The 144,179-nt window shown below is 35.5% G+C and overlaps 4 protein-coding genes and 1 non-coding gene across 6 annotated transcripts; 2 read left to right on the plus strand and 3 right to left on the minus strand.

The window, feature by feature from the left end:
* Positions 1 to 5,612: 5,612 nt before the first annotated feature.
* LOC132546874 (protocadherin Fat 4-like) lies at positions 5,613 to 27,967 on the minus strand. The gene is made up of 18 exons (XM_060210601.1): positions 27,910 to 27,967; positions 22,213 to 22,290; positions 21,090 to 21,254; positions 19,363 to 19,435; positions 17,508 to 17,674; positions 16,604 to 16,768; positions 15,771 to 15,889; positions 14,957 to 15,125; positions 13,558 to 13,719; positions 13,075 to 13,218; positions 12,001 to 12,123; positions 11,228 to 11,416; positions 10,722 to 10,918; positions 9,832 to 10,189; positions 7,213 to 7,371; positions 6,523 to 6,757; positions 6,094 to 6,137; positions 5,613 to 5,689 (listed from the first exon to the last, which is right to left on the minus strand). Exons 1-18 carry the CDS (start codon positions 27,965 to 27,967, stop codon positions 5,613 to 5,615), a joined length of 2,682 nt encoding a protein of 893 aa, XP_060066584.1.
* A 21,543-nt stretch (positions 27,968 to 49,510) lies between these two features.
* Positions 49,511 to 79,971, plus strand: LOC132546871 (uncharacterized protein C8orf34 homolog). Of its 2 annotated transcripts, none has more exons than XM_060210597.1 (19): positions 49,511 to 49,575; positions 50,647 to 50,742; positions 51,612 to 51,657; positions 53,029 to 53,097; positions 53,681 to 53,773; positions 60,549 to 60,721; positions 61,331 to 61,470; positions 62,750 to 62,895; positions 67,537 to 67,604; positions 68,498 to 68,544; positions 70,303 to 70,343; positions 72,357 to 72,419; positions 72,808 to 72,887; positions 74,491 to 74,524; positions 74,791 to 74,863; positions 75,305 to 75,410; positions 76,350 to 76,461; positions 78,268 to 78,300; positions 79,316 to 79,971. In XM_060210597.1, exons 1-19 carry the CDS (start codon positions 49,513 to 49,515, stop codon positions 79,321 to 79,323), a joined length of 1,491 nt encoding a protein of 496 aa, XP_060066580.1. In that variant the 5' UTR covers positions 49,511 to 49,512; the 3' UTR covers positions 79,324 to 79,971. The 2 variants fall into 2 exon arrangements, with proteins under 2 accessions (XP_060066580.1, XP_060066581.1); XM_060210598.1 differs by having other exon boundaries at positions 60,549 to 60,715.
* Positions 79,972 to 83,704: 3,733 nt separating this feature from the next.
* LOC132546875 (uncharacterized) lies at positions 83,705 to 85,051 on the minus strand. The gene has a single exon (XM_060210602.1). The coding sequence runs from the start codon at positions 85,049 to 85,051 to the stop codon at positions 83,705 to 83,707; it is 1,347 nt and encodes a 448-aa protein (XP_060066585.1).
* Positions 85,052 to 89,587: 4,536 nt separating this feature from the next.
* On the minus strand, positions 89,588 to 89,659 carry Trnaw-cca (transfer RNA tryptophan (anticodon CCA)). The gene has a single exon. It is a non-coding gene; the product is annotated as a tRNA-Trp (tRNA).
* Positions 89,660 to 95,962: 6,303 nt separating this feature from the next.
* On the plus strand, positions 95,963 to 98,546 carry LOC132546877 (mucin-2-like). Its single transcript, XM_060210603.1, has 2 exons — positions 95,963 to 96,153; positions 97,337 to 98,546. Exons 1-2 carry the CDS (start codon positions 95,963 to 95,965, stop codon positions 98,544 to 98,546), a joined length of 1,401 nt encoding a protein of 466 aa, XP_060066586.1.
* The last annotated feature ends 45,633 nt before the right edge of the window (positions 98,547 to 144,179 follow it).

The raw sequence follows: 144,179 nt of genomic DNA on the forward strand, positions 1-144,179 counted from the left end.
GATTTTTATTTGTTATTTAAAAATAATGTTAACAACGCATATTTATTTATCTATTGATGCTGTGATAAACGCAAAATGTAAATATTCTTCCAAATATGGAATTGTAATATAATTGTCCGATACAGAAGAGGAGATACAAAATTACTAAAACTAAAACGAATTTATATTATTATGCTTACATATACATAGGTTATAAAGTACACTTTTGATTAGCATATTGCTAAAACATGCAATGATATAAATTTAATTAATAATGTGACATGTTGACTCTAAGTCAGTTTTCGTGTCTACAGAGCTGGGGTCTGTAGTAGCCTAGCACACGTTTGCACAAGGATTTGTCATAGCCAGAAATTACGTACACTTGGCAGCCATGCTTTTTCTTTCCAAATTGGTTAAAACCAACAACAATATGTTGCTATGTTGTTCAGAAAGGCCAGACATTTTGCACACATGATCAGATCATTTCAATATATATATGCAAATTAATATTTATTATCATTTCTAAATGAATTTCAATTGATTTATGAATTTCATAGCTAATTAATTTGGTAATCAAGTCAAACAGTCGTCATATATTTCATAGGTATGTTGAAATATTCAGTTGGGAAATTCTAGATTATCAATTAACAAAATCCTGTATTTATATACAATCAAGGCAATCCCCGACGTATCCTTGAGATAGAGGAACAATGTAACAATAGAAACAGCCTATTAGTTGTGTATTTGTCTTTGTTTTCCTTCTTTCTATAGCGGTATCCATAGTAGCAGTGATTGGTTCGGCAATCATTCTATAAAAGGCACATATATAAGTTGCATTCTTCATACAAATTTAGAATCAGATACAGCAGAGTAAAAATTACAGCATACAGCTCTTTTGTCCTTCTTATTTCAGATACTCTTGAAGCAACTGAACCGATTAAAATTTTCACCATACCTTTCTTTAGTTAGTGATGCAATGTATATGATGCCATGTCGTCACTATGGAAGCAATGGGAAAGTTTAGCCAATCAGCTCGGGCCGGTCATATTACATGTGTCATAAAACTGATAGAGATTACGTTTGAATGTTTTATATATTTTTGAAATGGTCATTTTACTGGTGATTGTTGCTCAGGAGTACATACAATAAATCATCTACATGTCCTCAAGTATGCAGACGTACATTGTTCAACTTGTTAAATAAATAAAATGATACATTTAATTAAATTCAGGTATGTCACATCAAGTTGTAAACACAACTGTATATTTTTTTTGAAATCAATTAAAGGTGACGTCGGTTAAGAGGCATTGGTTGTGGCTTGGAGCATTTTCGCGTATAATTTAATGCTATTTATGAACATGCTGACGAATATATTATATCAACTACCGTCACGGAGGTCATGAATGTCAGCAAATCATCAGCTGAGACGTTTTGTAGAACGTGACCAACTGTCCATTGCAGATGAGACTTTCTGATGATAAAATCTGCCGATTCTTACATTTATGCCTGTTTATCGTATCAAACTATGAAGTTCATTAGACTGGTATTCGTTGTGATCACACTTACGTACTCTTTGAACAGATAAATCTATAAATCGAAAAAGAGAAAGATAATGACTATTTTATCACACATTTTTCAAGATTATCAATTAAATTATTGTCATTTTGATTTTTCTCAGTCGTCTCCCAGGTTTTAAAATTTAGGCTATTAACAACACTTTTAAGTTTATGTGATAAACTTAATCTTATGGTTGATTTCAAGGATTAATGAGAAATGAGAAACCTCTCACGAAGTACCGTAAAATGAAAAAAGAGCAGACTTATTTACCGCAGTTTTAAGATATTTTCATAATGCATGTTGAAACCTTTCAATCGGGTTTTTCTGTCCTATAGTTGATATCCTACGATATACTACAGCGTTATCAGCGTTACACTTTGGAGTTTCCTCCGTCATCAAAGAAGCTTCAATATTTTTACCCTTAGCATCACTGACGATTCCTAGATGAACGAAATAGCTGTATGATGCAGTTAACAAACAATACTAGTGGACCTCGAGGTTTGTCGTAACCCCAATGCTTGAAGCTGTTCTTAAATTATCTGATGTATGAAAAATGGGAAATTTATCTAATTTAGTGGCTGCTGTCCTTTCCAAACTACATTTTGACTGTTTTTGCAATCACTTTGGATATTTTCCTCAGTCGTCTCCTATGCTTCAAAATTTGGATCCAGAGCATCACTGACGAGCCCTAGGAGGACAAAACAGCCGTATGATGCAGGTTAATTCATCGGGGTTTTTTTTTCTTTGCTGTATCAACTCTAAATTATTAAAAGATGCCATTCACTTAAGTGTCTTTTGCACAATCTAAGAATGCATGCGTAATATTGACAAATGAGCTATATTGCCAAAATGTTTAGTCATGTCAGTGATAACTTACACTTCAAAGACATGCATAATGTTTGCATTGATTTAACAGGATGCTACTCCAGTACACAGCGTGGCACTCACGCTTTTTATTTTCGTTTATACAAACCTATTTCGCACTTTCAATAGTGTTATTATAGAATACAGGGCATTGTCGCCACTTTATTTTATTTATGCCATGTACACATTTGTGTGTCCGCCTTCCAAATATACAAATATACTTATTTACCTTTCTAATATAAATATTATGATAATTGTCTAAATTTGTATAATTCATACGGTTTAGGGCAGATTGTATCTATAATGCTTTGGTAAAAAATGTAGATTAATTCGCTGTTACCCTAAGGTCAGTTTGATCCGAAAATAATATTACAGTATGCAGTAGCATTAGCATTTAGACCTGATGTAGGAATTTGAAACAAAACTTTCTATCTTGTTACAGAAAGCAGACCATGGATATTGAATAGAAAATGCAGTTAGGAATATCATTAAAATATGCATTAATAAATGTATTATTTTATATTTAAAATTATTTTTTATATATCTATTGAATTTAATCGCAAACGAATGAAGATGTGAGCTAATTATTTGATGTATAGAAATCGACGTAGACAATAGTATATATGACCTACCTTACATTACCGTGACTTCTGTAGTGCATTCCCTTGATTCACATCATACGTCGGTGATGTTTCTACTCACACACAACTCCTAACGCCCTGGCCAATACACCAACGGTGATTCACATGTGACACTGATGGTATATTGTATATATAATAGGGACTGCGTCATACTTCGAGATATATACCGTACTGAACCGAAGATGACCGAGTATTTACTATAATTTCACGAAGTCAATTTGCAGCAACAATCACGTTTATGGTATTGTAGTTATATTTGTTTTTATCGATAACTATCATTTTCTGATCTTTAGCTTTTTTGTCACATTAAATTCTTTAATACGATTATCGCAATGTGAAACGAAAATGTATATAATATAAAATCTCTAAATTTTGACCCAAGTCTGCGCAGTTTGTCGTAACTTGCGTTCTACGCTTCAACTTCTTCGAATAGAGATATATGACAATATCGATATTTATTGAATCATTAAGGGCTACTGCGCTTCCCAATATAGAATATGACTTCACTTTTAAAATGGAGGCATTCACCAATCACGATTCATAGAATGACGAAACAGCACTACAATGTATATGTAAATTCTGACCCGTGCCACTACTCGAATGAATTAAGACGTGGCATGCGATACAAATTTAGAAAATACAATGTTGTCCAATATTGCATTAGATTGCATTGTACACTTGTTTCGTCCTTCTAGGACTTTTTTTGATGAATTTACAATTGTTTCGTCCTTCAAGGACTTGTCTTTGATGATATATTGTTGTAACAAACAGCAAATAGTGAATTAAATATACAATTGTTTCGTCCTTGTAGAACTTGTCTTTGATGATAAATTGTTGTAACAAAGGTGGCGACATAAAACGTGTCGACATATTTTAAGGCAGATGGCGAAATGCACACAAGATTAAAAATAAATATTGGATGATTGCACAAAAAAGTCGGGTATTTGTATATGCTGAATTGTGCCCTAGTGTCATAAATTTTGAGTTTCAATTAAGATTCAATCAATTGTTCCATATTATTAGTATAGAATATGTAGGTTCACCGTGACATGCAGGCTCCGTGTAATCTTTCTGTTTTCACATTTAGCCCACGTTTTCGTCGGTTTTTTATTTGAGTTATGATCTGATAATCATTTTAGTGTATTATTTCTGTTTGTGTTGATTGGTCTTTTATAATTCCTTAAGGCATATGTGGTTGTTTCTATGTTTTTAAAGCATTTTAATTATGCGATGATAAAAAATTACCCAGCTAGGTATTGATTTATAATCTTGTACAAAATATAAAGAAGTGAAAAGCACCTTTTGACAATTAACAATTAGACAGAGTAGAGCCAAACCATGAATTAAACTGCATCATACAGCTGTTTTTTCCTTCTAGAACTCGTCAGTGATGCTAAGGACCTAAATGTAAAGGTGACAAAGTGATCGGGAAAATGTCAAAATGAACATGGAGAGGTGCACTACCCTCATAATTCAATAAATTTATGCCAATTCGCTGTTCATTCACTACTTTATTATTTAGTGTTCCGTAGACCGATCCGTATGTCGACCATTGTACCTGTATGCCGATAATACGTAAAGCTTAATGTTATATTAGAATCCAAATTATAAAGTCTTCCGCAGACGTTGTTGAATATTGCTGTATCATCACTTGTCGTTTCAAGTGGTTCATTATCAGTTGTTTCACACCAACAAAGAATATGTCGTTCTTTAATATCAATATATATTCTACACAACAAAGAGATAAAGTTTTTGTTCAGACATATAACAAATATCTGTTCAAATTTATTTCTGCGAAGTAAAGATCAAAACATGAAAACAGGTCACACCCCTTTAAAAAACAACCATTAGGTATTTTTTACTTGTCCATGCCTAATGAACCTGTAGAAACATACAATGTACACCAATTTGAATTTATTAATTACGTGTTTATTAGTTAGAAGTGGTCCATTAACGACTCTGCACTGTTTTACTGATCAGGTCTCAAATATATGCTACCTTTTTAATTCATCATTTTTTCTATCCAAACATGAACTTTAAAGTTGTTCACTTAATAACTGTACTTTACCATATAATTTACACATAAACATAACTAAGCCTCGAACTCGATAAGACAAATTACAAAACGAAATATAATGAGGTATAGATGAAATCATGAAATTAATGTGTAGGGATATATCATGGCATAGATAACAAACAACAACGTGAACAAATAAAGAAGTTGAAAAAAATTGAAATCGGGATTAACTTATTTATCATGTTAAGTCACCATTGTAACTTCCGTCGTCGTTGATGTAATAATTGTGCGAAAATAAGGCTAAATTCTGACAAGGGTGTTAAATGTTTGATTAGCAACGCCCACCTCTCAGGATATAAGGCACATCAGTTATGAGTTATTAAGTTTCCAGTGTCCTTATACGCGATACTTGATCATCAGAAAATCAGTAACCACCAATATTCGTCAAATTCTGATACTGGTGTGGTTCTTGTGTTCGTGCCTGAAGGTTGGCAAATATTTGATCATCAGAATTTTGGAAAGTTTTCCATGTCCATAATACCAGAGGTAAGCCCTTATAGTTTAGTGTTGATATGTGTTGCCATGCTGGGCGAGGCGAACGTCACACCTCCTCTCTCTCTATGTCCAGATGCTGAAACATATATTGTAAACTCAAGACACATTTGATGAGACAGATTGTTAGATATGTTAAAATGAAAATCTTCATAGCGATCTCATGCAGAATTATTCTATTTCTTTGCACGATATTAGGTAAGTGTGAGTAATGGAGGCTTCCAAGACTGAAGTTACCTAAAGAAATTTTACTTCGTTTCGAAAATAACCAGTTCTCTTAAAAGTTTTTTTTTTAGAAATAATAGCATCCAGTCTTATTAATTGGGAAAACTGTGTTTTAATGTTTTCGAGAATACCTTAAAGGGTATAGAGTGGTCTGAATGGTACAAAATGTGCAGATAAGTTTATCTGCACATTATTTACATGTACTATATCTCTTTCGACTGTTACAAGGATAACGCACATGTCGATCTTAATATTTACCTAACTGCTTCCTTTTCGTCTTCCGATGTTTCCTTTTAATGCTTCTGTGAGAAACAAATATGTATTATTATTAATATTTCTCTTCAAATTGAAAACGTCCTTATTTCAAAGTCATCATTGCCTGATAATTTGGTCGTTCTTCGTTTCATATTTGGGAAGTCACAATCTTAAAAGATTCGCATAACACGTCATACAGCTGTGACGTATTGATAAACACATGAAAACTAACGTTTAAGAAGCAATTATTATCTAGAGTTGTCGTCCCGGACAAAAAAAGAGAGTGTAAGGATAGGAACTAAAACTTTTGGTAAAGAACTTAAGTCTCAATAAACTTGTGTTTACAGAGGAATAAAACAACGTAGATAGGTGTTTGGAATTTAAATCTGCCTTGTTAGAATATTATTCGTTTTTCTATATCAAATCGCTTACCTTTTTTTCTTTTCTCGAAACACAGACTTAAAATCTTCACAAGTGAGCTGTCGCAGAAACTCGTGCTTGTAAATCAGGTATCCGAACACGGCAGTCGTAAAGACTGCTGTCAGCCAGAATACGGTAAACCAAACAATATTTGGCGGGTATTCGAAGAATGTTATGTACTGCTCCGTGGTAGTGGTTGTCGGAGCAGTGGTAGTCATGTACACAACGACAACGACATTTGCTGTGTCTTGAAACCAAAGAATATTTGAAAAAAATGCACTTATATCTATACTCAGCATCTGTAATTATGTTCAACGTAACGGGAATTATGATACTTGTATATCAACATCATCCTCACATTTTATTTATTATCTTAGAAATCTAAAACTTTATGTATTTACTGAAGAGACCAATGGAACATTTCAAACAATGGTGATTAAGTCTTTCAAGTTAATAGTGATCCCGAGAACATATACCTGTCATTTTAATCCCTATACACGTGTTTGACTTCTTTTACATTGTTATGTTTGCGGTTATTCATTGTGGAAAACAAACATAATTAATTTTTACTTTCTTTATTAATAAAACTATGAAAATTGATGACTGCAAATAATTGTTTCTTGTGTGTAAGCAGAAGCCCTAATGTCTTTTATAATTAAGTATAATTTAGCGTTAAAAGTTTGTGTTTAATTTGGATATTACCTGTTAGTCCGCCATAGTCCGTCACAGTTGCAGTAAAAGCAAAGTATGTCCCGTCTCCAAAGGACGTAAGGAGTTTGTTGAGGTATACATTACCAGTGCCACTTACTCCAAAGTAGGTATCATTAAGGGATGCTTGGTCAAGTGTGTAGCTGAGCGCTCCTGCAACAGTGATATACACGACGACAACGATGCTACTGATGATGATGATACTGCTGCTGCTACTGATGATGTTACTGATGATAATAATGATACTGCTGCTGCTACTGATGATGATGATGATGATGATGATGATGATGATGATACTGCTGCTGCTACTGATGATGATGATGATGATGATGATGATGATGATGATGACGATGATACTGCTGCTGCTACTGATGATGATGATGATGATGATGATACCGCTGCTGTTACTGATGATAATGATGATGATGATACTGCTGCTGCTACTGCTGCTGCTACTGATGATGATGATCTCAATATAGTATATATATATATATATATATATATACACCTAATATCATAGTAGAGGTTGCATAATTTCAGGCTTGACAAATATAGAAACTTGCATATAGGCTATTCAAATCAATTATTTTGAGTTAAACACATATAAATTGGCGTTACATATGACCTTCGGTGATATCTACCGTGCATTCCATTTTGGATATTTCTCGAACCACATAGAACTTGATTTCAAAGAAAAAAATTTATATTTCTTTGTCTTGTTCGGTCACATTAACGTATGATTGCGTGCCAAATTTTATCATTTATTCTTAATTAATCAGTAATTAACATACAATAACAAGTACATCATTGATTTGCAAATGTACTCTTTGATGGCAATATATCTCGCCGGGTTTCGCCTGGTCTTGATACAAGTTACATAGCTAAGCTCGATTCCCTTTCGTCACCGGATCTAGATTATATATATATACTAAAACGAAAAAGAAACGCCGTGTAACCTAAAAAGATTCTTTTAAATGATATAATTTAATGTTACATTATTTCACTCATTTTTGTATACAATTTCATCTGTTTGGAACCATTTGTTGAAGGTTCTATCGATTATCAATGCTAATTATGCCAAAAATATGCCACTTTAAGCGATGACCCTACTTGTATTGCGCAACACGGCCGGACATTTCAGTATCTTGTGTGTCCTCCATACGCAGTTGTCGCAGCCCTGATTCTTCTATGCATGGAATTCATCAGGGTATTAACCCTTGCAATGGGGATGTTATTCCATTCTTCATGCAAGGCACGTGTGAGCTGGACCAGATTGGACGTCTCCTAACTCTCCTATCCAATTCGTCCCACAAATGCTCAATTGGAGACAAATCTTGACTGAATGCTGGCCAATCGATTGGGATTACGTTATTGTTGGCAATAAATTGCTGACAAACTCTAGCGACATGGGGCCGGGCATTGTCTTGCTGGAATATCAGGTTCCGTGCTTGCACACATGGCACGGCAACTGGGCGAAGGATTTCGTCTCTATACCTTACGCCGGTTAAATTACCGTCAATCACGATCAGGGGTGATTTAAACCCATAGGAGATACCGCCCCAAACACATACTGAACCACCGCCAAACATATCCCGCTCAGCGATGCACGCGTCGGTGTAACGTTCCCCTCGACGTCGATATACACGACGTCGCCCGTCCGAACGGTAGAGAGTGAACCGGGATTCGTCAGTGAAGAATACCCGTCTCCATTGCCTCATAGGAAAATTTCTGGGCGAGTGTGCTTGTAACCAAGCCAATCGGCGTTGGCGACGCGCAGGAGTTAAGGGCAGACCAACATAGGGACGTCGGACTCTTAGGCCATTGACGCATAATCGGTTTCGAACCGTATCAGGATGAATATGGCGGTTATGACTGCCTATAGTGTTATTTGCAGTTTCGGTAGCTGTGAGATGGCGATCACGTAAGCGAGAAAGTCTTATAAACCGATTCTGATGTGGCGTCGTGACGCGCGGACGTCCACTTCGAGGTCGGTCGATGACATTCCCCGTCACTCGCACACGTTGGACAAGACGTTGAATTGTCCGAATATGCACACCAAAATGTGCAGCAACCTGAAGTTGGCCCTGACCCTGCAAAAGCATTCCTATAGCCTGTCCCCGTTGGACTTCCGTCAATCGTGGCATGGATGTAAATTGCTTAATTCGAATCTAACTTTGAAAAATCAATCCGAATACTTGAACAGTATCAAATAGACTGAAAATTTCCATTGGCGAACTCAATGACCTTCCCCTGCACGGGATTCTTGTATTTTAGGACGTGCCTCGCACGGCTAGCGGAGGTCAGGTATTGTGTGATTTTAAACACGTGTCCCTAGTGACCGCGAACAACACATCAACCTGACCGAGTGTCATTATTCTAGGCCAAGCAATAAATCATTTGTAGTATATTTAGTGTACCCGGCGTTTCTTTTTCGTCTCAGTATATATATATATATATTGTTTTTTCCAACCATTACTTAGAATGCCAACACATTATTCGTTGCAAGCTGTGGCAGAAATTAAAAAAAAAAAGATTAACATAAGGACAATGCCAAAATATGAAACTACAAGATAATTTGCTTACCAGTTACAAGGCTATCAGGCTAAATCTTACCAAAGATTCCCAAATCCCCGTCAGTGGCAGCTATGCTCCCAATTGTTTCACCGATAGTTCCGTAAATGGTCGTGTATATAGTGTAGTATGACTGGCCGAAAGCTGGTGAATGGTCGTTGACGTCATTGATCGTAACAATAAGCTGTGCCGTATCAGTCAGTTCGCCATCCGATACTGTGGCGATGCATGTCAAAACTGAAGCTGTACCAGAAATATCAAGGTCATAACTACCACTCAATGTAACCGCACCAGTGCTGGAATCCATAGCTATAGCGGTGCAATCCACAGAGTAGGATTGTGTAGCGCTAGTGTCAGGGTCAGTCACCACAAATCCTGGATTGCCGAAGCTTTCTCCATCCTAAAACACAGAACCACAACGCAAATGTTTGCAAATAATGGAATCGTGGAATCTTGTTATTTTTTCTCGTTTTAGTACGATTAATGTATACACCTGGTTTCATGATCCTCGTTTTAATATGGGCCCCGGACACGAAATCACGGACGGAAAAGAGAAACAGACGGACAAAGCGACGTCTATATGCTATCCCTTCCTAATGAAAATTTTTGGGAAGCAGATCTAAGAATTTCATTGAATAATGTGATTTTGTGATATCTTATAATCTGTTCTCCCAATGCCCTGTTGACTTTATTGATTCCTAGATAGCAAAATTAAGGCCCCTAGCATCATTGTTGAGTAATAGAAATACTTAACAGTTGAGCGACGTAGTTTGTTCCACAATTTCATTTCAAATTCATTCTGAAATGTTGTAGTCACTCGAGCATTTTTGTACAATGATTTTATTTCCGGGAGATGACTTTATTGTTTAGAATTCGGCACGAGATGTTATTTGTAACTATCATATCCACATTTTGAGAATGTTTTTTCTTACGTTTCCCTCGTTTCCGCTGACATAGTACGTCGTGCTCCCGAACACTGGGGGTTCATTTATATTCACCACATTGACAGTGAAAGTTGAGTAAGTGTCTGTCAGTGTATTGTCCGTTACAGTTACATCCACTGTAAAACTTGTGCTGGTCAAGCTCTCGTAATCTACAGTTGTAGAGGACGACGTAGACAGTAATCCACCTGGAAGAAACAAACATGTTTCCGGATTTTGTAGCTTAATGACTGCGAAAAGAAACATTAAAATTGTAAGTCAAAAGAAGAAGAGAATCTAACGGGAATTTACAACGATACACCTATTCAGATGTTCTATCCTTGGACTATAAAAAGTCTGCAAAGCAAAGTTATGTGATAAGCAGAATCTTAGATTCGTTTGCATTTTATGTTGAGATTTCCATCAAATGTATAAGTATTAATGTAGTTCATGGAGAGCTCGGTTCCGATTACCAGCGGAGAATACATCTGCAGTCAACACAGTTTACGGATACTAACTAGATGTATCAAATGAGAAGACGGTTGCACCTTCACCAGCAGGTGTTATTACAGCACTGTAAGTAAGTGTATCAAGGTCTGGATCTGCAGCATTTATCTGATAAACGGAGGCACCTCGTGCACTGTTCTCCATTAACGATAGTGAAAACGTAAGAGGTGTGCTCTGAATGACAGGTGGCGAATTTATACCTGAAAAAATACAATTGATACTTTATCATAACATATCAAAGGAAATAAAGCAACATCAGGTTAAATGTATTGATATGTACATAAGTGATAATGAGAAAAATCAGAAGTTGTATCATTGAGTCCCAAACTTCAATTATCTCTTTAATCTATCTAAACAATAATCAATTTATATTTTTAAATTCACAAAAAATGATAGAATGCCTAGTCTGTAACAGACCGTTATTGGTGATAGTCAACGGCAATTTACAATATTTCTACAAGCAATGTGAAATTTGTAACAAGTATGTATTTTCAAAACATGACATTGATAGTTGAATAGTTTGTTACATTTCTGACGAGAAACATTCCAAATTATATCACACATTCAACAAAGTATAGAATATGTACAACACCTCTTTTAGCATTACCAAGAAATTGCGGTTTAAATATTTTGATTACATTAATAAGTCTATTTTGATGTGAGAATTAATAAGATATCCTTAGAAAAAACATGTTTCGCTTAAGATTTTCAAAAGAACAAGACTTTCAAGTTATATAACGTGTAAGACTAGTAGATAAATAGATATTTGATTAAAACCTCTAACCCGATATCTTGACGGTTAGTGTTCTTGGTCCTACTGTATTTGTGCCGTCGCTTATTGTGACATATAAGTCATATCCAGGAATGGTAAGTGACGTCAAATCAGCGTTTGTCTGGATTTCACCTGCTAAAATAGATAATACAAAATTACATTATCTGTGCATTCATTACATGGAAATAAGAACTGTTAACCATGAGAATGAAAAGGTAAATCTCCTGTTGGCTTTTTGGTTATGCTGGTATATTTTCTGTTTTACATGAGGTAAGCCACTCTATCAAATTCAACAATCTATCGTTTTCAATGTAACAGTTAATCGAAATAAGGTTGCATTCAACTAGTCACACAAAAGGTTCAGCAGTGCAAAACACAACAATTCGTTATCAGAAGTAAGTTGTTCAGACTGAATTTGTGTTTTTTAAATCCGTAATAATAATCACATTGGAAAAGTTTGTAGGTCTCAACGCTTCATCAGGCGTACACTTACATTTTCAAAAATCTTGTATTTCTGTCTATTTGTCATTTTAAAACCATTAAGTTTAGGTATATGTGGGAAAAGATACTAACGTCAAATAGATTGGCAAAAATTCAGCCAAACTCAAAATCGACGAAACGAAGTAGAAACATCAACAGGAGAAATATTTGGCTTGTGACCCGGAGGCTAGACATGTAAATAACTCGGCCATAATGGCAACTACCGGGTATTTGAAGGACTATGCAACTTTATGATATAGTTTAATGCAGTATGTGGTTCTACTGTGTCTAATTCTGAATTTTCATTGATGATATTTTCTTTGGGTGTTTTGTGTATAATAAACGATTAATAATATGGATAAATACTACATGTAACAATATTATATTTATAATGCACTATATATGTTGAGCGGCGTTCATTGGGGCAAAACATCAGCAAGCATGTTAAACTGAACGTTTAATATGGCGTACAATACACAACAACAAAAATAGAGAATCATGAGATTACATAATAGTTATACAGTACAGTTAGAGTCGGATACGGAGAATCCGGATTACGTGATACTAATTACTGCACTAAATACTATATATCAACAATATACGTACCTGCCGTAATTGTAAATGGACATGTTCCTCCAGAAGAACACGTAATGCTGCTAAATGAAATAGCATCCGAAATATCCACGTCAGATGCCGTCACAGTATACACACTGGTACCGCCTAGTGTGCTACTAGGTATCGTTGTTGTTGCTGCCAATATATGTATACCAATGCCCATGATTATATTGATCAAAAAACTAGAACCAACCCTATTCTGTTGAAAAGCAAAATCAACAGTCAACTTTTTAGCGTTATTTTTTTTTTTTTTTTTTGTTATTATAAATGAGGCAGTTGTTAACTACCCGTGCCTCTCAATATCAAGTACATAAAAGTAAAATCATGTCTGAGAATAAGTGCTTTTCTGAAGTCTACTCCTATGTGATTTTGGTTCCCTCAGATTTTATCAATATCGGCCTCATTTGAATATTTTTTTTTTTTTTTTTGTGCATCATTTGTACAATATCGAAAACGTTATTGTATAAAGTTAACCTGGTAGATTGGAGAATGTAGGTGGGGTGTTGGATGTAATATACACGTAGAAGGTCCCGCTATCTGACGATCCATAGGAATCGGTGCAGGTGGTATCAAACTGGTATTTCTTTGTTGTTGTATAGTCAAATCCAGGATTTGAAATGGAGTATATTCCATATGCTTAAATTAGAAATCCACAAAAATTATTTATTCATTTATTTATTTTAACACTCAGAAGATTTCAGTTTCGGAAAGAAATTTCTTAGTAATATTTTGAGAATAATTTGTGAATTGCTTTGAGGTTTCCAAACACATTCGTGTATTAGATCTGAATAATAATTTATCATTATTTATAGTCAAAAATATAAAATGAAAGTTATAGTCGACAAAAATAATTAAGGAGGGAAGTTGTAGAATCCTGGGACTGTAAAATAGGTAGAAACCAAGGTCCTATTGGATACAGAATGTGGTGGCGTGACAGAAAAAATATTTTGAACAATAATTTTGACTTAGAATAATGCAGGTATTGGAACTGGAAGGGATGGCAGGGTACATAAGACCAGGTGTTCTAGAATAGTAAGCGTCTTCTACTTCATCTAGGACACCCGCCATGTAAACCTTGGTCAGACCAAGTAAGTAATGTCACGCTCTCAAAAGAGACTAACGAGCATCGAACACGTCCAGCTTCATGTCGCACATGTCTCAATGAGATCACTATGACGACCATAAAACTTCCCCATAACGTTCCTCAACCCGAAAGCTGTCATTGTTGGTTTCGTGGTATTTGAAGACGTCAGTATTACATATGAAAGTGAAATTAAACGCCAAGTCTGCCAATAGTCTGTCGGATGATCTTACCAAAAACCTCGAAGACATATATATTCTTTTATTTGGACGTGTTTTTTATGAAATACGTTTCGGTATATTTCACAACCACATACTTGTACCGCCGTTCAGCTTTCTTGGCGAAGAAAGAGAATGAAAGGGTTCTTTCTGTTTACAATGGGATTTGTTTGTGTACAGGGCGGAAAATCAAATTGCCTGTCGATCACATAACATGTAACCAGCCAATAAAAAAGGGAAAAAAACATGTATACTTTGTTTTAGTTGAGAACATATTACTTTCTTGGAGATAACCAAGGTCGTCGACGTCGATGAAGCAGAAATGTCTAACATTCCGGAACACTTGGTCTTACTATCCATGCACTATTTCAGGCGTCCCCATTTAAAATTTCCTTTTGTCCTTATTTTCCCCAGTTTTATGGAATTGAGTTTTGATTATGATCAGGTTGTTATATTTTTACCATACAATATTAAACATTCTATGTTATGTGATTGTAGTTTAGACTTATTATTCAATAGTAATGAATGTCAGAGGAAAAATAGCAATATAAAGTATGATTTACTAAACACTTACTTGTTCCAGACACAATAGATATAGTGAATTTAGGGGCAGAAGTTAAGGTACAACTGGCGATGCTATCAGTTGGCGAGACGTCTGATATTGTCAAGCTGTGGAGGAGTGTCACGGCGGTTAAATCCTGACTGACCACGGCATAACTCGGCAAGTTGGTAATGTACAGGGGCTGTCAAAATAATGTAGACATCCAGATATTTTTAAAAAAAATCATATAGATATTCTGTTTGTATAGGCAGAAGATGGGAAACATAATACTTGTAATACTGTGTCGACACATTTGGATTTATATTGGGGAGATCGAAAGACATTTTGGATAATATAAGAGATATAAGGGCAAATATAGGTTAGGTGTGAAATTCTGAACAGTCGCTCAATTTCGCAGGAACTATGTTTTATCATTGTTTTGGTTGCGATCTCGGAAATATGTTTTTGCTCCCAGCTCTAATCATGTTGTTAGGTTCTCAGAACATTTGATATCCTCTGATGCTACCATCGGGATTCTCAATCCTATCGAAATCTGTACAATATCCATACTTGAATTCCCTTAAATATCTTTGTTAATCTTATGGAACTTAATCAATTGCCTGATTTCTGTAATAATCAGTTCTTCAATTTTGGAATTCCCAACTGATATATCCACTGTCGTTTCCCGTTACTTACCGAAACCTCTTATATTCTTCTTAGGAATCCGGAACTAATGTTATCGTTAGTGTTTTAGGATTCCGGAAATTACTTCATTTTGTACTGTTAATGTAAGGGTTCCGGGACTTACCGAATTCTGTACTGTTAATGTAAGGGTTCCGGGACTTACCGAATTCTCCACTGTTATTGTTAGAGTTCCAGTGCTTGTTTTCCCACAAGGATCCTGAACCTGGAACGTCAAAGTGTACGTCCCTGCAGCAATTGTATTAATGAGCGTCGTGACTTCAACTGAAGAGAAAATAAAAAATCCGAGAACCATTGATTGCTTAAGTGTTCAGAACAGACTCCATAAATTTATCGTTTGAATGATATATGTGTGTGCTGCATAAAGACAAAGGGTCTATTCATTACTATTCATGCGCGATGTTTGTTTTTATCCCTAAACTTAACATAAACAAGGTTTAAATACTTTAAGACATGTAAGACATCTAGCTGTAATGTTATACGATAGATATGATTCCTTAAAGTAAATAAAATTATCAATTTAATTATTTTCTCTTGTAACATTTATCTTTTCATGGTGTTCGTCAATGACACCCCCACCCTAGTGTTGCCGGTATAGTACGGCTCCTCATCTAATCTTTTTGATGATGTTATTCACTCTGTTCAGTCATCTACGAGTAAGAATTTTCTCTAATGAAAATCTAAACCAAAGGTGAAGATATATATATATGTACCTGTATCGATGGATTTAAATTGAATTGCTTCAGCAGCCACAAAAGATACAAAAGCAATCCTTGAATATATTTTATACCGAATGCATCTGCACATATCTGAATAGTCCGGACGTATACTACCTTGGTATAAAACCTTTGAAGTTGTCTGTTGTCACAGGTGTCTTTTAAGTTATGATTGTCATGTGAAATGGTTCACAGATTCAGTTCATGCATCCCACAGCATCATACAAAAATTAAAGAAATATATATGAAGGATGTTACATACGTGTATTTGTATCAAAACTAAATTCTGTAGAAGATGACGTCATTGAAGTTGTAATCGTGTCGCCGTCATCATCATATACTGTAAGGGTATATACGAGGAAGCCAGCTGCCGAAATGTCGCTGATCGAGGTCGAGGCTACCAAATTTGTTATTGTAGGGGTAGAGCCTGCCAGAATCAAACGCGAAAAGAGAAAGTTATCTACCTTTTGTAGTTAAGGGGTACAGCTACCAAGAAAGGGAGAATCCATTACAAGAAATTGAATATGAAAACACGTCAAAATCATGAGTAATCAATGAAAGTCTTGTAACTTGAAGATAAGACATCAAAATCAAATAGTACCTCACCTTTATTATATGCTAGTATACTAGTAAAAGCTCATCACGAAAATAAGTCTTATTTTAACGCAAACAAGTCAAATAGAGAGTGAAAAACAAAAAATAATAATCTTTCCATGATTTTTAACTTCAGAAAAAATAATATGTATTGTGCTACTTATCAACTTTGTGTCGCCAACCACCTTTCTTGGAAAAAGTTGCAAAAAACACACACAGGGATTTATTTCAACTCCAAATCAATTTAATTTCATCAAAATAATAATTTTGACATCACTGAATATCAAAAGGCTACTCCTCATTACAGCCTAAATACCAAGACTATCAAAGTGGGAAAAGCAAAGGCAATGGTAAAATTATCGACAGGAAAAGTAGTAAGTTTTGTAGATGAATCCATTTTTATAAATCAAGTGTCAAAAGAAGTGTGAATTTCCGGTCCGTCACGTGTTAGTCGATTATAACTTCCGGTACGGACAAGGAAATTCCGTTCAATCAAGATATACTCTTCTAAGGAGAAACAAAAATCTCTTCTTTCAATACAGAATGTGAAAAACAGGTATTGTAAAATTTACCTGGTTGTAATTTAGCTTGGAATCCGAATCGTTTTCCCGTCTGCAGAGCATCTCCGGACCAGTCGTGCGTGTTTCCCACTGTCAATGCTCCGACCGAAGTAGACGTCCGGTAGTCCGGACCGCCTCCGTTTGATTTATAACTTACTACCGATGCACCAGGAGAATACCTTTTATTAACATTGGTATCAATTCAGTAAACATATTACATAACATTAACAATATTAAATTATTTATATGATCACCGCAAATGGCAATGACAGCGATGAGTTTTAATCATTTTCCTGGGGGTCTTTATGAACCTTTTCTGGTTGTCAGGAAATCAAATGTAATGTATGGTGGGAAAATAAATTTCGATTTCCCACCTAAATTATACATTCAATTGATTCAAACGATCATGTTTAAAAGTCGACATGCTCAACAACAAATTATGTTTGTACATTGTACATGTCATTGGTATCACAGAAATACGTATTCTAAACTGTAATGTAGGAATTTTCTCCGACTAGCGAAACTGTGTCATATTGTTTGAAATATCCGTGCAGTATTAACTCACATGTTAGGGCGTGAAATAATCCCAAAACATCTGTTGGGTCCATGTGTTATATAAAAAGCATCTCGGACTGAAGCGTAAGTTTTCTTACATGATTTTCAACGCTTCCACTTGCCATCCCGGTGCTAACACTTTAGCCACGCCAGGACACGTAAGATGCAGTTCACTTCATCATTTGGCTAATAAATCTAATTCTAAATCTTTATTTCGAAGGTGCAATTCACATTTACCTTTTGTACAATAGAAATGAGTTCGATGCCATAATTAGTGGTTGTGTTTCCTTTAGACAGACTTGCTTCTCATTTAATGATAACGTGACTAAGTTTGTATGAACTAAGAATATACAAATGTATAGGGCAATATCAAACACATTTGCTTGATTTTCTTTTGAAATCAATCAATACGACTACATATTGAATTTTGGGGTTATTGCACCTTCTGGTTTCTGACATTTATTTTTGGTTTTCCACGGTAGCATTTTACGTATAAAAAATTTAGCACCTTGACGTCATTCCCGATTCGAAAAAGGACGAAGCAATTTATTGCGCAATCTCAATCATTATTTTGATCAACTGTATCTTAATTTTAGATTGGTAGTGAAATAAATGAAGTTTTACGGCCGTTATAGTGACGCCATTGAGAAATATTCTATTTATTTGTATGCTATGAAGCTGGACGTATTTAATGCTTGTTAATTTGCCTGTTTGTTCTGTTGTATATATTGTTGTTATCGTTTGAAAACACGCCATTACTTACCTGGATTTATCAAAATTTATATCATGTGTGTCGTCAATAAAGAAGAGGACTTTTATTCTTTCGGAACACCTGGTCTTATTCTCCTTGTACTTTTTCAAGTGTCTTCGTGTAAATCTTTTGTTTATATTTTGCCTTAGTTTTTAATGAATGTGAGTTAAGACTATGAATCCATTTGCATGTTGGTATTTTGTTGTTGTTCCTGACCTATAAATTTTGATAAATGTTTTATTCTCTTTAATGACAAGAATTAAGCTATGGTAAAATCATAAAATTAGGCATGGCTGGAGATTTTCAATCTTGAACAGATTATTCCGCGGAAAATACAAATATCGGACAATCGAAAAGCTAGTATTCCATTGGCATGTCTTCGTTTTTCTAAGCGAAGTCAAGCAGGTAAAAAAGAAAGTAGGACAAATATCAAATCTATAACTGTCCGAAAGTTAGACGGCAACATCACAGCAGAGTTGAGAAACGAATCTCCGTAAAAGGAACGACTATTTAGGTCATGGAAACACGACACCTTTATATTTAATATCTTACTATACATACCAGCCAATAATGTCATTTTCATTAACAGAGATTCGATCTGTCGAGGTAAACGTGGCAGTATTACTACCAGTAGCTGAAATCAAAATGGTATGATTGTAAAGTACAGATTACCTTACCTTTACCATACATTTGTCTGAATTGTTGTTGAAATTGAGCTTATGCTAATGCAATTTCTGATTAATTGAAACAAACCTGATGAAAATTGGATAATTTTTTCATGGAAAGTGGAAATGTTCTTCTGAAAATTTCAACTGACCGCATGAAAAGTGGAACAATGTTGTAAAACATCAAAACTATTTATAGGAAAAGACGAATCAATATGATGAAATGTTTTAACATCCTGGTGGGAACATTGCAATTCTTGTGAAAACGAGGAATCATTCTAGGTTAAATTTTGATGATAACTCGAACCGTTCTTAGGAAAGATGGAATCGTTCACATGAAAGGTAGAGACATTTGTATGACATTGCTATCATTCTTATACAACGTTTAACCTGTGGTAAGTTGACCTATTCCTATAAAAACATTCTATAAAAAGCTGAACCATTCTGATGGAAATTGAACCATTCTGAAGAAAAGTGGGTTCATTTCAGTGAAAAATGTTAATACTGTAACTCATTTTGATGACAAGCAATTCCAGGGGGATCTTGACTCCCATCATTATTTGGTCTTCAATAATTCTTTAAAAGTTGGATTTTGTCCTTTTTTCCTACTGCTTTTCTTTTTAAAATATGAAATTTGAAATCAAATGGCGGAACTAGGGACCACTGGGAAGCTAAATATGAACATTGGAAACAATGTATCCCTTACATTTTGCTCTTTTGGTTAGGCTATAATGAACAGTGCAAAATTGCAATGAAATAGGGAAACAAGAGAGACCTACTTATAAAATTTGATATTTTTCCATTAAGCACTTCTCAAGAAATGAGATAATGAACATTGTTATAGTCCCAACTGGCTGCTTGTTAGCTGTTTTTTTTTTGTTTTTTTTTTTTTTTTGTTTTTTGTTCAATTTCAATATCAAAACAGCTATCGATATAACATATTTAAATACATATTAGATATAGAAAGATCCACTTCTCAAGAAATAGCGACAACAACCTTTCATTGTCAACATTTGAAATGGCCGCCATTTTGATCTTCTGATTAGTCCTAAAATCAGAAGGACACAGTTAATGACCTAGCGGAACGTACATACTGAGAAATAGCCAAGAAATAGCGAAAATAATAATCGTTTTCAGACGTACAACGAATGGCAGCCCAATCAGATGGGGTAGGGCTAAAAGTATAGTCTGTGTTAAGACAAGCAGATCTCTTATTTATCACTGTATACAAATGTATTTGACATTATCCTTTTTTGACTGGCGAGAAGTCTAACCTCGCTATCTCGAAGTCAGCGGAACCGTAAGAAAACTTTAGAGTTATCCCATCATTCTATTTAAATAATATAGAATGTTAAGTATTAAGTTTGGCCTGGACCGAATTATACATGGTGTTAGAGTTATAAAAAGTTCGAGATAACGTAGTTTGACTGTCTTTATGTATTTAAACATGTTCAATAAACTCGATATCAACACGGATAATGCAATAACATTCATATCAACAGCAAATGACCCTGGATGATAAATAGAAAGTTCCCATTGCCATCTGTGCTATTATTTAATCCTTAAGTGGGTTAGTGATTTATTTTGTGTCTGATTTTTTCCCGTAAATGATATAGTACGTACCAGTTGGCGTGTGCTGGTGTTGACCAACTAGCTCATATTCGCCTGCTGTGCCAGTTCCCCTCCAAATTTGAAAATAAACAGTGTTCACACTTTTGGCATAATATAACCATTCATAGACAACTCCGCAAGTACAAGGAACTGTGTCTTCGGTTAGCAGGCTCATGCCTATTAAACAGAAACACATATTTATGATTAGATTTCTTGATTTCTATGGTAACCTATCGATCAATTTAAAACCTGCAAGCACACTAAACGAGTTCATGGATGAGTGAAACCTACGAGTAATGTGAACTTATTCTTGGTACGGTATAACCTAGGATTATTCTAACCGAACTCATGGATAGGTGGAATCTGAGATTCGCTACACGAACTCTTGGACATTAGAATCCTGCGATTACTCTAAACGAACCCTTGAACAGACGGAACCGGTGAGTACTCTAATTTACCCTTTGGACAGAAGAATCCTGCAACCATTCTTAACGAATCCTTCAACAGACGAATCCTGCGACTACTCCAAGCGAACCCTTGAATAGATGAATCTTGTGATTACTCTAAACGAATCCTGGACAGGTGAAACCTGCGACTGCTCGTAGCGAACCCTTGAACAGGTGAAACTTATGAGTGCTCTAAACGAACTCTAGGACAGATGAAATCCACGACAAGTATGTAAGCTTCACTTCATTTGAGTAGTGCCACGGTTGAAAATATACACATGTACTTGATATTTTCCTTAAGTGATCAAGTATATGATAATGAGGAAATTAATTGGATTACGGGGCTGAAGCATCTCCCCATCTACAGCTGGACTATTTTTTCGTTCGCTCTTAAGTCTAGCCTTTATAATCCAGGTCCTTAGCATCACATACAAGTCCTAGAAAGACGAAACGACTGTAGGATGCAGTAAAGTTAATCGTTTGATTTTACTGTATCTAACTCTAAAGTAAAATTTAAATATGCTGTTCAATTGTGTAGCTTTTGTAATATTTTACTTTTTTTTTTTTTTTTTTTTGCAATTGTTACATGTACATTTTTAAATGTTTTTATTATTGAAATTGATAATCTTTCATCGAATTCATTTTCAGAGTACAACCAGTTATATATAGTTGTATATCTATAGACTTACCATTTGTACTAAAGTCTGATGAGCTTCTGGTTTTTGGGGTGTTATCACCAGCATAATCTCCAGCTGCACAATCTGCCCCTGTATATACAAAGTAATATCATTATTTCTCAGTCACCTTACAAAGATTCATGAATAAATACAGCTAAACATACTGGTATATTTGATTTTTTAAAATCCCAATGTTTGGTTAGGGACATAATTTCTTCAAATTCTAAATCGTTTTTTTATATATACAATAAATGAATATTTCATCTATAATATTATCCTGAAATAATCAATAAAAAAAAAGAGTGGTAGAATGAAGAAGGGACAAGAAAAGAAGGTTCTTTTAATATGGTGTTGAAAAGTCTTACGTTTACACGGTCTTCCCAAACAAGTATAATGGTGACTGATAACATTTGGTATGAATTCTCAAATGTGCCCTACATAATATTTGTCAGCACGTGCTAGATTTTACTTGTAGAGTTTAATGAAAAAAAAAACCTTAAAAACGTAAATCATGTCAATAAAATTATAATCCAAACTCAAATTCAATCAGACTTAGACTTAGGGAACAAAGGTTTACAGGGAGACTCCTGCAAAATTACAAGGAGAATAAGACTAGGTGTTCTGGAAGACTAAGCGTCTTCTGCTTCAACGAAGACATCTGTCATTCACATGTAAATCGTTGGCAATCCAAATGACTAATGTTATGTTCTCAAATGTGAACAAGGTACTATCACTATCTCTAGAAGAGTTGCCGTTTCTTACAGTGTAGGGTACTGCCTCTGAGATATATTTGAAAATGATAAAAGTAAAACGGCAAATGTATTCCGCTAACGTTTTCATGGCCTGAAAACGTTAGCGGAATACATTTGTCGTGTTGATTTTATTCTTATCAAATATCTTATCGATACACAAAGCATTTTTAAGTTTCATCTATATATATAATAATAATGATAAATGATAATAAATGTATCGCCTGAGATGGCTGTTAGGCCTGAAAACGTTAGCGGAATACATTTGTCGTGTTGATTTTATTCTTATCAAATATCTTATCGATACACAAAGCATTTTTAAGTTTCATCTATATATATAATAATAATGATAAATGATAATAAATGTATCGCCTGAGATGGCTGTTAGGCCTGAAAACAATAGCGGAATACATTTGTCGTGTTGATTTTATTCTTATCAAATATCTTATCGATACACAAAGCATTTTTAAGTTTCATCTATATATATAATAATAATGATAAATGATAATAAATGTATCGCCTGAGATGGCTGTTAGGCCTGAAAACGTTAGCGGAATACATTTGTCGTGTTGATTTTATTCTTATCAAATATCTTATCGATACACAAAGCATTTTTAAGTTTCATCTATATATATAATAATAATGACAAATGATAATAAATGTATCGCCTGAGATGGCTGTTAGGCCTGAAAACATCAGCGGAATACATTTGTCGTGTTGATTTTATTCCTTTCAAATATATAAATAAATACGTCACTTCCGCAATTTGTTGGCTATAAGAAATTATTTGTCTTTGTACATCGACAAAATATGTGGCAGTTCTGGTGACGTCTAGAATTTATGGAAGTTATGTAAAAAATATTATGTCAGTGTATAGGGTTCATTGAAGTTTTTCAAAACAACTATTTGGATTGTATGGAATTTGCTCTATTGTCCCTATTTGATCCCATCAATGTTTCTTATTGTATTTGTTCAAAATCTGCTCAGTCGTTCATGACAAGTAGCTACTTGTAGGAAAAGCTGAGGGGCAGAGGAAGGAATCGCGGATTAACCACGCACACAGCAGAATGGCATTTGCCAAGCAGGGCTAGATGAGCTAACAATATCTTGAATATAAAAAAAAAGTTTAAACAACTAAATAATAAGATTTACGATAAAAATCAAAGATCTCACGATATCAATTTCAGATTTTACAATAAAACTCATATGTTTTACAATATAAATCTCATGTTTTACAATAAAACTCATATGTTTTACAATATAAATCACATGTTTTACAATTTAATTGTAAATGACAAAATCAAATGGAGGCAGCCATTTTGATTCGCAATTTCAATTCTTGACGAAAGGCCATTGTCCATATCATTGCATCATAATCGACATCTGTATGGCGCAGCCAATCAAAAATTCTTGAGGGTACATAACACAAGTGAAATATATAAACAAAAATATTACAATCCATTGGATAACAAGCCGATTACATGATAACTAAATATATTTCAACGATTACCTGATGCCGGGATCATGCAAAATTAGTTCCACTCAGTAACGAAAAATTAGTTTTAATGATATTTGCGTGGTACTAACGCGATCTCTCATGTGGTTTTATTTATCGTCATGCAGTAGAAATATCACTACAATAAACGGATTTTAAATTACGTACTTATCTTTTCACTTTCCAGTTTTTTACTCCATAAGTTTTTCATTAATCTAAACCTTGGATTCAAGGGCTGACATTGTATTAAAATTTACTGTTTTTGTTAGCATGAACTCAGTGATTCTTTCCGGTTTATAGAAAATATATTTGACATCGGAAATTTAAAATTCGTGGAGTAACATGTCAATGTGGCTCATCTACGTTTAGGTCACAGCTGTATAGAAAATGGACATTGAAACGTTATTTGTTCGGTGTTTCAAGGGTGTGGTTTTTGTGACAACAATTTTAAATAAAATGTTACAATTGACTAGTGCGAGTCAATAGCAGTTTAGTCTTAGTACGTAAACAGCCTGGTAAACTACTGGATAGGATTAATGGTTAACATTAACCAAATTTACATCTCGTGATACGATATAAGGCACTCATTGTCCGAAATCAAAACTGAGCCAGTCTGCCAATTTTCCTACATTTGCTTTTATTAAATTTTTATCTATACACTATAGTTGTATTATTATCATCATTACAAGTTAACCGCTAATAATCATACATATTCGTGTATCTAAAATGCTGCCGTGTCTAAGATTTTTTTTTCTTTAAAGTTTCCTAATATTGGTCAAGAGGTGTGGTGACACGATACAGCGGTGAAATAAAAAAAACAACACTGTGTGCTGGGAAACGATTTTGGTACATTAAATGATTTGGTTTTCAAAAGTGTCATATAAATATTTCAGATTCGAGAAAACAACAAGTAAATAAAAAAGAAACACGAAAGATAGATAAATAAAAAGTGGCCCGGCCGAGTTTCAGCCGAGTTCCTTGTATAAATCTATACAGCTTCAGACCTGTAGATTTATCGACTGTTTGCTCCACAGCACATAAGCAATTAACCTGTAGATAATCGGGTAGTAGCTTGCTTCTAAAGAGAAAAGTAGTTGATAAATTTCTTGAATGGCTTCCGAGTCGTTTCGAAGCTTTGCAATACTCTTTCAAATATAGACATGTTTCAGTGCGTGCTGTAGTGTTTTCAATAAAATGACAGCATTGACGGACCGAGTACATTGGAATTTAATAGCAAATATCTCTGCAAGTAAACCATCATATCTATATATATGTATAGACCCTGAAGGATACGTCATATCTATATATATGTATAGACCCTGAAGGATACGTCATATATATATATATAGACCCTGAAGGATACGTCATATCTATATATATGTATAGACCCTGAAGGATACGTCATATCTATATATATGTATAGACCCTGAAGGATACGTCATATCTATATATATGTATAGACCCTGAAGGATACGTCATATCTATTTGTACGTGTAGACCCTGAAGGATACGTCATATCTATATGTACGTGTAGACCCTGAAGGATACGTCATATCTATATATATGTATAGACCCTGAAGGATACGTCATATCTATATGTACGTGTAGACCCTGAAGGATACGTCATATCTATTTGTACGTGTAGACCCTGAAGGATACGTCATATCTATATATATGTATAGACCCTGAAGGATACATCATATCTATATGTACGTGTAGACCCTGAAGGATACGTCATATCTATATCTATGTATAGACCCTGAAGGATATGTCATATCTATATATATATATATATATATATATGTATAGACCCTGAAGGATACGTCATATCTATATGTACGTGTAGACCCTGAAGGATACGTCATATCTATTTGTACGTGTAGACCCTGAAGGATACGTCATATCTATATATATGTATAGACCCTGAAGGATACATCATATCTATATGTACGTGTAGACCCTGAAGGATACGTCATATCTATATCTATGTATAGACCCTGAAGGATACATAATATCTATATATATGTGTAGACTCTGAAGGATATGTCATATCTATATATATATATATCTATAGACCCTGAAGGATACGTCATATCTATATCTATGTATAGACCCTGAAGGATATGTCATATCTATATATATATATATATATATATATATATATGTATAGACCCTGAAGGATACATCATATCTATATGTACGTGTAGACCCTGAAGGATACGTCATATCTATATCTATGTATAGACCCTGAAGGATACATAATATCTATATATATGTGTAGACTCTGAAGGATATGTCATATCTATATATATATATATGTATAGACCCTGAAGGATACGTCATATCTATATCTATGTATAGACCCTGAAGGATATGTCATATCTATATATATATATATATATATATATGTATAGACCCTGAAGGATACGTCATATCTATATATATGTATAGACCCTGAAGGATATGTCATATCTATATATATATATGTATAGACCCTGAAGGATACGTCATATCTATATGTACGTGTAGACTCTGAAGGATACGCCATATCTATATATATATACGTGTAGACTCTGAAGGATACGTCATATCTATATATATATACGTGTAGACTCTGAAGGATACGTCATATCTATATGTATATATGTGTAGACTCTGAAGGATACGTCATGTAATAGCGATCTTCTAACACAAATTCCAATATATAAAGGACAATAAAACAAATTAATTTCGAACGAAATTGAAAAAATTAGAACATATTCAGTTATTTTTTGATTTTGGAAAAAAAGAGCGAGATCTTTCTACAAAACAGACTGAAAGACAGACATTTTTACCCTGAACATCCATTGAATAAAACGTCTTTTTCACATCATCAAAATAATTGTGAACATATCATATACAAAATGTATAATTTATTTATTTATGTAAGTACAATATAGGTATTCTTGTAAATCCTCTAGTTTTATTGATTTAACAGATTCTTTATTAACATTAATATTCTATTAATAGCATATACACAAACTTATTAGTGATAAGCATTTATTTATAAGTGTACTTAAAATGCAGCTGTGCCTAAGACTTTTTTTCTAAAGTATCCTAATATTGGCCAAGGAGTCACGTGATACTTTATTATATATTATACTACTATTATATACTTTATATATTTTTACAGCATGAAATGTATTTTTCTCCCAATCAGTATCGCACATGATGAATGAAACTACCACAAAAAACTGGCATCTCAGTTCACTTTAAATATAAATATTTCTTCTCACTAATTTTTTTTCTATACACAATACCAATATACATTCTGCATTACTGATTGTTACCATTATTACCAACTAAACAGAAATTGAGGAATGATTTCTACAACTAACACGTTAGACAACCTGTTGTTGATAAACATTTCTTAAAGTAATTTGTAAAATAAATAAAACCCTGCTTAAAAGAAAGAGACTCGCTTACCATTTGCTGGCAGTGGTATCATAATCAGCACGACCTTCAGCAGCAGTGTCAATTCCATCTCGGATGTAAATCCTCTAGCTCGACCATCCAACAGCTACCTTTATGCCAGCTGAAATTTCGTCACCACCACCTGTAAGCAGTCACTTGGTAGTAATTCATGTCCGTGGTTTAAATCGATCGTGCGAAAGTTGAATAGACGCTTTAAGTATAGATCATTCATGCACTAAATATTGGCCGTTGAATGCGAGATATGGGAAACTTTCAATACATGCATTTAAAAACTCCGGAATAAATGTTTATCCACCATCAACTGAGAAAGTACTTGACTGAACTTGAAAGTATACACATATGTGCCGCATCTCCTATAGATACCATACCCCAATTAAACACACCACCCCGTAAACACGTGACCAAATAATTATATAATTCTACCTTTGTATAAGGGAGTAGTCGCTACATTTCGATTTCATCAGATTTCCAAGTCATATAAAGCTGTTAACAGACAGTAGCCATATTTTCTCCAATCTCTCTTTGATCACAATTTGGTGGCGAGCCCTGTCCGAAGAAGTTGGGGTGTTTTGAGCTGAAGTATACATCTACGTCTATACTACTTTATGTAAATCTTTTCATTGTAAGTTGATAAGTACTTTAAATCTTCAACACATTTTTATTTCTTTCTGTAATTCTTTTGTTCGCTTTTGCATTACAGATTTCGGTGTCGCAAACATTAACCGTAATTAATTTAATCTTTATTCTCGAGATTCCAGACATTACAATACAAAAGTTTTCATGGAAGGAGCCTTCCGGTTATATTGGTGTATTTTTATCATTGCGAGACCATAAAACATGATAATTTTGTTTTAATGATATATTTTAGTGTGTTGTCAATATTGATATAACCACGGACTTATATACACATATGTGATATAACCAGCAGGTTAGGTAGCGACCATTTAGCAAGTCTGGGAGGTAGGGACTTCAAGTGATCTTTAAGGAGAAGTAGAATATCATTTATTTCATGAAATAAATACATTTGTGTTAGATGGTTACTTTATATATTCATGTATATATATATATGTATAATTGTCATAATCCTACAGATGTTCTTCACATGATAATGTTATGTAAGTTGGCTCTTGCATGATTTTGTTATTTGGAATAAGATCTTGAACTCTGACCACCTGGTGACCATCTGTTACCCTGTGTAGTTTGTATCTCTTGTTATTTGGATGTTATGTGTGCGCACGTGTTAGCTAAGAGGGCCGTGTAGGGCAGCTCGCTATGCGGTCACGGTTTTAGCTTGACCAGTCAGAGGGGCTGTTCACGTGACCAGCGGCAGTAGCCGTGATGCTAGGCGGTCAGGGCCTGGATTGACCAATCAGCGAGGCGCGCACCTCTTCGTGATTTTGACCGCGCCATATCTTCATCACTCCTCATAATTTTTCTGCTGCTGTGATTACGTGTAATATCTTTCGAAGTCCCACCCATACCACACTCTTACATTTTGTCTTGAGCCAGCTTATATATCCATGTTTTTTTTTTTAATTCAAACTTATGTTTCTATGCCGATAATTTGTACCCCATCTTTTTGAACAAACGCAGAATTATGCTGAAAGACCTTCAATCAATTATAGGTTTACTGAATTTTTTCTGTGTAGTGATTATTCCGGGTAGGGCTTTTCTGAGACGATTAATTAATCTCACATTAGGTGTCACGGAACAACATCACCATATACGTTTAAACACAGAAGCACGTGCGGACATTCAGCCATGGTTATATTTTCTTACGGAACATAACGGTAAATCTTGTTTTCTCTATGACGATTGGGTGTCATCTGAGACAATCAAGCTTTTCTCAGAGGCAGCTGGTGTTCATGGGGGTTGTGCGACAGTTCTTGGACATCTTTGGTTTGTTGGAGAGTGGACAGAGCAATTACAATCATCTCATATCACTTTGAAAGAACTGTTACCTATTGTTATTGCAATGGAAATCTGGGGCTAGAAACTTTCAAACCACAAAATACTTTTCATGTGTGACAATAGTGCCGTTGTTGATATTATTAACAAAACATCCACTAAGGATTCAAGGATTATGAAATTAGTTAGAAGGTTAGTTTTGGCAACTCTTAAATACAACATTTTCTTTAAGGCCAAACATATCCCTGGTTTTACAAATGTTGTTGCTGATAGACTGTCCCGCTTTCCATTTCAGGCGGCTTTTCAGGTAGCTCCATGGCTAAGTCCAAATCCTGTAGAAATACCACCACAACTGATGACGGTGTAGTAAACCAGTTGTTGTCGACATCCTTGGCTCCATCTACAGCTAATTCTTACCGACGGGTTCTTAAAAATTTCATTCATTTCCATAGTATGAAATATCCTGGGAAAACCATATTTCTAACTTCTCAACGGGTATTGTCTGAATATATTGCTCATCTTTTTACACAAAATTTGAGCTTTGCCACAATTTATTCGTATATTTCGGCAATCAGTTTTGTTCACAAACTTGAAGGCATGGCTGACCCCACCTCGTCATTTTTTATCAAAAAATTGTTGAAGGGTGTACATAACACAAAACGGCGGTGTGACTGTAGGTTGCCCATCACTCTTGACATCTTAGAAAAACTTTGTTATGCCACTGACAAAGTGTTTACATCTTTTCGTAAAGCCCTGCTTTGCAGATCAATGTTTCTACAAGCATTTCACGCTTTCCTTCGTATAGGTGAGTTTACTGTCAACCAGAATAACCAACCAGACCAAGTCCTTCAGGTTCATGACATTTCTTTCACAGGTTTCGGACAAACTCAAAGCTTGCAGTCCATGACTGTTAAAATCACAAATTACAAACACAGTGAACTGAGGCCATTTTGTATTGAGATTTCTACCTGTCCTACCCCATTCTTATGCCCAGTGTCAACATTACATTCTTATTTACAACTCTATCAGCATAAAACCGGCCCCCTCTTCCAGTTTTCGGACTCTTTACCGGTATCATACGCATGGTTTTGCCAAATGCTTCAATCGGTTCGCAGTTTCATTCAATTAGACCCCAATCTTTATAAAGGGCATGTTTTCGGATAGGTGCTGCTACATCAGCAGCTGCCAGAGGGGTTCCTGAACATATTATTCAGAAGATGGGCCGTTGGAATTCGGATGCTGTTAAAAACTATGTTCGCATAGGTTTACATTCATAAAAGCCGTCAGTTTTTGCTCTGTCTAACCTCTCCATCAGACAGCATTTATTTTTGTGGGTTGTTATTCCTGGTTATTTGACAGTATTCATGTTTATAATATGTCTTCTTTTTTTTTTTTTTTTTTCTTTCGTTGTTTGGTTCTTTGAGCACTCAACACTGGGGCCAGGATTTGCCTGCCCACTGATTATGACGGCATTATATTTAATGTATGATTTTTGTACATTGAGCCATTTCATAGATTGTGATTAACTGAGTAAGCTTGACATTTACACTATTATGGGGCCAGGATTTCCCTGTCCACTTGCATTTATTGGATACCATATATACATTGGTTTTTATTATATATATATTTTTAACTGATAATAACCATCGATTTCTGTAGTGGGGCCAGAATTTCCCTGTCCATATGATTATTTATGCTATCAGTCTGTTATTTGAAATACACCACTTTGATTGGAGCTGCAGCCTTGTACTTGCCGACAATTATTTCCTGTATGCTGTATTATGGGAAAGGACCTTAAGCCACTATAGTGAGGCCAGGATTTGCCTGCTCGCTGATTATGGTCCCTACCTAATCTTCCGCAAGCATTAGTTTTTGTTTTTCCTTTTGCTCCAGCATTGTTCGGAATGTACACGAATTATGCTTTTTTGTCCTATTCTTTATGTTTTATTCGTTTGTCCAAGATAACATTTTTACGTTCAGACCAACTTGCTTGGTCTTATAACTTTGTTTGAGAATCTCAGGATTTGTCTGCTATTTTTTTATTTGTCATTCAATTTATTTTCATTTCATGTTTTAATCGTGGTTATTTATTGATATATATTCATATTTAACACTGTCTCTAGGCTAAGATAACTACGCCAGTTCAGAGCCTTTGGATGGGGTGATGAGGTGCATTTTTCTACATATCCTGTATCCCTCCATACATATGTATCTGTGCGCCCCTCATCGGTGCCGATAATTTGTACCCCATCTTTTTGTTGTACATATAGACTGAAGTTAATGTCATTCAGATCTATATATTATATAACAACAGTGATTGATATCATGGTTGTATTTGAAATGTTCCTGTCATTTAATAAATGACCATTTGACAACATTTCTTTTCCCTGTTGTTGTTTTTTGTTTATAAGACATGTACAACACATAACAAGCTGCAGTCTCTGAGCTGGGTTACCGTGCTAACACAAATAAAATTTTTATTTCTCTATTATTTGAAATTAATACTTTAGACAATAAAGCCATTTGCAATCTTTTTTCACTATGGATTATGAACAATAGTTAGACAGCATGTGAAACCATTATGAATATCAATAGCTATCTGAAGAATCGTCTTGGTTAATATTTTTTATGTATTGACATTTTGCAACATGAAAAATAAAAAAAAATTAAAAAATAGAAATTTAGAAACTTAATAGATAAAACAATAAGGGTTTTGATATATAGGAGTCTGGTATACGGAGTGTGCAAAATGAAGTTTCAAGAGGTCTTGGACATTTTGGAAAGTTGATCAGCATGAAATAGTGTACAGTTGTAGACAGTTATAGAAACAATTTTTTAAAAGATAGTTTTAACGTCGCATATGTATTAACTAAAAAAATGTTATTTTTGGAAGAAAAATGGCGGAAACCTATAATCAAAATATAACATGAATTGGTGTGAACTTCGAGGTTAAGTTGTAGAATGAATGAGTTGCAAATCACATAAAACACGTGATGGATTATGAGAAGAATGGATTCCCATGATATTTCCAGAAGTTGGACAAGTCCCTCTCTTCTTAACTACTAGCGATTCTTTTCGGTGCACGCCATCTAGCGGTTCAGTGAATTGTATTATTTCATCCGATGAAGTTTAAAAATATCGACGGAATTGAGAAAATTACTCCGAATTTTGTAGTTACAGTTAAAAGGTAATTGCATTTATACTTTGTGAAACATTTATTCTTCATTGTGGTTTTTTTTTACTTGTAAATGTAGGTCAACTGCCACGTTCAATGTCACGTGGTCAATAATTTTGGTACTAGCGGAAAGGTCTTGTCACAAGGAGCCCGAAGTTTTGGGCAAGGTTGAAGTTGACTACAGAAAAACAGACAGCACAAAAATAATATGCCCCCGATCTTCCGATCCGGGTACATAAACAAACACAAAGAAAAAAAATCGTGACCAAGAAGTAAGGATGGGGTTTTTATGTCTCGTAAAGATTGGTGCCGTGTTGAGAATGATTTACGGTAATTTAGTGTAAAATATATTAATGTTTTATTCAGTATAATAAAATATAAAAGGTTTGAATTTTTCGCAATGAATTTGGAAAACTTCCAATGTCCGGAGACCTCAACAGAAACTATTTTGACAACACTTAAGACATTTGATACGAACTCTCCTGGGCTCATTTAGTCTCAATTCCTTCCTCAGGTCGAACAGTACTTTGCAATTTTGACATACATAAGGTTGTGAATATATTCAGGGGATACCTTAGTAATTATTCTTAAAATCTCAGCGATTATGTTCTTCAGTCGCATGACATGTAAACTGTCACCTAACTGTCAATTAACTGAGAGGAGGATGAGTTGATAAAAATCTTAACATGCTTTTTCTTCTATGTTTTCTATTTTCCGGTTACTTTTCATAGGAATAGTAATTGAAATTATAAGCAATAAAAAAGTTAGGAATTACAAGTCGACCTTGTTTGGTTATACAACAATATTGTCGGATTCATTTTTTTTTTCAGATCGTCTTTTAATTTGGGAAAATTCTTTTAAAATGTACATTATTATATTGTTTTTCTTGTTTGGAAGAATCCCCACTCACCACCAGTTGTTCCGAATAACATCAAATGTGAGGGAAGAATGCAAACTGTTCGTGAATATAATATATAGTGATACACCTAATTATTCTTGAACATTTGCAAAATTAGCTTATACCATATATTAATCACTTGTTGTCCAGGATGAAAGCGTGCTGTGAGAGAAAACTGGGTATCCGTGCATAATGGGAAAACCCACGTAATCGGGCAGGTGGCCCCATAACGTTTCACGCTTAGTCCTGGAATCGAACTCCGGTCGCGTCGACGAAAGTATAAGATGCCTTCGAGATTACATCTTGTATCTGATAAATTCTTATATGTTGATATCAGTTGTGCAAATTTTAAAACATTATCATCATACATAAAGATTTCAAAACTTTGAATATAGCAATGAAACTTAAAATATTTAAATCACTCTTGAGATTCGTCGACCTTAGTTATATCCACTGTTAAATGTACTTGAATGGAGACGATCTAATACGAACTGTGAACGTTATAACCAGACAATTGTGTTATTGATATATGATGCATAGTGTATTTAGATATGTAAACAACGGTAAAATAAATAGCCCTACCACAAATGATTATAACCGTTTAAAATCCAGGCCTTTCACTAAAACTAGTGAATGCCAAGATGGAGGTGGCGGAGACTTTGTCCTCGAACTAACTGTAACATATATACCTACAGAAAGGCCCGTAGTTCTTTTCGCTTTCATGAAACAAATGGGGAATCATTACTTTAATTCTACAGGGAGTTTTTAATTTCGACTGTACTTATCGTATTCTATAAAGAACTACACAGTATAATACAACACGAATTTATTCTTCTCTGGTCTAGTTTGTATAATACCGGGGGTCTTTTCATTCTTCATGAATATATATTAATCATCTGAAAACGAAAAGTAGACCTACAGATCTGTCTTTTAAACATATATGTAGATACCCAAGCCCTTTTGTTGTCAATTTCTATCTTTCCAAATTCATGTTAAGCATGCTAGTTGTTTGATATGAACAGAAGACAGTCCTAGAATAGAGAAGTGAGGTCGTCTGATCATAGAGTGCGTCTTTTTTATATGCTCGTCAAAAGAGTTCTATTTTGTCTATAAAAATATCAACAAAACTCCATTCACGGTAATTACGACAGGTGATTCAAATTTTCTGATCTCAATATTACTGTTCGTGTTTAAACATACACGTGTACATGTTAAAATTCTCATAAAGCAATGAGTTCATAATTTTAAAATATTAGTACGGTTTAAAATTACACCAACACATGAACGACGCTTTTCACAACTGTCACTAATACGTGTCGGAGCGAAGTCTTGTTTTCGCTCTCCTTTCAGATAAGGAGCTGTCCTAAGAGGATTTTAAATGAGTTAATGACTTTTTTTCTTAATCTGATATTGAGCATGTTTTAAGACTATAAGAAGATGTGCGTTTGCTAAAAATAAATAATCCTTCATCGCATACACATAAAAGATAATGCACACACTTTGTTACCTAACTTTGTACACGTTATATTTACACACTTTGTTACCTAACTTTGTACACGTTATATTTACACACTTTGTTACCTAACTTTGTACACGTTATATTTACACACTCTTTGTTACCTAACTTTGTACACGTTATATTTACACACACTTTGTTACCTAACTTTGTACACGTTATATTTACACACACTTTGTTACCTAACTTTGTACATGTTATATTTACACACACTTTGTTACCTAACTTTGTACACGTTATATTTACACACTTTGTTACCTAACTTTGTACACGTTATATTTACACACTTTGTTACCTAACTTTGTACACGTTATATTTACACACACTTTGTTACCTAACTTTGTACATGTTATATTTACACACTTTGTTACCTAACTTTGTACACGTTATATTTACACACTTTGTTACCTAACTTTGTACATGTTATATTTACACACTTTGTTACCTAACTTTGTACATGTTATATTTACACACTTTGTTACCTAACTTTGTACACGTTATATTTACACACTTTGTTACCTAACTTTGTACACGTTATATTTACACACACTTTGTTACCTAACTTTGTACATGTTATATTTACACACTTTGTTACCTAACTTTGTACACGTTATATTTACACACTTTGTTACCTAACTTTGTACATGTTATATTTACACACACTTTGTTATCTAACTTTGTACACGTTATATTTACACACACTTTGTTACCTAACTTTGTACATGTTATATTTACACACACTTTGTTACCTAACTGTGTACACGTTATATTTACACACTCTTTGTTACCTAACTTTGTACATGTTATATTTACACACTTTGTTACCTAACTTTGTACATGTTATATTTACACACACTTTGTTACCTAACTGTGTACACGTTATATTTACACACTCTTTGTTACCTAACTTTGTACACGTTATATTTACACACTCTTTGTTACCTAACTTTGTACACGTTATATTTACACACTCTTTGTTACCTAACTTTGTACATGTTATATTTACACACACTTTGTTACCTAACTTTGTACACGTTATATTTACACACTTTGTTACCTAACTTTGTACACGTTATATTTACACACTCTTTGTTACCTAACTTTGTACACGTTATATTTACACACTCTTTGTTACCTAACTTTGTACATGTTATATTTACACACTCTTTGTTACCTAACTTTGTACATGTTATATTTACACACACTTTGTTACCTAACTTTGTACATGTTATATTTACACACACTTTGTTACCTAACTTTGTACACGTTATATTTACACACTTTGTTACCTAACTTTGTACACGTTATATTTACACACTCTTTGTTACCTAACTTTGTACACGTTATATTTACACACTCTTTGTTACCTAACTTTGTACACGTTATATTTACACACTTTCTTACCTAACTTTGTACACGTTATATTTACACACTCTTTGTTACCTAACTTTGTACATGTTATATTTACACACACTTTGTTACCTAACTTTGTACACGTTATATTTACACACTTTGTTACCTAACTTTGTACACGTTATATTTACACACACTTTGTTACCTAACTTTGTACATGTTATATTTACACACACTTTGTTACCTAACTGTGTACACGTTATATTTACACACTCTTTGTTACCTAACTTTGTACATGTTATATTTACACACTTTGTTACCTAACTTTGTACACGTTATATTTACACACACTTTGTTACCTAACTTTGTACATGTTATATTTACACACTTTGTTACCTAACTTTGTACATGTTATATTTACACACACTTTGTTATCTAACTTTGTACACGTTATATTTACACACACTTTGTTATCTAACTTTGTACACGTTATATTTACACACACTTTGTTATCTAACTTTACACGTTATATTTACACACTTTGTTACCTAACTTTGTACATGTTATATTTACACACACTTTGTTATCTAACTTTGTACACGTTATATTTACACACACTTTGTTATCTAACTTTGTACACGTTATATTTACACTCTTTGTTACCTAACTTTGTACATGTTATATTTACACACTCTTTGTTACATAACTTTGTACATGTTATATTTACACACTCTTTGTTACCTAACTTTGTACATGTTATATTTACACACACTTTGTTACCTAACTTTGTACACGTTATATTTACACACACTTTGTTACCTAACTTTGTACACGTTATATTTACACACTCTTTGTTACCTAACTTTGTACACGTTATATTTACACACTCTTTGTTACCTAACTTTGTACACGTTATATTTACACACTCTTTGTTACCTAACTTTGTACATGTTATATTTACACACTCTTTGTTACCTAACTTTGTACATGTTATATTTACACACACTTTGTTACCTAACTTTGTACACGTTATATTTACACACTTTCTTACCTAACTTTGTACACGTTATATTTACACACTCTTTGTTACCTAACTTTGTACACGTTATATTTACACTCTTTGTTACCTAACTTTGTACACGTTATATTTACACACTTTGTTATCTAACTTTGTACACGTTATATTTACACACTTTGTTACCTAACTTTGTACATGTTATATTTACACACACTTTGTTATCTAACTTTGTACACGTTATATTTACACACACTTTGTTACCTAACTTTGTACACGTTATATTTACACACTCTTTGTTACCTAACTTTGTACATGTTATATTTACACACTTTGTTACCTAACTTTGTACACGTTATATTTACACACACTTTGTTATCTAACTTTGTACATGTTATATTTACACACACTTTGTTATCTAACTTTGTACATGTTATATTTACACACGCTTTGTTACCTAACTTTGTACATGTTATTTACACACATTGTTACCTAACTTTGTTTATATTTACACACACTTTGTTACCTAACTTTGTGTTATATTTATACACACTTTGTTACCTAACTTTGTACACGTTATATTTACACACTGTTTGTTACCTAACTTTGTACACGTTATATTTACACACTTTGTTACCTAACTTTGTACACGTTATATTTACACACTCTTTGTTACCTAACTTTGTACATGTTATATTTACACACTCTTTGTTACCTAACTTTGTACACGTTATATTTACACACACTTTGTTACCTAACTTTGTACACGTTATATTTACACACTCTTTGTTACCTAACTTTGTACACGTTATATTTACACACTCTTTGTTACCTAACTTTGTACACGTTATATTTACACACTCTTTGTTACCTAACTTTGTACACGTTATATTTACACACTTTGTTACCTAACTTTGTACATGTTATATTTACACACTCTTTGTTACCTAACTTTGTACACGTTATATTTACACACTCTTTGTTACCTAACTTTGTACACGTTATATTTACATTCTTTGTTACCTAACTTTGTACACATTATATTTACACACTCTTTGTTACCTAACTTTGTACATGTTATATTTACACACTCTTTGTTACCACTTTGTACACGTTATATTTACACACACTTTGTTACCTAACTTTGTACACGTTATATTTACACACTCTTTGTTACCTAACTTTGTACACGTTATATTTACACACTCTTTGTTACCTAACTTTGTACACGTTATATTTACACACTCTTTGTTACCTAACTTTGTACACGTTATATTTACACACTCTTTGTTACCTAACTTTGTACACGTTATATTTACACACTCTTTGTTACCTAACTTTGTCACTTGTTATATTTACATTTACACACACTTTGTTACCTAACTTTGTACACGTTATATTTACACACTCTTTGTTACCTAACTTTGTACACGTTATATTTACACACACACACTTTGTTACCTAACTTTGTACACGTTATATTTACACACTCTTTGTTACCTAACTTTGTACACGTTATATTTACACACTCTTTGTTACCTAACTTTGTACACGTTATATTTACACACTCTTTGTTACCTAACTTTGTACACGTTATATTTACACACACACTCTTTGTTATATTTACACACACTTTGTTACCTAACTTTTGTACACACACTTTGTTATATTTACACGTTATATTTACACACTTTGTTACCTAACTTTGTACATGTTATATTTACACACACTTTGTTACCTAACTTTGTACACACACTTTGTTATATATGTTATATTTACACACACTTTGTTACCTAACTTTGTACACGTTATATTTACACACACTTTGTTACCTAACTTTGTACACGTTATATTTACACACGCTTTGTTACCTAACTTTGTACAGGTTACATTTACACACTCTTTGTTACCTAACTTTTTGTACATGTTATATTTACACACTCTTTGTTACCTAACTTTGTACACGTTATATTTACACACACTTTGTTACCTAACTTTGTACACGTTATATTTACACACACTTTGTTACCTAACTTTGTACACGTTATATTTACACATACCTAACTTTGTACACGTTATATTTACACACACTTTGTTACCTAACTTTGTACACGTTATATTTACACACACTTTGTTACCTAACTTTGTTACCTAACTTTGTACACGTTATATTTACACACACTTTGTTACCTAACTTTGTACACGTTATATTTACACACTTTGTTACCTAACTTTGTACATGTTATATTTACACACACTTTGTTACCTAACTGTGTACACGTTATATTTACACACTCTTTGTTACCTAACTTTGTACATGTTATATTTACACACACTTTGTTATAACTTTGTACACACTTTGTTACCTAACTTTGTACACGTTATATTTACACTGTTTGTTACCTAACTTTGTACACGTTATATTTACACACTCTTTGTTACCTAACTTTGTACACGTTATATTTACACACACTTTGTTATCTAACTTTGTACACGTTATATTTACACACTCTTTGTTACCTAACTTTGTACACGTTATTACACACTCTTTGTTACCTAACTTTGTACACGTTATATTTACACACACTAACTTTGTATACCTTTAACTTTGTACACGTTATATTTACACACACTTTGTTACCTAACTTTGTACACGTTATATTTACACTCTTTGTTACCTAACTTTGTACATGTTATATTTACACACACTTTGTTACCTAACTTTGTACACGTTATATTTACACACTCTTTGTTACCTAACTTTGTACACGTTATATTTACACACTCTTTGTTACCTAACTTTGTACACGTTATATTTACACACTCTTTGTTACCTAACTGTGTACACGTTATATTTACACACTCTTTGTTACCTAACTTTGTACACGTTATATTTACACACACTTTGTTACCTAACTTTGTACACGTTATATTTACACACTTTGTTACCTAACTTTTACACACTCTTTGTTACCTAACTTTGTACACGTTATATTTACACACTCTTTGTTACCTAACTTTGTACAAGTTATATTTACACACTCTTTGTTACCTAACTTTGTACACACTCTTTGTTACCTAACTTTGTACACATTATATTTACACACTCTTTGTTACCTAACTTTGTACATGTTATATTTACACACTCTTTGTTACCTAACTTTGTACACGTTATATTTACACACTTTGTTACCTAACTTTGTACATGTTATATTTACACACACTTTGTTACCTAACTTTGTACATGTTATATTTACACACTCTTTGTTACCTAACTTTGTACACGTTATATTTACACACACTTTGTTACCTAACTTTGTACACGTTATATTTACACACTCTTTGTTACCTAACTTTGTACATGTTACATTTACACACTCTTTGTTACCTAACTTTGTACATGTTATATTTACACACTTTGTTACCTAACTTTGTACATGTTATATTTACACACACTTTGTTACCTAACTGTGTACACGTTATATTTACACACTCTTTGTTACCTAACTTTGTACATGTTATATTTACACACTCTTTGTTACCTAACTTTGTACACGTTATATTTACACACTCTTTGTTACCTAACTTTGTACACGTTATATTTACACTCTTTGTTACCTAACTTTGTACATGTTATATTTACACACTTTGTTACCTAACTTTGTACATGTTATATTTACACACTTTGTTACCTAACTTTGTACATGTTATATTTACACACACTTTGTTACCTAACTGTGTACACGTTATATTTACACACTCTTTGTTACCTAACTTTGTACATGTTATATTTACACACTCTTTGTTACATAACTTTGTACATGTTATATTTACACACTCTTTGTTACATAACTTTGTACACGTTATATTTACACACTTTGTTACCTAACTGTGTACACATTATATTTACACACACTTTGTTATCTAACTGTGTACACGTTATATTTACACACTCTTTGTTACCTAACTTTGTACACGTTATATTTACACACTCTTTGTTACCTAACTTTGTACACGTTATATTTACACACACTTTGTTACCTAACTTTGTACACGTTATATTTACACTCTTTGTTACCTAACTTTGTACACGTTATATTTACACTCTTTGTTACCTAACTTTGTACACGTTATATTTACACACTTTGTTACCTAACTTTGTACACGTTATATTTACACACACTTTGTTACCTAACTTTGTACATGTTATATTTACACACACTTTGTTACCTAACTTTGTACACGTTATATTTACACACTCTTTGTTATCTAACTTTGTACATGTTATATTTACACACTTTGTTACCTAACTTTGTACACGTTATATTTACACACACTTTGTTACCTAACTTTGTACACGTTATATTTACACACTCTTTGTTACCTAACTGTGTACACGTTATATTTACACACTCTTTGTTATCTAACTTTGTACACGTTATATTTACACACTCTTTGTTACCTAACTTTGTACACGTTATATTTACACTCTTTGTTACCTAACTTTGTACACGTTATATTTACACACTCTTTGTTACCTAACTTTGTACATGTTATATTTACACACACTTTGTTACCTAACTTTGTACATGTTATATTTACACACTCTTTGTTACCTAACTGTGTACACGTTATATTTACACTGTTTGTTACCTAACTTTGTACACGTTATATTTACACACTCTTTGTTACCTAACTTTGTACACGTTATATTTACACTGTTTGTTACCTAACTTTGTACACGTTATATTTACACACTCTTTGTTACCTAACTTTGTACACGTTATATTTACACACACTAACTTTTTGTTATATTTACACACTCTTTGTTACCTAACTTTGTACACGTTATATTTACACACACACACACACTTTGTTATATTTACACACTCTTTGTTACCTAACTTTGTACACGTTATATTTACACACTCTTTGTTACCTAACTTTGTACATGTTATATTTACACACACTTTGTTACCTAACTTTGTACACGTTATATTTACACACACTTTGTTACCTAACTTTGTACACGTTATATTTACACACTCTTTGTTACCTAACTTTGTACACGTTATATTTACACACTCTTTGTTACCTAACTTTGTACACGTTATATTTACACACTCTTTACCTTGTTACCTAACTTTGTGTTATACACACTTTGTTATATTTATACACTCTTTGTTACCTAACTTTGTACATGTTATATTTACACACTCTTTGTTACCTAACTTTGTACACGTTATATTTACACACTCTTTGTTACCTAACTTTGTACACGTTATATTTACACACTCTTTGTTACCTAACTTTGTACACGTTATATTTACACACTCTTTGTTACCTAACTTTGTACACGTTATATTTACACACTCTTTGTTACCTAACTTTGTACACGTTATATTTACACACTCTTTGTTACCTAACTTTGTACACGTTATATTTACACACTTTGTTACCTAACTTTGTACATGTTATATTTACACACACTTTGTTACCTAACTTTGTACACGTTATATTTACACACTTTGTTATCTAACTTTGTACACGTTATATTTACACACACTTTGTTATCTAACTTTGTACATGTTATATTTACACACACTTTGTTACCTAACTTTGTACACGTTATATTTACACACTCTTTGTTAACTAACTTTGTACACGTTATATTTACACACTTTGTACATGTTATATTTACACACTTTGTTACCTAACTTTGTACACGTTATATTTACACACTCTTTGTTACCTAACTTTGTACACGTTATATTTACACACACTTTGTTACCTAACTTTGTACACGTTATATTTACACACTCTTTGTTTACTAACTTTGTACACATTATATTTACACACACTTTGTTACCTAACTTTGTACACGTTATATTTACACACTCTTTGTTACCTAACTTTGTACACGTTATATTTACACACTCTTTGTTACCTAACTTTGTACACGTTATATTTACACACACTTTGTTACCTAACTTTGTACACGTTATATTTACACACTCTTTGTTACCTAACTTTGTACACGTTATATTTACACACTCTTTGTTACCTAACTGTGTACACGTTATATTTACACACTTTGTTACCTAACTTTGTACATGTTATATTTACACACACTTTGTACACATTATATTTACACACACTTTGTTATCTAACTTTGTACACGTTATATTTACACACTCTTTGTTACATAACTTTGTACACGTTATATTTACACACTTTGTTACCTAACTTTGTACATGTTATATTTACACACACTTTGTTATCTAACTTTGTACACGTTATATTTACACACACTTTGTTACCTAACTTTGTACACGTTATATTTACACACTCTTTGTTACCTAACTTTGTACATGTTATATTTACACACTCTTTGTTACCTAACTTTGTACACGTTATATTTACACTCTTTGTTACCTAACTTTGTACACGTTATATCTACACACACTTTGTTATCTAACTTTGTACACGTTATATTTACACACTCTTTGTTACCTAACTTTGTACACGTTATATTTACACACACTTTGTTATCTAACTTTGTACACGTTATATTTACACACTCTTTGTTACCTAACTTTGTACACGTTATATTTACACACTCTTTGTTACCTAACTTTGTACACGTTATATTTACACACACTTTGTTACCTAACTTTGTACACGTTATATTTACACACTTTGTTACCTAACTTTGTACACGTTATATTTACACTGTTTGTTACCTAACTTTGTTGTTATATTTACACACACTTTGTTACCTAACTTTGTACACGTTATATTTACACACTGTTATATTTACACACTAACTTTGTTACCTAACTTTGTACACGTTATATTTACACACTCTTTGTTACCTAACTTTGTACACGTTATATTTACACACTCTTTGTTACCTAACTTTGTACACGTTATATTTACACACTCTTTGTTACCTAACTTTGTACACGTTATATTTACACACTCTTTGTTACCTAACTTTGTACACGTTATATTTACACACTGTTTGTTACCTAACTTTGTACACGTTATATTTACACACTCTTTGTTACCTAACTTTGTACACGTTATATATACACACTTTGTTACCTAACGATATATTTACACACTCTTTGTTACCTAACTTTGTACACGTTATATTTACACACTCTTTGTTTACTTACTTTGTACACATTATATTTACACACTCTTTGTTACCTAACTTTGTACATGTTATATTTACACACTCTTTGTTACCTAACTTTGTACACGTTATATTTACACACTCTTTGTTACCTAACTTTGTACACGTTATATTTACACACTCTTTTATATTTACACACACTTTGTTATATTTACACACACTTTGTTACCTACACTTTGTACACTTTGTTATATTTACACACTCTTTGTTACCTAACTTTGTACACGTTATATTTACACTTTGTTACTCTTTGTACACACAGTTTGTTACCTAACTTTGTACACGTTATATTTACACACTCTTTGTTACCTAACTTTGTACACGTTATATTTACACACACTTTGTTATCTAACTTTGTACACGTTATATTTACACACTCTTTGTTACCTAACTTTGTACACGTTATATTTACACTGTTTGTTACCTAACTTTGTACATGTTATATTTGCACACGCTTTGTTACCTAACTTTGTACACGTTATATTTACACACTTTGTTACCTAACTTTGTACATGTTATATTTGCACACACTTTGTTATCTTACTTTGTACACGTTACATTTACACTCTTTGTTTACTAACTTTGTACACATTATATTTACACACTCTTTGTTACCTAACTTTGTACACGTTATATTTACACACTCTTTGTTACCTAACTTTGTACACGTTATATTTACACACTCTTTGTTACCTAACTTTGTACACGTTATATTTACACTCTTTGTTACCTAACTTTGTACATGTTATATTTACACACTCTTTGTTACCTAACTTTGTACACGTTATATTTACACACTCTTTGTTACCTAACTTTGTACACGTTATATTTACACACTTTGTTACCTAACTTTGTACACGTTATATTTACACACTCTTTGTTACCTAACTTTGTACACGTTATATTTACACACTCTTTGTTACCTAACTTTGTACACGTTATATTTACACACTCTTTGTTACCTAACTTTGTACACGTTATATTTACACTGTTTGTTACCTTACTTTGTACACGTTATATTTACACACTCTTTGTTACCTAACTTTGTACACGTTATATTTACACACTCTTTGTTACCTAACTTTGTACACGTCATATTTGTACACGCTTTGTTACCTAACTTTGTACACGTTATATTTACACTGTTTGTTACCTAACTTTGTACACGTTATATTTACACACTTTGTTACCTAACTTTGTACACGTTATATTTACACTGTTTGTTACCTAACTTTGTACATGTTATATTTACACACTTTGTTACCTAACTTTGTACATGTTATATTTACACACACTTTGTTACCTAACTTTGTACATGTTATATTTACACACACTTTGTTACCTAACTTTGTACATGTTATATTTACACACTCTTTGTTACCTAACTGTGTACACGTTATATTTACACACTTTGTTACCTAACTTTGTACATGTTATATTTACACACACTTTGTTATCTAACTTTGTACACGTCATATTTGTACACTTTTTGTATCCTAATTTTATACACATTATACTTACACACTGGGGAGCGCTTGAGAAAGGATCACCATCTCTCACAACTATGACAGACTCTGTTTGTGCCTGATAAAGCTACATGAAAGAAGAAACTACACCGTTGCTTATACTCAATCGGGCCACAGTATTTCTCTGTAAGGTCAACAGCCTGTGCTGAGAAGGCGTCTATTGTTTAAAACTTCCATGGTTAGTGCTTTGTGTTATATTCAACTTAGTTTTTATCCCCCACTTTCACCGAAACGGAGGATATCAATTTTGGTTAGTTCGTCTGTCTGTCACACTTTCGTTTCCGTGTTCTAACTTCCCCAAATATCGCCCAATTTGGGTGAGACTTGGTCAGCAGATGCATCTTTGGGTCTTTAAGGCTGAGTTTGACTATCAGTGTCATCTGTTAATAATTATTCATACTAATGAGGTATCCTATGATTTCATTGGTCGGTTCATTTCCGTGCTCTAACTTCCCTAAATATAATCCGATTTAGATGAAACTTGGTAAGCAGATGCATATTAGGACACATACGACTGCGTTCAGCAATCAACATCATCTGTTAATATCTATGCATACTAATTAGGTATTCTTTCATTTCTTTGGTTGGTCAGTTTTTATGCTCTAACTTTCTTAAATATAATCTGATTTAGATGTAACTTGAAGTCCCACAAATATTATCAGTTTATCATTAAACTATATCATTCTACATAGCAATATGACATGTTTACTGCTAACCTATAAAATATTTACTTACAATATGTTTGGAAAGCGGGGGATATAAATTCCATAAATTTGCTTGTTATTCTACCTAAGTTTACGATAAGGTTAATACATTTTTTCTGTGGTGACCAACTAATAGGCTCGGCTTCTATTAAACTAGTAGAAGGTGAGAGGACAGGTCACATTAATAGCATCAGCGATAGTGGAAGTTCCCTTTAGTCGAGCGGTAGATTGTCCGGCTAGAGACCGAAGGGTCGCTAGTTCGAACACCGCCGGGACAGGGTGTTTTTCATTGCTCCTTCATATAAAACATTTGGTGCCGTTGACTACTTATAAGAGATTGAGAAGCTTCCTTATCCTTCACACCATCATTTATCAACACCATTCATCGTTCATGCATCATCATCGTCATTATCATCATCATCTATCTACATCATTTATCCTTCACACATCACCATTATCCATCAACGCCATTCATCGTTCATACATCATCATCGTCATTTTTATCATCATCATCATCAATCTACATCATTTATCCTTCACACATCATCATCATCATTTGCTTACAGAAGTGTATATATATTAATATATTTATAAAAGCCTCATGCTTGACTTGACTAATTTAGTCAAACAGAGAGACAGAACAAACAGAACAAAGCACCCTTTTAGAAATATTAGAAACAAATAACTACTATGAGAGAGAGAGGGTGGGGGAGATATATATATAATATAATATATATATAATGTGAAGGAGTTATAATAAAGAGAAATTATATGGGGTAGAAATTCTTGTAAAATTGGCCTTATATTTCAAGGCCTGAGGTAAAAAGGGGAAAAAATTCACATAAACAAAACAAACAAACACAAATAAAAAATTACTATAGAACAAATAGTTTTCCCATTTCTTCCATTCATACTCAAATGATTCTTTAGCACTATCTCAGGTACTAATTGCTATATACTTATGAATATTATAATTGTCTTTTATTGTGTTAATTAGAGCATTTATATTCATGGAGTCATGAAAACATCGCATCTTGCTGTTTTATAATGATAAGTATTTCATCATCAATCCTGCTGTTTTTATATTTTGTGTTAGAAATCCAAAAAGATATGATTCTTTATTGAAATTAAAGGGAATAATAAGTGTGTCTAATAAAATTTCAAAACGTTGTAAAAGATTTTGAAACTCTTGGCATTCCCGTAAAATATGAATGATAGTTTCAGTCTCAGAATTACAAAGTATACACAAAGGAGATATAACTAAACGAGTTTTAAGTAGGAAGGAATTTGTAGGTAGAGTATGGTGATTGATTCTATACTGAAACCATTGAAGTTTTGTGTAAGTAGTGATAACAAAGGGGAGTTATAAGGTCAAATGGAATTACTAAGATTAAATGATTTATTCCATTTTTTCTGTCCAGTTGGTGCTATTTTGGTTTTAGAGAGAATGTTTAGAACTTATTGGCTTATTTAAAAATACTTGCACGTTTATCACGTTTATCGGCATAATAAGTTTAATTATTTTTCTTTATTTATTTTTAATAATTTTTCATTAGGAAAACCTGCATTAGGATTTGATTTATTTACAGCAGACAGAGCACTATGATATTTTGGATAATTGGCCTCCATTTGATATGCTTGAGTAAATTCATTGACAGTATAGAATATACCATAATAGTAATCTTTTATCATGTCATTTATAATTATCACTCCTTTTTTCATACCAGTCCTTCATAAAAAAATATTGTACAATATAGGGGGTTTAAAATAAACTTTACTCTAATTTATACTAATTTCATTTTCAGCATGCAAATTCTTACAAGCTTTGAAAACATACACACAGAGCCTTTTTTACATTTACGTTGGCATAACTTTCTTTAAATAATGTTTTCAGATTGTTTGCCACTTGGATGTAATTTGGAAAACTCTTATGATAGTCCATTAAAAACTCAGCCAACCATAAAACGACAAAGCCTTCAACCTGTTGAAGTTGGTCATTATCTGGTAGCAGTAGAAATACTTTATTAAACAGGATCGCGTGGTTTAAAGTATCAAATGTCTTATGTGTATCTATGGTTACTAGATAGATGCATGTGCGTGCGTGTGTGTTCATGTGTGCCTGTGTGTGTATTTTTCATTTGTCATCGCTTCCTAGACTATCAGTGTTACATTAGCACAGTGTAAAAATCTATATGAATCGAACGCACCCTGACCAACTTTCATAGGTGGCGCAATTGTCTTTCCGGCGCGCTGGATTCCAAAACAAATTTCCCATGACTGAGAGTTAAGATCAGAAACATGGGTACTCCACAGAAAATGCAACACTACATGGAGCGACATCGCCTCAGCTCACTTTTTGAGGTTGACTTCATTACATTTACATGTATTTGGTTGTTAACAATGTTGTTTTCAGGTAGAAATAGTCAGATACATGATGTAAACAAGTCAGCATGTTTTGACTTGTTCTCAGCTTCGTCAGTATTCTTAACTCTATGATCAAATTAATTAAACTTGAAATTGATATATTCAATTTGTTAATCTGAAGTTGCAGATAAAAACCAGTTAGAAAAAATGCGTTTTCATAAAGCAACAATGCATTGAGAGTTTAAAAAAATAACCGATTGCGGTATTTACCTGGTCGCAGGTAGAGCAGTATCTAATTTAGCCTGGTTAGGTAGAATTACATCTCCACATCCGGGTAATAGTTCGGCATTTGAGTGACAGTTACTGCTTTTGGGCAATGATTTGATATTCAAATGTGAGACCACCTGAAATAGAAACGCATAAAGTTATTTTTAACATTTGCAACAAAAAGGGCTTTATATTGTTGATATGACTCAGTAACCAATGCAAGGTACTTTTTTAGACAAAAAGCGAGTAATTCAGTTGTATTGCTTTTTGTAAAAATCACAAACTTTATCACCTCCATTGCTTATGGCACGTCTGAAAATAGAACACAGGTAAATTCTACTCCCAACAATATTTGAGGTTTAATACTGTGAGAATCTCTGAAAGTAGTGGTCACAGATTCACCAATACAATCAGGTGTACTAAGACCTATAAATGTACATAAAGCACTAAGGTAAATTCATCCTCAACTATGATATTTGCACTAAATGCTCCCAATAGTTAAACAATCTAGTCAATCAAGAACAAAGTCAGTGATAGTCTTTTAATCTCTTTATTTCACCATATGAATCAGTATCAGGATATAATTCAAATTCCCCTTTTCTTTTTTACTTTACACTTAATATATCTGATTCCTGTGATTTTATTCCAGTTGTCTATATATGCTTAAGCTATACACAGGAATCACATGACTAATGGACTTTTAAGACTTGAAATTTTAAGAATATAATTTTGAATCATTGAAAATTTTGCTAATATGTCATTATAGTAATTGATGTTTTTGTTCGTATTTTTTTTTTTCAGGATTTGATGAATAAAGTTTTACATGACCAGCCAGAAAAGCCTTTGATTTACATGATTAAGGTCTTGTATAAGAAGGCAGGCATGGACATACCTACAGTAAGTTTAATCAAACAGTTTTTATTTCTTTTCAAAGCGATTGCATGAATGATCTTGTTTTATTATTGTGAAATTAAAGGTAATGGTACTACATTTAATAATATGAAGACTTTTTGTTATATAAATGCCATTTATATACATGTATTTCTCAAGTTCAGCAAAATACGCTGTGAATTGATGTTTGCAAAAAGCGTGCTAGACAAAGCTAGAGTGAAAATATTAATTATAGAATATTTATTATTTGCAATTAGCAGTTGAATTTGAAGAATGCATTAAATGCTTCATAAGTTGGAATTTCTTTGTTGCTATGAAAGTTAAGAAATTAACAAAGAGAGTCCTGCAGATCATCATATCTCTGTCTAAATTTTCATCAATTTTTGTTAATTAAACATAAGCTATTTGATGCTATTTTTCCACTATGATTATATACCTGGTATAAATATAACATTCAGAAATTACGATTAGCATATAATCAAACTTACATCAATATTATGTCACTCCAATGCAAAAATCACTGAAACAGTATTACCGCTAAATTATATACAATAACAGTAAAGGTTTGAGTCACAGTCAACAACAGTGTTGAACATGCACAAATAAATTGTGTTTCTCAAAAAACTGATAAATGGACTGGTCTGTGCCGTCATGGTTGTGTCCTTGGGCAGGACAATTTATTTCCAATGCTCTTAACGGCATGCAAATAAGCCTTGGGTATGTTGTTCATTGACCCTCGCTTTTCTTAGGGCAATTAATCCAGTAAACAATTTTACACTATCAAAAAATATTAAAAGATGTATTTTATATCGCAATAGTCATTAACAATAATGTTATGTCATTGAACAAAATACAACAGATATTTTAAATTTCAGGATTTGAAACTGGCAGGTGTAAGGAGAAGCTCACCAGAAAGAATAAGTATGGATGCCAATTAAGGTCTTTTATTCTTTTATCTATATTTAGAAAAAAACCCAGATCAATAGCAGACTTGACAGTTACAGTTTCAATGAAAAATCTACACAAATAGATGCTCTTGAAACTCGTATCTTTGCATGTAATAATTTCTTAGTAAAAAGATAACTAGAATTTTTTTCATTTACATGAAATCTTTAATCCATATACGCTGTAAGTTTTTTCTTTTTAAAGTACAGATTTATGATGTTTTACTGAAAGCTTGATACATAATGCATACCTCAAAGAAGTCATGAAATAAGTTGTTTTCTTTATTGATTTAATCCTGAAAGTACACCTCATATAATTTTTACTGTTATATTTCATTCTTGAATATAGGGATAGATACCAACCCTGGTCTTTAAACTCATTATTTTTAAAGTAATGGATAGAAAATGTTTTACCTATCTTTGGATACATGATGTACGGCAGTGTTAATTTTTGTAAGCCATATTTTGGAACATGTTCTTTAGGTTGGTAATGTCAGTAGAAAAGAAGTTCTTGTAATATGACCAGTAGAAGATTAGAGTGACATTTCGATGACTACATGGTCACCTTCCTCAGACAGATGACCAGTGTGGATCGTATTAGCACTGGCGTATGTATGAGATGGTATAGAATCAACCAACTTTTTTGGCTGCGGCTGATTCCGTACCATCCACACTGGTCATTTGTCTGATAAAGGTGACCTTGAAGTCATCGAAACCTCACAATCTAATCCTTCTACTGGTTGTGTACACTACATACGTCAGTGCTAATACACTCCACACAGGTCATTTGTCTGATAAAGTTGACCTTGAAGTCATCGAAACCTCACACTCTAATCTTCTACTGGTTGTGTACACTACGTACATTAGTGCTAGTATCCTCCACACAGGTCATTTGTCTGATGAAGGTGACTGTAGTCATGGAAACTTCACACTCTTCTTCTAATTGTGTTATAAGAACTTCTATTCTGTTGTAAGCCACATGTTTTCCTCCACAAGTCATAGATTCAGAGTCTTAAATATGTTCAGGCACTGCAAATATGAACTGTTTATACATTACCGGTAAATAGTAGTTGAAAGCTTGTATTTATATATCTACCTTCATGTTGAATTTAATTGCATAATGGAAAATGGAAATTAATCTTTGTTCTGTGATTGGTCTTTTTTTTTTCTTCTGTAACCCCACTCTAGACCAATCATGTTCTTTTTTTTTGCCATGAAAGGTTCTAGGGGTGTAGAGAGGTAAAATGATGGTAACCCTTGGAATGTCAAGAATACATTATATAGAAATGTATATACAGAGTATGCTTTTGAATAAGTATTTAAGTGATCATGTTTTTAATCCTAACAGTGCAACGTAGTAAAAGTCCCGAAATGACGAGGAAAGCAGCAACACAAGCCTGGACTTCCAAATCAGTTGGTAAGTAAAAGGACTTTGTGTGTTTTAAACTAATAACTTTCAGGCTGAGTAGAGCAGACATTATATTGTGCATAATGTTATATTGTTAAGAAACATATAGTAATTGTTTTAAATATTAAAACATAAATCTGTTTGTTGTTATATTACAGTCCAATGAGAAGAACTTTTGAAGATAGAAAGACAGTGAAATTTGTTGTCTTACCTTGAAATACATCATTTAAATTTGTAAAATTTGAAAATATTTTTATGCTCCCAAAAAATTTTGACAGTCCTTCTCTCCATATGTCATTTCATGTCCAGAGCAAAACTTTGCAGAGTTATTGCCCTTTGTTAAAATTTTGTGTCTAGAGCACAACTTTAAATTGTTTGCATTAAACTATGATAATGAACTTGGTAGATACATAGATCATCATAAGATAATCTACATTCATGATCCAGCATCAAAGATAATATATCCACTTAGAGACATAACATCAATGGTACTGAAAGCCAGTTTGGACTGATAAGAAAATACTTGAGTTTGTTAACACATCACTGGTTGGAATTAGTGTCATAATTTGGTTTCTCATCATTTTTATATCAGATGTGTCAAATAGAGGCTATGAGAAACCATGGCAGACTCACAGCAAAAAGCCCAAGGCAAAGGAAGTGGATCATGAGGAACCAACTAAACCTGGTAAGATAAACTGAAGGTTGGAAGAAGTTAAATAAAGGAAGGCTGTGAAGATGATCTTGGGATAAAGCTTGCTTTCATAGATTTTTCATAGAGGTACTACTTGTAGGATATAAAGATATTTTATAGAGGTAAGATATGAGGGACTTTTGGTAATAGAGATGGGATGTGGAGAATCTGATATTGATATAGATATGAAAAAGGGATTTAATTTTGATAAGTTTTTGTGTTATTGTATGAGCTGTAAAAAAATTATGTGACTGAGATGTTCCTTACAGCTGGTAAGCGTGTGTCTAAATATCTGCTGTCGGATTCAAACCTTCGACCGCAATCCACACAAAGCTGCCGCCCCAAGTCTCAAAATCTTCGACCTCCATCTTCAACTCTTCGTCCACAGTCAGCAAACCTTCATCCTCGGTCTTCTTTAAAGTCCCCTTCCTCTCCACATCGTGGTGTGGATTTGTCTCCCTTGGATGATGTATTGTTGGTTACGCCATTAAGTCCAGGTTACATTTTATAATGTCAGCATGGCTATGTTAAGCTTATCTTGGTTGTGGATGGCTTATCTCCCATGTGGTGTCCTTATAGTAGGACCGTTAATCCTTGTAAAGATTGTTATGAACCTGAAGTATCCTACAGAATCACTGCCAGGTGTCACTGTTAGCCTCTGTATATCAGATATATACTCAAGGGATAAAGAAACGCAGGATTACATCATTGTTAAAAAACAATGAAAATCAGTCAAGCAACTCTCTAGCTTACAGAGCATATGGTCCTGTTTCGAATGTTGCATTATTATACTGCATGATGATGTCTTCCGGGGAAAGCATGAAACGGGAAAATCGCATGCACAGTAGTGATATGACATTGAGTTACACTGCACGTCATACCATTAGGTAGTCATCAAAGAATCACACTATTTTCCTATATATTGATTAATTTCTGATAGCATTAACTGATGGCACGATTGACAGAAGTTCAGAGAGGTCAAGCAATTGCAATGATTGTGCAAGGTCAAAAGCAAACATGGGTTGCCATACATTTCTGTGTTCATATTTGCACTATAGAACTTTTTGTTAGACATGTAAGGGAAACTGGTCAGGTTGCAGGTCTGGGCTTCCGCACGTAACTTCACAATGTCACAGTTTTATTCATTTTTGCTGATTTGAGCAATCGGCACCTTACTGCCACTGCATCTGCCCTTCATACCATAGGTACTCATAACAGTCCTATCCATGCAAAAACTACGGGAATGTGTGGCTTTGGTGGCGACACATGCCCCCAGAATATTCCCATTGAGGCTGTGGAGGCAGGTTGTCTTGCCGACAGCTTTGTAGTAGAGACACATATGTTTAGGGATGGATCACTTATGTTGTGGAGAGGGATCTCATATAGAGTTAAATTACCACTGGTTGTGGTAGTGGGTAATTTAACTGTCGCTAGGTATAGTGATGAGATCCCCCGACCCTATGTTGTCCCATTATTGCAGCAAAACAACCTCACATTCCAGCAGGATAATGCTCTGCCCCATGTAACGAGGATATGTCATGACTTTCTCACCATCAACAATATCAACCTACATACAGCCCTGACCTATTCCTTATTGAGCACTTGTGGGACCAGCTGGATAGACGGTTTCAACAACATTAGCCTCCCCTATTACTCTGGCCCGACTGAGAGAAGTCCTCTTGGGAAAATGGGCCAACATCCTAATGAGAATAAACTCACTCATTAACTCCATGCCAAGGAGAATCAGGGCTGTGGAGAGAACGAATGGGGGACATACGCGTTATTGACTAGCCAGCTCCCACAGTCAGTCCATTTCGATTTCAGATTACAGAGGTCTCTTTCAATTCCCTTCAATTACTCCTGAATCACTTACCAGATACAGATCATTGATTTTGCAGTTCGTTCTGTATGGATTAACCTTCATTCTTACTTTAAAATGTTGAACATTATGCTCGACATCTTGCCTAGAATCATCTTCAAAGTGTACTGTGCATTTCTTTATCCCTTGAGTATATATAACTCATACAATATGAAACTTCTTTAATATATATCAAGTACTTCATAACATTGTTGGTGGTATGGATGTATATAACATTATTAGAGTATTACCTGTATAAACTGACCTTAAAGTATTACCTGTATAAACTGACCTTAAAGTATTACCTGTATAAACTGACCTTAAAGTATTACTTGTATAAACTGACCTTAAAGTATTACCTGTATAAACTGACCTTAAAGTATTACCTGTATAAACTGACCTTAAAGTATTACCTGTATAAACTGACCTTAAAGTATTACCTGTATAAACTGACCTAAGAGTTTTACCTGTATAAACTGACCTTAAAGTATTACCTGTATAAACTGACCTTAAAGTATTACCTGTATAAACTGACCTTAAAGTATTACCTGTATAAACTGACCTAAGAGTTTTACCTGTATAAACTCACCTAAGAGTTTTACCTGTATAAACTCACCTTAGAGTTTTACCTGTATAAACTCACCTAAGAGTTTTACCTGTATAAACTCACCTAAGAGTTTTATCTGTATAAACTGACCTTAGAGTTTTACCTGTATAAACTGACCTTTAAGTATTACCTGTATAAACTGACCTTAAAGTATTACCTGTATAAACTCACCTAAGAGTTTTACCTGTATAAACTGACCTTAGAGTTTTACCTGTATAAACTGACCTTAAAGTATTACCTGTATAAGCTGACCTTAAAGTATTACCTGTATAAACTGACCTAAGAGTTTTACCTGTATAAACTGACCTTAGAGTTTTACCTGTATAAACTCACCTAAGAGTTTTACCTGTATAAACTGACCTTAGAGTTTTACCTGTATAAACTGACCTTAAAGTATTACCTGTATAAACTGACCTAAGAGTTTTACCTGTATAAACTGACCTTAGAGTTTTACCTGTATAAACTGACCTTAAAGTATTACCTGTATAAACTGACCTAAAATATTACCTGTATAAGCTGACCGATCACTAATTAACCTGTCTCAACTAAAACTGTACAATCAGCCTGAAACAAGATTTTTCTCTGCTCCACAAACCTACATTATCTGTTAAAAAGCAATAACATCAATGGTTCATCTTTATATTTTCTGTTGTTCATAGTGAACCTGTGTAATCTGGACACCCGTTGAACCGTAACATTAATATAATTCCTGATAAAGTTTCTAATTCATGATTAGTAGACTTACATCGTGTAGAAACTTTATGTGTCTATATAGTTATATTAATTATTTGTCCATTTCTGTAGCTTCCTTTCATACAACAGGGTTTTCCATAAGAGCCGGTTGCTGGCCAATTTGACCGGCTACTTTGATCATTTGGCCACCTACACCAATCCAGTTCCGTAATAATGTTCCGTACACGACTACACGTACATGACAGGCCAGCCTCCTACTTTCACTACACAGCCTACTACTAACAAAATTATGGAAAACCCTGTACAATAAATATTTCAGTTAGGATAACCCTGTTTCTACAACGCCTGCAACTGTTCATTCAGTGGAGCATTTGTTTGCATAACCTTAGGTGAAGACCTGAGATATGTGGTTACCTCCCCTTGTTTGTTTTTCTCTGGAAGCTAAGAAATGAACTGGTGTACGTTTATATGATTGCGTCCTTTAGCATGACTCTTTACCATAATTGCTGAGGGTGGCATGTGACAGGCCTCCTGTATGTTGTTCAGTGAGGTACTCACCACCCACAAAAAAAAAACATTTCAATTCCAAGCAAAAATATCTTGTTCACTCTATGGAGGTTTCACTGCATGTGTATGATCCAGACCTCTGGATTGTAATGGAATGTTTTCTAAATTACTGTAAAAAATATACAATTATTAGATTATAGCTGGTTGAATGCTTATTGTACATATACTTACAGCATGAGGGACTTGATCAATCATACTTACTGATCATTATTAACAGGCTGATGCAGATATTGTGCTTGCAGGATAGGATAAAACAAATTCCCCTGTAAATTTGACATGATAGTGAATATTGGAACAAAATCTACTTTTATTTTTTAATATAAATTGGATGTCAGACAGGACACAGTTACTGATATATGGCAACATAACTATTGTTTAACAATAACCCATGCATAATGATACACCCACCCACATTTTTTGCTTTTCATAGTTTTGAAAAGATCAAAAATGTTAAGTGTAGCCCTAAAATTATTCTAGATTTGCATTAAGGTGATACAAAACCCTACCTTTAAAGCTTTTACCGTGAAAAGACCTTATCTACATAATATGAAATATTGTTATTCAAGTCTGTCTTGCCCTGTCTCGAATCAAAGTTATCATATAAGCAATGCTTTTTAAAAAAGTTGACTTGCAGTTAGGGAATACAGAAGTATCAACATAAAACTTAATAGGTAGATAGATTTCACCAAGGAGAAGAGCAGTGCACCAAAACTATCATTCTTTTTGCATATTTTGGGAGTTATTGCCAGCTGTTATTTCTCATACTTAAATTTAGTCTGGAGCATTACACTAAAGTTATTAGAGGTATCAACATGAAACTTCATAAATAGTTTAAATTTCAACATGGAGAAGTGCAATGCACAAGAACCTTCATTCCCATTTACATAAGTAAGGAGTTATTGCCCTTGTTTATTTTTCATACTTAAATTTAGTCTGGGGCATTACACTACACCTATAAAAGATATCAACACAAAACTTTCTATGTAGATAGAGTTTAACAAGGAGAAGTGCAATGCACAAGAACCTTCATTCTTATATGCATAATTAAGTAGTTATTGCCCTTGGTTATTTTTCATTCTTAGATTTAGTCTGGGGCATTACACAAAGCATATAAGAGATATCAACACGAAACGTCCTATGTAGGTAGATCTCAGCGAGGAGGGCATGTACAAGAATCTTAAAACTCTCTTACTGCCCTTTGTTATTTTTCATACTTAAATTTTGTTCCATTTGGGGAGCATAACCCGTCTCTGATGGCCATTGTTTAAAGTATGGCAATATTCAACTGATTAAATCTGATTTTGTAAAAGTCAGCTACATTGTATATACATGACAGCATGTCTACATCCTGGGCATACTTAAAAAGAATGCCATGTGACTTTGTTGTCAAAATCATGGACACTCTTCATACTTAAAAAGAATGCCATGTGACTTTGTTGTCAACATCCTGGGCACTCCATACTTAAAAAGAATGACATATGACTTTGTTGTCAACATCCTGGGCACTCCATACTTGATAAGAATGTTATATGACTTTGTTGTCAACATCCTGGGCACTCCATGCTTAATAAGAGTGACATGACTTTGTTGTCAACATCTTCAACACTCTCAATACTTAAAAAGAACGACATATGACTTTGTTGTCAACATGCTGGGCACTCCATACTTAATAAGAATGACATATGACTTTGTTGTCAACATCCTGGGCACTCCATACTTGATAAGAATGTCATATGACTTTGTTGTCAACATCCTGGGCACTCCATGCTTAATAAGAGTGACATGACTTTGTTGTCAACATCTTCAACACTCTCAATACTTAAAAAGAACGACATATGACTTTGTTGTCAACATCCTGGGCACTCCATACTTAATAAGAATGACATATGACTTTGTTGTCAACATCCTGGGCACTCCATACTTGATAAGAATGTCATATGACTTTGTTGTCAACATCCTTGGCACTCCATGCTTAATAAGAGTGACATGACTTTGTTGTCAACATCTTCAACACTCTCAATACTTAAACAGAACAACATATGACTTTGTTGTCAACATCCTGGGCACTCCATACTTAATAAGAATGACATATGACTTTGTTGTCAACATCCTGGGCACTCCATACTTAAAAAGAATGCCATATGACTTTTTTGTCAACATCTTTGACACTCCATGCTTGATAAGAGTGACATGACTTTGTTGTCAACATCCTGGGCACTCCATGCTTGATAAGAATGTCATATGACTTTGTTGTCAACATCCTCGGCACTCCATACTTAATAAGAATGACATCACTGTATCGTCAACATCCTGGGCACTCCATACTTAATAAGAATGACATATGACTTTGTTGTCAACATCCTGGGCACTCCATACTTAAAAAGAATGCCATATGACTTTTTTGTCAACATCTTTGACACTCCATGCTTGATAAGAGTGACATGACTTTGTTGTCAACATCCTGGGCACTCCATGCTTGATAAGAATGTCATATGACTTTGTTGTCAACATCCTGGGCACGCCATACTTAAAAAGAACGACATATGACTTTGTTGTCAACATCCTGGGCACTCCATGCTTAATAAGAATGACATCACTGTATCGTCAACATCCTGGGCACTCTCCATATCCAGGGCATTCTCCATAATGAATAGAATGTGATTTGACTTTGATACAAAGTGAAAGTCCACACTCACAGCATGTCCATATTGATGCTTGTCAAGTGCTTGTCATATATTATTGAATTTATCAAATGAATTAATTTTAACAAAGAGACTAAATATATTTCCTGAAATCTGTTTTTTAAATTGACTAATCTTCTTTTATTATAAAGTTATGTTGGAATTAATATACATTAAGAGGTAGGCGTCAACACCATTCATCTTTTTTATTCCCATCCTCTTTATTTATACAAATATAAAATTAAAACATTCCTTGGAATTGGACAAGAATTAAATATATGCATGTACTACTTATCTTCAATCAAGGACATATGAAATGTGTCGGTGACATTTTAAAAGAAATGTTTACTTATCTATTGCCAGGAAGAAAACAAAAACCACCAGGTTGGAATGCTGATAATAAAGTTGGATTTTCTTCATTTGATGAAATGTTTGAAGATACACCAGGGAAGTCTGGTAGTTCTAAACAGAAGAAGAAGACTGATCCATTCGCAGGCGATATCGGGAAGGCTTGGGCTTCAACAGGACTGGTTTGTGTATTTATCCTAAACGATGTAGACCTTTGTCTTTAGGTTATGGGTCTTTTATTCACTAGTGTATTTTTTGAGAGAAAAAATTGATATATGTGATGTGTGGCCATTTGTTGATTTGTCAAGTGTCTGGTGTTCCATTTTATACAAGAACTGATGCAGACACTCCAATAAATATTATTGAAAGGAATGTAGAATAAACAGGAAGCATTTTAGATGATGTCACCTACATAAACAGTAGATAGAGCCTGATAGATATCAAAATGACAATGACAACAGAGAGGAATAAAATTACCCTGAAGGTCACTATAATTTCAACAAAAGGTGTCTTCGTTCTTTGTGCTGTAAAACATAATTATGCACTGTTACTACTACAATAGTATGTATTCTTAAAATTTCAGTGTTCTTATATTTCATGGATATATCAGCCAAAATTATAAAATTACCATGAAATTTTTATGATGATTAATCATTCTTGTTTGTTGGGATTGTGTGAGGGATTAGACTGTTTGAGGAAACTGCAGTACCTAGGGAAAAGCCATATGATTGGGCAGAAGAAAAGCAACTGTGTTAATACAGCGTTGTCTATATGTTATAATAACTTTTCTTCTGTAGGATGACGATAATGTACAATATCAATCCAACAAGTATAAAGGGCCAAGGACAAACAGGAAAGATGACGATGACCCACTAGCTGGGGAAATCATGAATGAAAAAAAGCAAAATATCACTGAAGAAACAGTGAAAATTGCCAAGTATGTATGATGTGCTTTAATGGGATGTATGTATTAAGTATAAGGTTATTTCAATATCAGATAGAAACAGGGACGAGGGGGGCCATAGACTCTCACACATTTATGACCAAGCGTGGCTGAATCAACTACAATGCATTGTTACCATCTGGTGTACTCTTTTTCTATAATCTGTTTACCATCTTGTCTCACTATTTTCTGTCATAGTATACACAGGCTAGTACAGATGAAATAGATAGTTGATTCCGTAACATCTCACAAACTCCATGTATCAGTGCTCACACACTTCACACTGGTCATTTGTCTTAAGAAGTCTGCAGTGTTGTCATTGAAATCTCGCACTGAAATCTATTGGTTGTGTTACAAAAAACTTCATTACCAACCTTAAGAAAATGTTGTGAAGGAAATATAAATTTTTGTTTGGCACAAATTTTGTGTTTCACCAAAAATACTATTTGTGAGCAATTGACTATCAAATCACCATAATTGATATATATTACTAATTCATGGAGATAAAAGTTCATAGGATTCAATGGATACAAAATTAATGAAAATAAATCTAACAATTAATTTTTTCATTGTTTGTACACTACATGTAGCTTTTAATTTGCACATTTAGTTTACAAATCTTTTTTTCTTTCATACCAGCATGAAACTAAGAATATTTTTATCAAAGCTGAAATAAAAATGAATGATTCTACAATATATTAATCAATGCGACTCTCTAACTTCTCTTGTTTTTAACTTGGACTCTGAGGGACCGTACCTTAACCACACTCATAATATAGATTTGAAGTTAGGGGTTATGCAGGAATAGCAGAGTTCTGAACAAATCCATGCAATGTGATATTAGTGCATTCAGAAAATTTTCATTGGCAAAAGAATAGTTTCAAATCTCCAAATCTCATGTCAAAATTGTCCTGGAAATAGTGTGTTAACATGGAGGTATTCACTCTACAAGTACTTCATAAGATTTACGAAATGATCACACAAAGTCAGTAGCCACACTTGACCACATTTGAAGTAAAACTTCTGTATGTAGAGAGTTCGATAAGGAATTGTAGGGGTTAATCTGTATAGTGGAGCATATCTATTTCTTTTCATATATCAAATATGTTATATAAGGACTGGCCGGTAAGATGATGCAATATTGAATTTACAATATGCTTCTCATATATGATTCTATCTTATCTCCTTATATGTTAATTTCTGAAAATAATACAATGTATATATTTGTATGTATACTACATGTTTACATGGCAGCTGGTGTTTTATGATTCAGTACAAGTCGTGTGCGAGGCCGTCATGTTGATGCAAAGTCACATCGCAAAGAATTGGAACAAATGATCACTGAAGAATCGAAAGATGACTCCGGCTACGGAGAGGTGGAGATGGATAATGAACAGGATGATGCCATAGAATTATTAGGTAAGTAAACAACTTAACACTAATAATATCAGTCCCAGAGACTTCATTTTAATAACATACATGTCGAAAAATTGTTGTACGGTTTTAGAGCCTATTTTTATAACATACATGTTGAAGAATTGTTGTATGGTTTTGGAGCCTATTTTTATAACATACATGTTGAAGAATTGTTGTATGGTTTTGGAGCCTATTTTTATAACATACATGTTGAAGAATTGTTGTATGGTTTTGGAGCCTATTTTTATAACATACATGTTGAAGAATTGTTGTATGGTTTTGGAGCCTATTTTTATAACATACATGTTGAAGAATTGTTGTGCGGTTTTGGAGCCTATTTTTATAACATACATGTTGAAGAATTGTTGTATGGTTTTGGAGCCTATTTTTATAACATACATGTTGAAGAATTGTTGTATGGTTTTGGAGCCTATTTTTATAACATACATGTTGAAGAATTGTTGTATGGTTTTGGAGCCTATTTTTATAACATACATGTTGAAGAATTGTTGTATGGTTTTGGAGCCTATTTTTATAACATACATGTTGAAGAATTGTTGTATGGTTTTGGAGATAACATACATGTTGAAGAATTGTTGTATGGTTTTGGAGCCTATTTTTATAACATACATGTTGAAGAATTGTTGTGCGGTTTTGGAGCCTATTTTTATAACATACATGTTGAAGAATTGTTGTGCGGTTTTGGAGCCTATTTTTATAACATACATGTCGAATAATTGTTGTACAGTTTTGGAACCAAAGTTAAATACATGAACATATATGGTACTATGTTTTAATAAACAGGAAAACAGGTGAACAGCACCAGATGAAAGTTTTGAAGTTTGTGATTTAGAAACATTCACCTGATGAATTTAATCTGTTATTCTCTAGCTCGTGTGATTTCTCTAGAATGAATGAATTGCGATATATATCAAAGATAAATTTACCTATCAGTAAGGGGTTTGGTTTCCACGAAAGGGTTAACAGCACTGGTGTCAGACACACTGGAATATATGGATGATATTTACGACATAACTGCATTTTTCCATGCCTGGAAATGAGCCTCTATATATATAATATATACATGTATGTCAGTGCAAATTTAGCTACACTTTGGTTATTTGTCTGATGAAAGTGACCGTGATGTCATCGAAACGTCACACTATAATCTTCGACTGGTTGTGTTATAAGATGAAGGTGATCGTGTAGTCATCGAAACCTCACACACTAATCTTCTACTGGTTGTTTTATAAGGTGAAGGTGACCCTGTAGTCATGGAAACGTCACACTAATCTTTTACTGGTTGTGTCATAAGAACTGTAAGGTGACTCAGTAGTCGTGGAAATGTCACACACTAATCTTCTACTGGTTGTGATATAAGATGAAGGTGACCCTGTAGTCATTGAAACATCACATTCTAATCTTCTACTGGTTGTGTTATAAGATGAAGGTGACCCTGTAGTCATGGAGATGTCACACTCTAATCTTCTACTGGTTGTGTTATAAGATGAAGGTGACCGTGTAGTCATGGAAACATCACACTCTAATCTTCTACTGGTTGTTTTATAAGGTGAAGGTGACCGTGTAGTCATGGAAATGTCACACTCTAATCTTCTACTGGTTGTTTTATAAGATGAAGGTGACCGTGTAGTCATGGAAACGTCACACTCTAATCTTCTACTGGTTGTGTTATAAGGTGAAGGTGAATGTGTAGTCATTGTAATGTCACACTAATCTTCTACTGGTTGTTTTATAAGGTGAAGGTGACCGTGTAGTCATGGAAATATCACACTAATCTTCTACTGGTTGTTTTATAAGGTGAAGGTGAATGTGTAGTCATTGTAATGTCACACTAATCTTCTACTGGTTGTTTTATAAGGTGAAGGTGACCGTGTAGTCATGGAAATGTCACACTCTAATCTTCTACTGGTTGTGATATAAGATGAAGGTGACCCTGTAGTCATGGAAACGTCACATTCTAATCTTCTACTGGTTGTGTTATAAGATGAAGGTGACCCTGTAGTCATGGAGATGTCAAACTCTAATCTTCTACTGGTTGTGTTATAAGATGAAGGTGACCGTGTAGTCATGGAAACATCACACTCTAATCTTCTACTGGTTGTTTTATAAGGTGAAGGTGACCGTGTAGTCATGGAAATGTCACACTCTAATCTTCTACTGGTTGTGTTATAAGATGAAGGTGACCGTGTAGTCATGGAAACGTCACACTCTAATCTTCTACTGGTTGTGTTATAAGGTGAAGGTGAATGTGTAGTCATTGAAATGTCACACTAATCTTCTACTGGTTGTTTTATAAGGTGAAGGTGACCGTGTAGTCATGGAAATATCACACTAATCTTCTACTGGTTGTGTTATAAGGTGAAGGTGAATGTGTAGTCATTGTAATGTCACACTAATCTTCTACTGGTTGTTTTATAAGGTGAAGGTGACCGTGTAGTCATGGAAATGTCACACTAATTTTCTACTGGTTGTGTTATTAGACCTCTATTAAGAACTGGTTCAATTGACTTTACCAACCTGAAGAAAATGTTTCAAAATATTTATATATTGCTGTTCTGTTAGCTTTACCAACCAATACTGTGTCATTGTCATGTTGTCAATGAGCCTGCCTCCTGACTTAAAGTCAGGCAATATGTTGATACCCTGGGTTTATTGTCCTGAAATAATCACAACCCCTGACTCTATGTTGAGTAAGATCTTGGCACCCAGACTTATTGTCCTAAAGTAACCCAACACTCTGACCTTAGGTCAGGCAATATGTTGATACCCTGGGTTTATTGTCCTGAAATAATCACAACCCCTGACTCTATGTTGAGTAAGATCTTGGCACCCAGACTTATTGTCCTAAAGTAACCCAACACTCTGACCTTAGGTCAGGAAATATGTTGATACCCTGGTCTTATTGTCCTGAAATTCACCCAATGCTGACTTTGAGTCAGGTTAAGTTTGCACCCTGTACTCATTGTCTTTGAATAAGCCCAATCCCTGGCATTGAGTCTGGTAACATGTTGGCATCCTGGTTTTTTTTGTCCTGTAGTAAGCCCTTCCCCCTGACTTTGAGTCTGGTAACATGTTGGCATCCTGGTTTTTTTTGTCCTGTAGTAAGCCCACCCCATGACTTTGAGTCTGGTAACATGTTGGCATCCTGGTTTTTTCCCCTGTAGTAAGCCCTTCCCCCTGACTTTGAGTCTGGTAACATGTTGGCATCCTGGTTTTTTTTGTCCTGTAGTAAGCCCACCCCATGACTTTGAGTCTGGTAACATGTTGGCATCCTGGTTTTTTCCCCTGTAGTAAGCCCGTCCCCCTGACTTTGAGTCTGGTAACATGTTGGCATCCTGGTTTTTTTTGTCCTGTAGTAAGCCCACCCCATGACTTTGAGTCTGGTAACATGTTGGCATCCTGGTTTTTTCCCCTGTAGTAAGCCCTTCCCCCTGACTTTGAGTCTGGTAACATGTTGGCATCCTGGTTTTTTTTGTCCTGTAGTAAGCCCACCCCATGACTTTGAGTCTGGTAACATGTTGGCATCCTGGTTTTTTCCCCTGTAGTAAGCCCGTCCCCCTGACTTTGAGTCTGGTAACATGTTGGCATCCTGGTTTTTTTTGTCCTGTAGTAAGCCCACCCCATGACTTTGAGTCTGGTAACATGTTGGCATCCTGGTTTTTTCCCCTGTAGTAAGCCCTTCCCCTGACTTTGAGTCTGGTAACATGTTGGCATCCTGGTTTTTTTTGTCCTGTAGTAAGCCCACCCCATGACTTTGAGTCTGGTAACATGTTGGCATCCTAGTTTTTTCCCCTGTAGTAAGCCCGTCCCCCTGACTTTGAGTCTGGTAACATGTTGGCATCCTGGTTTTTTCCCCTGTAGTAAGCCCACCCCCTGACTTTGAGTCTCGTAACATGTTGGCATCCTGGTTTTTTTGTCCTGTAGTAAGCCCACCCCATGACGTTGAGTCTGGTAACATGTTGGCATTCTGGTTTTTTTCCCCTGTAGTAAGCCCATCCCCCTGACTTTGAGTCTGGTAACATGTTGGCATCCTGGTTTTTTTTGTCCTGTAGTAAGCCCACCCCATGACTTTGAGTCTGGTAACATGTTGGCATCCTGGTTTTTTTTGTCCTGTAGTAAGCCCACCCCATGACTTTGAGTCTCGTAACATGTTGGCATCCTGGTTTTTTTTGTCCTGTAGTAAGCCCATCCTCCTGACTTTGAGTCTGGTAACATGTTGGCATCCTGGTTTTTTCCCCTGTAGTAAGCCCATCCTCCTGACTTTGAGTCTGGTAACATGTTGGCTCTTTGGGCTATTAAAGGATATGAAACATATTAATAAGATTTTTAGTGCTGGAACCATCTGTGTGTATCTAGAGGAAATGATGTATTAGAAACTTTTATGAAACTGATGATACATGATCAGTATTTAATGCATTTTCTGTCGATGCATATTTAACAAAAATTATTTTTGTAGGTTAACCTCCATGTTGTACATTTTCACAAACTTTTCTTTGTAGTTTGGTGGTTGTTAGTTCTAGGTTGACAGTATGTGATTGCCAAAAGAGAAAGTAAGTTGTATTTTTTTAGATAGTAGAATATGAATCTGACATATTCTCTAACAATGTTGTTTGGTTTTTGTAGAGGACGGGGAGGAACTACGCAAAGAAGGTGCTCGAAACATATCAAAAACAGGGTATAAACTAAGTCGGGTAAGTTCTACTAATGCTGAGACAATCTTGCATGGGATTCAATTTACAAATATTGAGTTTCCGTTCCTGTGAGATAGATAAAGCAAGGCTTAGAATTTTTATTTTATCAAACCTCAGGCAATATCAAATGTGACATTTGTCACAGCAAAAAAAATTTAATCCTGACTGATGAGTTTGTGAAAGTAGCAGTTATTTCAATTACCCATTCTCATAATGTAAAAAGTTAATGTCTTTGAAGTGTTTAAATTTTTGTTCAAAGTATTTTTAGCTTACCATCATCAGATGGTGGGCTGTTCAAACTGGTATGCATCTGTGGTCTGTCGTCCTTCCGTAAACAATTTTTGTTATTGCTATTTCTTTTTAAGTACAGGATGGATCTTTCTCAAATTGCATATTTAGGTTCACCTTGGTCCCTAGTGGTGCCCATTTGATTTTGGTACTGACAAAAAAAAATGGCTGACAGATTTTGCCTAGTAAAGACTGTTATTGCTATTTCATAAGAAGTACTGTATGGATGTCTCTCAAATTTCATACTTATGTTCCCTTTGGCCTCTCCTTGTGCCCGTTTGATTATGGGACTGATCAGAAGAAACGAAATGGCTTCCAGGTGGCCATTTTGGATTTGGCAGGTAAAGATTATCATAGCTATTTTATGCAAAGGAATGTTCGAATGTCTTATCATTAAGAGCAAAAACAGAGAAAAGAAGGGATAGGATCCAACTTTCAAAATGTATATAAAGATCAAACAATGGTGGGCGCCTAGATCCCTCTGGGATCTCTTGTTCTCATTCTGGTTGGTAATTAGATGAGTATGGATTTTAGGGCTGGGGCCCCTGTGCTGCTCTTTTAGAAAGTGACAAGGCATGTAATGACTGAAAATTTTCTTATTTCAGATCATGAGAGAACGACAGCAAGAAGCCAATGTAAAATTAAATATAAAGTAAGTATTTCTTCACAAAAGATTGAAAACAATGTAAATCTTCATGTGAAGTGAATCACATGTTTAGAAACAGACAACATGTAGAGAATTAAGTAACTATTTTATTTTAGAGGGAATTATAATTCATTTTTCAAAAACAGTGATGTATTTGCTCATATTTTGGAAAGGTGGTTTTCCAGATATAATTTAATATGGGGTAAAGTTTGGTCAATAATTCTCACACTTATTGATAAACATTTTTTGAAATGTGAGAAAAAAAGATATGTTTCACTTCACATGAAGATTTAAGCCCTCTATATAATTGTTTTTGGATTATGTACAGGAAAAAAATTTGGAAAAAAAATGATACAAATAAAAACTGTAAATTAAATTGAAGTCACATCTGCTTAAAGACTTTGTTTACAATTTAATGGTATACAAACCCATTTAATGTTATTTGTTTTTAGTAATATTATCATTATATGTCAGGTTTTCCAATACTGGTGAGTGATTAAGTGCAATGATATTCGTTTTATTATTTCTGTAACTTTGTTGTCTTGTATTTCTATTTATTCAAATTTTTCCTCACTAATACTGTTCACTGCAGCTAAAATTAATAACATGTTTCTGTGTTTATATTATCTAACAAGCAACCAAATTTATTTTCTTTTAATGTCCAATTTTTTATTGAGTTTTTAACTGTAATAACCAAAAAAAAGAGAAAATACCACATATAAATCCTTTAAAAAAACATATCTCTTGAACATTTATTTATCTTTTTATGGTCATTTAACATTTCAAATTTTAAAAATTGAAAAGAATTAAGAAGTTGTCCTGTCACAAATGCACAGAAATCAGTAAACTCAGTCTAAGATAGACAGATGTCATCTTCTACAAAATTCACTGAGAGAATATGTAAGTTCCCAGACCTGTATTCGCCTGTATACACAGCAGTTGTTTAGCGGTGTTCAACACATTGAAGAGATTTTATAAGATTTGCATCATCCGTATTACCTACCAGTATAAGCAATAAGAACCACATTCTTTATTGACTTCTATGAATCCATTCTGTTTCAAATTCAGGATTTTTAAAAAGTGAATCAAGGACATTACACAGAGGTGTAAAATTCCTCTAGAGGGATGCCGAGGGCTTGTAGATTCCACAATTAGGTCTCAATGAACCGAGAAATGTTATTTTCCTATAAGCTAGCTACTCATAGTATGAAATTGTATACAATTCACTTGGAATTCAGTAGTAAATTTTTAGTTAAATTTTAGTACTGCACTTGTTCTTTTTACCTATTACTAATACTTGTTTGATGTACCTTTAGCTCTGAGATTTGTAACTCATTGCTTAACGAAAAAAAAAAAAAAATCTAATTAAGTATATTATACCGACAGCCATGAAGCTATCATATCGAGGGCATTCAAAATCAATAATCTGGGTCAATTGAAGTTCACCAACAAAACGTGTATGTCTTTATTTTCCATCACACATGTGTGCAACCTTGTACTAAATTGGATATTCTTGAACTTATTTTTATAAATTCTGAAATGAAATGGAGATTCATGTGGTATTAGAAAATTTGTTTTTAATAGCCGGTAATTGCTATTTTTCATAACTATTGACAAAGAAATATCAAATTGATCAGACTATGAGCTACAGTCCCCACAGCTAAAGGTATTCTGACTGGACGTCATGTGACATTTCACCCATATGTAGAAGAATTTACCTCTGACCTCTACTGACCTTTGGTTTGCTATCTGTGTATATTTCAGTCTTTACACAGGGCCTCAGCCCACAGACAGCTTTGTAGCAGGTATGTAGATCAGCTGTTATTTCTGCTTCTGTTACTATATATAGAAATTGGGATTTTCACTACTTCTTGATGGTTAAGTTGACTCTGGTCAGAGATTGTCACATAAAGTGGGCACCACAGGTCAGCTTGTAGAACATTGAACTTCACTATCTCAGGTAGAGATTACATCAATATGATCTAGAGTTGTTATATTTGCAGCAAAATTTAATATAAACAAAAGTTTCAAAATGTGACAGAGATCTGTCTAAAAAAATGGAATTTTCTAGGTAGTTCACCCTGCAAAATGAATCTCAGAATGCAAACCTATATCTTGTTGTATGTACAACTGTTTCTATATAACAGTTTATCTTTAAAAATGATGTAAAGTTTAAATGTTACCTGTGTTAGAAATGTTTCCCAGGTCTGTTGCAAGGTATTCTTTCTGGTTTAAAAATACCTACCTACAACTTATAGTTTGTGTGATTATACTTCTCTGTAAACTATATTTGTTTTGTTGAACTTTGATTTGTTATGTTCGCATGTTCCACTGTTCAGAACTTGGTACAACTCTCTAATTATATAACATTATTCATTCAAATTTGAATTTTATTAAAAATGTTTTGAGTCAAATATTAATGATATATCCTACAATGTACATATTTATAGCTTGTAAATTATGAATGCATTACATTATGAAAGAAACAGTTTCAGTTTTATTTGACAGCTGTTAACAGGGAAGCAAGGTTGGGTTGTTGGGTGGCACAGTGGTAATGCACTCAACTTTCACAGCCAGATTTCGATTCTCAATACAGACTTGAAAAGGGGTCACCTGTCCAACTACGTTTGTTTTCCCTGGGCACTCTAGTTTCCTCCCATAGTAAGACCATACATCTGGGCAAACTAAAGTGATAAGTAGAAGTTGAAATGACTTTGTTATTGTTTTAAAATAAATAGATTTTATATTTGAAGGATGATCTTGTCATAAAACCCTTAGGGAACATGCCATTGTGGGTCACATATGGGGTAACATGTATTAATTGAATTAAATTGCTGTGTGGGCGGGGAAGTGGTAAAACATATACTCACCTATTGGTAACTAAAAGGGTTTAATTCTGCAGGGTTCTGCAGTGAAAAAATATTCAGGTCTCTTGCCTGTTGGGTTTTAGCTGGGTTCTAAGATTTCCTTGCATTGTAAAACTACTTGCAAGTTTCCATCGCAGTCAAACAGGGTGACATCATTTGTTTTGCATTTATTAAAGATATTTGTGAATAACGGCTTTAAATCTTTATTATTGATTTATGTAAATAAAGGCATAAGGTGATTTAAGTAGGAGTAGTGAAACCAAACAAGATCTGATCTAATTTTTTTTTTTTTTTTAGCAAAATGGGTTTAACAAATTCTTTCATATTCTTTTCTGAATAGTATTTTTCTATAATTTAAGTTGTTTCAAATTTGGAATGGTCTTCATTTTCCATCACCAAAAGGTCGGATTCAGTTCTTCAAGAAATATGAAGTGATGACCTTTTCCTATCATCAAATGCATAATATATATACTGTGTGTATAACTAGGTACTGTAAGAAATTCTCCTTGTCTTGATCACAAATTATTGGATCTACATGCTAAATTATATGACATGCTAATTAATCAGAGAAGTCATCTAAGTACCACACTGCATAACTCTTGGTGATTTTAGTATAATCAATTTTGTCTTTCGATTGAATATGAATTTTGATAAGATTTTGAAGTTCTACTTGGATAATTGTAATAAGACTTTTATGAAATTCTCTTTCAAATACTGTAAAAATGATGAGAAAACTAATTTTAAAGACACCCAAGTTATCAAAATTTTTGATAAAACTAATCTGGATACCTGATATGAAATAAAAATGTTGAATAATCTTCCTGATTGGGAGACCTTTGTCAGAATTAGTGTGATGGACTTCTGGTCCAGAATTAACAAGCAGAGGTAAGGAAATGTTTCCTTCCAGAAAATTATAAAATATGTGTTTTATTGCTGATGTCGTTTCTTTAGATACTCTGTATGAAGATAACCAGGAACGGTACTACGAATCTGATGATGATCGACCTCCAACAGGTGAGACTTGTGTATAAACTAACAGTAATATACTTAATAGTATTAGTCTTCTATTGTACATGTATTGTAACATGTTTTTTTATAACTATGTGTTACAATATTTCAATGTTTAAGGTACATATTGTATAATTGTTATATTATTACAATGCTTTTATTACTATGTATTACAATATAACAATATATTACAATATTTCATCCACTCTTACAACAATATTTTGATATTATATCTTACATTGTAGAACAATATATTGCTAATGATATTAAATTGTACTGTTTAAAGTTATAATTTTTTATTACAATGTATAGTGGTGATATATGATACTATTACAAACCTTTTTAAATACGGTATAATGATGATTATCATAATAATGGTATTACTTTGTTGTAGGTCTGTCAGGATATCGAGACTCACCAGGTGATAGTGATGTTGATGATGAATTTGAAAGTGTTTCACAAGTCACAGGCCCTGTAAGTGTTTAGAGATTGTACAAGAGATATACAAAGGAATAGCACTATTTAATACTAATTTAGACGAGGCAAGGTAGAGCCATACAATTAACTACACCATACAGCTGTTTTGTCTTTCTATAACTCATCAGTGATGCTACATCATACAGCTGTTTTGTCTTTCTATAACTCATCAGTGATGCTACATCATACAGCTGTTTTGTCTTTCTATAACTCATCAGTGATGCTACATCATACAGCTGTTTTGTCTTTCTATAACTCATCAGTGATGCTACATCATACAGCTGTTTTGTCTTTCTATAACTCATCAGTGATGCTACATCATACAGCTGTTTTGTCTTTCTATAACTCATCAGTGATGCTACATCATACAGCTGTTTTGTCTTTCTATAACTCATCAGTGATGCTACATCATACAGCTGTTTTGTCTTTCTATAACTCATCAGTGATGCTACATCATACAGCTGTTTTGTCTTTCTATAACTCATCAGTGATGCTACATCATACAGCTGTTTTGTCTTTCTATAACTCATCAGTGATGCTACATCATACAGCTGTTTTGTCTTTCTATAACTCATCAGTGATGCTACATCATACAGCTGTTTTGTCTTTCTATAACTCATCAGTGATGCTACATCATACAGCTGTTTTGTCTTTCTATAACTCATCAGTGATGCTACATCATACAGCTGTTTTGTCTTTCTATAACTCATCAGTGATGCTACATCATACAGCTGTTTTGTCTTTCTATAACTCATCAGTGATGCTAATTGCTTTAATACCAAGCATTGGAGGCTACCAAGAAAAATCAAAAGTGGTTGAAAGGAATTTCAAAACTCTAGATGTGGAGGTGCACTAACCTCATATTTGAGTGAATTTCATACTTTTCATGTATCTGATCATTCAAGAGAACAGAAATGTAATTAAAATTAATTACTCTTTTACTAGGTTTATCATTTTTTTTATTATTTAATAAATCATAAATTATTCAAGAGAAATTCAAAGTGCAGAAGTCATGAATGCAAAGATAAAAATATGTATGTGGTCAAAGATCATATCATTAATGAATAACAAACACAATACATTCATGGGTGACAGAGTTCATAGGTCAGAGGACTCTGTATTGGGAGTCAACATTTACTTGCTCTGCACTTCAACATGAAATATGTTGACCCCTTAGAAAATGGCTGTTAAATTAACTGTTGTCTTCTTCCACAAGACTTCCCGAGCTCTAAATTATGGTATTAACAATGGTTAATGGTTGGGACTTAAACCATATTTATTTGAAAAAGACAAAAGGAGAAAGATGAATCCTTTGAATAACAAGACTAAAAATAAGAGGCTATATAAGGAGGGTTTATTCTATTACTGCAAATGTAAAACCGGATGAGCAGTAGTGTAAAAATGTTGTACTGAACTAGAGAAAATATAAAGCTGCATGTCTGGTTCTGTGCTGGCATGAATCTTGAGATCAAACACCATATTTTGAATTAGACGGTGTACTTGTCAAATAGGAATATCTTTTAATTTTCTTTCGCAAAATCTGATTAGATAAAACAGGCAATACTGTTGTATGTAAGGGCATATTTGTTTGTTTTTCCAGAGAAGACCAGTGTGGAATGTAATGGATTCTGATGGTAAATATTTCAGTGTTTGGTGATAATGGTATTTGTGTTCAAGACTTCAAAAGAATTTGTCTTCTAATTTTGATTGAACAGTGTAAACCACTTTTCTTTCACTTGTAATTTACTGTTATTGTAGATTTTGCAATCAAAGCAAGTTTGAAGAAGCAAATAATCAGGATATTAAGACTGTAGTGATCAACAATTGTCATAACTTCTTTGTTTTGTATGTGTGACTGTTCATACACCTTATGTAAAATTCATTTCTTCATATTTTGTAGGAGAATCTTTTATTCCCAAGGCTTCCAAGACTCTGCCGGAGCCTTCTCGATCAAGATCATCTAAAACAGACAGGTAATGCTAAGTTCAATAGAGGCATAGCTATGGCATCAGATTATATTTTTCTTATACTGCTCAGCAACATGTTAAAGGGAGCTCACTCTGATATCTATTATATTGTTTCTTGTTATCTATAAAGTACAGAAATAGCTAAAAAGAATTGGCTCTACTGTTCAACAATTTGTTAACGGGAGTTAACTCTGTGACCTATTTATATTTTGTGAAACATCCTTTAAATTTAGATTCTGAAGTCATACTATAGATGGCCCTAATGACCTTTTATGTGTTGACAGGCCATTAAGATTGTAGTAATAATAGTAGTAGATGCTGCAGATGTTATGTATGCATCTATGAACTTGTCATATCTTAACATAGAACTTAGGTTAACTACATTTTCAACCGATGAGTTGACAATATTTTTACCTTTTTTAAATCTCTTCTCTCTGACATCTGCAGATTTGCATCATCTGTACCTTCCAAGGCGTATGCCAGTCAGTCTATGGAGAGTGCTGATTCCTTTTTACAGGCAGGCAAAACTTGGACCCCAGGAAGGGAGACAGAGGTACATGTCCAGCCAGCCTTCAACATTTCATTATCAGGAATAGTAGTCAATAGATAATTTTCACTGAATTGGGTATAGAGCAATCTTAGGCAATAGATAATTTTCACTGAATTGGGTATAGAGCAATCTTAGGCAGGGAAGTTCACATTGTATGAACAAAAGTTGAGAGACCAATCCTCCTCCTGGGCAGTTTGTTTTCTTGCTTACTTTATTCCACCATAAACAGTCAGAATCATTTTGAGGTGAGGCCTGATTATAGCTGGTAGCTACCTCAATGAAAAACATACAAGAGGTCCATCACATGCCATTCAGAACAATTTGAATAAAGTGTCTTAATCACCGACACAATCTCAACAGCTGGGATCAGTCTGTTTCTCATTTTGCTGAGAAACAGAAACTGCCACAGCATCAAACCACACACCTCAAATCTTTAACAGAGGTTGTATAGGCCAACACTCCACCCTGTGCTACCCTTACCTGTTAAAGTAAAGTAAATGAACATTTTAACTCTACATGTCTCCTCAATATTAAAAGACGAGTTCATTTCTAGTGAAGTTCACTCACAGGCTACCCTGTTGTTGTAAAAATTTCAATCTCAGCCAAACTTACAGTTTAGATTTATGCACATCCTAGAATAATATCCCATCAACACTTGAGGAAAAATATTTGTTATTCACGAAGAAGGGTTATCTTTCAATAGTCCCTTGTCAGTGAAACCAGAGGGAACTATAGTGTTTGTAGTATTTGTCGGTAAAACCGGAGACAACTATGCTGTCTGTCTGTCTGTCTGTCCATCCAATGAATGAATGAATGAATTTTATCTAGCTATGAAGGTGTACATTCATTCACATTTTCAATTTACAAATGAATCCAGTTTGGAAAAGGTGATCACAGACCTATTTGTACATTCATGTAAAAACTTGTTCCTATATATTTCAGAGGAAGGATGGTCCAGACAGCATTGTAGGTGATTCCCTCAAGTCTGATCGAGGAGGCTGGTCTCTTCCTAAATATGAATCTGATGCTAGCATACTAGACTGGTCAACCACAGGTAAGGGGCTGGTCTCATTCTAAATGAGAATCTGATGTTTGTATAATAGATTGTCAACCACAGGTAAGGGGCTGGTCTCTTCCTAAATATGAATCTGATGCTAGCCTACTAGACTGGTCAACCACAGGTAAAGTTTTGTTTTTACACAAACCAAACAAAATTGAGTCCTTGCTGTCATGTATGATTACCGTAACTTACAAAATTTACATGCAACTGACTTTCGAAAAAAAATATAAAAAAATCAAGAATATACCAATATGTGAAACTCAAATTCAATAAAACTAGGACAAAATATGAACAAAAGAAAGATTTACATGTGGAGAATAAAGACCAGGTGTTCTAGAAGAATAAGTGATTTCTGCTTCATGGGCGACGCCCACCATTGAAATCTTGGTCAATTTAAGTAAAGGATGTCACGTTCTCAAATGAAAGTGAGGTAAACAATAACAGAACAAAAGAAAATTTTTAATGCTACCTCAAAATTTGGGGAATTATATAGTTGTTGCTATGTTCATCCATCTGTCTTTTCCATTTATCCTGTTATGTCCAGAGCATAAGTTTGCCCACAGTTATGCGCACGGATCATGAAACTTGGTGTATACATCAGACAATGTGCAGTGTGCTAAATTCAAGACCCACATTCCATCAATTATGGAGTTATAGCCCTTCGTTAAAATTTCTTGAATGGTGCATAACTTTGCTTGCATTTGAACTAGGAAAATAAAACATGTCATGAACAATTTGGTCATATTTATATGATGTGCGATGTACCAGAGTCAGGGCCCTCAACCTCTAAAATACAAAGTTATTGCCCTTTCTTAAAATTTTGTGCCCAGAGCATAGCATTTAATTGCTAGCATTTCAACTAGGATAATGATACATGGTGTATTTATTGGTCATATTAAGACAATGTGCTGTGTACCAATGTCAGGGTCTGTAACTTCTCAATTACAAAGTTATTGCTATTTGTTCAAATGTCCTGAACATAACTTTGCTAGCATTTAAACTGGAATAATGAAGCTTGGTATATTAATTGGTCCCACTAAAACAATATGCAGTATACCTAATTCAGAGCCCAAAACCCCTTAATTACAGAATAATTGAACTGTGTTAAAATTTTGTGTCCTGTAAAATTATTTTTGGGAATCATTCATCAGTGTTAATGATTCTTATGATGGCCATGTAAAATTCTTATGATTCTGTCTTTGGTTATAAATTCTACTTTCAGTTTTAAATGTACCAGTAATCACATCACATTACCAAATTCTATAGGTCTGTTTCTAGTAGAATCATAGACAGCATTGATACTTAGAGGGTATTTTACAAATAATCTGTTTCTAGGAGATATTTTAGCTCTCTACTACTTACTGTAGCCGGACATCAGGGATTGATATGAATAGAGTTTGCAGGTGATCTTAGAATGAAATATTACCCTACATGACATATATCAAGTTATTAAATAAAACACTAGTATCTTAATTTTAAATCACAATGGTAACATTCAGCTATATAACTTGAAGCCTGGGTATAATTAAAAGACTGAACACTAAATTGGTTGGTTGGTTACAGGTGTTCTGTCTCAAGATATGTGACTGTCCCCATCACATGGCTTTGTCTCTGGTGACCTGTAGTATATATACATATACTTGACTTCACTGTTATTAGTATTGATAAAAGAAGAAAATTAAATAGAAGTAGGCTTTAAGTGGAGGAGCAGGTGCCCTAATACTCTGTACTTATTGATAGTTCACTTCTTACTTAGGATTTATTTTTTTGTTTACATCATTTTTTATTTTCATTTTTCAGGAAAATCTGTAGATAGAGGAAAACATCCTAAAGGTGAGTTAACCTTGTTTTACTAACTTCACGTACATCTATAGACCAATACTGAAGTCATGAGTTAAACTTGTTTTTACTAACTTCACGTACATCTATAGACCAATACTGAAGTCATGAGTTAACCTTGTTTTTACTAACTTCATGTACATCTATAGACCAATACTGAAGTCATGAGTTAACCTTGTTTTACTAACTTCACGTACATCTATAGACCAATACTGAAGTCATGAGTTAACCTTGTTTTACTAACTTCATGTACATCTATAGACCAAAACTGAAGTCATGAGTTAACCTTGTTTTACTAACTTCACGTACATCTATAGACCAATACTGAAGTCATGAGTTAACCTTGTTTTACTAACTTCATGTACATCTATAGACCAATACTGAAGTCATGAGTTAACCTTGTTTTACTAACTTCACATACATCTATAGACCAATACTGAAGTCATGAGTTAACCTTGTTTTTCTAACTTCACGTACATCTATAGACCAATACTGAAGTCATGAGTTAACCTTGTTTTACTAACTTCACGTACATCTATAGACCAATACTGAAGTCATGAGTTAACCTTGTTTTACTAACTTCATGTACATCTATAGACCAAAACTGAAGTCATGAGTTAACCTTGTTTTACTAACTTCACGTACATCTATAGACCAATACTGAAGTCATGAGTTAACCTTGTTTTACTAACTTCATGTACATCTATAGACCAATACTGAAGTCATGAGTTAACCTTGTTTTACTAACTTCACATACATCTATAGACCAATACTGAAGTCATGAGTTAACCTTGTTTTTCTAACTTCACGTACATCTATAGACCAATACTGAAGTCATGAGTTAACTTTGTTTTACTAACTTCACGTACATCTATAGACCAATACTGAAGTCATGAGTTAACCTTGTTTGACTAACTTCATGTACATCTATAGACCAATACTGAAGTCATGAGTTAAAGAAAGTTCTAAGAATGCAGTAACCTGATAACCCATTATTGTTATGTTACAGCCTATTGATGACATACAGCAGAGAGGAATGTTCCACTGGTCTAATGATGTACCAGTATCTGTAGGAAGGACACTTTATTGTTGCTGCTACGTTTTAGCCCACATGGCCCAAGCTGACGCTGTGGTGCTGCATTCGTCCAGAGTCAACTTTTCCATTTGAACAACTTCTTCTCAATAACCAACAGATGAAATGTCATGATATTCGGCTAGTAGGTTGCAGTGATGAAGCCTGACAAAGTTTGCAGAAAAGAAATGACCTTGACCCATATTCAAAGTCACAGAAGTCAAACTTTCTAATATAACTTCTTTTGATTAACTGAAAGGTGCAGAATCATGGTATTTGGCTGATATGTTCCTAGTTTTAAAGTCTATGATGTGACAGACTTTGTCCAAGGAAACGACAGGATTACTTTTATTTGTATATTGCGAGGAAACCTTACTGTAAATTTGTCTACATTTCTAACACTAGGAACACTTTTCATGCTTTTTTTTTTGTCTGTAAAATATAAATAATATTTGACATTATGAACACTTGTCAACTACTGTAATATACTTTGTTAATTAATCAAATTATCTTCCAGTATATATGAACTGGTGTGAATTATGTAAAAAAAAAAAAAAAACATGCAAATTTCAACTTTAAAGTTAAAATCTATTTTCTTGGTGCAGACTTTACATTTATGTTAAATGAGTTTCATTAAATTGAAATTTGTGAAATGGGATATGCTTTCTATTAAATGTTTGCATGTGAAATATAGGAAATTATTAAAATGATGAAGTTGTTTTTTTTTTTAAACCAATCAAAACAGTGTTTTCCACTAGATTGACTTACTCCCATTTTCTGTTCGGAAAGAAACATTAATTTTTTTTTTTAAAGATATTCCAAGTATGCTTCAACTTTACATTTACATGTATACAAATTAATGACAAAGTTTATCCTAAAGTTCCCTCAATTTTTTGGCACGTAATTGTTTTTATGTAACTTTTGTAAGTTTTTACTCTGAAAAATGTAATAAATATAAAATTCTATGGTTCCCGTGGAAATGTCCTATATATTTTTCTTATGTATGACAGGAAATAACAGTATCTTTAATTGTGTTTCAGACTTGTGAAAAATATTGATATTCTGTCAAGCCAATGAAATGTGTAGGATATTCAACAGTAAGCCGTAATAAATCTTCTATATATCTTTTATCAAGAACATGACCAGTATTTTGTGTTGAATGATGAAATGGGTTTGTTATTAACACAAGAATCCAGGAAGAAAATATAGGAGAATTATACAAATGAGTTGAAATTCAACATTTTCTTTAAAATACATTTTCAGGCAGCAATTTATGTATATTAACTTCATCCGTCCAATGTTTGATCTGCTGTAGACTGCCACGTACTGTATAACGGTTGGTAACTTTCACAGTTCAAATCTTTCATTTTATTCTTTCAAACTGATCGAATATTCAAACAAATTCAAATTTCGCATTCTGGATGTGAGTAGACGTCTGATGCATTGTCTTTTCATTTGACAGATTAAATTTTCGCAATCATATTAATTTACCACAAAATGGTGAAAAGATCATTGTTGTGAAATTAACCAGATATACATTATATTTCAATTATTTCTCTACAGTAACCAATTACCATAGAGTAAAATCATTTGTACTTTAAATATAGAAGTTATAGAATTTGTGGTAGGTATCCTATTGTTGCTGCTAAGAGCTGTTCCTGTTAAAACTAAGCAAATCATCAATTGAATTTTATAGGTGATCCCCCAAACAAATTTTGAGTCCTGTGATAGGATTAAATATTTTATTGGGAAAGCCTAATTCACAATATGCATATAGTGCTTGGTGTCTTTGAGAAATCTGTTATTAGGGTATGATCATATTTCAGTAAATAGTTGGAATGTATTTATTTCAATATAAATTTTTGAAGTCTTTAAGTTTATGAACAAGTCTTTTCTTACAGAAACAAACAATTATAATTTGAATTGAAGTATCTATTTTCTGGAGCAATATGCTCTGAAATCTCTTCACACTTTGATTGGGAGTTTACAGGTAGTAACAGAACGCATTGATTTGAAGTTTTTTTTAAAAATAAAAACCAAACAAATTAGATTGAGATCTCTATTAATGTTACTTTCTTATTGACCTGTGATATTATACTTTGTACATTTTATGAAGCCTCCTTTGTCTTGTTGGATCATATCATTGTTTTTTCGATTACATACAATTGTATATTTATATGTTTAAATTTGGTTAGGCACAGATGTAATGTGTTTTTTCATATGTATACATTACATATAACATTTATATGTAACAACAACACATGTTTGGCAATATTTTAATACTGTTACAATGTTCAATGAGACTAATATATTTAGAAATAGACTATTGTAGTGTATTGTAGTGTCCATTGTGACATGAGAAATTTGGAAAAATAAAAAATAAGAATTATCTGTTGTTGTCCTGGTCAATATACCTCAGCTTTAGAAATAAATAACAATTATTTGTTGTTGTCCTGGTCAATAAACCTTCGCTTTAGAAATAAATAACAATTATTTGTTGTTGTCCTGGTCAATAAACCTTCGCTTTAGAAATAAATAACAATTATTTGTTGTTGTCCTGGTCAATAAACCTTCGCTTTAGAAATAAATAACAATTATCTGTTGTTGTCCTGGTCAATAAACCTTCGCTTTAGAAGTAAATAACAATTATTTGTTGTCATGGCCAATATACCTCCTCTTTAGAAATAAATAACATATATTTGTTGATGTCCTGGTCAATATACTTCCGTTTTAGAAATTAATAACAATTATTTGTTGTCATGGCCAATATACCTCCTCTTTAGAAATAAATAACAATTATCTGTTGTTGTCCTGGTCAATATACTGTCTCAAGGAATCTAGATACACTGTATTACTACATTAAACCTGGATTCAAACTTCATGCAATTAAATTTCATTGCCAATCATGACAGGGTCAAGAAGTACTGGTTTATTTACCACTAAATATTTTATTCATATCTTTTCCATGTCATATTAAATGTTTAGGAAAAAACCCTGTAAATTGCAGTGACCGAATTTATACGAAATATAATTGGATTTCAGCCAATTATTAAGCCTGAAATGAGGTATATTAAGAATAATGATTACATACATTTTATGTGGATCATAAATGTAGTCTTTCCTTGGAGTACCGTATACCCCTATGATTCAAAACAAATTATGAACTTGATATCTTCATGTTTATGAAGTATTCCTGAACACAATAAATAGCCCAATGACTTATTAGGTAAATGTCTCTTACGATAAATTTTGAGTGTCAACATTGTACAGGTTTATCTGTTCGCTCCCAGAACCTTCAGGAGTGGTAATCAATTACTGTAGTGTGGTTTTAACATCTAATAGAATGGTATGCAAATAATGTGTCCTCATTTGTCTAAGGAAAAAAAAATCATTATATAGATAAAAAAGATGTCATCAGTTATTTTGTTTCCTGTCGCAGCCCTCAACATGTACAGGTGTCCTGTACTGTTTGGTTTTTACAGGTATCCTTCATTTGGACTCCATGAAAAAACACAAACCAGGAACATGTTATGATAATTATAGACTTTATTTTTTTATGATTATACATTGAGTCAATGACTCTTCTCACGAGTGGTCGAATAAAAAATAATAGACGGTTCATTTCACCATTATGGTATTTTGATCTCTGTTCATTTCCCCATGCTTCACAATACCATGCTACACCGGTATCACAGGATAACTTGGTATATGTAATGTCTATCACAGGATAACTTTGTACATGTAATGTCTATCACAGAATTAAACATACACCGATATCACAGAATAACTTGGTACATGTAATGTCTATCACAGAATTAAACATATACCGATATCACAGAATAACTTGGTACATGTAATGTCTATCACAGAATGAAACATATACGGATATCACAGAATAACATGGAACATGTTATGTCGATCACAGAATTAAATAATGATATCAGAGATTTAGTAATGGCACAAAATACCTCCACGCTGACCCAATAGCTGGACTCATGCCATTTTGTCATCAGAAAATTCACATTTACACGTAAATGGTTTTACATCTTGTCAGTTGTATACAACAGGCAGGTACAGTAAAGTTTTGGTGATTAGTATCATCGGGCAATTAAACGTCCCTGGAATTGTAGAAATTGCTGTGTTCTATTGCCTTACGTACAATATTGATCACTATTTACTGTAGAAGGGTGCGAGTAGTCACAAAATTTATCATTCAATACTATATGTGTTACTGTGGTTGGATCATGACTTCAGTGAGAGATAATTTATGAATTTTTGCACATATTTCTGGTACAAAAACATACATTCTATAAATACACATATATATCAGTGAACACTAGACAATAGTTCCAGTATCAGGGCTTTTGTACGAGTTAGAACCATTGATGTGTACAACTGAGTTTCCGAGTCAAATCCTGTTAGTTGTTTGATATTTGCTAGAACAGAGCGTTTTAATTTCTGGAGTCTGTTTTGTTGTGAATGCATCTCTTCACTGTACAACCTACTCAAGCACTGAACAAAGATATAAAGTGCTAATACATTACATTTAATGGGTATGGTATCCAAATCTGGATCACCAAACCGCTCCACCATCCCTCGAAGAAAGTCGTCATGCCAAAGTCGCTGAAGGTCACTGTGCACAAGGATTATCGACAGAACATATGTAGGATTCACTGTGTAAAGCATTGATCCGATTTTTTTCAAAACTGATTCCGCTTTCTCATACTCACTATTTAGGTAATAAAACAATGACAATTGAGAACTTCCTGAAAATTCGTTGTCGTCAAATTTGCTTAAAGGGTATACAAGTTGAATACCGCGAATGTATAACTCTTCTGCTTGTCGAATGTTAGTTCGGAGGAATCCGGGTTGTCTGTGTATTATATCTGCGAGGAAACGGTAAAGAAGGGATCGTATACAATCGATCATGTCCAAGGATACAATGTTATCCAGGTCCAAAATGGTTTCATACAACACAGGACAAAACACATGTTCATCGTACACTCTCAACTCTGCTAGTATATACGACAATGTGTCAGTCTCCATCACTGCTGATATTTTGTCAATAGCAATATTTGATGTTGTTGTTTTGAAGAACAATTTCCGAATTCGGTCCGACAAATTTCGTCTGGGATGCATGAAAATTCTATCAAAATCGTCATCAAACGTTTCGTCGCACAAGCAGTTCAGAAACATCTTTGGATTAATAGGATCTACGTACCTCCCGAAATAAGCTGCAATCCTTTCACACTCGTTTGGGTCTAAGTGGTCAATCAAATTGTTTTCCGGTATGAATAATTGTGGAAGAGACCTTGAAAGGAAACATTTCTGAAGAAATTTTAGACACACTGAAGTGCAATACAAGAAATTATTAGCCGTCCATACAGTAGGATCCATCTGTTCACAACACCAAAGAATCGCCATTTTCACATGATATGATTTCAGCACATCTTCTGAACTACAAACGCTTTCCTCTGTACGTGTCTTTATGTATTTCAAGAAAGTGTATACAGCAAATTGAATGTCAGAAAAACTTCTGATTAGAAGCTTTTCAGCTGATGCAAAAGAAATACGAAATTCTAAAGATGGTTCTCTACAAGTTGGATAAGAAGAGCTAACAAGAGCATATTGAACCGTTCGCAATTTTTCCACCATTTTACTGTCTGGCCACATTCTTGTTCTCTCGGTGTAAGAGTTGAGCAGACGATTGGGGTTTACACATTTGACAGCAATGACCCAGTCCTGCTGTAGCTCATCACTGGTCAGAGCTGGTCCATGTGAATGCCAGGTACTGAACTTTCTGTTGCCTTCGTGAAACATTCTTACCAAAGCACAATTGTTAAGAAAGACGTCTCTTTTTCTCTTTGTGATAAGATGTTTGGGTATTGTATACGCTTCACTCACATTTTGTCGATGGAATTTCAGTTTGCAGTATCCTTGGTGACAGTCTTCTGTATCAATTATAAACATGTTTTTCAAAAGATCCACTTCCGGCGATGGAAAACATGCTGAGAGTGTTGTCAGGGTGCAGAGAGTATCTGTATCGTTTGCTAAAAATCCCAGACCTTCGCCCCGACTTCCAACAGATTCGTAAGCGCCGTGGAAATATGGTCGCCCCTTTGATATAGCAATGACTGCCAAGCGAGTTAGGAAATTGTCAAATGTATCCATTTTCGCTTCGGTTAATTTCCTTGATACCGTAAAATCTAGCATGCATTTACATATTTCATCATTAGCTGTTGTCAACAATTCTTTATTCTCATCATAATTAGGTGACATTCCTTCACCTGTGCTCTGGGAGACATCATTCACGGAAAAGTTTTGAATAAAGCTGTGTTCCATCTTTAAAAAAGATGTTTTTGGAATCCAAAAGGTAAACACGTATACAAAGTGAAGCTTTATCACTCTACAGAATTACGTCTTAGGTCAACAGCTAAAATGTTGGTCATCAGTATGTTGTGGTTCTTGTTACGTGTGGAGTTATGTGTGGAGGGAGGCTTGTCTCTTATAGGGAAGCTTGTCTCTTATAGGGAAGCTTGTCTCTAGGGAGGCTTGTCTCTTATAGGGAAGCTTGTCTCTAGGGAGGCTTGTCTCTTATAGGGAAGCTTGTCTCTAGGGAGGCTTGTCTCTTATAGGGAAGCTTGTCTCTAGGGAGGCTTGTCTCTTATAGGGAAGCTTGTCTCTTGGGAGGCTTGTCTCTTATAGGGAAGCTTGTCTCTTGGGAGGCTTGTCTCTTATAGGGAAGCTTGTCTCTAGGGAGGCTTGTCTCTTATAGGGAAGCTTGTCTCTTATAGGGAAGCTTGTCTCTAGGGAGGCTTGTCTCTTATAGGGAAGCTTGTCTCTAGGGAGGCTTGTCTCTTATAGGGAAGCTTGTCTCTTATAGGGAAGCTTGTCTCTAGGGAGGCTTGTCTCTTATAGGGAAGCTTGTCTCTAGGGAGGCTTGTCTCTTATAGGGAAGCTTGTCTCTTGGGAGGCTTGTCTCTTATAGGGAAGCTTGTCTCTTGGGAGGCTTGTCTCTTATAGGGAAGCTTGTCTCTTATAGGGAAGCTTGTCTCTATAGGGAAGTTTCTTCCCATATGGAAGTTTGTCTCTAGGGAGGCTTGTCTCTTATAGGGAAGCTTGTCTCTAGGGAGGCTTGTCTCTTATAGGGAAGCTTGTCTCTTATAGGGAAGCTTGTCTCTAGGGAGGCTTGTCTCTTATAGGGAAGCTTGTCTCTAGGGAGGCTTGTCTCTTATAGGGAAGCTTGTCTCTTGGGAGGCTTGTCTCTTATAGGGAAGCTTGTCTCTTGGGAGGCTTGTCTCTTATAGGGAAGCTTGTCTCTTATAGGGAAGCTTGTCTCTATAGGGAAGTTTCTTCCCATATGGAAGTTTGTCTCTATAGGGAAGTTTGTCTCTATAGGGAAGCTTGTCTCTATAGGGAAGTCTGTCTCTATATGGAAGCTTGTCTCTATAGGGAAGATTGTCTCTATAGGGAAGTCTGTCTCTATAGGGAAGCTTGTCTCTATAGGGAAGTTTGTCTCTATAGGGAAGCCTGTCTCTATAGGGAAGTTTGTCTCTATAGGGAAGTCTGTCCCTATAGGGAAGTTTGTCTCTATAGGAATGTCTGTCTCTATAGGAAAGTTAGTCTCTATAGGGAAGCTTGTCTCTACAGGGAAGTCTGTCTCTATATGGAAGCTTGTCTCTATAGGGAAGTTTGTCTCTATAGGGAAGTCTGTCTCTATAGGGAAGTCTGTCTCTATATGGAAGCTTGTCTCTATAGGGAAGATTGTCTCTATAGGGAAGTCTGTCTCTATAGGGAAGCTTGTCTATATAGGGAAGCTTGTCTCTATAGGGAAGCCTGTCTCTAGGGAAGCTTGTCTATATAGGGAAGCTTGTCTCTATAGGGAAGCCTGTCTCTAGGGAAGCTTGTCTCTATAGGGAAGTCTGTCTCTATAGGAATGTCTGTCTCTATAGGAAAGTTTGTCTATGGGGAAGCTTGTCTCTCGGGAAGCTACATTGCTGACATCAAAGTGTATATTCAATTCAGCCCAAATATCATAGTTAGCATATTTTAACGTTGTCGATTCATCTAAAATTGCGGTGTAGAATTGCTTTCAGTCACACGTATGAAGCTGAAGCTGCAAAATCTTTAGCCAATCCACATTTAAACGTCGCCTCCAGAACTGTCTGTCATTTCTGATCAAAACAGAGCTACCCGGTGTACACAGGCTGTTATATACAAGAATTTTTGTTCCGGGATAGTTTAACCTCTGATGCACTGATCGCCGAAGATAATGATTGATTCTAAACACTTTCATGAATCGTGCGTGACTGTAAGAGATGCCCTATCTCAATTAATTTGCTTCAGAGAGACAATTTAAATACAAATATAATATCAGGGGCGTAGCTAGCCCAGCAGAAATATGTAAGCCCAGGCGAGGGGTCTGGGGGCCGCCAGCGGGTCCAGGGCATGGTCTTGGGGGGGGGGGGGGGATGGGAGGTATCATGGGGACGAAGCCCCCCGACGGAAAATGAATTTCATGATTTCAAAGATGTTTTGAATCGTTTTCTGAGACAGTTTTTTTTTAAATCTATTTAACAACAAACTTCAACCCCTGATATTTATTTTCAACCTTAGTTTTGTCCGGCATACTCTATGCACGGAATTTTTATGTGTAAGCCCGGGTTTTTCTTTCTATGGAAGCTACGCCCCTGAATATGGTTAAATACATACAAGATCAACGCCGTTGTTCCATGAACAAATGACAATATGACTTGCTATATTAGGCCAGGAAATGTGTTATCCTGGTATTTCGACCATAGCATATAGTAACAAATAAACAAATGTGAATATAAACAAAATAAAACACACAGACATGTGTTAACGATCAATGTTCATATCACAGTGTTGTTGAGAACGTATCGAAGGCATGGACACAAATTCAATCAAAGATGTCGGAATATTTTCCTTATAACTATGGGTTACTGGTGTTTCTTTTATCGTCCTGTTAACACTCAGGGTGAGGCGGGGTCTCCGTTATGAAATAATTAATGTCTTATGACGATTGAAATATTTTTTCAATCGAAAAAGTATTTTTTAAAATTATAGATAATTAATTTTGCCAGTTATGCTGAATATGCCTGAGAACTAAAGGATAATTGTAGCAAATATGAAACGAAAACGTTAGCGAAAGTCCAAAGAGAAGTTACTCCTATCACAACAGACCATCCTTCTCATGTGCGGATTGAAGATATAAAGTTTTAATCAGATTTAGATACTCTTTCAAATCGCGCAAAACTTAGACAACTACAACTTTTATTTAACAAAAAAAGCTCAACAAGTTAACTCTAGATTATTGAAACAATCTATTGTAGAAAATATCGATCTTACAATTAACATTTTTCTTACAACTTATCCTTTATACCTTCCTCCCTTCGTAGATGGAACTTAATTCCATCCCATTTATGTATCTATTTAACTTCTCCCACCTGATGTACAGCCATCCTCGCCTATTTACTTCAGTTGTTGTTGTTGTTTTTTATGTTGTTTTTTTTTTAATATACACTGCATCTGTGATCATCCACTTGAGATTAATGTCTTCCGCATTTTCTTTTTAGACTGAAGTCAATTTTCGGCAATGAAGGGCATACCATGCTACAAAATTTGAAAGCCTAAGACATAGAATGGATTTGGAGTTTCTTTCGTTTGGTATTTTAAATATATCTATGGACCTGGGCTCAATAATAATAATAATGATAATAGACTTTATCTAAAGACGCTAATCTACTACATGGTCCTCAATGTATTTAGACATGTACAAAATTTCATCAAGTCCCGTCATAAATTTTGCATGTTTGGGTCCCTTATTCAAATTAACCAATGATTAGCAATAAAAAAAAATTGTAGGAAAAAACAGAGTAAAGCTGGATATTGTCTGTGATACGTGTAAAATGACCTTAAACACATAGCGAAACTCTATAGGGTCTGAGGTTTACATTTATTCGTGATGTCATTTGCATTCTCCACCAAACAAAAACGACATAATTACTGTGTACAGCGAGAACATCGTTTGATTTTATATCGGTCTAATCAGATACCTAAGTCTACTGAAATTCTTTCGCGAAAATGAAAAACATTCGTCCGAATTCCATCGATAATCATGACACTCGTCACGACGTTTTCATCTAATATCAAAATCTCAAAAATTGAATGAAAAAAATACATGTCGCATGACCCCGACGTGATTTGAACACGCAACCTTCTGATCTGGAGTCAGACGCGCTACCGTTGCGCCACGGAGTCCCCGATTAACGAGAAGGGGTTCGCAGTAATACATAAAGACAAAATACAATTGTTAATAAACGGTATCTTTAAATACAGTATTGTATTTTATGTTTCATCTTTTCAAAGGACTGAGGACACAACAGAATGTTTATAGAACCCCATAACATTCTTCCTAAATGAGGTATTTCACCGAAGTATTTAGATTGATACCGAAGTACCTTGATGAATCATTCTACTGACTCAGATCACTCAAGTGTTCAGGGTTACTTCGACGCTTCGGTGAAAAAAGTGCAGAAAACCCAAAGGTAAACAAACTAAACAAAACAAAGGAATGCCATTTTTTATTCATTTATAAACTTTTCAGTTAGCTTTATTTGGTTGATTAAAAAAAATCAGTGATGTCTGTTAAATAATGAATAAAAGGGACATTAATGGTATTAATATCTCGGACAAAACTGTACAGTATCTGTATTGTTACGCTGCTAGATCCCAAAAGTGGTATAGTGACTTCAGATTCCCAGCAATCTTTATTAGTTTATTATTACTAGGCGAGCAGGAACCTGAGAACAAAATCCGAGCAGATCCCAAAATCTTCTGTAGGTAAATTAATGCTGAAACTAAAACAGGACCAGACGCGCATATAGTCTATCTACATGTAGCTTCGAACTGTCGGATGACAAACATTTCAATTGACAGCAGAAATTAACTAAGGCTTAAAACCAGGTCTGATCGACCCGGAAATGCAAATTATATTTGCTCCATCCATATAGTCGAAAATTATAGGATAATAAAGAAATCCACAGATGCAAATACCTCGACAAGGCACTGAAGAGGTTTTAATGTGACTGTTCATGCTGTAACAGTGCTTCTTTGAAAATTAAGAAAAGTTCAGAGTACTGCAATATGTAACAGAGGTCATTACTTCTTTCACTGCCTCTGCTAGGATTTGAACCTGGGACCTCAAGTTTACTAGTGTGATTCTCAACCAATCAAGCTAAAGAAAAGTTCTCCCTAGCTAGTCCATCGGTATATCACCCCTAGTATTTTACCAGGGTTATAAACCCCCATCCTCCACCACCTCCAGGAAATAACTTGTCCTCAAGTTACCAGGAGTTACAGTGATGCCTGTGAAAATAATGCTAATTATGATTACTGAGTTAAAACAGGGGCACTAATGTAACAGAGATCATTATTTATTTCAGTGCCTCTACTAGGATTTGAACCTGTGACCTCTGGTTTACTAGTCTGACACTCAACCAATCAAGCTAAAGAGAATTTTTTTCAAGCCAAGTACTGTATCGCAACTAATATTTACTAGGCTTACATACATAAAGCACTCTTTACCTAAACTCCACTCAAGTATAAGAGAATGATACTGGATGGGACAATAACAAAAAGCGTTCAAACTCATACATGCCAGTACATGCAAGTCACACATTTGAAGACTTTTCTAACATTTGCTTGTTCAAAAAATGAGTTTAGTATATTTTCTTGTAAGCCTGGTAAGATACTAGCTGCAGTATACCACTCGGCCAAAAAGAACTTCTCATTAACTTGATCAGATGAGTGTCGGACATCACAAGCCAGAAATGATAGTTTTCTTTGATTCCCACACCTACATTGTATACATAGGTTTTTAGAAATGATATTTGGCCATGCCTGATAAGCATTACTAACCCCTGGAAGCTGTAGGGTGTGTTCTTTCCTGAGATATATTATGTGATACTGGTACCATAACAGGGACATATAATATGTAAGTAGTACTGTAAAGGCCCCTGTAACATACTGGCAGCAATATACCAATCAGCTAGAGATCTTGTCTTCCACTCGATCAGTTGAGTGTAAGTACGTAAACCAGAGGTCCAGTGTTCAAATCCTAGCAGAGACATTAAAGTGAAATAACAACCTCTGTCACCTCGCACCTACCTACAGACTCAGGAGTAATACTAAGCCATGCCACAAAAATCACTGTAACCTCTGGAAACTCAAGAAAAAAAATTTTCCTGGAGGGGAGTTTAACTCTGATAAAATATTAATGTTGGTTACAATTTACTGCTCAGTTAGAGAGAACTTCTCTTTAGCTTGTTCAGTTATGTGTAACACTAATGAAAAAGCAGTCCCAGTTTAATTCCTAATAGCAGCATTGAAATAAATAATGAATAGTGTTACATTCATTTCTTGTTTCATTTAAATCTACAGTTATGTTAATCTCACTTAATCCTTTTTTAGTCCGACAAAGTTTGACACAGACAAACCATTCTCCATCATAAATCCAAGTTATTGAGAAAAATACAAGTAGGCTGATGATGTTGACTCATGCACATGAGGTTATGGTGGTGAATATTTTGAACGTTGAATGCACATTCTTTGTATTTATCTGATGTAATAAGTAGTAATAATTTGTAATACTATAATATCTAAAATAGAACCAATGCCACTGTTACTATAAAAAAGAATAAAAAGTTTCTTCATTTTTCGCTTGGATACCCGAGGTTGCGCAGGGGATTGATTAGTAAGGGTGAGCAGGAAGAACCCGCCTCCAGCCTATAAATATTGATTTTGCCTGATTTAAGTTTTATAACTTGTACATCAGGAATAAAATTGAATCTACATGAAAATGTATCACACATTAGAGATAATTTACACCTCCCTTCAACAAAACATGATTGTCCATGATCACTGATGTCACACTGTACATGATCACTGTTGTCACACTGTCCATGATACCTGATGTCAGGCTGTCCATGACCACTGAAGTCAGATTGTTCATGATCACTGATGTCAGACTGTGTATGATGACTGATGTCAGACTGTGTATGATGACTGATGTCACACTGCCCATGATCACTGATGTCAGACTGCCCATGATCACTGATGTCACACTGTCCATGATCACTGATGTCAGACTGTACATGATCACTGATGTCAGACTGTACATGATCACTGATGTCACACTGCCCATGATCACTGATGTCTGACTGCCCATGATCACTGATGTCAGACTGCCCATGATCACTGATGTCAGACTGTCCATGATCACTGATGTCAGACTGTACATGATCACTGATGTCAGACTGTACATGATCACTGATGTCACACTGTCCATGATCACTGATGTCAGATTGTTCATGATCACTGATGTCACAATGTCCATGATCACTGATGTCAGATTGTCCATGATCACTGATGTCACACTGTCCATGATCACTGATGTCAGATTGTCCATGATCACTGATGTCACACTGTCCATGATCACTAATGTCACACTGTCCATGATCACTGATGTCTGACTGTACATGATCTCTGATGTCACACTGTCCATGATCAATGATGTCAGACGGTCCATGATCACTGATGTCACACTGTACATGATCTCTGATGTCACGCTGTCCATGATCACTGATGTCAGACTGTACATGACCACTGATGTCAGACTGTCCATGATCACTGATGTCAGACGGTCCATGATCACTGATGTCAGACTGTCCATGATCACTGATGTCAGACGGTCCATGATCACTGATGTCAGACGGTCCATGATCACTGATGTCAGACGGTCCATGATCACTGATGTCACACTGTCCATGATCACTGATGTCACACTCTCCGTGATCACAGATGTCAGACTGTACATGATCACTGATGTCAGACGGTCCATGATCACTGATGTCAGACGGTCCATGATCACTGATGTCAGACGGTCCATGATCACTGATGTCACACTGTCCATGATCACTATTGTCTAGTTTCCGAGAGTTTCTGAGAATGGAAACCACCAGTTTTTAAGATGAAATCTCACCTCATTATGACAAACAAACCAATAATTTCAACATTGACCCCTACCGAGAACCAGAAATTAATCAACTACATGCATGGTATATACAAATTAGTGATACCATTATAAGATACCTTCTTCTTGTGGCTGTGAAATGATTGTAAGAGAAAATTGTTGAGATTTTGTGTCAGCACAGTCTTATTGATTGTTTGGGTACATTTACATTCAAGAGATTGGTCATTAATCAAAATCTATTTCTCATGAGCATATGATTGTATTTGAAACAGATTTGCTATGATACGTGCTTGGGATGATTGAAGCAAAAATAGATTGAGTGTAATGAATAAGTCATCACCATTGCTACAAAGTAAGCTGATACTGTTATGTTACAGCCTTTTCTGCTCTGTTTCAGGTGTATGATACACGAGGTTGATCCCGGAAATGATTTGATGTGGACATGTTTTATCAGGATTAATTTATATCTGTGAAAAAGAGTGATTCAGCATATGGCTTCATATATATTTATACATTGAATAGCCTGTCAACTTAAACTTTTCAAGTAAGTAACTGTTCATGTTGAACTTTAATAATTTTTTATACACAGTATAAGCAATATTATTGTCTGTTGGCTGGCATTGTCATGAAGGACTGGATAATTTTTATACATGACAATGTAAAATCAATTCATTTATAACTTTTATTAATTTTAGAAGTCATATTCAACATGACAGATAAAAAGTCAGTTGACAGAGAAACCATTGTTGAGTCATACAACTTGTGCAAATGGGAAAAAAATGGACCAGCCACACAATATCTGTGCGACCTTCTAGCTAGTACACACCCACATGCACAATTGCACAATCTATGTTTAAGATAGCATAATTTGTTACAAAATTGGTTTATCAATAATACTGATTGTAACGTTAGATGGAAGACTTATGTCTCAGAGGTTGGGGTTCTTGGTCATTAAATTTTAATACGGAATATAAAAACTGAAATAGGTATTGACGAAAATTGAATATTTTGGTGGTATTCTGATGTGTTTCAATCTGATTTATTGTGATCAGTTTGTTACGTAGATTTATGTTGACATTCTGTGTTACACTTGCCTACATGTCACCAGTAGGTGGGTTACAGGTTTCCTGTCTCCTTGATTCGTCCTGTTTTAAGATGTTCTCTTACCAATGAAGATCAGTGTTCTGGTGACATATGTGATTAGTATTGTATGTAAGCAAGATGTTAGCAAGGTAGACTATTTAACCAAGTAAAATGATCATCTGTTAGTATAAACTGTAATCTTTCTGCACCACTGTCCTCCACTATTCATTCATCACCCACCACCACCACCTCCCTACCATTTGTCATGCCACTGTCCTCCACTATCCATTTCTCCCCACCACCACAACTCCCCTACCATCTGTAATGCCACTATCCTCCACTATTCATTTATCACCCAACACCACCACTCCCCTCCCATCTGTCATGCCACTGACCTCAACTATTCATTTATCACCCACCACCACCACCACCACCACCACTCCCCTACCATCTGTCAGGCCTCTGTCCTCCACTATCCATTCCCCCACCACCACCACCACAACTCCCCTACCATCTGTCATGCCACTGTCCTCCACTATTCATTTATCACCCACAACCACCACTCCCCTACCATCTGTCAGGCCACTGTCCTTCACTATCCATTCCCCCCAACCACCACCACTCCCCTACCATCTGTCAGGCCATTGTCCTCCACTATCCATTTCTCCCCCACCACCACCACCACCACTCCCCTACCATGTGTCAGGCCACTGTCCTCCACTATTCATTCATCACCCACCACCACCACCTCCCTACCATTTGTCATGCCACTGTCCTCCACTATCCATTTCTCCCCACCACCACAACTCCCCTACCATCTGTAATGCCACTGTCCTCCACTATTCATTTATCACCCAACACCACCACTCCCCTCCCATCTGTCATGCCACTGACCTCAACTATTCATTTATCACCCACCACCACCACCACTCCCCTACCATCTGTCAGGCCACTGTCCTCCACTAACCATTCCCCCACCACCACCACAACTCCCCTACCATCTGTCATGCCACTGTCCTCCACTATTCATTTATCACCCACAACCACCACTCCCCTACCATCTGTCAGGCCACTGTCCTCCACTATCCATTCCCCTCCCCCCCACCACCACCACTCCCCTACCATCTGTCAGGCCATTGTCCTCCACTATCCATTTCTCCCTCACCACCACCACCACCACTCCCCTACCATCTGTCAGGCCACTGTCCTCCACTATTCATTCCCCCACCACCACCACAACTCCCCTACCATCTGTCATGCAACTGTCCTCCACTCTTCATTTATCACTCACCACCACGACTCCCCTACCATCTGTCAGGCCACTGTCCTCCACTATCCATTTATCACCCACCACCACTCCCCTACCATCTGTCATGCCACTGTCCTCCACTATCCATTTATCACCCACCACCACCACCACCACCACCACAACTCCCCTACCGTCTGTCATGCCACTGTCCTCCACTCTCCATTTATCACCCACCACCACCACTCCCCTCCCATCTGTCAGGCCACTGTCCTCCACTATCAATTTCTTCCCCACCACCACCACCACCACTCCCCTACCATCTGTCAGGCCACTGTCCTCCACTATCCATTTCTCCCCCACCACCACCACCACCACCACCACTCCCCTACCATCAGTCAGGCCACTGTCCTCCACTATTCATTTATCACCCACCACCAAATCCACTCACCTCCCATCTGTCAGGCCACTGTCCTCCACTATCCATTCCCCTACCACCACCACAACTCCCCTACCATCTGTCATGCCACTGTCCTCCACTCTTCATTTATCACTCACCACCACCACCACTCACCTCCCATCTGTCAGGCCACTGTCCTCCACTATCCATTCCCCCACCACCACCACAACTCCCCTACCATCTGTCATGCCACTGTCCTCCACTATTCATTTATCACCCACCACCAAATCCACTCACCTCCCATCTGTCAGGCCACTGTCCTCCACTATCCATTCCCCTACCACCACCACAACTCCCCTACCATCTGTCAGGCCAATGTCCTCCACTATCCATTTATCACCCACCACCACTCCCCTATCATTTGTCATGCCACTGTCCTCCACTATCCATCCCCCCACCATCACCACCATTCCCTACCATCTGTCAGGCCACTGTCCTCCACTATCCATTCCCCCACCATCACCACCATTCCCTACCATCTGTCAGGCCACTGTCCTCCACTATCCATTTCTCTCCCACCACCACTCCCCTATCATCTGTCAGGCCACTGTCCTCCACTATCCATTCCCCCACCACCACCACCACTCCCCTACCATCTGTCAGACCACTGTCCTCCACTATTCATTTCTCTCCCACCACCACTCCCCTATCATCTGTCAGGCCACTGTCCTCCACTATCCATTTCTCTCCCACCACCACTGCCACCACTCACCTCCCATCTGTCATGCCACTGTCCTCCACTATCCATTCCCCCACCACCACCACCACTCCCCTACCATCTGTCAGGCCACTGTCCTCCACTATCCATTTCTCTCCCACCACCACTCCCCTATCATCTGTCAGGCCACTGTCCTCCACTATCCATTCCCCCACCACCACCACCTCTCCCCTACCATCTGTCAGGCCACTGACCTCCACTATCCATTTATCACCCACCACCACCACTCCCCTCCCATTTGTCATGCCACTGACCTCAACTATTCATTTATCACCCACCACCACCACTCCACTACCATCTATCAGGCCACTGTCCTCCATTATCCATTCCCCCACCACCACCACCACTCCCCTACCATCTGTCAGGCCACTGTCCTCCACTATCCATTTCTCCCCCACCACCACTACCACCACCACCACCACCACCACCACCACCACCACCACCACCACCACCACCACCACCACCACCACCACCACCACCACCACCACCACCACCACCACCACTCCCCTACCATCTGTCAGGCCACTGTCCTCCACTATTCATTTATCACCCACCACCACCACCACTCACCTCCCATCTGTCAGGCCACTGTCCTCCACTATCCATTCCCCCACCACCACCACAACTCCCCTACCATCTGTCATGCCACTGTCCTCCACTCTTCATTTATCACTCACCTCCACGACTCCCCTACCATCTGTCAGGCCACTGTCCTCCACTATCCATTTATCGCCCACCACCACTCCCCTACCATCTGTCAGGCCACTGTCCTCCACTATCCATTTATCACCCACCATCACCACCACTCCCCTACCATCTGTCAGGCCACTGTCCTCCACTATCCATTCCCCCACCACCACCACCACTCCCCTACCATCTGTCATGCCACTGTCCTCCACTATCCATTTATCACCCACCACCACCACTCCCCTCCCATCTGTCAGGCCACTGTCCTCCACTATCCATTTCTCCCCCACCACCATCAACACCACTCCCCTATCATCTGTCAGGCCACTGTCCTCCACTATCCATTTCTCCCCCACCACCACCACCACTCCCCTACCATCTGTCAGGCCACTGTCCTCCACTATCCATTTCTCCCCCACCACCACCACCACCACCACCACCACCACCACCACCACCACCACCACCACCACCACCACCACCACCACCACCACTCCCCTACCATCAGTCAGGCCACTGTCCTCCACTATTCATTTATCACCCACCACCATCACCACCACTCACCTCCCATCAGTCAGGCCACTGTCCTCCACTATCCATTCCCCCACCACCACCACCACTCCCCTACCATCTGTCAGGCCACTGTCCTCCACTATTCATTTATCACCCACCACCACCACCACTCACCTCCCATCTGTCAGGCCACTGTCCTCCACTATCCATTACCCTTCCACCACCACAACTCCCCTACCATCTGTCATGCCACTGTCCTCCACTCTTCATTTATCACTCACCACCACCACCACTCACCTCCCATCTGTCAGGCCACTATCCTCCACTATCCATTCCCCCACCACCACCACAACTCCCCTACCATCTGACACGCCCACACTTGAGCTTGTTGCCTCATCTGTTTTGGGCTAAAAATACTTGGATCAGTTAGCTGTTGTAAGGTCTTGTTAAACCCACGCCTTTCTGTGTTAATCATCACAATTTCCTTTGCAGTTTCAGTGGGTGTGGTATCAAATTGAGAATTGGTTTATATATTTGCGTAATTATATGTATTTTCAAGTTAAAAATGGTTAATCAGTGCTTATAGAAAAAGAATTGTTTTCATAATTTTGGCGCTTAAATATCATGTATTTGCATGGGATAAAGAATCGGTCTGAACAATGTTGAGAGTATCAACTAGCTCTAAGGTTGTTCAATTTTTAGAGCAATCCACTCTATTAAGAAGAAAAATGTTTAAATATCATCTGATGTAGACTCGCTTATTATGCATTGTTCATTATTTTCTAGAACTCAGAGGGTTTCTGTTTCCAAAAGAGTTTTCTAAGCAACATTGAAAATATGTGAATTTCTCTTTATGTTTTAGAATACATTCATATATTAGATCTGAATGGTAAGTCATGATAATTAATAAACAAAAAATAAAGTTTAAGAGACAAGTTGTAGATTCCCGGGCAGTAATGTACACAAACACTGTGGTGATGTGCCAGAAAAAAGGTTATTAAGGGCAATTATTAGACTAAGAATCTTGCAAGCATAGAAACTAGAAGGGATGGCAGGGTACATATATACCTAATTCTGTATTGTTCATAATGGGAATGCCAGCTTGGATTATGATAGTTTTAGTTGCTTATTTTATCTTGCGTAGCTTTGGATAAATCATTTTTAGATCTGATATGTAGGTTTCTCTCAGCATTAGTTGTACACACATTTAATTTTCAGAGGGTTGGGAAAGAAGGGAATAGAAGCAAATGGATTCTACTGACAAAGTAAAAAAAAAAGATACAATGATAGGCACCAAAAACCCATTTGGGATCTTTTGTTAAATTCTTAACCTCTGCTGGCAGGGATTAAGTATTCCAACTTTAATTGAATTTGTTCATTCTCCTTGCCAGATAATTTCACTGATGTTCTGAGTTGATAATTTATAAACACAAAATAAACACAGAAGCAGCAAAGATTACAAAAGATCAGGTTCAACCATAGCCATCATCTTTGAAAATCAAACTCATACTGCATGATATTTTCCTTTTCGGCCAGATGAATTCTGACGTTGTGAATATTTTAATTTGTGTATTAGTGGAAGAAATCAGTCGGAAATTAAAGCATCAGTGCTAGGTACAAAATAGGAGAAAAACAAAGGTTACAGGTCAGTAGCACTACCAGAGAGATCAATATCGTATCAAGGCCCTTGTTTCTCATAAGAGGCCTTCCATCACCTTCTGATTAAGTTCATGGTAATGCTATATAAGTGGCTTAGGGATGAGCTAGGCATACTTACAAACGATGGGCAATTCTTGTCTAGACCAAACCCATAATCTTGTAAGAGTTTGCTGATGAAAAGCTATTTTGATGTAGAGATTGATAGAAACAAATTAATCCTGTCTGGTCTAGTAATGCCTACTGGAGGTAGACCAATATCAAGTGGTTTGTGTGTAGAAAATTTTCTGGTTCTATCCTGTTCTCTCCCTGCCTTAAACTGGGATTATATAAAAATCCCATACTTTGGCAACTGATTGCATTGCTTAGCAATTTGTGTTCTCATCATAGTCATCAGCTTTCAAATACTTGAAGTGAATTTATAATCAAGGCTTGTAAAAAGAAATCAATATTAATACCAATTTTTAGTGAGCTATTACATTGGCAAATTTTGATGAAATTTCGTGTGAGTGATCTGTACAGGCTACTAATAAACTTCTATCATGTTTTAAGTGAACACAAATTTTACCATTACCACCATTTTTAGAATCTATTTATAAATAATAAATCAAATATTATTTGAATAATATTGATGAAACCTTTCAGGAATGATCAATAGATGATCTCATTTTAGATGTGCTTGTACAGAGAATCAGCATAAATCAATGTACCGGCTACTCCTCTAAAACTACTGAATTGATTTCAACAATATTTGCTGGCTATAGTCCTTATACATTGTAGAGGTGTATGATCTGTATGGAGTTAAGTTGCATCCTCTTCAGGGAAGGAACAGTAATGATCCACAGTACAAATGTGTAGTTATATTATAACCCAGGAATAAATGTAATCCCAGGAGACCTAAGAATTCCAAGTTTTACCTGGTTATGATCAAAATCTCAGATTCAGGTTATGGTCTAATTATCTCATAATACAGGAATCTATTAGGGGTTGTTATCTTATAGCTGATTACCTACCGTAGATATGTATATGAAAAAGCTTAAATTAAAGAAACCTAGAGGTAGTCATCATGATCTCAAATAAGTGATATATTAACAATTAAAAAAACCCAAAAAACTTTCCAAAAAGATACAATGAAAGATCACAATCCATAGGAAACATTGAGATGGTAATGAAACACAATCCCCCCACTCCTCCTCCAAAATCCTGTGTAACAGATAAAAAGGAAATATTGTGATATACTGAAAGAAATCTGAAAAAAAACCTAAGAAAGGTCACAATCCCAAACAAACCTATAGGAATAGTCATAATTAAACTAGGGATGGTCACAATCCTAAATCAAACTAGGGATAGTCACAATCCTAAATCAAACCTATAGGAATGGTTACAATCCTAAATCAAACTAGGGATAGTCACAATCCCAAACAAACCTATAGGAATGGTTATAATTAAACTAGGGATAGTCACAATCCTAAATCAAACTAGGGATAGTCACAATCCTAAATCAAACTAGGGATAGTCACAATCCCAAACAAACCTATAGGGATGGTCACAATCCTAAATCAAACTAGGGATAGTCACAATCCTAAATCAAACTAGGGATAGTCACAATCCAAAGTCAAACTAGGGATAGTCACAATCCCAAACAAACCTATAGGAATGGTTACAATTAAACTGGAGATAGTCACAGTCCTAAATCAAACTAGGGATAGTCACAATCCTAAATCAAACTAGGGATAGTCACAATCCCAAACAAACCTATAGGAATGGTTACAATTAAACTAGGGGTATTCACAATCCTAAATTAAACTAGGGATAGTCACAATCCTAAATTAAACTAGGGATGGTCACAATTCTAAATCAAACTAGGGATAGTCACAATCCCAAACAAACCTATAGGAATGGTTACAATTAAACTAGAGATAGTTACAATCCTAAACAAACCTATAGGAATGGATACAATTAAACTAGGGATAGTCACAATCCTAAATCAAACTAGGGATAGTCACAATCCTAAATTGAACTAGGGATGGTCACAATTCTAAATCAAACTAGGGATAGTCACAATCCCAAACAAACCTATAGGAATGGTTATAATTAAACTAGAGATAGTCACAGTCCTAAACAAACTTATAGGAATGGTTACAATTAAACTGGAGATAGTCACAGTCCTAAATCAAACTAGGGATAGTCACAATCCAAAGTCAAACTAGGGATAGTCACAATCCCAAACAAACCTATAGGAATGGTTACAATTAAACTGGAGATAGTCACAGTCCTAAATCAAACTAGGGATAGTCACAATCCTAAATCAAACTAGGGATAGTCACAATCCCAAACAAACCTATAGGGATGGTCACAATCCTAAATCAAACTAGGGATAGTCACAATCCTAAATCAAACTAGGGATAGTCACAATCCCAAACAAACCTATAGGGATGGTCACAATCCTAAATCAAACTAGGGATGGTCACAATCCTAAATCAAACTAGGGATAGTCACAATCCCAAACAAACCTATAGGAATGGATACAATCAAACTAGGGATAGTCACAATCCTAAATCAAACTAGGGATGGTCACAATCCTAAATCAAACTAGGGATAGTCACAATCCTAAATCAAACTAGGGATAGTCACAATCCTAAACGAACCTATAGGAATGGTTACAATTAAACTAGGGATAGTCACAATCCCAAACAAGCCTAAAGGAATGGTCACAATCCTAAATCAAACTAGGGTTGACCACAATCCCCAAAAGTCCTAGAATTGGTTACAATCCCAACAAAAGGTACTCATGAACAAATGTAGGAATTGTCAAAATCCCAAACTAACCAATAGGAGTCATAAATATACCAAACAAAGCTAAGAATTGTCACAGTCCCAAACTAACCTATAGGAATCATAAATATACCAAACAAAGCTAAGAATTGTCACAATCCCAAACTAACCTATAGGAGTCATAAATATACCAAACAAAGCTAAGAATTGTCACAATCCCAAACTAACCTATAGGAGTCATAAATATACCAAACAAAGCTAAGAATTGTCACAATCCCAAACTAACCAATAGGAATCATAAATATACCAAACAAAGCTAAGAATTGTCACAATCCCAAACTAACCTATAGGAGTCATAAATATACCAAACAAAGCTAAGAATTGTCACAATCCCAAACTAACCAATAGGAGTCAGAAATATACCAAACAAAGCTAAGAATTGTCACAATCCCAAACTAACCTATAGGAGTCATAAATATACCAAACAAAGCTAAGAATTGTCACAATCCCAAACTAACCTATAGGAGTCATAAATATACCAAACAAAGCTAAGAATTGTCACAATCCCAAACTAACCAATAGGAGTCAGAAATATACCAAACAAAGCTAAGAATTGTCACAATCCCAAACTAACCTATAGGAGTCATAAATATACCAAACAAAGCTAAGAATTGTCACAATCCCAAACTAACCTATAGGAATCAGAAATATACCAAACAAAGCTAAGAATTGTCACAATCCCAAACTAACCTATAGGAATCAGAAATATACCAAACAAAGCTAAGAATTGTCACAATCCCAAACTAACCTATAGGAATCATAAATATACCAAACAAAGCTAAGAATTGTCACAATCCCAAACAAACCTAGGATTGGTCAACACCTCCAACAATCAGAAGAAAGGTCACAATCCCAATCAAACCTATAGGAATGGTCTAACTCCCAAATCAGCCTAGAGATGGTCACAATCCCAATCAAACCTATAGGAATGGTCTAACTCCCAAATCAGCCTAGAGATGGTCACAATCCCAATCAAACCTATAAGAATGGTCTAACTCCCAAATCAGCCTAGAGATGGTCATAATCCCAAACAAGCGTAAAAATGGTCACTTCTTCTATCCAATGTACAATCCCAAACAAAGCTATAGAAACTCTTGACCCCAATCTAAGTGATACAGGGATAAAGCTAGGGGACATATCAATGATTTTAGGCCTGTATGATTGATGACAAAAACTGTGTACTCTGTGTAGAAATAATCAAATGAAAAGAAATTTAATTAAATATCTGTTATATACTTAATAACTTAGATACAGTAATAAAGAGGTTAAATCAATATTGATGTGTGTGTGTACACTATCAACCTGCAGGTGTTTTCCTGATCAGAACATTTACCATGGATAGCCTTTCACTGAAATGGTAAATTATGTAACAATTACATGTGCATTTTGTGAAATGATTGGTGTTTTACCTGCCATCTGGTGGGAACTAAGGCGTGCATGGCAAAATTCCTGTGTGGATGTATGTATAGATGTCATATATACCCAGACAAAGCATCATATACAAGATAAAATTTCACAGGGTTTAGAAGAGATATGTACTATAGTGATGTTGATGATGAAAGTGGAAATACTATTGGGTTTTAAAGCAGATGTTTTCCCTGGAGAAAAACAATCACTCCAAAGGGAAATTTATACTTAATTTTAAACAGGCTATGAAGCTTTTGTATCCTGTTCAATGCATCTGTGTATTTGATGAAAATGAAAGTGAGTTATTATAGAGTATAGACTGTATTAAAGTGATTAAAATAAAAAGGATTAGACTTCCCTGAAAACTTTTCAGTACTGTATATAAACCCAGGCACTTACTATTTCACATACCACTGATTAAAAAAAGATGATGACAATATCACAGGACCATTTTAAGCACTTTGGTACTGAAGCTGCATAGATATGAGTGGGCTTATCACCTGACATGGTCATGTGGCAAGATATGTTTAAAGAAATGTTAACTGATAGAAGAAAGAGATGATTTTATGGACCTCTTCCCCCAAGTTATATTGGTGTAGGAGGCTGTATATAGTGACCGATGTCCATCCTGTCCCATCTCGTTCCAAATCAGTGTCATATCTTGTGATGGATTATCTCATTACACATACGTAAAAACTGGAGTGCCTGGATCAGGGCACTGGTCATTGTGTAATTCAATGTTTTTATTATGCGCCTCAAAATTTTCTGGGGAGCATATAGTCGCCGAGTAAACACAAGGATAACAAACTTGGTGTATACATTAAACATACAAAGACAATATTCAGTGTGCCAAATTCAGGGCCCACAACCCCTTAATTACAGTTATTGCCTTTTGGTAAAATTTTGTGTCAAATAAGTCATTTTTGGGGAGCATTCATCCGTTTCACTTAAGTGAATTGCTGGTGAATGAAACATTAAGTTTTGTAAGTTATTTTCACCCAAATATTCAAAGGATCATCAGATTTCAGAATGCCCTCTGTATCTATTACACTGGAGTACATTTCAATTAAAAGTGAAATAAACTATGCTATTGGCTAAATGATATCAACTTTATACAAAGAGTATCAGGATTTTATTGTTCCAGTTTTTAACAGTGAAACAAAAATGATTTGATATAAATTTACAGAGGTCATTTCATTTTCAAGTTACGTAGTGAATGTTATTTCTTATAAATAGATTTCTTGAAAAAAAAGTGCAATGAAATAAAAAGCCATAAAAAGTTCATTGCAGCTTTATTGAATACTGATGAAAGTTTGGTTGTACACATATTGGTCAATCTGGGCCAACTAATGGTGTCAGCACAAAGTAACAAAAACATAATGTGTCATGTAATATCCTCTAAAGCTGGTACAAGTTGTGATATTTAAATCTTATTGACTGTTCTTACCAATAGCTAATAGGTTAGTTTGAATTTCTTTCTTGATATCAGTGGCTAACTAAAAAGATATTCCTTAAGTGCTGGGATTAATTGGCACTAAAACCTAAAAGCTCAAAAATTAACAATTACCTTTCTATCGTGTGCACTATCCTTTTGAACAGTACCGTGCTGCACAGATGTTGGTCACGGTTTTATAACCTGCCAGGTTAATGTTTAGTACATTGTTGTATATGCCAAGCAAACATATGTAAGATGCAGATTGGGATAATCAAACATGTGGACAACACAGATTTCAAATTTGAACCATGTGCACGACGTGCTTCCTACACAATTTTATATGTTTCAGATTGAAAACACCACATGGAATAGTCAACTTACATATGATTTTTTCAGTACAAAGGTCAAGGTATATATATGTAAATAAAACAGACTCCACAAATATGACAGTCGTATATGACCATTATCTTATATCTGTCAGTCATTCTTAGGCCCCAGCTGCCTGTTTCGAATTTTGTGAATGATATATAACTTTTTGTAAGTTTAATTTCAAATCAAGATCTGCTTCAATCCAAAACTTTTGATAACTTTTAAAGTTCAATATAATAAAAAAACAACAAATAAAAATTTGATAAAAATCTGATGAAACAAGAGCAGCATAAAAGGAAAAGAAAGATTTACACGGAGACTCCTGAAAAAGTACTAGGGAAAAAGACAAGGTGTTCCGAAAGTGTATGCATTCTAGTAATGATCATGGAATGTACTACAGTGTGATTATGTGTGGAGTGCTGAGTGAAAAATATTGACTGAGTGGCTGTTCCAACAGAGTGATCATATAGCCTTAATCCCAGAAAAATATAAGTAGCGTATTAACTCCTACAGTGTGATACTCAGTGGGTAATTCCCAACCACTGAGATCTGTTGAGTGTGTGACAGCTCCCAGAGTGTGAGGTGGACCCCTAATGATTAGTAACATACATCATACTTGATAAATGAAAACTCCTTGTTTTTTAAGTATTTTCCATTTTCTTTTAGATAAAGTTTTCTAGTGTTACATATAGAGAAAACAGGCTACTGGTTGAATCAGAAATTTTAGTGGGAATTTACTATTTTGTAGATATTGTTTGGTTTAGTACTTGATTAATGATTTGATTGAAAATCAGGAAATCCACTAGTAATAAAGAAAAAACAATAAAATACCAACATGTCAACATTTTCATAATCAACACTGAAATTCAATAAAACTGGAGCAAAATATGAACAGGAGAAAGATTCACACAGAGACTCGTGAAAGAGTTAAAGGAGGATAAGACCAGGTGTTCCAGAAGAGTAAGCATCTTCTTCATCGACCACACCTGCCGCGTAAATATTGGTCAATCCATGTAAGTAATGTCACATTCTTAAATGAGAACAGGTTAAACAACAACGGAACCAAGAGGCAATTAATATTGTCAGTTGTGTGAATATGTATGAATTTGTTGATTTACAAAACTCACAACTCAATGAAAATAATCCTCCACAAATATTTATGATTTTGCTATAGTTGTTTATTAGTATATTATGAATGGTACTTTATTTCAGACTTGCCAACATTTTTGATTGGGGAGGTTTTATGTGCTAAAAAATAAAAGTATAGATAAGATATGTGCAATCCCTCCAGTAAAGAGATAACACTTGTATGCCTTGTTCTCAGTTAAGGATGAAACATTACTTACTTGGAGTGACTTAAGTTTACATGGCAGGTGTCATCGACGAAGCAGAAGATGCTCATTCTTCAGGATCATCTGGTCTTAATCTCCATGTAATTTCTTAGTAGTCTCCATATAAATCTTTCTTTTGTTCATATTTTGTCCTAGTTTTATTGAATTAGAGTTTGGATTATGATTATGTTGACATTTTTTGGGTTGTTCATTCAAATGAGATCTTTTTATCTTAGAATCAAGGAATTTGTTAAGCAAATTCTGACAGTAGTAATATTAAGTGACCAAAATTGAGAAAGTTGTCTAGTATACTTTAATAATCCCGAATGCTCAGATGTTCTATGTATCAAATACTGAGTATCCCTGTAATTGAATCAGCAATATTATAGACTTTTTTGATTTATGAGGGAAAGTTGGTTTACATGTTCCTACTGTTCATGTCCTATCGAGGTAAATGCAATTAATTGTATGATTTTGTGAGGTGACTTTTTTTTATTTCTGTTTAAATGTGAACGTCCTTTAGTTTTTCCAGCTATAAGAGATGTTGAATACAAGACATAAACCAGTTCTTGGAGTTTGGGAGTCAGCTCTCATGATCCTTGAAATCACCAATCTTCCTTAACTTAATAAATCTTAACTTTGATAGAAAAGCATGATGTAAGTTAAGGAAAAAGTTAACTTTAAGGAAATGTTTAAGAAAATTCCTCAAGTTAAGGAAGGTTCATCAGAGGCCTGCCCATATTTATTGTAACTATAAGATTCTCGAGAGTATCACACAGTCCCAATGTTGCCTCATTGGAATTTATAACATCTAAGGAAAAGTAAGCAGGTGTGAGGCCCTCAGTGGGTCCTATTGTTAGGATAATGTCTTTCACAAGTGTTAAATCATATATAGGGAGAATCACTTCCTATTAATAGTAAAGTTTCTAAATGTGTAAGGCTCACAATTTTTGGTGAGAGAATTTCCTTCATATAGCACTTCCTAAAGATGTGAAAGAAGTCCCTTGTTTCCTACCCAGAAACTCCTGAAGTATGAGAGGACTGCCAATGCTTAATGAGAAATATATTTTATACCAGCAGTTTTCCTACAGATACCAATGCTTAATGAGAAATATATTTTCACCTATAGTTTTCCTACAGATACCAATGCTTAATGAGAAATATATTTTCACCTGTAGTTTTCCTACAGATACCAATGCTTAATGAGAAATATATTTTACACCTGTAGTTTTCCTACAGATACCAATGCTTAATGAGAAATATATTTTACACCAGCAGTTTTCCTACAGATACCAATGCTTAATGAGAAATATATTTTATACCAGCAGTTTTCCTACAGATACCAATGCTTAATGAGAAATATATTTTATACCAGCAGTTTTCCTACAGATACCAATGCTTAATGAGAAATTAATTTTATACCAGCAGTTTTCCTACAGATACCAATGCTTAATGAGAAATATATTTTATACCTGTAGTTTTCCTACAGATACCAATGCTTAATGAGAAATATCTTTTACACCTGTAGTTTTCCTACAGATACCAATGCTTAATGAGAAATATATTTTACACCTGTAGTTTTCCTACAGATACCAATGCTTAATGAGAAATATATTTTATACCAGCAGTTTTCCTACAGATACCAATGCTTAATGAGAAATATATTTTATACCTGTAGTTTTTCTACAGATACCAATGCTTAATGAGAAATATATTTTATACCAGCAGTTTTCCTACAGATACCAATGCTTAATGAGAAATTAATTTTATACCAGCAGTTTTCCTACAGATACCAATGCTTAATGAGAAATATATTTTATACCTGTAGTTTTCCTACAGATACCAATGCTTAATGAGAAATATCTTTTACACCTGTAGTTTTCCTACAGATACCAATGCTTAATGAGAAATATATTTTACACCTGTAGTTTTCCTACAGATAATGTGAATTAAGGCCCTCATTTGGCTTGGTAAGAAATACTTCATTCAAATATAACTAAGTTAACTCCTGAAACAGGAGAGGGCCACCAATGCTCTTTGAGAAATATTTCCTACCTAATAATTCCTATGGAGTGTGAGAGTAGTGGATTGCTCAATCCTACGTTGTAGGTCCTAGAGTGTGTGTTCCACAGATCTACCACATGGAGGGGTGTGAAAGCTCTACTAAGATATGTAGGGCAGATTACCTCACTGCTCCAACATTGTTTTATTTTCATCAAAATCTGACATGTTTCTTATTCTCATGAAAGTGTGTATGGACTGGCTGTAATGCTGTGGACTATTTCCTTGTATATAAGAGAGAGCACAGCTATATTTCTACATACTTGTGTATATTCTGATCCACTGGATATAAAGATAGAGTGTTTTCATGGGATTCTGGAGAATTGTTACATTGGATAAGGAACAACATTATACTGGAGTTAAAATCCTGGTAAGGAGTGATATTATTACATTAAATGATAAATAACGGTGTATTTTTAATATATATATATGGTGGAATTGTTATAGACTGAAGTTGTGTTAAATTTTAGTCGTAATACCGCTTTGAAAAGGACTTTCAACAAATACTTACATATCTGAAGTGACTGAATTTACATCTTTGACAAAATAACTAGTGTGCATTTCTTACTGTCTTTTCCAATATATGTAATAAACTGCATTTTTCTGGTAATAATCCAATCCAGCTATATATTGCTGTTTAGTTAAATTCCAAATACTCTTCATCCATTAGTATAATCTTTGCCATTGAGCCAAAGAGATGAAATATCAACTAACTTATTGCAGGATTAATTAATGACATAAATTTAGTAGGGTCTGAAATAAGGCTATGTAGTCTCAAATCTCTGAAATAAACAAAGTCTCAGTTCTCTGAAATAAGGCCACTTAGTCTCAATTCTCTGAAATAAGACAAAGTTCTCTGAAATAAGGCCACTGAGTCTCAGTTCTCTGAAATAAGACAAAGTCTCAATTCTCTAAAATAAGGCCACTGAGTCTCAGTTCTCTGAAATAAGGCCACTTAGTCTCAATTCTCTGAAATAAGACAAAGTTCTCTGAAATAAGGCCACTGAGTCTCAGTTCTCTGAAATAAGACAAAGTCTCAATTCTCTAAAATAAGGCCACTGAGTCTCAGTTCTCTGAAATAAGACAAAGTCTCAATTCTCTAAAATAAGGCCACTGAGTCTCAGTTCTCTGAAATAAGGCCACTTAGTCTCAATTCTCTGAAATAAGACAAAGTTCTCTGAAATAAGGCCACTGAGTCTCAGTTCTCTGAAATAAGACAAAGTCTCAATTCTCTAAAATAAGGCCACTGAGTCTCAGTTCTCTGAAATAAGGCCACTTAGTCTCAATTCTCTGAAATAAGACAAAGTTCTCTGAAATAAGGCCACTGAGTCTCAGTTCTCTGAAATAAGACAAAGTCTCAATTCTCTAAAATAAGGCCACTGAGTCCCAGTTCTCTGAAATAAGACAAAGTCTCAATTCTCTAAAATAAGGCCACTGAGTCTCAGTTCTCTGAAATAAGACAAAGTCTCAATTCTCTAAAATAAGGCCACTGAGTCTCAGTTCTCTGAAATAAGGCCACTTAGTCTCAATTCTCTGAAATAAGACAAAGTTCTCTAAAATAAGGCCACTGAGTCTCAGTTCTCTGAAATAAGACAAAGTCTCAATTCTCTAAAATAAGGCCACTGAGTCTCAGTTCTCTGAAATAAGACAAAGTCTCAATTCTCTAAAATAAGGCCACTGAGTCTCAGTTCTCTGAAATAAGGCCACTTAGTCTCAATTCTCTGAAATAAGACAAAGTTCTCTGAAATAAGGCCACTGAGTCTCAGTTCTCTGAAATAAGACAAAGTCTCAATTCTCTAGAATAAGGCCACTGAGTCTCAGTTCTCTGAAATAAGTCCACTTAGTCTCAATTCTCTAAAATAAGGCCACTGAGTCTCAGTTCTCTGAAATAAGGCCACTTAGTCTCAATTCTCTGAAATGAGGTCATTTAGTCACAATTCTCTGAAATAAGGTCATTTAGTCACAATTCTCTGAAATAAGGCCACTTAGTCTTAATTCTCTGAAATAAGACAAAGTTTTAGTTTTCTGAAATAAGGCCAAATATCCACTCTATAGGCAGATAACAAAATACTGATGATGAGAAATCATTCAAGCCAATGTCCATACAGAACTGCATGAAACCAACCACATTTCCCTATCATTATACCAAGATAGTATCACGATCAGCAAAAAATGATCCCATCAAAAAGGTCAGTATCCTCTCTTTAGATTAATAGCATGGTTTATAAGGATGTTTAGCAAAGTGTTCAAACAAGCCAGCAACAAGGCAGAGCTGAAACTATATTGATGTTGCTATACTATATCAAATTATTGTACATTATTGCTTCAACTTGGCTTGCTTAAATGATTTTATGAAAACTGAGTTCATTGTAACTGTTGGCTGTATATTTAAGTATCTATTTACCAAACTCTATATACATTTTTCAGGCAAAATTATAAGATGTATATATGAAGATTTTACATTTTAGTTTCTTTTTCCTGGGTTATTTTCTATATTATGACACCAATGTTTCAGTAGGCACTCTACTTCACATACCATTGATAAATAGTCCCTGAGCTGTATCTGTCAGGATTTATGTGTGGTAGCACCTGGCCAGTATTTGTGACTGCTGAAGAGCACTCCAGATAGATGTTTGTAGATAGAGATTTTAAGTGTAAATTGTGATGATGTATGTGTTAGTCTTGTATGTCCTCTGTGCTGTAGACTAAAGAATCACATCACTTTGTATAAACTGCCAGTGAGTTCATACTGCTGTGTGTCATCAACATTTAAATATAAAGTTATCATGAAAACAAGACATCTGACCTTCAGTTGAAAATGAAAAATTGTCATTTATGATTTTCAAACTGTCATTTATAATTTTATAACTGTTAAAAACTGCACAAACTTCTTCGATTAGATTTATTAATATGATGAATACTGAAACCACGTAAGTGATTTCAGAAGTTTTTTTTTTTTCTGTTCTCACAGTGAAAATCTCTGTAATTCTTATACCTTATCCTATGAAACCTTTCAATAATTATAGTGCTAACCTGTTCTGTAAAATGTTCCTACACCGTATCCAATGTTCTTTAAGATTTTCCGACATCGTATGCAGCATTCTATAAAACTTTTCCACATCATATGCAGTTTTCTATAAAACTTTCCCACACCATATGCAGTATTCTGTAAAATTTTCCCTCAATATATGCAGTGTTCTGTAAAACTTTCACTCACTATATGCAATATTCTATAAAACTTTTCCACACCATATGCAGTATTCTGTAACATTTTCCCTCACTATAGGCAGTGTTCTGTAAAACTTTCCCACATCATATGCAGTATTCTGTAAAACTTTCCCACACCATATGCAGTATTCTGTAAAATTTTCCATCACTGTATGCAGTGTTCTTTAACATTTTCCCTCACTATATGCAATATTCTGTAAAATTGTCTAACAACTGTAAATCTTTGTGAAAATATTGACGTCCTAAATAAGGTTAGTTTTCTGTGACGTCTTAACTTTTGAAACTCTCTAACACTATTCCTGATGCAGCTGTTAAATATAGAAATAAAACCTTTTGGTGAAAACGATGTGTTGATGAATATAGTAGAATTTAGTGGAAAATCAAATATTGGCTCAAATCCAAACTTATTAATACCAAGTTTACCTCACTAATGAGCATGCCCACAGAATAATTGGCTTATGTAAAAGAATTATTTTATCATTTCGATAAAAACATCTTTTAGTTGCCTCGGAAAAAAGCACAAGAATCATCTATTTTTATATGACTTTTCTGTCAAAGTATAGTGGATGTGAAGAAATTAAATCCTTTACAGGGAGAATGTTAGCAAAATTAAACAGGTGCTCCTCTCATTATGTATAAACACTTAATTGGTGAAACATGTTTGATAGTGTTATAGTGATCAGGTAGATATTTCACGACTCTAAGTTACTGGAGTTTGTACCCACGAAACAGCTGTCAGATGAAGTTCTTTAAGATTTCAGATTTTCTTCTCAGATGGACATGCAGTAGTGAGTGATTTTTTTTATTTTAGAAAGAAGGCTCGGTTACAATTATAGGGAAAGCTGTTTACTGGAAGCTGGCCTCTTTACTTAAAGCAAGAAGGTGTTCTTTATATCTTATATAATACTCTCCATAATTTTGATATGTTGAGGCATTTCTGTAGAGAATACGTTACCAGTGTTTTAAAATTGAAGCTGTTTAAGATTTGGCCAGGGTGAAGAAAGACAAAAGTGGAGAGCTGAAATGTAACATATATTTTAAGACATTGACCATGTATTTTATTTATCTTGTAACATTTATTGAAAATTCATACTATTTAAACTTGCATGGTCAATCTGTCCCATCCTGTCTCATTGTGTCCTATTCTGTCTCATTGTGTTCCATCCTTTCTCATTGTGTCCCAACCTGTCACATTATGTCCCATCCTGTCTCAATCTGTCCCATCCTGTCTCATTGTGTCCCATCCTTTCTCATTGTGTTCCATCCTGTCTCAAGTCTCAATCTGTCCCATCATGTCTCATTTTGTCCCATCATGTCTCATTGTGCCCCATCCTGTCTCATTGTGTCCCATCCTGTCTCATTGTGTCCCATCCTGTCTCATTCTGTTTCATCCTGTCTCATTGTGCCCCATCCTGTCTCAATCTGTTCCATCCTGTCTCATTGTGTCCCACGCTGTCTCATTCTGTCCCATCCTATCTCATTGTGTCCCCTACCTCACACCACTACAAGCTGTGTCCTGTATCAGTGTCAACACTCTGCCTACTTAATGGGTACTGCATAAGCAACAGTATAACAAAGTGAATAACAGTCTTCATTTTTGGTCTGGTCTGCTTGCTATTGAATTTGAGGGGCTTTAAAAAAAAAGCGACGATTGTTAATGCAGTCTATTAAAATATTAGCCTATGTAATCTGGCCGCTCACTTCCCATGGCAGTTTGTGGTTCTAACAATGATGAGACAGAGAAAGGTCGCAATAGGTGCTATCTTGGTCGAGTCCTTGGGCAAGACACTGTTTACCCCAATGGCTTTGGATGACATGTGACGGTCCTCTCATAAGTGTTTCAGTTAGGTAGTCATCAACTATTACAAGGAGACCCACCTCAGGAGCATGCTTTGATAAAGGACTATCTGTCTGTTCTAATGAATGACATTGACCTACTTTCAAGGTCATGAATGTAATGTGTGAATTTTTTTTATATTTTTATCCGAGAAGTCCAAGGACATGTTAAATCTCTAAATTGATCAGATATGGCAGGCTGAACACTCTTGAGTTCCAGACATGATGATTGAATGATCGGAAACAGATGAAGATCTCCAACTAATATCTCTTGTTAGCTTAGGGCAATCTAGCTGTGATAATGAATTGTTTGATCTGAATATTTAATCCGAGATCTTACCTAGGCTCTGTGACCAAACCACCATTAAGACATAATCACATCATTTACTAGATAATGTCTTTTTATCTAATTCCACACTTATTAGTCCCTCAATGGGAATCAAAGATCAGACGGTAGTTTTTTTTATCCCTCTATCCATCATTTCACTATCTTGTCTGCGCTCTAGCCTAGTAAACACTTCTCATCACAGAAACTTTTTACCGGGGCATGGGTTCACTTAGTGAGAGGGCGTATCATGTGTATCGAAAGTAGTCCACTCTGACCTACATTTTGACCTTTGACCTTCATCAAAGAAAAATTTGTCAGGGCTTTGTCATCTAAACCAGTAGTCACTTGAACTTCATACTATGGTTGTGAGTTTTCCTTGGTTGGGTAATGTCAAAAGTAGGTCACTCTGACCTACATTTTGACTTTTGACCTACATCAAAGAAAAAGTTTGTGTGGACTCAATCTTCTTACCACTCTTTGTCACTGGAACTTCTTATTTGGAAAACTGGTTCTATTGCAGTGCATTCATAGCATATAATTTCACATTCAATAGGGGACTGTAATTGTTTTTCAGAAAATATGAAGAAGTAAAAGTCGTATGAAAACTGCCGTTGCAGATTTCCGGAATATTTTTAAGGGTACTTCATTTTCAGGTGACATTATTGAAGCTAATTTATTTACATGATTTTTTTTGGACAGAAAAACAAATTAAGATATCATGAAATACTCATGGCTATTTATTAAAATTTTTAAAGCATATGGCTGTAAATTAATATTCTTAGATTTTGTTTAGAAACTTGTCATGAAATATTTAAATTAACTATAATTGTTCCACATGGTGAGACTAGCCACTATAAATGCCTATGAGTTTATGTTAACATTGAATCACATGATGGGCATTACAGGCACATTAGACCTCTTGTTTTGGTGTATATCATATTTATCACTTGAACCAGTGACTAAGTAATCCATTATAGGCCCAATAGATCACAACATTAGAACAAAATGAAGCCAAAAATCAGAATGAAAATCTGAAATTTTTGTTTGTTTTCCAGCAAAAAACTCGGCATATAATGCTGGCAGTGTTATCAAGCATGTTATATGTACAATATATAGCCAATTGCCAATTCAAACATCCAGGTAATCGACCACCACTAGACCTCAGGTCTTCTTGGCAAGAGAGAGACTTATATCTAGTCTCCTTGGTTAAGTTGAAACCAAGAGAGAGACATATATCTTTTCTCTGTAGTTCAGTTGAAACCAAAAGTGCATCAGCTATGGTTGATTATTTATAAATAATTATTAAAAGGGCTATTCACTTGTGTGTCTTCTTTTGTACAATCTATATGATAGCAGGTGGTAGACACTGCTGGTGGACTTTTAAGTCCCTGAGGTTTACTGTAACCTGCACACCATGTTTTTAATTCATTTGAATAGAGGCATGGTTCAGAATATATACATGTACTTGATGCTGTTCTAAGATTACCCAATGTATGAAAATTACAAAATTTATTTAATTATGGGTTACTGGGGCTGCTGTATCCCCTCCCCACACAACCCCTCCCCACACAACCCCTCCCCCTCCCCACTCAACCCCTCCCCCCTCCCCCCTCCCCCCTCCCCCCACAACTCATCTAATATTTTCCTCCTTTTTTGATCACTTTGGATTTTCCTTAGTTGCCTCCTATGCAAAGCAATTTAGGCCCTTAGCATCACTGATGAGCACTATAAGGACGATATAGTTGTATGATGCAGTTTAATTCATTGTTTGATTTGACGGTATCTAACTCTTAATAAAAAGTGCTGTTCACTAGTGTGTCTTTTTGTACAATCCTTCACTGTACCTGTCTGATCTTTTATGTGATTATACTAATCATTAAATGTACAATAAAATCCATAGTGAATTTAATGTCTTGAAATAAAACTTGTGAAATTACAGACATAGATCACGCTCAATGGCAATGATTATATATACTCAGATCTTCAGTAAGGCTGTGATAATTGAGAAATATTTTTTTTCTGAATTTCAAATTGTGTTTAATGGCTTACAGTGGCAGCATTCATTGCTACATTAAATCTGCATAACTGCTGATAAAAATTTTCTTATTTTATTTTGGTGAAATAACTGCTTGCAAATATGAAATTAGAAGGTGCTTTGGTCTTAATACATGAGCACAGAAATTAGAAGATCATTTGGTCTCTCAGTACATGAACACAGAGGTTATAAGATCATTTGGTCTCTCAGTACATGAACACAGAAATTAGAAGATCATTTGGTCTCTCAGTACATGAACACAGAAATTAGAAGATCATTTGGTCTCTCAAAACATGAACACAGAGATTAGAAGATCATTTGGTCTCTCAGTACATGAACACAGAAATTAGAAGATCATTTGGTCTCTCAAAACATGAACACAGAGATTAGAAGATCATTTGGTCTCTCAGTACATGAACACAGAAATTAGAAGATCATTTGGTCTCTCAAAACATGAACACAGAGATTAGAAGATCATTTGGTCTCTCAGTACATGAACACAGAAATTAGAAGATCATTTGGTCTCTCAAAACATGAACACTGAGATTAGAAGATCATTTGGTCTCTCAGTACATGAACACAGAAATTAGAAGATCATTTGGTCTCTCAAAACATGAACACAGAGATTAGAAGATCATTTGGTCTCTCAGTACATGAGCACAGAAATTAGAAGATATTTTTGTCTTGTCATACATAGGTCCTTCTTAAGATTATCTGAATTTAAAGTGCAGACTCCTTAAGCTTGTCAAGTTCCTTCAAGGCTTCCTGTCCAGAGTTTTCATTATCTATTTTATTCTTAAGGAAGTCATATATACAGTTGTGGTAATGCACAATGCCCCATAAACTTGGTGTGCACATTGTGCATACATCGTGCAGACACAACCATGATACTGCATCATGTGCACAGCTGTGTGATAGGATTGTTGGCACAGCTGTGTGATAGGATTGTTGGCACAGCTGTGTGATAGGATTGTTGGCACAGCTGTGTGAAAGGATTGCACATTTTGTGCAATTTGGTAAAAATGGTTGGCTTTTATTAGGGATTAAAAATTAAACGAAAATTTGTGAAGTTATTACTAAATAGCAATCACATGAACGTTACAATTGATGGGCGATTATAAAAGTTATTTTTAATTCAAAAGATTTTGAAATATCACTGGACCTGCATTAATTAGTCTTATTGTATATAGTTTCACACCTCAGAAGGTGGTGAGTATAGTGGTGCCTTGGGCAATGAGTGTTTACCTGAATACGGGTATATACTTGATAGGTCTGGATCTATATCGGTCGCTCATGTAAAGATACAATACTTTAGATTTAACTTTGGATTTTTTTTTGTTTACAAAATGTTCGAAAATTGAGAGTAATGAAAGTAGCAGAAATAATGAAAATTGAATTTCCATTCTGACGGTATGCTGTGACATACAGAGACATCCATTTCATGTTGACATATATTTTGTATATAAAATGTGTGTCCGTACACTAAATGTCAAACCTATTTATCAATGGCTTAATTAGGAAATAGACATAGTTGTGTTATTTATTTGGAAAAAAAGTAAACCCTTTTCCATACATATTTATAAGTCATTTCTAAAGTTATATCAACCCCAATAGAATCACACATTTGTGGACAAATGTGCGATAGCTTATTTCCTCCTTTTTTCCTATGGTGCGAACATCGTACATACATCATGCAGACATCACGCGCACATCACACGCTGTGTGATGTTGTGCGACCCCACTACTGTAAGAACCATACACTATACATACAGAGTTCCATATACTGTACATACAGAGTTCCATACACTATACATACAGAGTTACCTACATTATACACACAGAGTTACATACACCATACACACAGAGTTACATACACTATACATACAGAGTTACATACACTTTACACACATAGTTACATAAACTATACATACAGAGTTCCATATACTGTACATACAGAGTTCCATACACTATACATACAGAGTTACCTACATTATACACACAGAGTTACATACACTATACACACAGAGTTACATACACTATACATACAGAGTTACATACACTTTACACACATAGTTACATAAACTATACATACAGAGTTCCATACACTGTACATACAGAGTTACATACACTTTACACACATAGTTACATAAACTATACATACAGAGTTCCATACACTGTACATACAGAGTTCCATACACTGTACATACAGAGTTACATACACTATACACATAGAGTTACATACACTATACATACAGAGTTCCATACACTATACACACAGAGTTACATACACTGTACATACAGAGTTACATACACTATACACATAGAGTTACATACACTATACATACAGAGTTCCATACACTATACACACAGAGTTACATACACTGTACATACAGAGTACCATACACTGTACACACAGAGTTACACACACTTTACACACAAAGTTCCATACACTATACATACAGAGTTCCATACACTATACATACAGAGTTACCTACATTATACACACAGAGTTACATACACTATACACACAGAGTTACATACACTATACATACAGAGTTACATACACTTTACACACATAGTTACATACACTTTACACACATAGTTACATAAACTATACATACAGAGTTCCATACACTATACATACAGAGTTACAGCCCTTTGAGCATACTTTACCAATGTAAAGAACATGTTGCTTCAGCAATGATTAATTGCCAATTGTCTAATGTTGGTCTTCAATGTGATACAATGGAATGAGTACAAAAACTTCATTTATTATAAATGTGACCCTATGTGTTACTTAATTTTAGTCTTAATATTTCAGTGAATGTAGAAGGAATTGGTGAACCATTTCCTGTTTCTTGGTAAACAGTAATACAGAGACTGCTTCAGCTTCATGTAGTTTTGATGTGATTCCAATGAATTTCCAGTAGTAGATAGTTGATCTTTGTAGAAGGAAGTTGCTAATGGATTCTTGTTTAATTTGTTAGGTATTATTATGTCAGGTATAATCAACTAAATTTTTACAGGGAGTTTATCTAAAGATAAAATAAACGACAGCAATTCTGTTCTAACATCATGACAGTAACAATATCCATCTTGAGATTACAGGTTGAATGTGTTTTGCCTGCTCAAATGTGATATAGATTTATTTTGACTTAACTAAAGACCAGGAAATATTTGCCAAAATTTTACAAGAATTTCTGTACTCTTGTACACAGATATAGTATTACATTAAGGCTTAGAAACATATCCTGTGTTTTTCCCCTCGAATATTCTAGTTAAATCATTATCTAGTTTCCGTCCACTCCCTGTTCTGTCAACTTCAATAAGCATTACATCAGCAGTGTAGACTAAAACATAATACCCTACACAGTGTGGGTAAGATTAACAAACAGATTGTTTAAGATACTGTAGTTCTGACTAGTAGATTTTGGTGTTCTCTGTACTGAAGAGCTGGTCTGATATTGAAATCTTTTTTCCCCTTGAGGTTGGGTTGGATGTTTATGTACTATTTATTTTGATTAAAATTCTGGTCATGTTTGATTTATTTATTAATTTTATTTTGTAGTATTGACTTACTTTTTAAGTTTCATGGTCCCAAGAGCAATTTAAAGTAATCATGAAGTGAAAGATATTCACCAAATTTCCCATTTAATTATAATTGTATGTAGTACTAATGTATCCATACAAGTTCTCTTTTTTTTTGAAAAACAAGTCGAGAGTTGTTTGATATGTACTAAATATACTTTACGGGTAAATTACAAAATGACGAGGTAAATATGATATTGTTCTCTTGTTTTAATGTTTACAGATTCATTGTTGACATCTTTGTCCCACAATGATTGTTGGTGAGTTGCTGGATCTTATGCTCTGACATGAAACAAAAGGAAATCAACAAAACATTAAACATCTCTCAAAGACACTACCTGTGGTCGTGACGTTTGACTTAAGTATACCTGTGAATTACCTGTAGTGGAGCCAAACTTCTCTGTTCTTCATACATATATTTCAGCTTACTAGAAGGTAAGTCATATTTTCTGCATAAAGTTATTTAACACTTTCTTTATGCTTTGCACCTTTCTTACAAGGTTTTTGAACTCAGAATTTATGTCCGTGCTCTAGAGAAAAAAAGGAAGAGAGATTACTCAGAATTTAGCACTGTGTTCTAAACAACAGAGAAGGGAGATTACTCAGAAATAAGTACATTGTTCTAAACAACAGAGAAGGGAGATTACTCAGAATTTATGTCAGTGCTCTAGAGAAAAAAAGGAAGAGAGATTACTCAGAATTTAGCACTGTGTTCTAAACAACAGAGAAGGGAGATTACTCAGAAATAAGTACATTGTTCTAAACAACAGAGAAGGGAGATTACTCAGAATTTATGTCAGTGCTCTAGATGAAAAAAGGAACATAAATTACTCAGAATTTAGTTCAGTGTTCTAAACAACAGGGAAGTGAGATTACTCAGAAAAAAGTACAGTGTTCTTAACAACAGGGAAACGAGATTACTCAGAATATAGTACTGTGCTCTAAACAACAGGGAAGGGAGATTATTCATAATTTAGTACTGTGTTTTAAACAATGGGAAAGGAAGATTACTCGGAATTTATGTCAGTGCTCTAGATAAAAAAAGGAAGAAAAATTACTCAGAATTGAATACAATGCTCTAATTAACAGGGAAGGGAGATTACTCATAATTTAGTACGGTGTTCTAAACAACAGAGAAGGGAGATTACTCAGAATTGAATATAGTGTTCTAATTAACAGGGAAAGGAAATTACTCAGAATTAAGATTAGTGCTCTAAACAACAGGGAAGGGAGATTACTCAGCATTAAGATTAGTGCTCTAAACAACAGGGAAGGGAGATTACTCAGAATTGAATACAGTGTTCTAATTAACTGAGAAGGGAAATTACTTAGAATTGAATACAATGTTCTAATTAACAGGGAAGGGAGATTACTCATAATTGAGTATGGTGATCTAAACAACAGAGAAGGGAGATTACTCAGAATTGAATATAGTGTTCTAATTAACTGGGAGGGGATATTACTCATAATTTAGTACGGTGTTCTAAACAACAGAGAAGGGAGATTACTCAGAATTGAGTATAGAGTTGTAAACAACAGGGAAGGGAGATTACTCAGAATTGAATACAGTGTTCTAATTAACTGGGAGGGGAGATTACTCATAATTTAGTACGGTGTTCTAAACAACAGAGAAGGGAGATTACTCAGAATTGAGTATAGAGTTGTAAACAACAGGGAAGGGAGATTACTCAGAATTGAATACAGTGTTCTAAATAACTGGGAGGGGAGATTACTCATAATTTAGTACGGTGTTCTAAACAACAGAGAAGGGAGATTACTTAGAATTGAATATAGTGTTCTTATTAACAGGGAAGGGAGATTACTCAGAATTAAGATTAGTGCTCGAAACAACAGAGAAGAGAGATTATTTATTATTGAGTACTGTGTTCTAAATAACCATGAAGGGAAATGTACGGAATTGAGTTCATTGTGCTTGACAAGAAAGAATTTGAAGTAAGGAGTATTAACAAGTTATATGCATGATGAGAAAATCTCATTCAGGTTACATAAGATGACTGTGGAATAGGATCAATATATATATATAGTTAGTTAGTTCTGTACAATACTTAAGACATGTTACTAGAGAAGGGCCTTTAATAGAAACCATTGTTCCCAGTTTACCTGATTCTGCTGCTCAGTACCAATGGACCGGAATGGATATAGAATCGTAATTTAAGCTCATGCACATCCAACATGAAGCTATTAATTTATAAAGCCAGAGGCAGTGGTAATCCTTTGCAATTAATACAGATCTCACATATTTATAAATAGTAACACAGATGTGCTGTGTGAAATAGCTGAAGGAACTAGTATTCTTTACTGTCAGTCTACTTGGTGATAAGAAAGAAATAGAAATACATCTCAGATTTTTGGACTTGGATACAAACTACTTGTGTTTTGATAATGAAATCTCCTAAACCTGACTAGAGTTACTAGACTTGGCAGAGCTCTTTGAGACTATCACATTAAGTATTTGATTAAAATTTATCTATATTTCAGGGGAACGAATGAAAACTATGTCTCTGCATTTTTACTATGGTGCAATTCTTTGCAATAAGAAGTGATGTTCCTTCTTTGAATCTAGTGGGTTGGAGTTAAAAAGAGTTATCTGTTGCCAATAAGTGGCGAGATTTTGGGTCCAATGACAAGAGAATAGCAGTTAAATATGTCAGAAAGCATACCTGATTCAGTTAGGGGTTTCCTGATTTTCACTCCCCAACTCTGCCTTCTGATGGTGTGGATCAAAATTGTTGTAATCTCTCGATTTCAGATATCCTGTTAGGTATCATAAGTAACCTTGCTATGTTTGTCAAATTGTTAAGGCTGACCACCTGGCCACGTAATCAATAGCTAGGTGAGTTCACTGCCCAATTATCTAATTAGTATCACCAACTCCAGTTAATATTAATTGACAGCGAGGCTTGAGAGCACACTTGTACACGACCAATTGTTCCGTACCTGATTAACGGTAGACCATTGGTCAGGACTCAGAAGTGGGCCCCGGTGAATGTGTAATCAAGATGAATTTTACTAATAGTTAAGTAGTTAGTACCATGTTTTTACTACCTATTCAGTCAACTAACAAATTCAAAAAGGAAATGGTTTGAAAAATGATCTTTATGATGTAACAATGTGCAAACATTCCTCAATCAATACCAATGATTTAACTACATCAGTCCTTAAAAGAAGTTGGCGTCATGAGTGAAAGATCAGATCAAAGAAATATTTCAGTCACTGAAAAGTTGACTAAAATTTCCAGCATGTTTGGTTCTCCACAAAAACCCAAATATAAAACTCTCTTAATGAAAGACCATCTGATTGCAATTGCAGAGGCTGTAAAGTAAAATTGACTGATTCTGAACTGAACTAAAGATTAATTGAAAATTTATCTCCTGCTTGTTATGCCTCTGATCCTGCCAGGACAATTATTAAATCTTCATTTATAGAATTTTATCTTGCTAAAAATGAACAAACAAAAAATAAAAAACAATATGATAATGTTATTATTATTGAACAACTATAACCAGTAAGTTTGAGGCATTTTTTTCTTGTCTACAAAGATGCCCAATGTTATGTCTAAAACTCACCCCATTTCTAAAATATCTTAATTATTACAATATTAACCAGAAATCCAGGTCAGAAAAATTTGTTATAGACATTTGTCCGAATCTTTGTTGTAGATCAGTAGGTATGGGGCAATATTTGATATTACAGACCTACAGGGGAAAGTCTTCATTCTCATCAATATCTGATATTACATACCTACAGAGAAAAGTCTTCCTTCTCATCAATATCTGATATTACAGACCTACGGGAAAGTCTTCATTCTTATCAATATTTGATATTACAGACCTACAGGGAAAAGTCTTCATTCTCATCAATATCTGATATTACAGACCTACAGGGACACGTCTTCACTCTCATCAATATCTGATATTACAGACCTACAGGGTAAAGTCTTCATTCTCATCAATATCTGATATTACAGACCTACAGGGACACGTCTTCACTCTCATCAATATCTGATATTACAGACCTACAGGGTAAAGTCTTCATTCTCATCAATATCTGATATTACAGACCTACAGGGACACGTCTTCACTCTCATCAATATCTGATATTACAGACCTACAGGGTAAAGTCTTCATTCTCATCAATATCTGATATTACAGACCTACAGGGACACGTCTTCACTCTCATCAATATCTGATATTACAGACCTACAGGGCAAAGTCTTCATTCTCATCAATATCTGATATTACAGACCTACAGGGGAAAGTCTTCATTCTCATCAATATCTGATATTACAGACCTACAGGGTAAAGTCTTCATTCTCATCAATATCTGATATTACAGACCTACAGGGGAAAGTCTTCATTCTCATCAATATCAGATATTACAGACCTACAGGGGAAATCTTCATTTTCATTCAGTGAGTCAGCACCTTCATACACCATGTATCCATGTATACTAAGTATATTATACATGACATCCAAGGAAAGCACATTCTTTATGATCAGAGCTGAAAGAAATTTTCTTCTCTAAAACCTTTTACACACAAACATCATGTAAAGCTTCAAAGTTCTGTTTCCATGATACATGTATCGAGGTTGATAAAAAACAGAACGAAGTTGGGAATTAATGGTTTTGCCAACTGGGAATCAGAAATATACAATATTGTTTGTTCATTTCCTGAAAACTGATGTTTATCTCACGAGAACCTTTAACACTGTAGAACAGGATTGGATCAATGTTTAGCATTTTTTAATCTAATGGCCTCACAAGGCATCTCACTTTCATCAGGCCAATCTGTCTGTCTACAAACTGGGACATTTCAGATAACTGCATGGTAACAACCCCCACCCACCAACAAACACACACACACACACACGCGCACGCTCACACACACACACACAAACACACACACGCACGCACGCACACACACGCACACCCTCACACACACACACATGCACACACGCTCACACACACACGCACGCATGCACGCACACACACACACACACACACACGCACACACACACCCGCACGCATGCATGCACACACACACACACGCACACACACACACACACGCACACACTCACACACACATATACACACACAAAATGAAAAAAAAAAAACAATTTCTTTGTTAAAAAAAGGTTTGTTTTTTATAAAATTTCAGTCTCCGACATACAACATATATGTTTACATTGTGTTCCATACTATATACTACATTGCTTTGGTTAGTTTCATATTAGCTTATGTCATCTTTGAGAATTTATGTTGTAAAATTTATTTGTTCACTTAGCCAAAAACACCATTAATTATCTATAATAGAAAATCATGTCACTTAAGTGTCAAGACAAAATGAAAGGAAAGAGAAAATGAAGTAAAGAAGAGAAGAAAAAAACCTTAAAAAGATATAAAAATTGTACCATGGTGGGATGACATCTCGGAGATCCAACTCTCTTCAATCTAAATTTTAGTGTCAGTTGTAAAAGTCAGTGTTTCTAAAGTAGCCTTTTTTATCTCTTTTTCTTTTCATTTCTTTTGATGAGAGAATCTATTGAAGTGACTGCCTGTGTATAAACACACAGACACAATTCAAACCTTGGCAATAGCTTTTTTAGTGTAGTCATTTGTCCGCTGAATTGGGCTGTCCTTTGAGGAACAGGGCTCAGGAATTTTTCTTTTTTTTTTCTTTTTCTTTACTTGGAAAGGGGAGTGAATTCTCTGTTACACAACGCCTTGTTATTAACTTGTTGGCTGAATCATGGTATATTTCTTTGTCCACACAGACATGTAACTGTCTGTTAGTGTGATGTAACCTCTCTGTCTCAATCCAAATCACAGGATGGTGGTGTACTTAAAGGTCATCAGCCATATGTGATTGCTGCAAGATAAAATCGGATACATATATATGTTATATATATGTTTTAGATCTCTAGGCATTGATAATTATTATCCCAATTTACATGTATATATATTATTAATCAAATTTACATTTAAAAATATTCAAGAAAATTGCATGTTTTTCCTTTATTTCAGATAAAGCTACATGTAATAGATATTTTATCATGTATAATGTCTTACTCTTATGCGGAAAGCATTTTGATATACAGCCTAAATTCAATAATTATTCAATATTCATTTTACTATTGGTATTGTCATATCATAAAATATTTTGTATGTATTCCTTGGTCTGCCAGTCTATCATGTACATATTTTTTCTCACAACAACTGCACAAGGGATCATCTAGAAGCTTTATCAGGAAATTATAAGGCCCCTTGAAATTAGGTTTTTCAAGATGGCCCCGAATGGACGTGTTGGATATTGACGTTTGAGTTTAATAGTATCATTATTTATGAAGAACTTCACTGTGTCTCTTGAAACATGATATTCAAAATGGCACCATTTTGAAATTTTGACAATGCATGTTTAATGGAGGTTATTAGATGGTGGAAACCAGGTAGATCATTTGATTGGTTGGTTATAAAGGGTTACCATCTCCTTGACTCTTCTTATGTCTAGGCGTTGTCTCACTGAAGAACGTCAGTGTTCTGGTGACGTGTCTCCTGATTGATTAGTTAGTAACAAGTTTTCTGTCTCCATGACGTATCTTATGGCTAGGCGTTGTCTCACTGAAGAACGTCAGTGTTGTGGTGACGTGTCTCCTGATTGGTTAGTTAGTAACAAGTTTTCTGTCTCCATTACGTATCTTATATCTAGGCGTTGTCTCACTGAAGAACGTCAGTGTTCTAGCGACGTGTCTCTTGATTGGTTGGTTGGTTAGTTAGTAACAAGTTTTCTGTCTCCATGATGTATCTTATATTGAGACGTTGTCTCACTGAAGAACGTCAGTGTTGTGGTGACGTGTCTCCTGATTCCTTGGTTGGTTAGTTAGTTACAAGTTTTCTGTCTCCATGACGTATCTTATATTGAGACGTTGTCTCACTGAAGAACATTAGTATTCTGGCAACGTGTTTCCTGAATCTTGTTCACTGGGGCTAACCAGCTTATGCTATTGTCCTTCAATTATTAATAGATTTACAGTCGTTTAATTTTGTGGAGCGAATATTTTTCATGGTTTCGTCTAGAACAAAGAATTAAAATTATCCATATGCATACAGGTATGTAAAAATATTTAACTTGATTTTCATTCACTATAAAATATTTGTTGGGTATAAATGGTGCTCTTTATACGTATATAATCCCTGTAAATATCACCAACTGTACAGTGAGCTTTAACTCCAGACAGAATTTCTGTTTTTGGCCCCCGATTTTATTGGTGGCTCTGTATAAGCATTGTAATCATTTTTAAGAGACTGGCGAGATAGAATATCATATGAATTAAATACAATAATAAATTGTTTTCAGAAAGTATGCACTGTTTATAGATACATGTAATGAAAGTGAAAATTGATAAGGTTTTTACCAATTTTACATAGATTAATGATTTTGCCAAAAACAAAAACATTGATGTTGATGTTGCTGGACTAAAATGAATGTGTAACTGGAATGACATTTAGGGAATGTTTCTCAATCTGTCTCCTTGACGTTAAAGATAAATCAACACGCACACAAAAAAATGTTTACATTAGCAAAACCCAAATGTTGTCACCAAAGTATTTTATTTATAAATATTTATAAACGTAACAACATTTTAAAAAATTTTGGAAATAAATCAACAGAAAAAAGTTAAAGGGATGAATCATATACGGAGATCTGTATGTTATAAAGTTTCTGGTACAGAAGTCAGTTACTACAGGTGTCTACAGGTAATTATTAAAGGTTCTGTTTGTAAATACAGCAATGTAACCAATGTCTCACATATTAATACTGCTAATTGATCTCAATTCATTAATTGCTAATTCATGTTTTGATTTTAATGATAACTTTGTTAATTACTTAATTTGTCAGCCTTAATTAGATTTGTACATCATATACTAACCCTACACGTGTGATCTAAATGGGTATTTACATACATTCTTGATGATATACCTACTGTTCATGCATGTAATGGTGATCTAGCAAAATTTTGTGTTGACTCTTGGTGTAATCTAGGTTGATAGTTTAAACAGACTGTTTCAATTTACTGAAAATGATATGTGAAAAATTTATATTTTCCTTCTTAAAAACTTGATAATATGTGGCCCTTCATTATGTTTGGTCCTTCATTATACTTGGACCTTCATTATACTTGGACCTTGATCATAATTGGACCTTGATTATATTGGCCCTTGATCATAATTGGTCCTTGTTTATACTTGGTCCTTTATCTTATTTGGTCCATTATCATACTTGGTCCTTGATTATACTTGGTCCTTTATCATATTTGGTCCTTCATTATACTTGGTCCTTGATCATAATTGGACCTTGATTATACTTGGACCTTGATTATACTTGGTCCTCGTTTATACTTGGTCCTTCATTATACTGCGTCCTCAGTTATATTAAGCAATGTTGAGATACAATGATTCTTAAATACATTCTGTATAACAACTTGTAGGATAATTTTAGAAAATTGTGTTTATTATTTGTCACATTTTATAAATACTGATAGCCCTGGTCACAGTGACATTTAGCACAGTGTGGGTACAGTGGACAGCCATAGCTCCCCCTCAGGCATGGTAAACAAATATTTCAGATTTGACAACTCTGTCAAACATTTGTCAACATTATAGTGTTACTAGTCATGTTCAATGCAGAAACTCTTTTTAAAAGGTCACGTGAAGGGAGTTGCACACACACTTATGTTTTTACAAGGATTTTTTGTAACATGGACTATTTATATTCACATTGGAGGAACTGCGCACACAAGTTAATTTTGCAAAGAGTGAGGAAAGTAAATTTTCAGAGAAGCTCAATTTGTTATACAAAGCATGTCTCTGGTCAACATCAGTTACAGATTGTGTATATAAACTTTTGTTTATTTTACAATTGTGAAACAAGTTTATTTCAACTTTTACTAATCATGCATTCTTGTTGGCCTGGATGTAAGCATGTGAGGGAGAACACCAGAGTACCTGGGGAAAGTCCACATCGTTTGGTAGGTCACTCCTTACATTTTACATCTGTTTCAGAATCAAACCTTGACAGCTATGTGAAAGGAAAGTGTGTTACCACTGGTCCACCTAATTACCTTGTAACAAAATGTGTCATGTGACACCTGTTATTTGAGGCTTGTGACGCTTGTTGTCTGGGGTCATTGACACCTGTTGTCTGTGGTCAGTGACACCTGTTGTTTGGGGATATTGACATCTGTTATCTGGGATCCTTGACACCTGTTGCCTGTGGTCAGTGACATCTGTTGTCTGGGGTCAATGATAGCTGTTATCCGTAGCATTTACACCTGTTGTCTGGGGTCAGAGATACCTGTTGTCTAGGGATATTGACACCTGTTTTCTGGGGTCATTGACAGCTGTTATCTTGGGTCACTGGCACCTGTTGTCTGGAAATATGAACACCTGTTATCTGGGGTCAATGACACCTGTTATCTGTGGCATTGACACCTTATGTCTGGTGTCAGTGATACCTGGTGACTGGGGCCAGTGACACCTATTAGCTTCAGTCATTGACACTTGTTGTTTGGATATATTAACACCTGTTGTCTGGTGATATAGACACCTGTTGTCTGGTGTCAGTGATACCTGTTGACTGGGGCCAGTGACACCTATTGGCTTCAGTCATTGACACTTGTTGTTTGGATATATTAACACCTGTTGTCTGGTGATATAGACACCTGTTGTCTGGTGTCAGTGATACCTGTTGACTGGGGCCAGTGACACCTATTGGCTTCAGTCATTGACACTTGTTGTTTGGATATATTAACACCTGTTGTCTGGTGATATAGACACCTGTTGTCTGGTGTCAGTGATACCTGTTGACTGGGGCCAGTGACACCTATTGGCTTCAGTCATTGACACTTGTTGTCTGGCTTGACCTCCCTTGAGGGGTTCTCTTCAAATTTCACACACTTATAAAATATTCTGAACAGGCTGTGTTTCAGAGTGTTGGGTCAAGGTCAGCATCTATAGCAAGGTTGCTACTACTATTTTTAGAATTCAATTTAAGGGATTTCATCAAACTTCACGCACAAAGCACTGGAATATCTTGAAAAAGCTATAGTCTCGGGATTGTTGGGTCAAGGTGAAGGTCATTGTTACTATTTTTAGAAAATCTGTATCAGTGCCCCAGCTGCTTCATTCATAAAGACAGGTTCACATATACTTGAAATTGACAATAACACATTAATACACATTGATGATGAAACTTTATTGTTAGATTTTCTACTTATTGGTTGCATTGTTACAGTAAAATATGTTACAGACTAATGGAAAACTTTCTTTTCCAAATTAATACCAAACAGCACCATCTTTATAAATCATCAGAGTGTTACAGTTTGTGGGAGGTAGAAGGGGGGGAAGACTTGTACAGCTTTATCAGTATGCTTGTTTATGTTTAAACTACTAGATATATCGAAGAGCTTCTTCACTAGATAAATCAACATTTCCTTTGAACTTTAAACTGTTGATTTGGTTTTTACAAAAATAAAATCTTGACAGTCTGTTTTATTGCCTAATTTAAACTCCTCATTAATCTGGCTGTGTGATTCGCTCCGATCATGAAATGAACTAATTAAATTGTAGTATGTCACTTAGCTGTAATTGAATTAAATGGATAGAAAACATGGTTTGGAAAACATTTCATTACAGCTATTAATCAATTAGTATGGCATGCTTCTCCCCAGCTGTATCCTATCCCAATCACTCCTACAAATCTACAGCTTCATCCTCTGCAAGCTACTTTTAAAAAGGCTGGTAGTTTTTCTTAAAATACAGACTCAATTTGAGTCATAAATAAGAAATGAATGTGTTTTTTTTTTATATAGAAAAAATATTTTTCTAAAACTGTATAATGAGTTATATATTTCAGTTTACCTATAAGAGACTTAATCCAGTAGAATTTCTTTACTATTGGTTAAAGCTTAGGACATTTGTGAATCGGTGAACATATTTATTCTCGAAATCAAATGTCCATGGAAAATAATTTGTTTATATTTACATTTGCACAGAAATGCCACCATTATAACACATTTACCAGGGAAACATATGATGCAATCAATGTCATTCATGGATCGTTAGGAAGTTTTATTAGATATGTGATGGGCTTTATGTCCGCTATTATGACTCTTCCACATTTCAGCATAAGAGAAAAACAGGATAGTGAATAGAATTGGAAAAGCAGTGAGAGAAAATAAAAAGGTGGAGTAAAGGCATGGGATATAGATGGAGTTGACTGGTCTGGTGTTGTAGATATAGAAGTAAGGGGAGGGATAGAGATGGAGTTGACTGGTCTGGTGTTGTAGATATAGAAGTAAGGGGAGGGATAGAGATGGAGTTGACTGGTCTGGTGTTGTAGATATAGAAGTAAGGGGAGGGATAGAGATGGAGTTGACTGGTCTGGTGTTGTAGATATAGAAGTAAGGGGAGGGATAGAGATGGAGTTGACTGGTCTGGTGTTGTAGATATAGAAGTAAGGGGAGGGATAGAGATGGAGTTGACTGGTCTGGTGTTGTAGATATAGAAGTAAGGGGAGGGATAGAGATGGAGTTGACTGGTCTGGTGTTGTAGATATAGAAGTAAGGGGAGGGATAGAGATGGAGTTGACTGGTCTGGTGTTGTAGATATAGAAGTAAGGGGAGGGATAGAGATGGAGTTGACTGGCCTGGTGTTATAGATATAGAAGTAAGGGGAGGGAGAGAGATGGAGTTGACTGGTCTGGTGTTGTAGATATAGAAGTAAGGGGAGGGATAGAGATGGAGTTGACTGGTCTGATGTTGTAGATATAGAAGTAAGGGGAGGTATAGAGATGGAGTTGACTGGTCTGGTGTTGGAAATAGTGGGGATAGGGTAGACATGGTTTTGCTTGTTCTAGTGTTAAACAGGCATGTGAAATTTCTTCCAATAGGCAGAATTCTGGCATATCACCTCAAAAAATCAGTTTTTAGTATCAGGATGACCTATAGCCATCATGTTATGTCTGTCGTGCACCAGTTATAAACTTTCCATTCAAATGACTGCTTTTCAATAACCAGAAGGCTCCCAGCATGCCCCCAGACTCCCCTAAAAGGTTTCTGTGCTTCGCTCAGTCAATAGGCTGATCCATCATTTGACTTTCTGACTCTTTTTTTATGAATTTTCACTCATATGCCTTGTGAATTGGGAAAGGGGGATGGAATAGAGATAAAGTTGACTCTTCAAGAATTCCTACGACATACAATATTTTAGATGTCACATATATTTATATGTGTGTGGCCTAATATTGTCCTAACTTAACTCTGACCACAGGTGACCTGCTGAAATAACATGACATACTCACACAAGAACTAATGATGTCAGTATTTTGAGGGTAAAACTACGATCACTACATCCACATTACTCCAGAAGTTATGAACACTTAATCATCCTTGATACTTCAGAGGTTACAGTCATTGTTCTCTACACCTCTATAACCATCCACATTACTCCAGGGGTTACACTCATTACTCTCTACACCTCTATAACCATCCACATTACTCCAGGGGTTACACTCATACCTCTCTACACCTCTATAACTATCCACATTACTCCAGGGGTTACACTCATAGCTCTCTACACCTCTATAACCATCCACATTACTCCAGGGGTTACACTCATTGTTGCTCTCTACACCTCTATAACCATCCACATTACTCCAGGGGTTATACTCATAGCTCTCTACACCTCTATAACCATCCACATTACTCCAGGGGTTACACTCATTGTTGCTCTCTACACCTCTATAACCATCCACATTACTCCAGGGGTTACACTCATTGCTCTCTACACCTCTATAACCATCCACATTACTCCAGGGGTTACACTCATAGCTCTCTACACCTCTATAACCATCCACATTACTCCAGGGGTTACACTCATTGTTGCTCTTTACACCTCTATAACCATCCACATTACTCCAGGGGTTACACTCATTGTTGCTCTCTACACCTCTATAACCATCCACATTACTCCAGGGGTTATACTCATAGCTCTCTACACCTCTATAACCATCCACATTACTCCAGGAGTTACACTCATAGCTCTCTATACCTCTATAACCATCCACATTACTCCAGGAGTTACACTCATTGCTCTCTGCACCTCTATAACCATCCACATTACTCCAGGGGTTGCACTCATTGCTCTCTACACCTCTATAACCATCCACATTACTCCAGGTGTTACACTCATTGTTGCTCTCTACACCTCTATAACCATCCACATTACTCCAGGAGTTACACTCATTGCTCTCTACACCTCTATAACCATCCACATTACTCCAGGAGTTACACTCATTGCTCTCTGCACCTCTATAACCATCCACATTACTCCAGGGGTTGCACTCATTGCTCTCTACACCTCTATAACCATCCACATTACTCCAGGTGTTACACTCATTGTTGCTCTCTACACCTCTATAACCATCCACATTACTCCAGGAGTTACACTCATTGCTCTCTACACCTCTATAACCATCCACATTACTCCAGGAGTTACACTCATTGCTCTCTACACCTCTATAACCATCCACATTACTCCAGGGGTTACACTTATTGTTGTTCTCTACACTTCTATAACCATCCACATTACTCCAGGGGTTACACCCATTACTCTCTACACCTCTATAACCATCCACATTACTCCAGGTGTTACACTCATTGCTCTCTACACCTCTATAACCATCCACATTACTCCAGAGGTTACATTCATTGTTGTTCTCTACACCTCTATAACCATCCACATTACTCCAGGGGTTACACTCATTACTCTCTACACTTCTATAACCATCCACATTACTCCAGGGGTTACACTCATTACTCTCTACACCTCTATAACCATCCACATTACTCCAGGTGTTACACTCATTGCTCTCTACACCTCTATAACCATCCACATTACTCCAGAGGTTACATTCATTGTTGTTCTCTACACCTCTATAACCATCCACATTACTCCAGGGGTTACACTTATTGTTGTTCTCTACACTTCTATAACCATCCACATTACTCCAGGGGTTACACTCATTACTCTCTACACCTCTATAACCATCCACATTACTCCAGGTGTTACACTCATTGCTCTCTACACCTCTATAACCATCCACATTACTCCAGAGGTTACATTCATTGTTGCTCTCTGCACCTCTATAACCATCCACATTACTCCAGGGGTTGCACTCATTGCTCTCTACACCTCTATAACCATCCACAATACTCCAGGAGTTAAACTCATTTTTGTTCTCTACACCTCTATAACCATCCACATTACTCCAGGGGTTACACTCATAGCTCTCTACACCTCTATAACCATCCACATTACTCCAGGGGTTACACTCATACCTCTCTACACCTCTATAACCATCCACATTACTCCAGGGGTTACACTCATTGTTGCTCTCTACACCTCTATAACCATCCACATTACTCCAGGGGTTATACTCATAGCTCTCTACACCTCTATAACCATCCACATTACTCCAGGAGTTACACTCATAGCTCTCTATACCTCTATAACCATCCACATTACTCCAGGAGTTACACTCATTGCTCTCTGCACCTCTATAACCATCCACATTACTCCAGGGGTTGCACTCATTGCTCTCTACACCTCTATAACCATCCACATTACTCCAGGTGTTACACTCATTGTTGCTCTCTACACCTCTATAACCATCCACATTACTCCAGGAGTTACACTCATTGCTCTCTACACCTCTATAACCATCCACATTACTCCAGGAGTTACACTCATTGCTCTCTGCACCTCTATAACCATCCACATTACTCCAGGGGTTGCACTCATTGCTCTCTACACCTCTATAACCATCCACATTACTCCAGGTGTTACACTCATTGTTGCTCTCTACACCTCTATAACCATCCACATTACTCCAGGAGTTACACTCATTGCTCTCTACACCTCTATAACCATCCACATTACTCCAGGAGTTACACTCATTGCTCTCTACACCTCTATAACCATCCACATTACTCCAGGGGTTACACTTATTGTTGTTCTCTACACTTCTATAACCATCCACATTACTCCAGGGGTTACACCCATTACTCTCTACACCTCTATAACCATCCACATTACTCCAGGTGTTACACTCATTGCTCTCTACACCTCTATAACCATCCACATTACTCCAGAGGTTACATTCATTGTTGTTCTCTACACCTCTATAACCATCCACATTACTCCAGGGGTTACACTCATTACTCTCTACACTTCTATAACCATCCACATTACTCCAGGGGTTACACTCATTACTCTCTACACCTCTATAACCATCCACATTACTCCAGGTGTTACACTCATTGCTCTCTACACCTCTATAACCATCCACATTACTCCAGAGGTTACATTCATTGTTGTTCTCTACACCTCTATAACCATCCACATTACTCCAGGGGTTACACTTATTGTTGTTCTCTACACTTCTATAACCATCCACATTACTCCAGGGGTTACACTCATTACTCTCTACACCTCTATAACCATCCACATTACTCCAGGTGTTACACTCATTGCTCTCTACACCTCTATAACCATCCACATTACTCCAGAGGTTACATTCATTGTTGCTCTCTGCACCTCTATAACCATCCACATTACTCCAGGGGTTGCACTCATTGCTCTCTACACCTCTATAACCATCCACAATACTCCAGGAGTTAAACTCATTTTTGTTCTCTACACCTCTATAACCATCCACATTACTCCAGGGGTTACACTCATAGCTCTCTACACCTCTATAACCATCCACATTACTCCAGGGGTTACACTCATACCTCTCTACACCTCTATAACCATCCACATTACTCCAGGGGTTACACTCATAGCTCTCTACACCTCTATAACCATCCACAATACTCCAGGGGTTACACTTATTGTTGTTCTCTACACTTCTATAACCATCCACATTACTCCAGGGGTTACACTCATTACTCTCTACACCTCTATAACCATCCACATTACTCCAGGTGTTACACTCATTGCTCTCTACACCTCTATAACCATCCACATTACTCCAGAGGTTACATTCATTGTTGCTCTCTGCACCTCTATAACCATCCACATTACTCCAGGGGTTGCACTCATTGCTCTCTACACCTCTATAACCATCCACAATACTCCAGGAGTTAAACTCATTTTTGTTCTCTACACCTCTATAACCATCCACATTACTCCAGGGGTTACACTCATAGCTCTCTACACCTCTATAACCATCCACATTACTCCAGGGGTTACACTCATACCTCTCTACACCTCTATAACCATCCACATTACTCCAGGGGTTACACTCATAGCTCTCTACACCTCTATAACCATCCACAATACTCCAGGGGTTACACTTATTGTTGTTCTCTACACTTCTATAACCATCCACATTACTCCAGGGGTTACACTCATTACTCTCTACACCTCTATAACCATCCACATTACTCCAGGTGTTACACTCATTGCTCTCTACACCTCTATAACCATCCACATTACTCCAGAGGTTACATTCATTGTTGCTCTCTGCACCTCTATAACCATCCACATTACTCCAGGGGTTGCACTCATTGCTCTCTACACCTCTATAACCATCCACAATACTCCAGGAGTTAAACTCATTTTTGTTCTCTACACCTCTATAACCATCCACATTACTCCAGGGGTTACACTCATAGCTCTCTACACCTCTATAACCATCCACATTACTCCAGGGGTTACACTCATACCTCTCTACACCTCTATAACCATCCACATTACTCCAGGGGTTACACTCATAGCTCTCTACACCTCTATAACCATCCACAATACTCCAGGGGTTACACTCATTACTCTCTACACCTCTATAACCATCCACATTACTCCAGGAGTTACACTCATTGCTCTCTACACCTCTATAACCATCCACATTACTCCAGGAGTTACACTCATTGCTCTCTACACCTCTATAACCATCCACATTACTCCAGGGGTTACACTTATTGTTGTTCTCTACACTTCTATAACCATCCACATTACTCCAGGGGTTACACCCATTACTCTCTACACCTCTATAACCATCCACATTACTCCAGGTGTTACACTCATTGCTCTCTACACCTCTATAACCATCCACATTACTCCAGAGGTTACATTCATTGTTGCTCTCTACACCTCTATAACCATCCACATTACTCCAGGGGTTACACTCATTACTCTCTACACTTCTATAACCATCCACATTACTCCAGGGGTTACACTCATTACTCTCTACACCTCTATAACCATCCACATTACTCCAGGTGTTACACTCATTGCTCTCTACACCTCTATAACCATCCACATTACTCCAGAGGTTACATTCATTGTTGTTCTCTACACCTCTATAACCATCCACATTACTCCAGGGGTTACACTTATTGTTGTTCTCTACACTTCTATAACCATCCACATTACTCCAGGGGTTACACTCATTACTCTCTACACCTCTATAACCATCCACATTACTCCAGGTGTTACACTCATTGCTCTCTACACCTCTATAACCATCCACATTACTCCAGAGGTTACATTCATTGTTGCTCTCTGCACCTCTATAACCATCCACATTACTCCAGGGGTTGCACTCATTGCTCTCTACACCTCTATAACCATCCACAATACTCCAGGAGTTAAACTCATTTTTGTTCTCTACACCTCTATAACCATCCACATTACTCCAGGGGTTACACTCATAGCTCTCTACACCTCTATAACCATCCACATTACTCCAGGGGTTACACTCATACCTCTCTACACCTCTATAACCATCCACATTACTCCAGGGGTTACACTCATTGTTGCTCTCTACACCTCTATAACCATCCACATTACTCCAGGGGTTATACTCATAGCTCTCTACACCTCTATAACCATCCACATTACTCCAGGAGTTACACTCATAGCTCTCTATACCTCTATAACCATCCACATTACTCCAGGAGTTACACTCATTGCTCTCTGCACCTCTATAACCATCCACATTACTCCAGGGGTTGCACTCATTGCTCTCTACACCTCTATAACCATCCACATTACTCCAGGTGTTACACTCATTGTTGCTCTCTACACCTCTATAACCATCCACATTACTCCAGGAGTTACACTCATTGCTCTCTACACCTCTATAACCATCCACAATACTCCAGGGGTTACACTTATTGTTGTTCTCTACACTTCTATAACCATCCACATTACTCCAGGGGTTACACTCATTACTCTCTACACCTCTATAACCATCCACATTACTCCAGGTGTTACACTCATTGCTCTCTACACCTCTATAACCATCCACATTACTCCAGAGGTTACATTCATTGTTGCTCTCTGCACCTCTATAACCATCCACATTACTCCAGGGGTTGCACTCATTGCTCTCTACACCTCTATAACCATCCACAATACTCCAGGAGTTAAACTCATTTTTGTTCTCTACACCTCTATAACCATCCACATTACTCCAGGGGTTACACTCATAGCTCTCTCTACACCTCTATAACCATCCACATTACTCCAGGGGTTACACTCATACCTCTCTACACCTCTATAACCATCCACATTACTCCAGGGGTTACACTCATAGCTCTCTACACCTCTATAACCATCCACAATACTCCAGGGGTTACACTTATTGTTGTTCTCTACACTTCTATAACCATCCACATTACTCCAGGGGTTACACTCATTACTCTCTACACCTCTATAACCATCCACATTACTCCAGGTGTTACACTCATTGCTCTCTACACCTCTATAACCATCCACATTACTCCAGAGGTTACATTCATTGTTGCTCTCTGCACCTCTATAACCATCCACATTACTCCAGGGGTTGCACTCATTGCTCTCTACACCTCTATAACCATCCACAATACTCCAGGAGTTAAACTCATTTTTGTTCTCTACACCTCTATAACCATCCACATTACTCCAGGGGTTACACTCATAGCTCTCTACACCTCTATAACCATCCACATTACTCCAGGGGTTACACTCATACCTCTCTACACCTCTATAACCATCCACATTACTCCAGGGGTTACACTCATAGCTCTCTACACCTCTATAACCATCCACAATACTCCAGGAGTTACACCCATAGCTCTCTACACCTCTATAACCATCCACATTACTCCAGGGGTTACACTCATTACTCTCTACACCTCTATAACCATCCACAATACTCCAGGGGTTACACTCATTGCTCTCTACACCTCTATAACCATCCACATTACTCCAGGAGTTACAATCATGGTTGTTCTCTACACCTCTATAACCATCCACATTACTCCAGGGGTTACACTCATTACTCTCTACACCTCTATAACCATCCACAATACTCCAGGGGTTACACTCATTGCTCTCTACACCTCTATAACCATCCACATTACTCCAGGGGTTACACTCATTGTTTCTGTCTCGGAGGTCTATGAAAAAATTGTTAACAACTAAGAAAAACTCCTGCATGCAGTCCAATTCTACTTTCTTTTACAGCTAAAACCAACCAGCTGAAGAATATTTTGTCAGCCAACCTGACTTTAGGATTTGGTACTCTTTTTAATTTTTCAGTTTTTCACTAAATGACAGTGTAAGTGAATGTAAGTAAATTTGGGGATGACTATGATTTCACAATGATATTGAATCTGTATGCTAGTGCTATAGTACAGAATCCTAACGAAGGATACTTGATGCCGTAAATGTGTGAAACATGCACGAAGACATCCTGACCTGAGCAAAAAAATAAAGGTCCCATTCAAATCGGTAATTTGTATTCTCTACTGTTACAGGATAGTTTTTACTGGGGGTTTTATACACCTTTCTGGTTCAGAATTCAGATTTGATGTGATTTGCTTGTTACATGAATCACAAGAAAGGTTTTTGTATGAAGATTGAATTCTTTGAATACACATTTGAAATTTTCTTCATTTTTAAGCTCTGTGATCGGTGTGTTGTAAGAATTCCGAGGGTATAAGGTTGTGTTATTGTAAATGGGGCATGTACTGGGAGAACCACATCAAGTGATAACTAGTACTTCTAGATAACACCTGATAATCATTCCTTATCGTCTTCCACTCCCACAACCAGTGTCCTAACAGACAGAACTCCCTTCCTGATTCTAACTCGGTCTCTGGTCTATACAAACAGACATCATAAAAAAAACTACCTCTCCCTCCTACAACTAAACCACACACATCCTAATAACACTTCCTCTCCCTCCCACAACTAAACCACAGACATCCTAATAACACAACCTCTCCCTCCTACAACTCTACCACAGACATCCTAATAACACTTCCTCTCCTTCCCACAACTATACCACAGACATCCTAATAACCCTAAATCTCCCTCCCACAACTATACCACATACATCTTAATAACACTACCTCTCCCTGCAACAACTATACAACAGACATCCTAATAACACTACATCTCCCTCCTACAACTATACCACAGACATCTTAATATCACTACCTCTCCCTCCCACAACTACACCACAGACATCCTAATAACACTACCTCTCCCTCCCACTGCTATACCACAGACATCCTAATAACACTACATCTCCCTCCCACAGCTATACCACAGACATCCTAATAACACTACATCTCTCTCCCCACAACTATACCACAGACATCCTAATAGCACTTCCTCTCCCTCCCACAACTATACCACAGACATCCTAATAACACTACCTCTCCCTCCCACAACAATACCACAGACATCCTAATAACACAACCTCTCCCTCCTACAACTCTACCACAGACATCCTAATAACACTTCCTCTCCCTCCCACAACTAAACCACAGACATCCTAATAACACAACCTCTCCCTCCTACAACTCTACCACAGACATCCTAATAACACTTCCTCTCCTTCCCACAACTATACCACAGACATCCTAATAACACTACATCTCCCTCCCACAACTATACCACAGACATCCTAATAACACTTCCTCTCCTTCCAACAACTATACCACAGACATCCTAATAACACTACCTCTCCCTCCGACAAATATACCACAGACATCCTAATAACACTACCTCTCCCTCCCACAACTATACCACAGACATCCTAATAACACTACATCTCCCTCCCACAACTATACCACAGACATCCTAATAACACTTCCTCTCCTTCCAACAACTATACCACAGACATCCTAATAACACTACCTCTCCCTCCGACAAATATACCACAGACATCCTAATAACACTACCTCTCCCTCCCACAACTATACCACAGACATTCTAATAACACTACCTCTCCCTCCCACAACTATACCACAGACATCCTAATAACACTACCTCTCCCTCCCACAACTATACCACATACATCTTAATAACACTACCTCTCCCTGCAACAACTATACAACAGACATCCTAATAACACTACATCTCCCTCCTACAACTATACCACAGACATCTTAATATCACTACCTCTCCCTCCCACAACTACACCACAGACATCCTAATAACACTACCTCTCCCTCCCACTGCTATACCACAGACATCCTAATAACACTACATCTCCCTCCCACAGCTATACCACAGACACAGCTATACCACAGACATCCTAATAACTAACATCCTAATAACACTACCTCTCCCTCCCACAACTATACCACAGACATCCTAATAACACAACCTCTCCCTCCCACAACTATACCACAGACATCCTAATAACACAACGTCTCCCTCCCACAACAATAACACAGACATCCTTATAACACTACGTCTCCCTTCTCTATTGACTGACATCATACCTTCTCTATTGACTGACATCATACCTTCTCTTGACTGACATCATACCTTCTCTATTGACTGACATCATACCTTCTCTATTGACTGACATCATACCTTCTCTACGTCTACCTTCTCTATTGACTGACATCATACCTTCTCTATTGACTGACATCATACCTTCTCTATTGACTGACATCATACCTTCTCTATTGACTGACATCATACCTTCTCTATTGACTGACATCATACATTCTCTATTGACTGACATCATACCTTCTCTATTGACTGACATCATACCTTCTCTATTGACTGACATCATACCTTCTCTATTGACTGACATTCTACCTTCTCTATTGACTGACATCATACCTTCTCTATTCTGACATCATACCTTCTCTATTGACTGACATCATACCTTCTCTATTGACTGACATTCTACCTTCTCTATTGACTGACATTCTACCTTCTCTATTGACTGACATTCTACCTTCTCTATTGACTGACATCATACCTTCTCTATTGACTGACATCATACCTTCTCTATTGACTGACATTCTACCTTCTCTATTGACTGACATTCTACCTTCTCTATTGACTGACATCATACCTTCTCTATTGACTGACATTCTACCTTCTCTATTGACTGACATCATACCTTCTCTATTGACTGACATTCTACCTTCTCTATTGACTGACATCATACCTTCTCTATGACACATACCTTCTCTATTGACTGACATTCTACCTTCTCTATTGACTGACATACTACCTTCTCTATTCTCATACCTTCTCTATTGACTGACATTCTACCTTCTCTATTGACTGACATCATACCTTCTCTATTGACTGACATCATACCTTCTCTATTGACTGACATTCTACCTTCTCTATTGACTGACATTCTACCTTCTCTATTGACTGACACATCATACCTTCTCTATTGACTGACATCATACCTACCTTCTCTATTGACTACTATTGACTGACATCATACCTTCTCTATTGACTGACATCATACTATTGACTGACATCATACCTTCTCTATTGACTGACATCATACCTTCTCTATTGACTGACATCATACCTTCTCTATTGACTGACATCATACCTTCTCTATTGACTGACATCATACCTTCTCTATTGACTGACATTCTACCTTCTCTATTGACTGACATCATACCTTCTCTATTGACTGACATTCTACCTTCTCTATTGACTGACATCATACCTTCTCTATTGACTGACATCATACCTTCTCTATTGACTGACATCATACCTTCTCTATTGACTGACATCATACCTTCTCTATTGACTGACATATCATACCTTCTCTATTGACTGACATCATACCTTCTCTATTGACTGACATCATACCTTCTCTATTGACTGACATCATACCTTCTCTATTGACTGACATTCTACCTTCTCTATTGACTGACATCATACCTTCTCTCTATCTATTGACTGACATCATACCTTCTCTATTGACTGACATCATACCTTCTCTATTGACTGACATCATACCTTCTCTATTGACTACCTTCTTCTATTGACTGACATCATACCTTCTCTATTGACTGACATTCATACCTTCTCTATTGACTGACATCATACCTTCTCTATTGACTGACATCATACCTTCTCTATTGACTGACACCTTCTCTATTGACTCATACCTTCTCTATTGACTGACATCATACCTTCTCTATTGACTGACATCATACCTTCTCTATTGACTGACATTCTACCTTCTCTATTGACTGACATCATACCTTCTCTATTGACTGACATCATACCTTCTCTATTGACTGACATTCTACCTTCTCTATTGACTGACATTCTACCTTCTCTATTAACTGACATCATACCTTCTCTATTGACTGACATTCTACCTTCTCTATTGACTGACATCATACCATCTCTATTGACTGACATCATACCTTCTCTATTGACTGACATCATACATTCTCTATTGACTGACATCATACCTTCTCTATTGACTGACATCATACCTTCTCTATTGACTGACATTCTACCTTCTCTATTGACTGACATCATACCTTCTCTATTGACTGACATCATACCTTCTCTT

Source organism: Ylistrum balloti, unplaced genomic scaffold (assembly GCF_031769215.1).
Source record: "Ylistrum balloti isolate Yb309-2 unplaced genomic scaffold, AGI_CSIRO_Ybal_v1 Utg369918, whole genome shotgun sequence".
In the NCBI taxonomy this organism is placed as follows: domain Eukaryota; kingdom Metazoa; phylum Mollusca; class Bivalvia; order Pectinida; family Pectinidae; genus Ylistrum; species Ylistrum balloti.

Coding starts and splice junctions, on each gene's coding strand:
- LOC132546874 (XM_060210601.1), bottom strand. CDS start 27,967: ATGGAATTGACACTGCTGCTGAAGGTCGTGCTGATTATGATACCACTG. Junction 22,291..27,909: donor GATACCACTGCCAGCAAATG/GTAAGCGAGTCT, acceptor TTGTATATACAG/GGGCAGATTGTGCAGCTGGA. Junction 6,758..7,212: donor GGACTATGGCGGACTAACAG/GTAATATCCAAA, acceptor TTTGGTTTCAAG/ACACAGCAAATGTCGTTGTC.
- LOC132546871 (XM_060210597.1), top strand. CDS start 49,513: ATGGGTACTCCACAGAAAATGCAACACTACATGGAGCGACATCGCCTC. Junction 74,525..74,790: donor GAATGTAATGGATTCTGATG/GTAAATATTTCA, acceptor CATATTTTGTAG/GAGAATCTTTTATTCCCAAG. Junction 75,411..76,349: donor CCCCAGGAAGGGAGACAGAG/GTACATGTCCAG, acceptor TATATATTTCAG/AGGAAGGATGGTCCAGACAG.
- LOC132546875 (XM_060210602.1), bottom strand. CDS start 85,051: ATGTGGCCAGACAGTAAAATGGTGGAAAAATTGCGAACGGTTCAATAT.
- LOC132546877 (XM_060210603.1), top strand. CDS start 95,963: ATGCCACTGTCCTCCACTCTCCATTTATCACCCACCACCACCACTCCC. Junction 96,154..97,336: donor ACCACCACCACTCCCCTACC/ATCAGTCAGGCC, acceptor TTTCTCCCCCAC/CACCACTACCACCACCACCA.